This window comes from Poecilia reticulata, chromosome 13 (assembly GCF_904066995.2).
Source record: "Poecilia reticulata chromosome 13, P_reticulata-male-v2, whole genome shotgun sequence".
Classification (NCBI taxonomy): Eukaryota; Metazoa; Chordata; class Actinopteri; order Cyprinodontiformes; family Poeciliidae; genus Poecilia; species Poecilia reticulata.
In genome coordinates, this window is record NC_088842.1 from 18,293,436 (window position 1) to 18,437,614 (window position 144,179).

Genomic DNA, 144,179 nt, shown 5'->3' on the forward strand with positions numbered 1-144,179 from the left:
CTCTTCCCAATAAAAGAAGAGCACAGTGGTAAAAAACCGAACACAACTTCTGAGGGACCTACATTTGTGCTCTCAGTGCTTCTCTCCAGAAGATGGAGTCATTTATACCAGCAAAATTGGTGAGCTAACCGGTTACCTTCGCAAACTAAAACCAAACCAAAGCGCCTAAACTCGCCACCAGCTAGCGAGCGGCCTTGGAAGAAACAAAAGAAACAGACAAAACAGGAATCTCTTTTAAGCACTAAAGGAACTACTGTCAACGCTGCTGGTACCGAATGTGAAACCACAGACTTTACAATGGATCAAAGACCTAAAACAGCTGAAGACCGGACCAGACACAGAGGACGTCAACCGTTTACCGGATCACACAGTCTGAGCAGATGTACATGTCATTCATTGTTTCATTTATGAAATTGAAGGTGACAGCACAAATACTAGCTTCTTCAGCCAACTCTTTCCTCTTCCTCCATTCTTCCTCCTCATCTTCATTACCTCTTGTGATTTGTACTTTCCCTTCAATTTCAACATGCTCCGTTTCACATTGAAAAGGCTTAATGATGCTGCTTGCTACTGTTTTGGCTGGACAGAACTAACGTAATCAGACCTACCATACGTCATATACCCAAAATGCACTGCAGTGTAAACAACATGGCGATCTCCGTGGGACAATATGTTATTTCAATTTTTAAAAACAAGACAGCCTACAGTATTTTTACTTTACTGTTTTTACATCTTTAATAAATATTTCTCAAAGTCTATTGTCGTGGATCGTTTTAAGATTGCTGGATGAGGAAAATCAGAGACGAAAATGAGCATAAAACTCTTGCAATGCGAACTGGGCATTATGTTATTTGCATTGTTTTAAAAAGAGAAAGATTTGACTTTTGCACACCGAGCATGTTTTTCGACTGACAGCATTCATATAAGCCTTTCAGAAAAGAATATGCATGTAATTTCTGTCTTCCATGTATAAGAAGGCAGGAGGCTGTGAGCCTATCAATACAAGCACACAAATATGCGTGTCTGCATGTGTGCGTGTGTGTGTGCGTGTGGGCGTGTGTGCGTGCGACTGTGTGTGTGTGAGTGTGTGTGTGTGTGAGAGACTCTGGACTTAGTCCAAGTTCTGCCTTTTCTCCCAATTTTATATATGATATTTACATCACAAGGACAGTCATGGAGTCAAAAAGAGACTGGTAATGAAGTGTATCCCTATTTGCCTTTCATGTGTATACGTGTGTGTGTGTGTATGTTTTTATAGCACAAGGACAGTGATGAGGAGAGCACTGGCATACTGACTAAGTGAAGTCGAAGAGAGGGTCTCTGTGTTGGCAGAGCCTCTTAGTAACAAAAAGTCATTCACCTAATTTAGAACACACACACACACATACACACACATGTTTTAACCTAGAATCCTTCAGATAATGATGCATGCAAGAGATACAGCCTAAGATGCTGCTGAAAAATAGCATTTTTCAACCGAGCTGCACTTTGAATTTGAACTTTCAGTTTTTGCTGCATTATTGCTACCGTCGAAATACGCTGTACTGGCCTATGATTAAGTAAAGCCGTCATCAGAAAAAGAGCTTGGAAAGAAGATGGGACCAGAAAGAAGAGACTATAATGGATAGAGCGGGCAGAAACGGAGACAGAGGATGGGAAAGATCAATACAGTCTGTACTTTGAGAGAAGCAAATCTGCATATCATGAAAAAAAACAAAAAACGATGCAGGGCGAGGGAGGAACGTGGGAGGAGGAAAACAGAAAAGCACAAAGCAAGTTTTCACGTTTTGCTTACACATGTTCAGGGCAGATATAAAGGAAGGGAAAACATCAGGGCAGATAATAGATAAAGAGAATTTGACAAAGGTGAGCCTTCTTGAGTTATCCAAAAAGAAAGAGACATAATCATGAAAAGGAATTACTCGATTAAAGATTATGGAGGATATCAAAAGAGAAGCTGAGGCACAAGCAAAGTCACGGTGCTTGATAAATCAGAGTGGCAGACTGAGGGACTCGGTCTTTCTCCGAGATAAGCCCTTTTTATTTTCTTCAGTGCACAGTACATTTTGGAAAACATGCAAGATGCTGTAATGTTGATGAATATTGCAAAAACAATGAGTTAGAAAGCGCTGCTGTATTTCTGGTTTGAGTTGACAGCAAACATAAACCCTAGATAATGAAAGGTCAATCAATGCAATGGAAGAAAAACATAAATCAGTTGTTTGGATCTTAGCAACAATGTGTTACTGGAAACATCTGTTGACATCTTGTTTTGCCATTGAAACGGATATATTATATTTTCAAAGTAACTTTAGCACCTTGGCTTCTCTCTATGTACCAAAAGATATTATACTATATTCAATACTTGGAATTACCAACTATATGTTGGCATATAGAGTCTAATTGTGTAATATCTACATAATTATGTAGCATTCATTGCAGTTGATGCAATTTTGCAACTTTATGCTTAATAATGCAAAGCATGCACTACAACACAGAAAATAAAATCTAGTAAAATACACAGAATATAACTTATTCTTGCATGCTTTTCTTGTAAAAAAAAGTAAATTAATCTAATTTATGTTGTGCTTTTCAAGCCACTCATTTTATGTTTTTAAGCAGTTAAAATAGACTGGCAACTTAAAGCACATTATTGTAAGCAAATTATGTATGTTTAAGTCCAAATAAAAAGACACAAGCACAGATTCCGACCTGGATATTTCTTACTCTGAGTCCAAAGTGGAAACAAACCCACCACTATGACGGGTATTCCTTGTCGTTTGTAGTTTGTTTTATTTTTGTCATGTCCCACAGGCTTGGATTATAAAGTTATACATGGTACTTTTAGTGTATAATTAAGCAAAGAAATTTGAGAGATTTCCAAAAGGAGCTGTTCGTGTCATGCACATTCCAGAGAATCTCTTACCTTTAGGTTCAGAAATGACACCCTCATTTCTTTGTGTGCTTTACTCTGCCGCAGCTCTTGGCACCTGACAAAAGTTCATCTGCTCAAGTTGTCATGGCAACAGAGACGTTTCTTGTTGCTACCCGTTTGCCCTGGATCCCAACCTGATGAGTTAAAGAGAGTATGAGGGAAAAAGGATGCCATCTGATTAAATTTTTAAATAACAATGTTGATTTAATAAGAGGAGTGTTTATTCAGCATAATATATATTTTTTTCTCAACATTGAGTATCCACTCCAGTTACTTTATTTTATTTATTTATTTATTTTTCAATTTTGGCAGAAGTTCAGAATATAATATTAATAATTTCTGATTGAGAGCTATCAATATTATCATTTTCAATGTCTAATAAAGTCACAATGTCAATGTTATTGTTCTAAAATTTTATGGAAGTGACTTATTTTATTATTTGTTGTTTTTTTAGTGACTTATTACTTTATTTAGGGACCCATGAAGACATCTGAAAAGAGAGTATTTTTTCATAATAAGGCTTTAAGGACATGCTTCTATTTTTGATCATTTTGGGGGAGCTGGTTTTCTGAGGTTCCTCCTCTATTGTTTTGCTCCTCTCTGAATATGTTTTTAATTTCTCTGAATTTCAGTTGTTTTCTTCAAATTCAGCCTCCAAATAGTGGAAAAAAACTGCTTTCAAAATGAATATTTGTTGATTTTGGCACATTCTGAAGTGGTGAGGTTCAAATGAATTGTGGTAAAATTTCTTTTGTTATAAATATCTTACAACATAACGTCAAAATGAGATGACTTTGGGAAAAAAATAAACCCTACATGGATTCACTTTGAACTTATAAACTATTTATTTCTTATCTCTGAAACAAAAATGGTATTTAATCCAAAATGCGTCCATTACCAAATTCCAGCTTGTCTCTTTGTAAAGTGTTACATTTCTTTTGTCCTTTGACAAAAAGAAATGTAAAAAGTTCATCTTACCAATTCTCAAGTACCAAATAGATCCAATGCCATCTATTCTGTCAATAACACTGCATTGCTGTGATGGTGAATTCAAATCATGCACCCTTTTGAACATGAAGGTTTTTATTTTGAAGAGCCAAGTGGGTCTTTGTAGTGGTGATAGATGACAGAGGCAAGTAGAAGCTTTTCATTCTGAAATGACCTGAAGTCGTTTAATGCATAATTCAATATGAGAGACATCTGTGAGGTCATTATTGTGAAGCTACAGCTAAAGTGAGTAGATCGGGTTAAACTATTAACAGCACAAAGTCTGCAGATGCCTCTCTTCTTGCTATTACCTGGTTATCATTTAATAATGCAACAAAGAAAAAGAAAACTTATTGCAAAACAAAAATGGTGAAGGAAATGCATGTTATATTTTACATGATTAATTTCCCCTAAGTAAAGGATTTATGTCTTTAGAAACACACTTCAGGAGCTAAATATCCCAGGTTAACATTTCTTGCCTTTCAATTGTTGGAAATACCACGTGTAGCAAAATTTGACAAGAAATGGCGAGAAGCCGAGCAGTGGTAAAAATTACATTCTGATGGATATCTTTTGTGTCTTTACAGCTACTGATTGAGTGTTATGGCTATTCTAAATTCCAGCCCCCACAGATTTTATAAAGTTATTGCCAGGTTTTACAACAACCATGACAAAGGAAAGTAGATAAAGTCATACTTTGACCCCTTTAATAATTTGCCTTCCGTGCACAGTTGAGCAACAGTTAATCATTAGACTGCAATAATGCACTCTGGTTAAAGAAGCAAACAAGGCTCAACAACAACAGCTTTTATCATTTTATGAGCGAGAATCAGCAGACACTCTCGTTTCAGTGTTTCTAAGCGGAGATGGAAGTCTGTTTCTGTCAAAACATGTAGACAGTAACAGCAACAATAACTCTTAAGAATGACAGCAAAAGCCATGTGCACGTACAGGTGTGGAGCTCTGTGCATTATTATTTTTTTGTGTACATTAATTTTCGTGTTTCTTCTTCAAAGGGCTGTAACATCTGCACTGATCTTCTCTTGGAATGAAAGCCTAGTGATAACATTTAGACAGACCAACTGCATATCGTCACCTTCCTAAAAAAACAGCAAGTCATTTTTTGTCAAAAGGGATTTTTGGCAACAACAAGAAGAAAAGACACCCCGTTTTTTTTTTTTGCCAAAAGATGATTTAAGCAAGAAGAAAATCACATTGAGCAATAAATGACATCGGCCATTATTTTAGTGAGGTGATGATATTATAGCTTGAGATGTCTTTGAGAGACTTAGTCACTTCATACAGTTGCAGAGTCATGGTGTAAAAAAAGGACAATGAATGACGAGATAAAACGAGTCAGCTGATTGTAAAGCAAACATTTCCATCATCCGAGTCTGATGTCACTCACTGCCAGCCTTTCACTGCTACCTGATGAGGAAAGGAACATGTTCTTATCACATACCTTGATTGAAAAGAACTGCTGATAACAAGGGGAAAACATTGCATCCTTTATTTTTATATATTTTTTATTATTATTATTATTATTATTATTATTATTATTATTATTATTATTATTATTATTATTATTATTATTATTATTATTATTATTTTATTTATTTACTTTTCTTTGTAGAAGGAATAACGTTTTAAGGAGGAGGTTATTATGAAGAAACAAAATCTTAGTTGATAAATTAAAGGTTTGAAAGGTTAACATAGTTCAATAATTCCATTTGCTACTGAAATATTTTATCATTTACATGCAGACTGATGTTTTCATGCCTTCATTTTTGACAGATTTTCTGCTTACAGCTAATTAATATTAGAAAACATCAGACCAAAAACAATTTAATTAAAAAAATGTGAGCTCTTTAAAAACATGTTTACTACCTGCTTAATGGTTGCTCATGTTTGTAAAGAGCCACTATCAGACTGACTCTCCAACACGCCCTTTCGGGAAGCATATATTGATTTATTGGCATTAAATGATCGGCGATTTGGAGACACGTTGGATCCTTGTGCCTTCCTCAATATTTCCACAGCTTACCTCAACTAGAGATAAAATAGCAATTAGACGAAAGATCGCCTGCTGACCCAACACATTATCAGCATCATTACCTGGTTGGTCGGTTTAAACCTGCTGTTCCTGCTTTTATCTGTGCCTTTAATTGAACTTAGCACGTTAATGCACAGTTTGGATATGGATTCTCCAAATAGGATGAAGACAGATCACAGATGTGCTCCAAGAAGCTGGTCAGAGGTTTACACTCATCGGCATAAATGTCATAATAATTTTGCACCGATTTTTCAGCTGCAATTTATGTAGCTGCAAAACAAATTGAAAACTGTTTATTTTTCAATTTGTTTACAAAAACACTTCTCTCTAAGGAAATCTGTATGATTGCACAAAGTCGCTGACTTCTCCTGCTCCAGTCACTCCTGATCCAGCATGTAGTAGTGACAGTGGACAGTCAATTACATTGAGTTTTTACATTTGTACCCATCCCTCACACTGAGAAAGCACAAAGCCAAGGTGGAGAGACGTTCCCTTTAACTTGATAAACCTGTCTTAATGTCTGAGGAGAACCTAAAGGCACGTAAAAAAAACTGAATCACTGGTCTGGAGTCAGTATTTTTCGTGTGTTAAATAATAATGGTAAACAATTAATAGCTGCTGTAGCTCATTTAGCAGCTTCAAATTGGAGAGAAACACAGTCAAAAACATATGCTCTGAGTTATAAAATATGAAGGTTGAAGCACAGCTCACAGTATCCTTCAGCTGCTTTGTCTAAGGAAGAGACAAAGGAGGGCTAAAAAGAGAAAGAGGCAGATGTATTATCTGTAGGAGGAGAACGTGGGGTTTTTGGCAGCAGTAGCTAAGCCTTCATTCCAAGAAGCTGGGACAGCTAAACAAAATGCCAGACCGCATGTATCATATTGTACCTACAATTTTGCTAGAAATGCAAATTTGGAGAGTAGTAGGAAAATGTAGAGTGCTGATAAATTGCCATTGCATTCTTGAACAACCTAGGCATGTTGAACAGACAGTTCAAGATAACCTACGCTGCTCACCTTATTAGCTTAATAAAAAAAAGTGTTATGCAGTGGTGGCGAGCAGGATCCTAATGCAGAGAGGATGAAGGAGGTTGAAAAATAAAACTATTTACTAGTTGAAATGAGAAAATTCAAAAACATATAAAAGTCAAAGTTCAGGGGAAAATACAAGAGGATCAGGAGACATGCTGGAGGTACCAGTGGGATCTGACACCGAACTGACTGAAAGATAAGTAAACTAGAGAGTTGATTGCTAAACAAGGAGCATGTGTTGAATTATATTCTATAGTTTCAATGTAGTCTTCTGTACCTTTTTTTAGAATTCACTGAGGTTGTTGTGCAATAATTCCAACCCCAAAAATGTTGGTTCAAATAAATTATTAAATACCCCACAATGAAATTAATTCTATGGGGAAAAAAATGTAATGAAAAAAAATCTCAAGCATTTTTTTTATATATATTGCAATATTTTTTCATTATCCTGTTATTGTGTAATGTAAATCTAAATATTCTAAGTAAATAGGACTGAGAAAAGCAGCCTGCTTGCTTCATTCCTCATATCAACAACGGTAACAACAAGATCTCAACGGAAAAGCTTGAAGAACTGCAAATTTAAAAATCTTATTAATGAAAAATAAAATCTAGCAATTCTGAAATTCATAGCACTGCGAAAAAGCAAATTAAAACTTATGCATACATAGAAGCGAATTGCTGCTACAGTGCAAGGGGCTAACGCTAACAGGTCTGTGCAAAAAATGTTAAAGGTTAAAGCTCACAGGCTCACAGTTGATGCTCATAAATGATCAGATTTTCACCAACTTCTGGCAGAGTTTGCTCTGCGCTGCTCACCAAGCTATGCCTAACTAGCACAGAAGGCAAAGAATACTTTCTCTGCCTTCTGTGAGCTAGAAAAAAAAGATTCAATTAAAAATGTGTGAGTAGGAGAGTTCACGAGGGACAAGGACAAATGAACACAATGTATGAGCAACATTGGACCTGGAAGCTGAAATTACTGTATTGAATTGACTTAGATGCAAAGCTGCTACAACAACCTGACATTACTGTTTAATGGAAAATACACTGATTTGTAAAATGCAGACACGTCTATGTAAGACAGCAAATTCCGAAACAGTTACAGAGTTGTGAATACGTTTACAAGGCACTGCATGGGCATATTGTATAACCATGTTCACACCAGCAGCAGAACACGTGCGTTAACACACACGTAAACTTGCTTGGCAGCTCTCGGTGTTGAGTGCCGACTTTTGAAGTGACTGGATCGATACGTGGGAGTGAATTGCCAATTTCAGTTTGTTCTATTGAAATCGGCTGTCGCTGCATTCTGGAGGGAAAGCACCTGGAATTGGCAGAGGCAGAGTAGAATTGAATTTGCTCAGGGAGACAGAGATTGAGGAGTAAACAGAATGGCTCCAGTACAACATATACACCTATTCTCACAAACATGCAGCATTTACTCGTAGTGTATTCACAGTTGCATGGATTTTTGAATGAATTACGAAGCCATCGTAAACTTGCACAACACAAACTTTGTAAGCATATTTTGTCGTCTTTGATTGTTTGATCTTTGGAAATCCTCTTTTCTTGGAAGTCAATTTGAAGTACAGTTTTAGTTTTGTTCTCTTAACGCATGACAGAGGTCTGGTTGGACTGGATAAAATCTAACTCGTGGAAGAATAAATGACATCTGCAGGAAGCGTGGAGTTTTGTTTTGCATTTCAAGATCTCTCAGCCACACTTACTAAACGTTGTTACAGTTCGTAGAATACAGTTTCTATTCTGAACATGTGGCAGAGGAAACTTCACTTCCCCAGCCACACGTTTAGCAGCAAACAACAGTCATATTCAACTCTCTATCACTCTTTTTATCTTTACAAGGCGGACAGTGAAGCTTGTATTTTATGTGTTTCTGGTTAATGTTTAATGGTTTTGTTGGTGTGGTCTTTGTTTTACAATGTCCCTTGAATTTGATTACACTGGTTATGTGTTCAGTTGCTTAACAGGATTTTATTTTGTATTCTGGTTAAGTTTACTTAATATAAAACTCTGGAAAACACGAAGAGCCCACTGCATTGAGCCCCATTGAAAACCTCATGAGTATTCCACCAAATGTTGATTTCTGAACTTTTCCTGAGTTAAAACATTAGTATTGTTGTCTCTAAATAAATATGAACTTGTTTTCCATTTCTCATTTTTTGCAAATAAATAAAAAATTTTTGCTTGGAATTTCGGAGATATGTTGTCAGTAGTTCAGAGAATAAAAGAACAATGTTCATTTTACTCAAACATATACCTATAAAAAGTAAAATCAGAGAAACTGCTATTGTAACCCACTAATTGCATTCCCAACAACACTGCCTACTCTTTGTGAAGATCATTGTCTACTTCAGTTAATTGCATTTGTATTTTTCTCTTAGTCGGTCACCAGGATTTTTAGCTTAGATTACAGAACTCCTACCACCATCACTACCACCACATAGCATAAGGAACACCCTACTTTCGGTGTATTTAGGTAAAAAGGGTAAAAACGTCCATCCTGTATTGTGTTTTATTTGAAAATCTTGTCTTTAAATGTTTTCTTAAGGTATGCTTGTTAAGTTCTATAACGTGGCTGATTTTTTTTACTGCTCACTCCTAAATGTGTCTTCTCTTTTAATGTATTTGGACAGGCAGGAGTCTGTCTACTAATGTTGACCAATGGAGAGTCATTAAGGCCCAGGAATGCAGCCTATCAGGTTTTAGGCAGCATAAAGAATGGCATCTCTTGATGGAGGATTTTGTTGTACATTTGAGCTGTTAGTAACTGACTTTCATGCAATGTTTCTCAATTCTGGTCCTCAAGCCTCCCTGCTCCAAGCCTCCATGCTTTAGGTGTTTCCCTTCTGCCACACACCTGGATTGAAACTGTGGGTGATTAACAGATTTCTGCAGTACTTGATGGCTGCAGAAGAGGTCATGCAATCATTTGGATCAGCTGTTTTGGAGGAGAGGCACATCTAAAACATGCAGAGCAGGCGGCCTGAGGACTGGAATTGAGAAGCACTGATTTAATGCAAGTACCCTTTATGTCGTCATTTTGTTTGGCAGCATTTGATGCAAATTGGAAAAAGGAAATTGTCTGTGAACTCTATTAAAAGTGAGATATCAAGACTGTTCTGTTAGCTTTTCAGTGCACCAAGAGTTTCTGCATCAAGTTTTAGAATTTGTTATTGGGATTTGTGGCTATTTGGGATTTGTGTTATGACCTAACTCTAAACAGTGGGCTTTGTCGAGTTGCCACTCTACAACATAAGAAGCACACAGGGACTTTTCTCTGACACCTTGAGGTCCAACTCCTTTCCATGTATGGCAAACTAGAGGGATCCTTAAAATTCATCTCACTAAGCAAAATGTGTTTTAATCGCATCATCTATAAGTACTTCACTAGGTATTAAAGAACAAAAACCTGAAAGTATTTCATTTGAACAGTTTGGTCCAGTTAGCTGCGTGGTGCTAATAGAACATCCCCCAAAATTACAAAATACAGGCCAAAACCCAGCAGATTTGTTGTCTTTATTAAAATAATTTCTGGGACATATTAAGTTGATTCTGAATCATATTAAATGAGAATCCCAATTCTGAATTTTCTTGGGCACACCTGTAGAGAGTATTCATGTAGACTGGACAGACGGTGATATCTGCTTCAGTGTTGACCTGAGTTGTTGCTCTGATGTGCAAAGACATAGAGCAACATGTTCCTCCCAACTAATATCACTCCAACATTAACAAATTTATACTGGTGAGTTACGTATGCAGGTCTGCACGATGTGTTTTCACAGATTATCTGTCTGATACATATTTATGTTAACAAATATGTAAAATAAAAAAAAATTACATACTGCAGCTTTAACTGTATTACAGTTCAGTTTATTAGTCACCATCTCTAATTATCTAAAATGTTTGGTTACCACAAAAGGTTGTGGTGAATATATAAGAGGATTTTAATAAATAGCTCATAATGATATTGCGCTTTTGAAGATTACCAGTAATAAGTACGATTATTTATTAATCGTAATTATTACGATTTATAATAAATAAATCGTAATAAAGGCTAGCATTTTGTTGTAAAATGCTAGCCTGAGACCAACTGGCTGTATGTGCTATTATGGACTATCAGCTTAAATAAAAAAAAAATCAGTTTTGGTAACAGTGTTCATAAAGTTCATGAGCTGTTCAATCAGTATACAGATAATCAAAAAACTTTTTAACTTTTTAACTTTTGGCTTTGTCTTTTCGATTATTGTGGTTTGTCTAACTAAAGTAACTTGTCTGTTGCTTGATTTCCATTCTGCACAGAAACATGAATCTCTTCATCTTGCAAAAACACTGCATTGATTTAAAATTCTGCATCCGATTGTCCTAGGATCGTGGTCCAGTATGAAATAAGATCTAATGTTAACATACATTCTAACTGCTGCAACAGAAAACAATTCATTGCACATTTATTTACAACAGTATAGCAATATATTTTGTATTCTTCTACATTCGTATTTATGCTCTGTTTAATCCTCTAACTTCTGGAATATGAGCATATATACCCAAGAGTGTTAATTACTAACAAGTGGTGATGTGACCACGGTGGGTTAAAGATTACACTCAATCATACACAATTCCGCAAAAAAATACACTGTTACTTTGGTAATTACAGGTTAATAATACATGCCTGCTAAAACTGACGTAGAGGTCAGACTGAGTTCACACTCGCACAAGTTGAATTAAAATGACTGCATGGTAGATAACAACATGCTGATATGAGTATTTTTTTTTGATTCAGCTGTCTTGTACGCTGCAGATTGTTATCTGACATTCGGTGACCTTGGGGTCTGCATGTTCAGACTGTAAATCACACACCCACCCACAATAACTTGCACAATGAGGAGGAGTGGCAGTACCCTCCGACAACACTACATCCTTAGGTTTATAAAGGAGCTATCTCTCTTGAGATAATCACCATTTTTCCTTGGATGCAAAGGAGAGGCAAGGTGAGTAAGCATTCATGGTTCATCTGTTACATGCACTGTAATCTACAGCAGGAAAATATTCCCCACAGTGCGGTTCACAGCTTTTGGTATCCGGCATGATTGAATATGTTAAATAAAAATGCAATACTGTACAGATTTGACTCAGTAAAAAAAAAAAAAATTATATATATATATATATATATATATATATATATATATTAATGTAAATATTTAACACAAATTTGTTTCATCATTGTCCATTTGCACAAGTTTTCAATTTGCAAATTGCATATTCTGTAAGAAACTGTGTGGACAAGGTCTGTACTCATAAAATTTGGCAATTATTTTATGCCCAAATGACAAGACACTTTAAATTTTCTGCAGAAAAAACTTAAATAGTGTAAGTGTGTTGAGTTTGTGTGTCATCACAAACCCTGTGTTGAAAGTAGTAAGATGATCCACAGTAGGGAAGTTATTTTTAGAAGAGTAGTGCAAGCTAAAAGAAGACCAGTAAGTTTGCACACTTGCTCTCTGCTTGTCTGATTTTTATGTTGTTTTCTATGTGTAACCATGCATGTTAGTCAGAAATGTTTTGTGTTTTACACGCAGCTGATTGGAAACAAACAGGGGCATGCACAATTAAAACGTGCTACGTTCTGTAACACGTTTTAATTTCTCTTCCTCTTCTTCTCAGCACATCAAACTTAATGGTTATGAGCCGTACAAACATCTAAAGAAAAAATATTAGACATGTATGGACAGCAAATTTTGAGAACTTGCTTTTACTAAAGGAGATATCTGTAAAGAACTCAGAGGCAATGACGTGCTTGCAGTGTGTAACATCTGTATATTTCTGTTTTTGTTTTGTTTTGTGGGTGATTAGATGGGGAAAAAACGATGGACCACTGCAGAAATCATCCTTTTGATTCTGTTTATCCTGATGACCATATTGGCCGTCACTATGATCGCTCTTTTTATCACCAAAGAGCCTGATGCCATTTCAGACGGTAAGTGAATTATGCTAATAAAATAATAACAAGAAGTTTTAGAGATTTAAAGAAAAATTATTTAAAGGCTCTGGGTTCCAATCCTGGGATGTTTCTGCATGGAGGTTGCAAGCGTAGGTAGGTTTTCCCCAGGTACTTCAGCTTCCTCACTATTCAAAGACATGACTGTTAGGTTAATTGGTCTCTCTAAATTGTTCTTAGGCGTGAGTGTGTGCGTGGATTCACTGCAAAAAGGGAATTTAGCTCCAACTTAAAAAAAAATGCATTGATTTGCTACATGTAACTGAATTAAGCTTGTCAAATTTAAGTGTGCGTGTGTGTGTTTTTAAGTTTGCACGCACAAAATAGTGTCAACTTCTGAAGTAAATGCAGAGAGGAAAATAATAATAAAAAACAAAATATAAAAAAACACTCCAAGAGATTCTTTCACAAAGTTGTCAGAAAGTAAATTTTTCAATAAATGTTTTGCCATCTGGGAAAATACCACTACATTTCAACATGGGTCCCATCTCCTTCCACAATTTCTATTATGAAGGACGGCGGTAGCAGCATGACACTTCGAGATGTTTTAAATCACCACAGCCTGGAAAACTACAAGAATTATTGATGGAACCAAAATGCATCTACATTTACCTGCTTTTTTGTCTACTTGTTACTGACTTCACAGAAACAGCAGATGGATTTATTCCTGAGTGTCCCAACATTCCCATGGCTGAAAGAGTCGACTGCTATCCTGATGCTGGAGCCTCAAAGGTACGAGTGAACATCATGTCCGGTGATTCAGTCTAATTGTTTTAAGCTTTTTTTTTTTATTGTTCAGCATATAAAAGTAACACAGTTATTATGATTACTACTACTGCATCGCTGTAAATAGTAGCTCTCAAGGCAACATTGGTTAAAGGTAATAACAGTCACATCATCTTGTTTGAACAGACAGCATGTGAGCAGCGCGGTTGTTGCTGGAGTCCTCTGGATGAGCGAAGCGTTCCCTGGTGCTTCTTACCAACCAACCATGGATACATGGTGCACTCACTCCAAACCACCAAACCTACTGGTAAAACTATATTTTTTAATTGTCACCTATGCTTTAAAGTTTAGAGCTCTAGTATTTGCTTACCAACACAGGCAGAGGTTTTTTTCTAATCACTCCTCATGCTCTCAGAATGTCTGCATTTCCCGCTATTTTCGCTCACTTTGACCAAGGTATGATTTTTCAGTGAAAGTAAGACATAGATGGCATATCGGAAAACATGATTGACTTCACTGCACGCAGGTTTTTCCATTTTCTGCTTGATCTCTCTGCCGAAAGTAAGCTGAGTTATGGTGTAAAAGCAAACAAAAAAGGAAATATTGGACCTTTTTATATTAAATCTAAACTATATTTTCAGTTGTTTTGTTTGTGAAGTAAAATAACACTTCTTTGAAGGAAGAAAAAAATAGTGTGACAAGGATAGGAAAACTGAAGAAAATAATGATGTGTTTGTGGTTAGACCAAAAAGGAACATCATCCAATATATCTCTTTTTTACTTGACAAGACTGAGAAATCCAAGGGAAGTAATGCAAAAATAGGTAGTCTGTCACATACCAAACAGATAAAATGAGTGAGGAAAAATGTAAACCTTCATGTCAAATCTACTCTTGAGCAAACTCTGCTAACATCAAAGTAAAATTCTTACACTTTCTTTTGTATGATAATAAAACTGCCATTTTTCAAACAAATTTTCAGCTTGAAGTACCAAATTTGTTAATTAGTAGTTATAAATTTCATTAACCAGATAATGTCAGAACGATTAGGTTTGCTTTTGACATTTTTGCGAACTAAAAGTTACTTTTGTCATCTTTTCTCATGGTCAGAGTTCCCTAGTTCCTAAGCAGTTGATTTGTTTCCGGTCGCCTGTCGACTTTAGTTTTGACTCACCGGAATATAAATCCCTGTTGTTGTGCTTCCCAGCAATCTACCTGGCCTTCAACCAAGAGACATGATACAGCACGGAAGATTAGCTGGTGGTATCATGGGTTGTTCAGGTTGCTCCTTCTCTGCCACCCAGTCCAACAATTTCCTTAGAAGCAAAATTATTAATTTGAGTGAACATGTGAGGGCAGGCATGTTTAAGCTGAATGAATCTACATCTTTTAGATTTACACAACCCTTAGGAATTATTTTTACTTGACTTTGTTTTGCATTTCTTTAATTAGTAGTTTGAGAGTTGATTGACTGTAGCAACTACTAGTTGTGTGTCTGAACGGTTTGGGTTGAATAAACTAAACTACAACCAAAATTTCAAAATTATTTTAACTAGACTGTATTTAACTTTGTGGTAACAGTGGACAAAAAAAATGCTTCTTAATATGAAGCGATTTCATAAAACTAAGTGTATTCACTGCTACAACCGAAGTAAAAGTGTTTTATTGGGTTTTCTTCTGCAGAGCTTCACGTGGAAATGAAAAGACTGGCCTCTCCGTCCTTGTTTGGTGGAGACATACAGGAGCTGACACTGCATGCAGAGATGCAGACAAACAATCGACTTCATTTTAAGGTGATTGCTAGCAGACTTTTTCTCTCTCTCTCTCTCCCTCTCTTGTCTCTCTTCACTGGAATGCTAAGCAAACACAGGTATACGTCGCAATGTGTGAAAATGACCAGAAAATAGGACACCGCTTGATTGCCTGTTCCTTTTGCCTTAGATCTACGATACCAAAAGCCCGAGATTCGAGGTCCCTCATGAGCACATCCCTACCGTCACAAACAGCCCCTCCAGTCCTATCAGCGACACACTCGAGATCAGAAACAACCCCTTTGGCCTGATTGTGCGCAGAAAGGAGAACAAGAAAATCCTGTGAGTGTTGCCACGAGGGTCTTCTACAATTTGTCTTGGATGGTAAAATTAAATCTTACACGGCATGAAAAGACTAAATAGATTAAAGCACATATACACATTAGATATGAAGAATATAAAAGGGACGTTTTAAATCTATGTTCAGGATAGACAATGTAGTTTTAAGATACATCATGTGTCGTAGGACTTATAATCTATGAGACAAGATGAGTTACTGAATATTTGATTAAGTGACTCACTTAATGGATGTCAAACACCTCCCTCAACCTGAAAGTTGCCAAACAAAATTATCATTGATTTTGGGATTCTCATCTCCTTTAATTATGTCTGAAATCTTTTAAAGTGTTTTGCTCATCATCTTGTTTTCATGCATTATTACCTTAGCATAATTTAGCTCAGGTTCAGGTAAAACCTGATAGGTCAGCGCTGACATCTCAAACGTCAACTGGATCTTAGAAATGTGTACCGAGCATCAAAAACAGGCATGTTTTTTCCAATAAACATAAGTCAATGAATAATAAGAAGAATAAGAATAAGAATAAATGATCAACAATAACTTCTTGAAATGAATTCCAACTGGCCTTTATGTGCAGATCTTTTCTCTCATATGAACAGCATTTGCTTAACTTAGATTATTTGAATGGTTTTTCTGTCTCAGAGGGATAATGAAAGCTTAATCTTACATTATTCCTTAAAACAAAGGACCACGGCATTTTAATCCATTTAATAACACATCCATTCAATTTTTAATATGATATATTATTATGGGTTGATACTGATAAAGAGAAAGCATTAAAGTTGGCGCTCTGGGGATTGCTGGTGTGTTAATATAGGAATTACGGGTGACTAAGCGTCTATCTCATATGCATTTGTTATAGGATAAAGAAAAGCAATGCACGGGCAAAGGCTGTCAAATATATTTACCCACAGAATGCCCTGAAGTCTGAAAGACTTCAAAACTGGTAACACATCAAATGTTGGGAACAAGCTTTCTAAGAATCCTCCTCCACACACGCACACACACGCACACACACACACACACAATCATTTTCCAATCTAATCCCTGCATCTCATCATGCAAATGTGGCCATGTGTGTATTGATATCCCAGAGAACATGTGAAATAAACAGTCAGCTCCACGATTGAGCATGACTTCTTTAGAAGACTTTATGGCCTTGAAATTACGCAGTTCACTTAGGCTTTTCTTTATGTTTGTGTGTTACAAAGGATACCAGCAACAATTAATGCAGCTGCTTTGCAATTAAAGTAATGTTTCCAGCACCATGGTGACCCATAATTACAACATAAGTGTGAGATCTCACCACCTAACCCTGTGTTTCTTATTTTAATATCATAATATATATGCCGAGGTAGACATGGGCAATAAACCTCAACTCCAAGGGCGTCATTGCATGCAGAATGACACAAACTCTCAAAGCAAAGTTCTCTATCAATTTCACCTCTTTTGACTTTTTCTTTGCATATTTACATGTCCTGCTAGTGAGAGTTTCCCCCAGGTATTTTGCACTTCAAGAAAATATGTCTGCACATCGGAAATGAATATTAACGTTAAAGTGGCTAATTACTTCACAGGTTCTTGTTTGTCCCAAAGTTAAAATGATGCTATATATTTTTGTGACTAGATTTCTTCATCTTTAGTTAAAATCTAAAATACTTTGACGGCATAGTCCTGAACTGGATTTTTCTTCTCAATATTTGTAAAAAATAAATAAATAAATAAAATAAATAAATAAAAATAAATATTTGCTGTCAATATATATTTGACAGCAAATAGGAAAATTTAGACTATTTGTGTCTATTCACTTTTGCATGGCTGTCTCAGGGAGGCCTGTTCTTGTCCTTATCTTTACTTGCAAAATTAGCAGAGTAGAAGTTGAAAGTCGAGTTTAGTTAGTGTGTTTGTTGTTTCCATATTTTTTGACTATTTAGATAGAAAGCAATGCTGCCTGAATATAAATTTGTCTCAGGATTTATTTTTTTGTTCATTTTTTTATTCTTCCAAAAAACCAAAACAAACAAGAAGACACTGTCTTGGAAAAATACTGGAAATGAAAATACGCACTAAACTATGTATTCTAAAACATTTCCATATTATTGCCAACATTTTTTTCAGCCGAACAACAAGTGAGTAAGGAGTCATCCTGAGGTCACGTCCCAACCTTTGCTTTAGCACTAAGCAGTATAGTTCCCTATCAGTGCATTTCACAATCCTTCCTCCCACCCTGAGCCAGGAGACATGATATCACTCTTGGGATTTGGTACTGAATTTTAATTTTGTTGTAACTTTAGCTGGTTTTTTCTATTAGTGGTTCTACATTATGACTTATCCATGTTGTATCCAAGCAAATGGGCCTTTTTCAAGTGATCGGGTTCTCAAAAAACAGTGTTTTTTTTTCTTTCCAAAATGACTTTTTCATCTCGATGTACAGCAGAGGAGACCTTAGTTAGCATGTCAAGATTCTCTTTGCACAAATCTGAGGTGATATCCTCACAATGATGACATTATTAGACATATATATATATGAATATCTATGAAATTAGGGTTAAATATTTACTTGTAAAATATTTAAAATTGCACCATGCGGTCAATAAAAGCTGATTGTGTTATCTAATTGCACCAGTAACAGGTATATAACTTCTAAGTATTGATTGTGCATGCAGGCTAGTCGTGACTCTGCTCTTCTGCCTGTGTGGCTGACATGTGGGTGTTCTATTGTCATCATGAAAGCTTCTTGTAAAAACATATTTCTATTTACAGGGACTTTATTGCACTGACTGTGTTATATGACCAATCATGATCACTGATAACAAACACTCTTTGTTTCTGCCATATGTTTATTATGATTATTGATTGACAAAGTATATTCATTGCATCCACAACTTGTGGGTTTTGACAGCTGTTTGCAATTGCAGTATTTCAACTGTCTGTGCATGTCTCGTGTTGAAGAAATGCTGCCCAGCGGGGTTATTAGAGCTTCATGAGATGGCCTGCTTTTTTTTCCTCTTTGCAATAACCCCTTCACAATTCCTTGTCTTATTTCTTCTCTCTCCACTGCATCTTACTCTTGTTTTCTTTCTCACATTTTCTCTCTTCTCACCAATCTGTTTTTTTTTCACATCAAAATCTTGTCTCTCACATCTGTGTGTTTTTTATTTTTTTATCTGAACACATTCAGGTTTGACACCACAATGGCTCCACTTGTTTTCGCGGACCAGTACATACAGCTGTCTGCTAAGCTCCCATCTCACAACATCTATGGCCTGGGTGAGCACGTACATCAAACATACCGCCATGACATGAACTGGAGGACTTGGCCCATTTTCACCAGAGATGCGTTTCCTAATGGGGTAAGAACTTTCACACGCAAGTCACACCATTGTTGATGTAGATGCAGCATGTAAATCAAGACTCTTCAACACCAGTTAACTCTGATGTACACATGCATTTGTGCACACATGCGACCTTCTGGGCATTTGCATTCTGCCCCCCCTCAAAGGGCTTTTAATTGAATGTTTCATGATCTAATTGGACAACATAGTCACCCCTCTTCAGTTGCAGCGAGGCCCCCCCACATCCCTCCTGCAATTCACAGCTCTTTCCCCACATCCCTTCATCCTTCATTCTTTTCTCCCTGCAGGGAACACACAACCTCTATGGACACTATCCCTTCTTCCTCTGTCTGGAAGATGAGAGTGGAAAGTCATTCGGGGTCTTTCTGCTCAACAGCAATGCCATGGGTAAAGATAAACACTGACACGTGCACACGCAATACACACGTTTCCATGTTTCTCTCTCCTCAGGGATCTTCACGGCAACCAAAGTCTACAGTGTGAAAAGGCAGCAGCATGTTTAAGAGCAAAGTCTGTGCACTCCCTCAGTTGTAATGTGCACAGCAACACATATGCATGAAGAGCTATGCATGAGTTTAAAATTTCACAAATTGTTTTTTGAAAAATTACACCTTTGATTTGAGTACATTTATAATGACATGAAAATTCATGTTTTTAATACTGGTGCCACACCTACTTGCATAAATAGAGGATTCATTCTCCTACCAGTTCTTCAAAATGGGAAACATAAGAGCACATTTCGTTTAGCTGTAGGGAAGATGTGCATGAATCTTCAAAAGCCAGGCAGTTTGAAAAAAGTTTCTGCCCTAAGCTTGCCCACTTATACGGTGAGCAATAATTAAACGAGATTTACAGCATCTGGAACTGTGAGAAACAAGGGTGAAGGAGGCGACACAGTTATCTCAAAGTAAACAGTAAAGAAAAAGGTTTTTGATACACTCCTACAGCATAAAACAGGAAAAACAAATTTCAGAAATGACTCCACACATGACAGTAATTTATACCTCACCCAAGTCACCCAAAAAGAGCTTCTGCTGACTCATTCAAGCAACTGTGCACAGAAATCAAAGAGAATAATTTATGGTTGAAGTAGATTTGAAAACACCAACAAAAACGTCCACCGTCATGTTTAACCATCTTTTGTTTATTCTATTATGCAATCAAAAGGTTTATTTTTTTCACAATAAATAATGCATTGTTAAGACAGGAGTACATTTTCCAAACGAATGACAAGGGCAACCTGGAGAGCAACTGACATGAATCATCTTTATCTTTTTTCAGAGGTGACTTTGCAGCCTGCCCCAGCAGTGACCTACAGGACCATCGGAGGAGTCCTGGACTTCTACATCTTGTTTGGCGACACACCAGAAGACGTGGTGCATGAGTTCCTACAGGTAATATTTTTGTTTCATGAGTACATGGACACCTAATTTATTTTAAGTTCTGTAAAAGCTTTACAGTAGCTGTATGACAATGTATATTCCTCCTCTCCAGCTCATTGGCATGCCTGTCATTCCTGCCTACTGGTCCCTGGGCTTCCAGATTTCACGGTGGAACTACGGGAGCCTGGACGAAGTCAAGGCCACAGTGGAGAGGAATCGTGCCATTGGTCTCCCATATGTAAGATCTAGTTTTCTTTCATCTGATGCTTGTTTTTTTTTTTTTTTTTTCACTTTTTAAGTTTACTTCATTATCTCCTTACAAAATTTTCATCTCATTTCTTTAAAACTGATAGAAGCTCACAGCTAGAATTGCTACATATTACTCTCATGCCTTGATATGGAAAGCGTTAGTAAGCATTTACTACCAAAGCTTTTTTCTGCAACAATGTGTTTTATACCTGATGTTTGCACAAGCTTGGCATGTTGTCATATCTCAACGCTGTTTAAATTTTTATTTTTTTGTAGCACTTTAATGGTCCCATTGTGAGTAAATGATAAACCCTCTATCAAGTTAGCTGAGGTGTACAATTTCGATAATGACATGGCAGCTGTTTCATTGCTGAAAGCATAACTTTTTATTTTAATCGAATACACTGTCAAAATATGTATATTGATTTTGACACATAAAATCAATATGCAGAGAAAAACAGGCGTTTAAAACATTATATGAACCAGGAAGAAGCAGTGGCAATGTCTGGTACACAAAAGAGGGGCTTCTTTAACTATTACCACTGCTTTATAGCTTCCAGGAAGGGAAATGGAAGCAGCTGATAACTCACCTTGTAAACCTGTTTTTGAATTTGAACCCCTGTGTGCTTCCAGAGGCAAGAGACTCAAACCTCTACACTGTCTGTAAGAACGCGATATGAAGGTTGGAGCAAGAGTTCGATAGACAGCCTGAGTGATAGGGATGGCCTTTAGCTTAGATTGGGTAATCCAGCTCTCTGTCAAATAATGGAGAGTCTGCTGGCCTGCACAGGTTCAGTCCAGGAAGCACAATTTTTTAAGCATCAACGAATGTTAGCACTGATCAAAGATCAATCGACCAGGTTCCTTTTTATTATCTCATTCATCTTCAACAGAATGTTAAAAAATACTCCAGTACTGCATTACTACTAAGCCATGAGATAAATACCAGTTCTGGTTGACATTTTCTTGGAAATGAACCTCACTACTTATCTTTGTGGTGCATATTACAGTAAGACTACGGTCAGATGGTCTTTTCAGAGAGAAAACTGATATTCAGCATTCATTTTTAACCCTGAAGAGAAATGAAGAGAAATGCATGTTTAGAAATGTATTAAAATTTACCAAATAACAGCAAACACTGGAAACAAGTAGCCACACTGAGGTTTTTATAGATGCAGAAAAAAACAGACATATTATAGACAATTTACTGGATTTACTTTCTTCTTGACAGGACATTCAATACACAGACATAGACTACATGGAAGATAAGAAAGATTTCACCTACGACAAAGTGAAGTTCGCAGGCCTTCCTGCGTTTGCTGATTACCTCCATGAGAAAGGGCAGAAGTACATCCTCATCCTGGTAAGAACTCTCATTTCTCACAAAGCAATGACAGACACAGTAATACATCCAGCAATATCAACTTATCAAACTGGGTTATGTACTGTTTTTCCAATTAACACCAATGTGACAATTAATTTACCCAGCCATGTTATAATGTAAATCAATTATTGTGGCTAAAAGCCACAACAAAATTATGTTTACTGATCCAAATATGAAATATTGTAGCATTCTTCTGAAAAGGTGTTTCCTTTCCCCAGGACCCTGCAATAGCCATCAGCAAAAGGGTGGGGGGTGCTCCATATGAGTCGTATGATCGGGGTAACCAACAGAACGCCTGGGTCTTTGAATCAGATGGAAAAACTCCACTTGTAGGAGAGGTAAGCTGTTTATTGGTACCGATTACCAAGTCTTGAAATAAGACCCAGAAATGTCACCTACATTTTCCAAAACTTTATAGAAATTCAGTAAAATGTTCTGCAGTTCACCACTTAAATTCTTGCTCTTCACATTAATAGTATGAGATACACCCTGCTACATGTGCCTATCATTTTACTGTCTCCATCTTGCCTGAAGAAATTTCTGAACAGACATTCAAACCTACAAAAGGTTATTTTTGATCATTTTTCCCACATTGCACGCATTTGAGAAGCGCTCTCCTGCAGAGTATCGAGGTGGGGAGCAAAAGTATGTTGCTCCCATGCTTTTATATTGTTGCCTTTAATTATACACATGATTAGACTTAGTCCCCAAACTAATTGCCTTTTCATGCTGTTTATGAACAGGTCAAACATATGCATTGATTCTGCATTAGTGTTTAATCTTAAAATGTTCTGAGTCACTGCATGACAGATTGGGTGTTCAGATGTGTGCATATGTGAGATAGGGAGAAAAATGTCTGGAGTTCATCTGTGTGAACCCATTTTTAAATGGAAAGCTATATCAGGTCGTCTGCACATGCAGACTGCACATGTGAAAATGACTGATTATAGTTCTTTTTATACGGCAGAATGTGCTTTCATTCTGAGGATGAGCGGGCTTTTTCCAGAACAACATTTGCTGTTTCTACACCAGTTAAAAAGTGATACATCCAGTAGCGTCCTGGATGGGCCCCATTTTTATGGAACTCCTGTCCCATTGTCTCCCAAACCACACACACTTTGCCAGCTTCACGCCAGCAGCACATCCAGCCTCAACTCGTCTGTAGCTGTTAAAACTCCAAAGTCTATGCAAAAACACACAATAACAACAAATTGATACATTGGAACCAAAGATTTGGATTCAGAAACTGCACTTCACAACTTATGTGTCGTCTCTACAAAGTTCATGAATTGATGCAACAGTAAAAATATTTAACCCGGACCTGATCTGTTGCTTTTAGAGTGACAAATTAGAATTGAAAGTAGAATAAATGTCTGCATTCAGATTTAAGTTTGAAATACATTATATATTTATTTTCATTTGTTCCCTTATTTGCATGTTGAGCCAGTGAGCACAACTTCTGTATTCACCAGGTGTTTAAAAACCTGTCCTTCTATTTTTATTTTCCCTGCTCTATAATTTAAGATAATTTATTGCTTTTTGGGGTACATCACTAAGGATCAACCGTAGCAGTGTTTGTATTTTTCTCCAGCTGAAGAAGTTTAAAAATAGACTTGGAAGCAACTGGTAGTGAACAGAAAGTGTAGGTAACATGAAAAAAAGAAGATTAGTCACAGTTAATGGATCAGACGGGGCTGTAGATAATAGATCAGAATGTACACAGAGACAGACTGTCTGTCTTACTGAGCAGCTGACAAGACAATTGCACAAGAATCAATCTACAATGAGACATGAAAGACAAAGCAACAGTTTATCAGGAGCCTGGAACAAGAGGACAGACAAGGTGGAAGCAGGAGAATTACTTTTGGAGGGAGGGTTGTGAGAAGGACATCGAACCATCCAAAGGAAAAGAAAAAAAAAGTCAAAATCCAAAATGGTAAAAGAGGAACATAAAAACTATAAAAGGCAGCAAGAGGTATGCGGTGACAAATGCCAGCTGATTTGTTTAAAGCATTTGCTCTGTAGAAGCCATCAGCAGGGATGTGTAGATGACAAAATCCTGGAGTAAGGGAACAAATGACTCATAAAAGAAAGATGGCATCCGCAACGGTCTATCAATAAGCTCTGACCTTGCCGTTCCTTCCACGTGCCAAAAGCATCGCCCATAAATCTGTGTGCGCGCACGTGAGTGTACATAAGCATAATTCATACGCTCGCTACAAACTGGGCTGTGAAGTTATTGCCAGCAGAAGCAAAGGTAAAAGATAGCCAGAATGGAGCAACCTTGAGATTTTATATCCACAGCAGGGTTTACACACAGAAACTGCTTACACACCCACACACACTTAGAAAATTTCTCCCTCTCTCTGTGTGGATTAATCATTTTTCTCAATACACGTCATTAAGGGTGACTTCTAACACACAGTCACGTCGCAAGATTTCTATTGCATTATCGATTTCTTCTCTTCTCTGTTCTCTTCCTCAACTCGTTCGACTCTTTATCCCCTTTCTCCTTTTTCACCTTTCCCTCATCAATCCCACCCCTTCTCTTAGTTCATCTATACTTTCCTCTCTTTCCTATTCACACATCTCAGAGCTGTTTCTCCAATACCCCCACAGGCACAGTTCCCCCCCCCCCCCTTTTTTTTTGCATAACTTCAATGAATCGCACTTCTACATATTTTCAGGAGCATATGGTTACAGACACTCAAACATATTTGAATAATAGAATAAAAATTTATTGTTACAATTGGAGAAAACAAAGAATGGAGCTTGCAAAGTGAATGCCAAACATGTCTTTCCACAGCTTTATCTGCAGCAACACTAAAGTGTAATGGCAGAAACAAATGGTTTTCATGCGTGCATCTTCTTTGTAGGTTTGGCCAGGGGAGACGGTATTTCCAGACTACACCAGCCAAAACTGCATTGATTGGTGGATTGATGAGTATGTGCGGTTCTCCAAGGAAGTCAAACATGACGCCCTCTGGATTGTAAGTGGATTTTCAGACATATTAAAAGATTCTGGTAATCAGTTGAAATTCCAAACATCCTGACATTGTTCAGTAGCCAATTACAAATATTCAGCAAGGGACATCTTGTTTGAAGTTCTTAAACATTTTGTGGCAATTGATTTTCTGTGCGTTGAGTATGACTGCATAAAACAAAGGCGAAGATAAAACCAGACCAGAATCTGTACCATCAATGATTTCTTGTGGTTGGGACTTTCATTACTCAGACACACATTCAGTTTCAAATTTCCCTGAAATCCTGTGCTGTAGCTAAGTGAATCATGGATTCACAAATTAGCTGGAAAAAACAAAAACAAAAGTCATCACTTTGACTTAAAATCTTTTTTTTTTCATTCAGGATATGAATGAAGTGGCTAACTTCAAGAAAGGATCAACTAAAGGCTGTGCTGACAACAACCTCAACTACCCTCCCTACACTCCAAGTGAGACTTTCAATTTTAATAATCAAAAATAAAATCTCTTCTAATTCAAATATTTGTGATATTTAGATATTTATTGATGAATATCTTTCAGATACATGTATTTATTCAATTGATGTATTGGCTTCAAATTAGATTTAAATAAAACATTATAGCAACTTTTAGTGTTTTTTTAGTGCACTTCTTTTTCTTTATCCATCACTTCCCTCTTTCTTAGTTTCTCCATGTCTTCTTTTTGTTTAGAATGTATTTAGCATTGTGTCAAGGTCTTCTCTTACTTTGTTTATCCTTTTCTTTCCCACAGAGATTCTGGATGATGTGATGTACAGTAAGACCCTCTGCATGGATGCCAAGCAGGCGTGGGGGAACCACTATGATATCCACAGTTTGTACGGCTACTCTATGGTGCTGGCCACTGAAAAGTAAGTGCATCTACAATCAGTGACATGTTGAATGAAAACAAACAAAACTTGCATTTATATATAAAAAAGTAAAACACAGAACATAAAATGCCACAAAAAGTTAGAAAGGACCATTAAAATCAGACAGTATTGTGCTTTGACTGAAAAAGAAAATCAAAGAACTGGTATTTTAAAGTTTTGTCAGTTCATTGAACTGAGGTGACTTATGCCCTGCTCCAAATCGCAGGAAATGATTCCTGTAGAAAATTGTAAGTCAGATACCATGTGCAGAATTATGTTTTAATGAGCCTAGCTCCCAGGGTGCCTTACATTTCTCATCTGGGTTTTGGCACTGGAAGTGTGTAATGACCCATTATGTTTGCAAACCTACAAAGAGACATCACGGTGAGTATAGGGCATAATCACTGGAGCATGGAAATTCATATGGATCATGGATATCTGCCAAAAGACAGCACAAATGTAGGTTTTATAACAAATAATTACCCTTTGATGCTGAAAAAAATCCTCCTAACATACACTTAATTCTATATGTATCATGTAGGCTGTAGGCAGGTAAATTTCTTTAAAATAGATGTGTTAAACATTAGAGTCACAATAATCTGGTATGTCTGTGATTGTATCCTGATATCAAATCACATGTCACATTTGTCTACAATTAAAAACAAACCAAGCAAACCAGGAGACAAGTTTTTAACAAACCATCTAAGATTAGTCAGAGTACTGTTTTTTTATTACTGTTTTATAAAATAGGCTTTTTCTGAAACTAAAATACATCAAAAAGTTTTGGCCAAACATAAGCCCTAGTAGAAATCCAAATCCTATCTTAAAGGCCCCTGAAATAAACTATTTGACTTAAGAATCACATCACATCATCAATGTTCCTAACATGTTTTAGTTAGTTTTTTGATTATCTGAGTTTGACCAAAATGAGTTAGATTAGGTAAGAAGGTTTGTAAAGCTTTTTCTCAGTTTAACTTTACACAGTCTGATTGAAGGTTGAATTTTAAATATTAATTTTATGTTAAGGCTTTTATTTATGTCAAGTCTCATTTATTATTTATTTATCATTTACTGAAATTTAACACTGCTTAAGGTGAATGTCAAGTTTATTTGCATTCATTTATAAAAGAATAAAATAGAAAATGTCAACAATACACCAATAATACTGCAGGATGTTTAGTTTTTATAAATTTTAATAAGATATTGTCGGACACACTTCACACCAGTCGGTGGCGGTAATGATGTCACGGACGTTGCTACGTCGCCGCAATGCATTCTGGGTAAATGACATATGCTTGGTCCGATTGCGCTAGCTTCCTCCAGCCAAAACGGGGTTAAGTAACGTCGTTAAGCATTTGCCATTTGAACCGGAGCAAGTTGAAACTGATGGGAATGTAGAAATCACAAGGAATGAAGATGATGAGGACCAAACGGAGGAAGAGTACAGAGTTGGCAGAAGAAACCAACTCTGGTGTTTGTGCTGTGGCTGCTACCACCTTCAGCTTCATTGAATGACACGTCTTAGGTGCGATATAAGTAGTTCTATGGCTTGGTGTCCAGTCCGGTAACAGTTGTTTAGGGTCCGGTCTTCTGTCCGTGGTTTAGGCATTTTGTGGATAACTGTCGGCATGCATTTGATTTTAGCTTGTGAAGGTAAGACCACCTGTTAAAGCCTTCATCAGTTTTGCTCTTAGACATGACTCAAAGTTTGCTGGCGAGAAATGTTGAGGGCACAAATGTTGGTCCTGTGGAAGTTGTGTTTGTCTCTTTCCCACTGCACTGTTTTTTCTGTTGTTGTTTTTTTGTTTTTTGTTTTTTTTTTTCATGTGGGAATGATCCAGACTAACCTCACTGTTATTTTTAAATGACAGCTAACAGTGGTGCAGTGTGTGGCACTGTCTAAAATTACACCAGTCAAACGCAATATTATAAAAACCAACTCAGGTAAAGTTAGCCTTCCTGTGTTTACGTTGTAAATTACAGTACTGAATGGACCGGCCGCGTCATCAACACAGCATGCATTGAATAGGTGAATAAATGATGACCTCCATAGGTGAAAAATATAACAAAAGTGCAATAAAAAGCTTATCTTATAATATTAACAATCAATCAAATTTTATTTGTAAAGCACATTTCAACAGCAAGGCATTTCAAGGTGTTTTACATAATTAAAGAAAAAATAAAAACAGCATGTGATATTGAATAAACAGTAAGAAAGAGAGAGATTTTGAAAAAAAGAAGATAAAAACATACTTTTGTTACGGAATTTAAGCGCCTGTCGTCGCCGGACTCCGCCGTCCATTTAACACGGGTATTATCCAGGCCCCGTCGCCTAACAGGACAAGGTCTCCAACCTCCAACAAATATGTTAGTTTATTATATGTACATATAACCATGACAAATCTGCAGGATGTGTTATTACCTCTCATATTGAGCAGTGTGCTCATTCACTATAAAATGCAGCAGAACTGTGTGCTCAGTGAAAGCACTAGGACTACATGTGCTCACCCACACTCACACAAACCAAACACAAACCCACCTGAGATTCAGAAATATAATCCCACAGAAGACAATTTGCTGAATCACTACTTTTGTATTAACGTTGACTCATAATTCATTTGTCTATTTTTTATTCTCTTCCTGTTTTTCTCTCTCTTTCTAATTAAAATGTAATATTGGCAGGAGACACATTTTGTAAACATCAGCAAGACTTTGTATTGTCATGGAGATCAATGCAGCTTCGATTTCTCCCAAGCTTAGCAATAACATAGAGCCAGGAAAGGCAAAAACGGAGTACTACAAAACTGTGTGTCTGTGTATTTTATTCTGCAAACACTGATGTTTGTGTGCACGTGCTTCAAAACTTTTTTACCCTTCGTAATCTGTTGTTTTTAGCTTCAATATTCTTTGCATCGTAATTACCTCCAACCACCTCACACGAGTCTCTCCCGTCTTCTCTCAGAGCTCTGCAGCAAGTGTTTGGGTCAAACCGTACCCTGATGCTGACGCGCTCCTCCTTCCCAGGTGTGGGAAAATATTCAGGACATTGGCTGGGTGACAATGCTGCTACCTGGAATGACATGAAATGGGCTATTCCTGGCATGCTGGAGTTTGGGCTTTTTGGAATTCCCTACGTGAGTACTACCACATAGTCCATTTGTACATTCACACAGACAAACATGTGAACTAAGAAATACAGGAAAGGAAACTATTTTACTTGTTGGTTGCCATGACAGCATCATCCAAGAATCAAAGCTGGTTTGATATATTGACTCTGTGCAACTCATGGAATTTGCACACCATAAAAAGGCTTAGACTAAAAGTTACTTGCTGTCACGAGTTCCTCATCTTTGCCTATAAGCAATTCAGTGCACATTTCTCCCACACAGCTCCTCCAGACTAGCAGCAGCAGCAATTAGCAAATACCTTGTGGAACTACGAGTCTGTTGAGCTTGTCATGCAAACTATAATGCTCCTCAGAACGATTGTACATGACCTAATGGACGGCATGTAGAAGAATTGTTGTGGGAACGTGCTGAAGTCAGGAAGGGAATTATGTTCTTAAAGAGACAGGCTCATGTCAATGCATCAAATGCAAAGTAAAATGTGTTGTTTTTAATATAGACAGCATATTCATCACAACTGAAGGTAAAATACTTGCGTGTGGTATAAGATGGCAACATGTGCCTGGAAAATATATAATATTGACCTTTTTAAAGGTGTAGTTATTCTGGGCTTAATGAGTCACCTGTAACACTACCAGTAACTGATCCATAAAACCAACATTTTACTGACAAACATACTAAAACTAGAACTAGAACTGCACTTCCACTAACAACCCAAGTGTTTGTTTCTCCATCGCACATAGTGCAAACAGCAGTGAGAAAACAACAGGAAGCAAACTCCACACACACACCACACACACACTCTTCCAGCTGTGCACATCAGGTGGTCTTACAGATGCCAACTACTCCTGGTAGGACTCTGTCAAGCAGATTTTAGGAGCCTCAGCAAACACATAAACACAGATGTATGCTTCACAAACAAAGAAGATGGCAAGATGGAAATAGGATTTGGACCGTTTCCTTCTTATTCTGTCAATCATTAAAAATTTGCCAGTGGTTCAAAATAGAAAACGCTGAGTTTTTGTTGAACTTACATGAGGAACAGGAGTTTGCATTGCACAATTGACATGCTCACATCTAGTCTGTGCAATTAAATCTTGACTGAATTTAATCTTTTTAAAAGAGAATGTTGTGGCCAGGCATCTCAGTAGGGCCAGGTTTTTTTTTACACTCCAGATGATCTGTTATCATCAGACAGAGGTGTTTTATCATAACAGGTGCTTAGACTGATATTCGTAACCTTTAGATATTTCATTTTAATAAATCAAAGTAGGAATCCACAGCATGAATCCACAAATTGTATTATGCTGAGTTTGTTAAATGGTCTTCTAACTCTCTGTTTCTAGTGCAACTATAACATGGTGACACACAGACACACACAGTAGCTTCTGTCGAAATGTCAAACCTGATATTCCTCCTATGTGTTCCAGATCGGAGCTGACATCTGCGGATTCTTTGACAACTCACCTGAAGAGTTGTGCCGTCGCTGGATGCAAGTTGGAGCTTTCTATCCTTTCAGTCGGAACCACAATGCTGAGGGCTTCGAGGTACAGTAAAGGCATTTTGTCCTGAAGTTCTTTTATTTGAGTGTCACTTTTAGATTTATGTACTGCACTGCCCCTGTTTGGTCTAAAGTGCTGCAGGGTATACCCTTTATTCCATCGCATTATATAGGTGCTATAGAGTCTAAGCGGTTAAAACATAAACTACTTTTTTTATCCACAGAGATTGGTGTACACCGATACTAGTACAATTGCTTTATGAAATGGGAGCAGTGGGACCTCTGAATTTTGGCTTTAAAACTTTGAATGTCAGCTGTTAAACATCACAGCCTCTGTAGGGACCAGAGTGAAAAAAAAATGGATTCACCCACCACACACTAATATTTGCAAATTTAGCGCTTAAGCAAAATGTAGCAGCTCTGCTGAAGTAATGTCAGATTAGCATAATATGATGTGCCATATGGTGGACGCCATGCGAGCATGTTGTAAAATATCAAGATAGTTTCAGCTGAGAAGCCCCCCACTGACAGCAGATGGACTAGGAAGAATTATTTTCCTACCTGTACATCCTCACCTCCAGCTGTGAGCCTAGCTGGATGTGCTGGTCAGAAATGTAAACCAACTGTTTTACACTAACGATGGAAGCCAGCTACCATCTGACTACATTTATTTTAATGCATCTGTTAATTAGTACAAGACAAAATAAAATAAAAGAAAAAACTTTTCTACATTGCTTAATAGGCCCATCCACAAACTGAATGTGCCAGGTCATTAAGACATGCTCTTTAAACATTGCATCGAGGTTTTTACACAAAACATAAAGTCGAGGGAAGATGCAATCCCAGAATTTTGGGGTTAAATTCATTGGACACTTTTATGTACTTTGAAAGCCTGCACAGCAGTTGTTCCTTAAAACACTGCTAAATTTAGCCTAATTACACAAGTCAAGTGCGGGCTAAATGACGAACCATTTGGGAGCCAAAGGAGCCAACGTTTATTGCTAATCTGATCCAAATGATCTGGCTCACTGATGGGGCTACGAATTCCCATTACTAATTTGTAGAAATGTGGTACGTTGGTGTTAAATTTAAGATGCTCATTTGATTTGGGTTTATAAAAAGAAATAAATGAATGAATAGCAATGAGATAGACTGGAACAAAACATTGTAAATGAAAGGATCGGACAATAGTTCGTTGCAGTTGCATGTAACTTAGTTAAACTCTTTAATCTGTTAATGGTTAACAGCAGAGAACTTCCTCAAGATCATGACCTCTTTTCTATTCTCCATCATTTTAAATTATATGTTTTAGGATGTGGGATTTTTTTCCCCCCGCAGCTGAATACATATACTCAAATTTAAGACTTAATTTTGTTGAAAGATTTTCACCAGGAGATCATCTTACTGGAATGAAAATGACTACATTTGTAGACTTTCAAAGGTCTACAAATGTACCAGTAAAGGTAATTGGAGTATCTTCACATGCCAACAAAATCTAAACAGCTTTGCCTGGGGCATGCCTGATTAGAATTAGGCTTTAGCAAACAGCCGTCTGAGCTGCATTATGGATTTTTTAAAAGAGAAACATTAGACTCTCAAAAACATGTACATTTATCCAAGCCAGATGGATTTGTTGAGTATATGCTTAGACTATAACTGAGCTATTTTTGTTGTTGACACTTACAGCTTGTAAGAAAAGCCAGTCTCACATAACAAATGTTGTGAAAACTGATGCTCTGACTGCACTCTTTCAGGGGCATTTTCATGCTAATCACTGATGCAAAAAATAGTTTTAAACTGTGAGTGTGCGTGTGTGTGTAGGGGTGTGTGCGTGTGTGTGTGTGAGGGGGCAGAGGTGATGGTGTTAAGATGTCGTCTATAAGTACGTTATGAGGATTGGTAGTTGCTAGAGGACAGCAACAAGATGATGATGATGATGAATCTGATGCAGTATACCCACCAAACAAGACAGCTAATGTGTGACCTTTACTTTGCCCTAATCATGCCCCTCATCAAATGCCCATGCGGCCAAGACCAAGCGCACACCGACCCACTCGCACAAGCTGCTCATCAGCCTCTCGGAGGTGCCGGGGGCAGAAATGATTGGCTAGATGTTAGAAGCATGGCCTGTTAGCAGCTAATCATCCTCTCACTCACACCGTCATGAAATTAAATCATACCGTACTTCTTCACTTGTTTTCTTTGCTGAATCCATAAAGGGTATTTCAATTTTTCTTTTTTCATTTTACACGAGTTTAAGGTCTACTTTCATGTAATAAAAAGTGGTTTTATTCCTCACCTGTTTCACTCATTTTCTCTGCTCAGTTACTCCCATGCCTTATTCAAACAAGTGTCTTTTGCACCCCCCCTATCTATTTCTGGTTTATTCCCCAGAAGGTTAAAGACAAATCTTTGTTTTCTTTTTGTTATCCACTCACATTCATCAACCCCAACGCTTTAATCTGTTTCTCTGCCTCCAGCCCCAGGATCCCGCTGCTTACGGTGCCGACTCGGTGCTGGTGAACAGCTCCAAACATTACCTGAACATACGTTACACCCTCCTGCCTTACCTCTACACTCTCTTCTACAAAGCCCACACCACAGGGGAGACCGTTGTACGTCCTCTTATGCACGAGTAAGTCATCCATTATGTTGAGTTAAGTTCTTTTGGTGCCAATCTGAACTGTTGGTTTTGTGATGTTTGCTATACTTTGGTCTTTATTTAGATGCATATATTGTTATTTTGCAGAGCTGGTAGTGTTCAAAATAACTTGTTGCTTTTTAATCAAAGTAACCTTATTGCCTATACTTACTGAATTGGGTCCCTCATAAAATCTTATGTAAAACCTGCATATCGTGAGGCAAATATGAGAAGGTTGCAGCAACCATGAAATGGGAATTTTCTCTATTTAAAGTTATTTCAGCAGTCACTTAAGAGCATATGGTAATGATACTGTAAAGTTTCAGTATATTATATTAAGGGCATTAACTTTTAGGGAGCTTATTTTATTATTAGGAGATTAGAAACTAAATGTTGTAAAGATAATAAAATTATACTTTATTGCATTGTTAAACTTTCTTTGTAGTCTCTTGTTCATTAAAATGACAATAAAAATTGCTTTGCACAGATTAAAGAACATAAAAATGGTAAAACTAAGTGGAAGAAAATTACACAGATATTGTGTACTGTGTTTCACTTCAGACTGAGACACTTGGATTAAGAGAAGGAGAAATGAGGAACCTACTGTAAGAGCTAATCCCCCAAGTTAAAATAATTTATTAAAATGGACGGCAACACTTTATTTGAAGGGGTGTGCATAAGACTGACATGACGCTGTCATAAACATGACATAACACCTGTCATGAACATAAAGAAGTCTTTATGAATGTTTATGACAGTTGTCATGAAGTGTCATTTGGTAAATAATGACACTTTTAATGCAAAGTTGCTCTAAAATTTGCATTAAAAGTCCATTAAAAATGCAACCTTTGCGTTAAATTTTCATAATTTGCAAAATCATGTAAAGTTGGCACTTTTAATGCAACTTTTAGAGCAAATTTGCATTAAAAGTGTCATTATTTACCGAATTACAATTCATGACAACTGTCATAAACATTCATAAATACTACTTTTTGTTCATGGCAGGTGTTGTGTCATGTTTATGACAGTGTCATGTCAGTCTTATGCACACCCCTTCAAATAAAGTGTTACCCAATGGACTCAGACTGCATCGTTGACAAAAAGAACAGATAAACATTTGTGAGAAGACTAAGTGAAAGTAGCAAAGCTATGTAAAGAAAGTGATGAGAAATCAAATGTTTGTGAAAACTGAACTCGCTAATTTAGGATTGGAAGGCTCCAAAGCTCTCCTTAAATGTCGGCTTTTCCGGGGGGTTTTTTTCTAATTAATGCTGTCTTTTTAAAATTTGGATTAGGACATTCTAAGTGACTATATATTGCCACACTTTCTCTTGTAAGGTTCTACTCTGACAGCGCCACCTGGGATGTGGATCGCCAGTTTCTCTGGGGAAAACACCTGCTCATCACACCTGTGCTTGAACCGGTTAGTTAAGAAACAGATATATTTGAATTTCATAAGCAAAATGAAAAGAATAATTTTAGTACGAACAAGTGATGCGCGGGAAGTCTTGTATAACAAAGAAGCAGCTCTATTATATCCTGGACATTTAATAGAAAAGCTGCTAAATAGAAGAAAAAAAAAAGGTCTAGCAGATTAGATGATCAGCTACTTATACGTGCAAACCATGACCTCCCCTGAGAAAATATGACATGGGATTTTCTTTGTTGCCCTCTCCTCCTCTCATCCCTCATTCTGCTCTCTTTCAAACCCTCCCTTCTTTCTCTCAGCTCTAATGAGAACGCTGACCTCATTACTAGAAGATTAGAAGTGCAGATAGAAGTGTGTACACTTGTTTGTTTGATAGTGTATGCATGATATCGTGTGCACTTATAAGTGTGCAGATATGCAAATGTGTGTGTGCGTGTGTGTGTGTGTGTGTGTGTGTGTGTGTGTGTGCGTGCACATGCTTACATTTACTGTATGTCTAGTAATTGCAGTTGTGTCAAAAGGGCCTGAATTTTAAGCGATTTTGAATGGCCTCTTGTGTGTTACAAAGTATTGTAAGCCCAACTGGATTTGTGTAAGGCTGGAGAGATTATAACTTTAACCATTGTGGAAAAAGTTTTTTGTAAAAGTGGAAGTGTGTGTTTACAATTGTTTAAAGCTGGTGATGTGCTAAATGTAAGGAGAAAGAAGAGTCGAAGGGTGATTTAGTAGGATGCTATTTTAAGCACACGTGATTTTCTGAAAGAAGATAAATTAACCTTTTCACAGCTTGTTTGCAGGCAGAGATATAATCCAGCTTTAGCAGTCCAGCTGGAAACAATATTTTATGAAAAATAATAATTCAGGAATCATGGCTGTGGTATCAATTATGACTAGGCACTCATTTTTTTTTCTTTTAAGTAGTAATTGCTTTCCATCGCTGTGCCCTGATAATTGAACACGGAGAAAAATCAGCCATAAAAGTTCATCTCCAAAGAAGAAATTAATGACCATGCTTGTGATGACTGGGATTTGTGATGAATGCATTTCCAGTACATTACCTAAACATATTCTGGAAATGGATTCAGAACTTGCACATCATGTTACCCTTGTCTAATAATGACATGTTTGCAGCTACTTGCACATGCAGCATTCCTAAAGTTAAGGATGCATAATAGACAGTATTGATTCGGAATAAAAACAGTTTTTTATTATTATTATTATTATTATTATTATTATTATTATTATTATTATTAATGTTTATTAAACATATTTGAAATTGCACAACCTTATAAATTTGGCTTGACGAAATTAAAACCTAGGACCATTTCTTTAATGTGCATCTAAGAACATATTTAATCAAAAGAGCGTTATGGCTCTCCAAAGTCAAATCTGAGATATAGAAGACATATACAGTAGGTACTTGTGCAAAGATGCATTACAACAAAAGAAAAAGAAACAAGATGGAATAATGGCCCTATTTTCAAGTGCATCAGCAGATAAATGGCAGCTACTTTGCTAACAACACATACCACTTAGATAAAGTCAGTCCTTAGTCTTTTTTGCTGTTGTGAAGGTTTTAACATGGGTGTCCACCCAAGCACTTATATCACAATCATGTCCATCTTGTGTGAAGCATAAGGGAGTTTCTGAGCTGTGTTGTTTGAGTTCAGTCCAGGACAGCACCATAGCATCTACTGTGTGGAACATATGCGTCTGGTTTTAGTTTTTTTCTTTATTCTCTTTTTTCTCTGTCTCTCTTTATTCGTCTCTCCGTCCGCTATGCATTTCTCTACGGTTGCTCTTTGTATAGCATTTAAATCAATGCATGATTTAACTTTGATCTCCGCGATAAACCAAGAGGATCTCCTGTACTGCCTCTGTGCTGTCCCCTCTGGTTTTCAGAGTGCTTTCCACTCTGTTGATAACTCCCTTTTCTTTTTAACTCAACCTTTCATCAAACGTTGGCTCCCATTGGAATTCTCTTAATCATCTGCTCCCAACTTACCCTTGTGATCACATTCCATTGCGTCAAGTTTCTCTCTAGCTCGCTCTCACAGTTTTAGTCTGTAGCTGTCTCTCTCCTAGCTAGTATCTGATCATTCTGCCAGAGCAAATCTTTGGCCCAGCAGATCAGATCTTACCTTTTGACTAACCCAGCTTCAAAAACAAGGATGCGTGCCTTTTGCATTGCCCCCTCTAATTATAATTAGCAGCAGAGCTTCATCCTGTAAAGTCTTTCCATTAGTTGGTGAGGTGAGTGATGGGTGATACTAATATGTCATGGTATGAGGGGAGCACTTGCGACAGGTAAACAGAGCCCCAAAGGCTGCATTATGTAATTTAATTTGGTTTATACAGCCTCTTACAACCATCTGTTTATCATAATTGTCCATTATTTATTGAGTTTCAAATAAAATATAATAAACTTGAGCATTGCTTAAGCACCAACCATGTCCCCAACTTTATGACCACTGTGCATTAATTGTGTAATGACTTCTACCAGCAGGATAATAATGTACCATGTCATAAAAATCAATTCAGCTTAACCTATTTTTTAATCATGCCAGTGTACTCCAGTCGCCTCCGCAGCCTCCAGATCTTAATCCAGTAGAGCACCTGTGGGATGTGGAGCAAGAGAATCACATTATGATTGTGGAGCAACTATGTCATGCCATAACCACAAAGTATTAAGATAGTTGTAAGGTCAAATGGGTACTACACAGGTATACCTAATAAATTGGCCAGTGAGGGTATATTAAAGGCCTGAAAAACAAATCAAATGAGCTAATATAAGTCTTCTCTAATAATTGTCATTTTTTGGAACCCAAAGACCTCAGCAGAGATCATTCCACTCAAGTCTCAAACACAAAAAAATAGATGGCTCTTTTTTTGAACATTATTTTTGTCTGTCCTCAGTGTTTCACAATTTGATATTTCTTGGAAGGACATGCATTTTGCCTTACCTTTTTCTGTGCCCTCTGTGTTTATCTCTTCCCCTCCCCTCTGTTCTACACTGTCAGAGAGAACAGGGAAGTGACAATGCTATCAAAGCCCTCGGCGCACGTCTATTGATTGCCCCTGTCTGTGCACCACCTTAAGCCATCAAAGACTGTCACCTATCAGTCGTCTCTTGGTGTTGTCTTTTCCGTCATCTGTTGCAATGTAGCACCACAGATGAAATGTGACAAGATTTTACTTTTTTTTTCCTGAAAAACTTTTTATTAGAGGATGGGCAGTTATAAAAAAGGCTTTCTGAGCTGTGAACTTTTTACCATTTTCTTTTACAAAATGAATATTATGTCCTGCCTTTATTTGCATAATGTGGCTTTTCTTCTAATCTTTTGCCTTATAAGATTGAAGTGTCAGGACTGGAACAGTGTGCTGTATAATCTATTTTAAAAAATAGGTCTGCTTTCAAACTAAATGAGACACTGACATGTTGATTTCCACCCCACATGTTAGAGCCATACAGTCTTAGATTTACATTAGAAGCTTATTGGTATTGCACATGTGAACAAATCTAAAGTGTTTGTCTTTTCTCCTGCAGGGCGTGGACAGAATATCAGCATATATTCCAGATGCTCTGTGGTACGACTACGACACGGTAAGAATATTCTCTACTCTTCACCAGTTGCCCATTAGAAGCATCACTTCTTATCTTACACAATTTATTTACAGTATTAACCTTTAATTTCGTTTACGTTTTGTAAAGATTGTTTTTGTATTGTGATAATTTTTCAAGGCAACTGCACTTTCACTTTGTTTCACATGAAAGTCTTTGCTTCGGGTTACTTGTTTGTGATGGAGAAACTAAAGGAGAGAGTGAGGACAAAGATAGAGTGAAAGAAGGGACAAGTAGGAGAGAGAAGAGACTGTCTCACTGACAGAGAGATAAAAGAGGTGCCGTACTCCTTTGGGACCTTATTTGGGCGTTACACTGATGATGTAAAGCGCCCACTGATCAGATGAGCGATTAGATTGGCTCTCGTGCTGCTGGCCCCTTGTACTGTTTGGTCCCCTTTGACGATTCGAGTAGGAGGATGGAAGGGTGGGAGAGTTTCACTATGAGCGAAAATGACCATGAAAGAAAAACAAGCTCCAGAAAAGGAAAGTACTGAAAACAGAAAAAAAAACAAGTATTATTGGAGAGAAAGCTGATGGAGCAGAGCTCAATATTAATAAAACAAGTGAAGAAAAAAAACACTCCTTTTCATAAAACGAAGAGAAAACATGGGATGCACAAAAACATTAAAAACAGGAAGATGAGGATCACAGATTTAGGAGAAGCAGGAAGGTGTCATTTGGACAGAAAAAACTAACAAGACAAAGAGAAGATGAAGCTAAAGAAAACCTAAAAGAAGAAATGGGGATGAAAATGTCACATAAAAAAAGAATTAGAGCATCACAACAATGGAAAGTAGGATGTGGGAAATAAATTGGGTAAGAAGAAGAACAAGCATAGACGGAGAGGAGTGTGTGTCAAACTGGTCTGAGGATTCAGTCTTCAGTGGATCAGAAATTAACCTTGAGGAGTCAGGATTCTCAGATAAATGAAGGGTGGGACGCAGAGAAACACCAAGGGGAATAATAAAGATTTAGGGGGTCTACTCCCATTCTAAATGAAAAGAGCCAACTACCTATAGAACCTAACCACACCCTGCAAAATATAACTTTTTATATATTCATTATAAATGACTTATTTATTCTCTGTCTAAGTATTTCTGAAAATTTTTAATCTTTTTATATCATAGTCCAAATGCCATTTTCCACCATATGCCAACAATAAATGCACACAATTAACTCTTAGATAAAAATTGGGAAACTTTATATCTTAATGCATTGAGTGGGATCAGCAACTTTTAAATCCAAAGAATTATCTTTGTTTTGTTCCCACAAAGTATTGAGTGCAGAATTGCAGAAGATCATTGAACTTTAAAAATCATATTATTTTATAAAGTTTATATGAACTATTTTTGGGAATATTTTGTATTTTGATCTTAAATAACTAAAGTAATTATTTAATCATTATTAAAATTGTATTTCTATTTTTTTAGTAAAAGTAAAATGATCAGTCAGTAAAAGCAAGGAGACCCAGATGAATTGACATTTATTTTTTGACATTTTGAAGGTAGATGGACTTTATGTAAAGCCAATCATAGAGTAAACACTCCCTTGTTTCACCACTAGTTTTATTATATTGTGGAATTTCTATGCAGATAATTTAGACAGAAATGCTAAAATGAAAACGTTTATATGTAAAATTGTCCATTTTTGGATACTTTATTTGTCAAAGTCATTATGAGCCACTGTGGAGTGGATAAAGAGAAGCCACACATTGCATACCCGTAATGTAGGGCAGTCACTAACGGAGGTAAAATGAGCCATAATTCATTAATGATAAAAAAAAAACAAAAAAACAAAAGAAAACACCAGCATGCAGTTGACTGTCCACTGTCACCACACTCTGGTTCACGAGTAATCCTGAACAGTCAATGACTTGATGTTATCAGCTGGGTTTCCTTCGATGGAAAACTTTTTACCAATTTGAATAAATATAAAACTTGACTGTGCCAAATTAATGCTAGAATAAATGTTAATGTATGCAATTGAATAAAAAAATGTTGTGAATTGGTGCTATGTAAATAAACTGATTTGACATTGAATTAAAAAAAATGGAAAATTGTTAATATATAGCTATAGCAAATAGTTTGATACAGTCCTGCAGATGTTCAGATCTCTGTCTTGAAACTTTATGATGCTGAAGGGACACATTGCAGCAATCTTATCTTAAATAAATCAGTGTGATCTGGATAGCAAGAGAGGCATGAAAGGCAAGAGGAAGACAGGTCAAAAAAATCATCAGAGGAAAATTGGCTACAGAAGCCAGAAATATGTTGCAATATAGCAGATAGATGTAGATAAATCAGACTGAGCTGCCTTTGAGATCAGATGCAGTCATAAAGATAACCAGCAGGGTCAGCTCCGCTCCACTGTCGTCTCATGTCAAACCTGAACTCACAAACTGAGGCATCACAGAAAGTTGACAAAAGAAACATCAATCTGTGGTTTCTTTTGTGATCAACAAGATTGTAATTGTTTCCCAATTCATTATGGTTTTGTTTTCAGTTTGTATTTAAATCTATCAATACCAACTAACATCTAATAATATTTTCTAGTGTCAAAATTGGAAAAATGAGACGGTTGAAATGATGCATTTATGCTATTGACATACTTAAAATTTTACATTTTTTGTGTGATATTTGTGATAATATCCATAAGGCATACAAAGAAAAACCGGTAAAATATCACAGCGGAAAACCAAAGCTGAATGTACTTATTATTATCAGTTAGCTGGCTTTTGAAACACCTCCAGAAGTCTGAAGACGTACACAGATGTTAATTTATTTGCACTTGTAGAAAACACAATTTTATCCTTTCACTGTTACCAAAGATGTAGAAGCTTCAAGGAAACTAAAGTTAACTGATGTAAAGATTGAAATTGTGAGGCAGCACATGGCTTCTGTTCCTAGATCGCACTCTTGTAGGTAGCAGTGGCCACTCTTTTCACCTGCAGGGACACCACTGAAATACTTTATGTAGAATAAAAACCACATGGCAAACAGACATTTTCTATTGAAGCACACTTGCCTTAATTTGAAGTGCATAAGATGTTCAATGTGAGACTTAAAAGAACGGGTTCCATTCATTAAAATGTAAATATAATCATATAAAGAAAATATTTCAATTGGTAGTTATGCATACCAGATTCAGGTAGAACAAATGTGACTACCTGCAGATAATCAGACATCAGAGTACACAACTTTATTATCAACCTAAACTGTGAAAAGTGTGGACACATAATACAGAGTCTTGAGGGTTACCTTTGATTAAACTATTGCTGAACACAACCTACAGCTATTTTTGCTTTATTAACGTAGATGGAGCGGAGAGGAGACCGCAAAACGCGTGTTGATATGTATCTACCTGCTGACAAGCTGGGCTTGCACATCAGAGGAGGCGCTATTCTTCCTACGCAGGAACCTGACGTCACCACAACATACAGGTACAGGCATGCAGCTCCTGTGTCACCCATAAATATAATTACATTGCATGTCTCACATTTAACTCTGTGCCTTTTTGTATCTATATATTACATTTTTGAGAATTTTATCCATATTTCTGCAGTCGCCGTAACCCAATGGGTCTGATTGTTACTCTTGATGACAACAATCAAGCAGCTGGGGAGTTATTCTGGGATGATGGAGATTCCCGAGGTATCGTAGCATTTCTCATTTTCAGCAGATGTGTTTGTGTCGCCAACACTGTTATTATCACTGATTACAGGCCTTCTTTTATTATTATGTAATGGAAGCACTTATCCATTTGAGCTCAAAGAATTGGATGAGTCAATAAAAGTATTTCAAACACAAGCAAGCAGCCCACACAAGTGCGGACCAGTTACTATTAACCTTTGAACTTTCCTTTCAGATACTGTTAAAGATGGCAATTACATCCACTACCAGTTCTCTTTTGCCAATGTAAGTTCCAACCACACACAATTTCACTGTATCTTCATTGACACAAGCTCTCACTTAATGGTGAGAGCTGATGGGGACTTTTGTCCAGATCACCAGGCTGGATTGATTTACAGATGCTGCTAAAGCACTGTTGGATGAAAAATAAAATAAAAATTATGTTCCTCCTTCACACCCAATAGAGAATTGGCAGATATGTTTAATGTATGAGTGTTAATGTTATTCATATGCTCTAATATTGAAAGCTTACTCAAAGGAAATGTCACAGTGTTTTATTTGTTAAATTAAATCATGAAATGGGTATTCTGCTGAACTGTAGCTATCACATTTTATGAATTTTAAGCTGACCCTTTTCTTGTCTTCTGTATCATAGGGACGCCTGAATTTACAGGCGACCCATGCGGGCTACAAGGATCCAAATAATCTTAAATTTGAGAAGATCACTATCATGGGAGTGCCTAATCCTCCCTCATCGGTCACTGTGACTCAAACGCCCTCTGGCTCAGTTACACCACTTCCAAGCTCCAGCTTTTACCATGATGCAGCTAAACAGGTAAACAAACAGACTTTAACTATAACTTTCTTTTTCTTTGCACCTATTCATTAATGGAGAATTTTAACGTGTTTCTCATTTTGACTGTAAACACTAATTGGTTTATTGATGATGCCATGACGCGTTTCAGGTATGCTTCTGCTAAAGACTTACATGCTGTTAAATTTAGCTTTCTCTCTGTGTAACAAAACTATGAGTCTTCACACGCTTCTGCTTCAAACAACAGACAAAGCTAAGACTCACCTTGTAGACAAGTGGGGAAAATTTGCCTCTAAGGGATTTAGATTGTTCCCATAAGCTTTGATGAAGACCAGGGCTATTATTACCAAACAGTTTTAAACTTGGTTTGATAAGTTACTGTTGTCTTTTCATATGATCCTTATAAAGTTGGATAAAAAGTTATCAAGATTAAACAAATAGTCAACATTTTATCTGTTTTATATTATTTTTAATTAATCATTGACTGATCATTTTATTGGGAATACATATATATATTTTTTACATGAATAGCAAATCTGCCTTTCACAGGGTAACGCCGGAAAGAAACCAGCATGTAGAGGTGCTGAAAAGTGAGGTGTAAAGGGGAGGTGTCTGAAGGCAACAGTAGCTCAAATAACCACTTGTTATTGCCAAGGTTTGCCGAATACGGTCTCTGAATGCACAACATGCAGAACCTTGAAGCAGATGTGCTGCAGCAGCACAATAACACACTGGATGCTACTCTTGTTAAAATAAAACATTTATTAACATTATTGTAAGTGTAAATGCAATAAGCAAGAGATACGGGTAGAATGGGGCTAACCTCAAACAAGTAAGGTGAACCTAATAAAGTATCAAGTGAGTGTCAATTTATATTTTAAAAAAAGCACTTTACAGTCAGTACTGTTACCTCAGACATGCAGGATGGATAAACTCTCCAACAGCTTCACGTCTGCCATTTGTTCTAATATAACCTGAAAACACATAGGTATGAAATTCAAGGTTGGCCTCTAACTGTAAGAAATGAAAACAGTTCACATTAGTTGAGGACCATGAGAGCCTTATGTGAGGGCCTGTGTGTGCGCAGGAAACCAAAACAAAGATTGAGGATAATGACTAAGAGCAATGATTCCACTGTAAGCTCTCATGGTTACTAGGAAAAGGCACGAGTTTATAAACCATCAAGAGATCCCCGGTGAAGTAGAGCAAGAGAGATTTTCCTTTGTGCACTTGTGTACTCATGTGTGCGCCCACACACTTCTGTGGGGGTGTGCGTGTGTGTGTGTGTGTATGCACAGCTGCAGATGCTCAAGGTCTCTCTGGTCACTCACACAAGCCTGCATTTATCAAATGACTCTCTGTGGTAATCATTTCCTGGGGGTGAGGGGTAAATGTGCTGTTGAACTTAAACTCGGGCTTGTTGTGACCATTTGTCTTTGTGAGTCCAGACTGGACCTTGAATGTAGATAGCAACTGTCAAAAATCATTAAACACATGTAGGTTTTTCAATACATGATTCCGATTTACGGGTGGTGGTATTTCACTTAAGCATTTTGTCTGGAAGAACCTTTTAATGGCCTCTTGAAAAATGTATTGCCTAGCTCCAACTTCTGTTTTTCAAACCCTGTTTTCTTTTCTATTCCTCTTTTTTTAATTTCTTGCTCTACATTTCCATTGTTTCTAAATGTAATATTCTCCATCTTTGCTCTGGATGACATAGTCATCACAAAAGAATCTGTGAAACATCTGATGATCCATAGCGGAAAAAAATATTATAAATACTGAAATACAAGTTGGGACTAGACACCATTTCATGAGCAATAAAAGTAAAAATAATATCAACAAATGAAAACTTTACAGTTTGGATCTCCTTGACTGAATGATCACATCGATATTTGATATGATTCTTTTCAGGTGCTTTTCCTGTCCAACCTGAGCCTGAGCCTGGGAGAAAGCTACACAGTTCAGTGGGACATGATAAGCGAAGAGCTTCAGCGTTTTAACTGCCATCCAGAGGATAATGCAGATGAAACCAAGTGCAAGGCCAGGGGCTGCCTGTGGCAAGTGAGTAGTAATTCACCTTGATGATGTTCATGAGTACATAGTCTTTTGTGGATTAATGATCACCTTCCTAATTTGTTTTTTGTTCCCTGTGTAGACAAGTACCATCAATAATGTACCTTGGTGTTTCTACCCAAGTGACTATGGTTACACTGTTACAACAACCAGTGAAACCAGTACCGGTATGACACTTGATATCACTCGGAACATGAAGTACAGGACCAGTGGTCGTCCAGACTCACCAGACGTGAACAACCTCCGTGTCCAGATTTGGTATCATACCAGCGACATGTTCCAGTTCAAGGTTTGTACTTTTTATCATTATAGCGTGGGTCTTTTATGCTGCCCTTCTTTTCTGCTAGAGAATATGTCTTAAAGACACTCATACCATTATATTACTCAATATAACAAAACCCCATCTTTGTCCAGATTTGGGACCCAGCAGCAGAACGCTTTGAAGTACCAGTGCCACTGTCAGTTCCTGCGACTCCTGAGGCGGATGAAAGCAAAAGGCTTTATAAGGTCTCAGTGACTCAAAACCCGTTCGGCATCCAGGTCGTAAGAAAGAGCACAGGAACCAAGATGTGAGTATTCAACATTAAATGCCTGCTTCAGGTAGGCAGGCAAATCTCTGACTGCGCCAGCAAATCCTGCTGTTTTGGGCGCTTGGTTAATAAATATGTTTTTGTAGTATAATGTTGATGTAGCTGCTCTTCCAGGCCACCAGCACAATGAAAAACGCAATGTGTTTTAGTACTTAAAGAAATCTTTAATCCGCAAGTAAAATGACCGGGTCATTTTAGATTTTAAAATGAGACTGAAACCTTTTCAAAATAACTTTTAGTATTCACTTTTGTTTTATGATGTATTGATCACCATGCATTGTGCACTTTTTAACATGTTAACGTGTTTTATGGGGATTTCTTTGCCTTCAACTTTTTTATGTTTCCTCCTGTTCATTGGTTGAACATGTGTCCACTTGTTTACAAAGTGATTCATAAATAATCTGAATAAGCATTATGGCTATTCTTAAAGTTCTGATTAAGTTAGATATACTACATTTTATATACTAAAACCTCCAATTTTACCCTGTGAGAGCAAGTAACAGTGCTGACTTAACTCCTCTAGTTTTGTCAACAAATTAGATTTGTTGAAGAAACTCTGACATAGTCAGCGACTAAAGTAGCTTCCTGTTGTTCAGCAGGAGTCACAATGATGTCACATAGCAAAAGAAGAATCTATTCCGAGCTTAACTCATAGTAAAGGTGTCTTATTTTACAGTTTATGGTTAAGATCTTCGGATTTCATGCCATCAAAGTTTTTTTCGGTAAAAATTCTGGGGATGTGATAAAGAGAGAGTTGCAGTTCCTTGGGGCCATTTTCCCTTTTCAAAATGAGACACAGCGAATAAGTGCCTTTGACAACAATTCCCTCTACCACCCTGCTTTCGACTAATTACATCCTCCATCGCTTTCCTCAGCTGGGACTCTGCCGTACCAGGTTTTACCTTCTCAGACTTGTTCATCCAAGTGTCGACTCGACTGTCATCCAGTTTCGTCTATGGCTTTGGAGAAACTGAGCACAAGACCTATAGACATGATCTGAACTATCATACCTGGGGGATGTTCTCCAAGGACCAGCCTCCTGGTGTAAGTACTCCACTAAATTATACCTTCAAAAAATAAAGAATAAAAATTATCATCCTAAGAGGGTTTTTTAGTATCCAGCCTAACTATGGGGATTTTTATTAAGCTCTTTTGATCATGGTTTTGTCACAACTAGCAGTCATTAGCACAATTGGTTCCAAAGGTTAGGTCCTCTCAATAGGTTTTAAGCTTCTTGTGTTTTGCTACACCTGTGTGCCAGATGTCTGTAACATTGTACACTCTTCAGAGATGTTAGAGGTGACCTGTGTCTTTCTGCCATGTCACTTTGATGTAGTTCTGTTGGTATGAAGCAGGTTTTGAGTGTCATCATGTTTCCCCAAATAGTGTCAAGGCCAGTCAGGATGAGCTTTCTACCTACATCAGCATTATCAAGCATAATTGCTGAGCATGTGGGACAGCTCTGCAGAGTTCATACAAATGTTATGGTGCCCCTCAGACAGCAAGGATAAAACTAGAAAGGGGGGAAAAGGCTAAAACACACCATATGAAAATAGAAAGAATTACTTTGCAAAAATATTCATAGCCCTTGAACTTTTCTTGGTCATGTTGCAGCCATGCATTTCAGTGTATTTTCTTCTGGCTTTAGTCAACGTTTTAAGACAAAGTAGAGCCTAACTGCGAACTGAAAGTTTAATCAAAATAAGCAGTATCAAGCTTTTCTTTGCAAGGGAGAACTGGTTTGCAAAGATGAGTAGAAAATCCAGTTCCGTGATGTCAGAAACTGCTAAAGATATTCCCTAAAAAACTTGTGGATATAATGTATCATTTTCCATCCACTTCATTTGAGATGCTGGTTAGTTTGTTCGTAAGGTAAGAACCCAAAAAAGTGAAAGTTGTGGCTGTAAAATAACAAGATGTGAAAAATTCGAGGGATATGAATCTTTCTGCAGAACACAGTAAATATAGAAGACAGAACACAACATTCTCTGTGCACACAAAGACTTTAAAATACAAGACATTAAATCATGAACTTACCAAGTGATGAGAATTGTTCTTTTTTAATTGCTGTTGTGGGAGAATTTCTCAGTTTTTCACCATGTTTTACATTTCAACCAGGATTTGGCAACTTCACAATTTAAATACTTTTTTTTAAATGTATTTACTTCCGTTCCTTCAGGATAAGATGAATTGCTATGGAGTGCATCCCTTCTACATGGGCCTTGAGGACACTGCTGATGCTCACGGAGTGCTGCTGCTGAACAGTAATGCAATGGGTGAGAAATGCATACACATTAGTGCAGACTCTAAATCAAAGGTAGATAAGGGCTTAATGGGTATAGAACAAGCTCATCAGTTTTCACATAATCCCGATGATTGACTTATTTTTAGAGTTGTAATGAATTTTGGGGTAAGTCACTACCTATGTTATGCATGCATATAACTACTACCTTCTATCAAGAAGAGTTCTTCAAATCCAAAAAAACACAGAGGAGAAACTTTGAAAACTGCTTTCTGAGAAAAAAAAAACATCTTACTCTTTACTATATCATTTCCAAACACAAATTTTGGGTTACACACACTTTATGTAATAGTTAAATATCTTCAAATATCTTGGACGCGTTCCTCCACCTCTGCCCATCTTGATTTCAGCCCACGATTAGCTTTCTTTGCAGTCTCAGACAGTAACTCCTTGGCTCATGTCCGTTAGTAAGAACTAACAAAAAATGCGTCACAAAGAGAGAAAAAAAACATTTAGTTGTAGGAGCAGCCAAACTATGAAAAAATGTGACTTATAAACTGGAAAATTTAAGATTTAGACCTCACATACTGTAAAGGACATCAGACTTATTCTTGGACAAATTAGACTTTACATAAAACTTTTAAGAGTCAATATCTTATTATTCTGTGTCCAGATGTGACTTTCCAGCCAACTCCGGCTTTGACCTACCGCACACTTGGAGGCATTTTGGATTTCTACATGGTCCTGGGACCAACACCTGAGATGGTTGTGCAGGAATACACCACAGTGAGTCTTCTTCTTTGCTTCATATATGTGACTTTAGCTGTGTGAGCATGTGTGTGTTTTGCACTTGGCCCTGGGCCGCTGGTGATGGACTGCGGCAGCTGGGAGTTCCTTGCTTCATTGCATTCTTTCATTTAGCCGGTCCAAACACACATGCACACAAACACACACACAAACACTAAAGCACACAAAAAACAAACAAACAAACAAAAAAAATATACACTTTATGGACCTTGTCCTATTTTCCCAAAAAGCAACTATTTCCTCTGCTGAATTACCTTGACTTTCTTGTTTGTTTCCGTCTTTACAGCTAATTGGACGACCTGTTCTACCTGCCTACTGGTCCCTTGGGTTTCAGCTGTGTCGCTACGGTTATGCCGATGACTCAGAAATAGCAAAGCTATACAGTGAAATGAAGGCAGCTCGTATTCCCTATGTAAGTTCAAGAGACTTTTTTGGGTGTCTGTTGAGTGTTTAACAATAATTATACCTACAAAAAAAACATATATTTATATATACGTATATATGTATGTATTAGTTCTGAATCAGCAAACAATGCAGCCAGCAATGTGAAATATGTTACAAAAATGTTAAGGTCCTTATTTATCTCTTACTGTAGAATGCTCTACTGTTGAGTCTAGTTTTATTTTCCCACCTTATTAGACCAAGTTAAAAATTCTACTTCTAAAATTGGATTAACAACTTTTATGAGTTTATTAGTAAGTTAGAGAAGCAACTATCATAAAGTAATTTCAAGATGAGAATTTGGCAAACGTTGTCAGTCAAGCGTAATCTGAACTTTACCTTTCATCTCCTGCAGGACGTGCAATACGCAGACATCGATTATATGGAACGTCAGCTGGACTTTGTTTTGGACAAACAGTTTCAAAATCTGCCAAAACTGGTGGACGACATGAGAGCAGAAGGCATGAAGTTCATCTTCATTCTGGTAAACAACACTTAGCTCTTGCTGGCAGATACATGTATGCACAAATAAAGCCATATATCTCCAAGGCATTTTTACAGTTTAGCACACAGTGCATAACATAAAACCATTTTAACTTGAGGCAAAAAGTAGTGGAGGTTTTTTGTAATGCTTTAGGCTTACAAATGATGTGTCTGATTCCAATAGTAAACTTAATATATTGTGAATCCCTGAAGTCGTTTATTGATGTGTATATGTGTGTTTAATTTTAGGATCCAGCCATTTCAGGCAATGAAACAGTTTACCCTGCTTTCACCAGAGGAAAAGCAGCTGATGTCTTCATCAAATGGCCCAGTCATCTGAGCAACGAAATTGTGTGGGGAAAGGTAATACTCAATTATCAAAGTCAGAAAATGACCCTGAATGTCATATCTCCCTAAAGATATGTCTCTCCCTAAAAGGAGACATAAAAAGATATGGTGATATATTTTTTTTTTTTCTCGATTATTTGTGACCTTTTCTGTGACCCTTTCTTCCTTTTAGGTCTGGCCTGATTTCCCAGATGTCGTAGTGGATGAAAGTCTTGACTGGGACACCCAAGTTGAGGTACGCTGCCTCCCACATTTACAGTGTCAGCTTAGAATATTTCACCTATTGAATCGTTTCCATCTTTGAAACATCTTTGAAACCCTCAAAGTAAAACTGGTTTAAACAATTTACTGGAAATTTTGGTAAGCATGGGCTTAATATTTACATTTTATCTTAAATTATAAATGGCTTTTACTTGTACAGCACTTTATCAAGACCCCAAAACGCTTCACACTGCATTTTAGTCATTCAGCCATTCACATACGCACATTCACAAGCTGATGGTGGCAAGCCGCCATTCCCGCTCCGACAGAGACGGACGGAGCGGGAATCTAACTGGCAACCCACAGATTATAGGATGAATTTCTGACACCGTCTTGACACTTTCCTTTATGCTTTTGGTCGACTTTACGTACATTTGTGGTACATCAATGTAACTTTGAATGTTAACATCTTAATTATGTTCGTTTCTTGATCATTTCCAGCTCTACCGGTCGTACGCCGCATTCCCAGACTTCTTCCGTACTCAAACCGCAGCATGGTGGAAACAAGAAATCCAAGACTTCTATAACATGATGAAGTTTGATGGTCTTTGGATTGTGAGTATAAGAAAATAAATATACGGCTGCTCCATTTAGAAATTCTTCACAAAATTGTCAACATTTCCTTTTATACATTGCAATCTACTTTTTCTCTGAAGGACATGAATGAACCTGCAAGTTTTGTTCACGGCACAGTTGGTGGTAAATGTCTTGGTGATCCCCTCCTAGAGAACCCTCCATATATGCCACGTAAGAAACTAACAATTTATCTGTGTTTTGTCTTGTTTTTTCTAAACCCTCCTAGAGTGACATTTTTAAATTGATTTTTGTGTGTTTTTATATTTTGTGCACCATACAGCCCTGGAATCCCAACATATGGGCTTGAACCACAAGACTCTTTGCATGAACAGTGAGCAGATACTTAGCAATGGAAAGAAAGTCAGGCACTATGACGTCCACAACCTCTACGGATGGTCTCACACCAAACCTACCTTGGAGTGAGTGTATATGTCTTTCTGTTTTCTGGTTACACATCTGAATCTTACCCATGTATTGTTTGCAACATAGACAAAAACACCACCATTATGTAAATTCCACATAAAAGGAACAGAAAGCTCTGACTGAACCGGCCTTTAGAGGAAAATCCAGTTTCAGAAGATTAATAACTCAATCTGTCCTGCCAGAAATCTGTTCTCATTAAACCTTTATGATAATGTTTGCCAGTATAAAAGAAAAGTGAGAATTTTTATCCTGTGCAATTGTGGATATGAAAGTCCTGTGAAACATCCAGGTGAACGTTTTGCAGGATTGTGAGGCGAACGACTTGATTGCAGGTCTCAACATTGCAGCACAAGACAAGTAGAGCAGCGTTTAGCTGGCCTGGTCGTTGCCTTCCTATGCAATTCTGCTCAACGAAAATGATCACTACCAGCATAGTCTGGGTTTTCTCCCCTTGACTCAGATTGGTTCCAGTTGATTTTTGACCGGGCTAATCAGCGAACAGAAGAAGAAGTTGATGTCCATTTTCTTTGCTGTTTTAGAATTGCACTCTGTCTATAGATTTAGCAACAGCAGCGGAGGAAGTGAGTGAAGCAGTTTAGTCCATGTTGGCCACACTTCCAAATATTGAAATAACATTAACAGCCGCTTCTCTCAGCTCAGCACTTCTCTCTCTTTGCAGTGGAGGATGGTTGTTCACAGCACAGGCAATTTCTGGAAAGCTTTTTGGCATTGAACTGGCACATTTCATGCAAACCCAAATGTTATCGATTGGGTGAAATGTAAAACTTCAACAGAGTCCACACCTCCAGGAAGCAATCATTTATCAGTAGCCAAGAGTCCAGACCCTCTGTACGAAACAAATACTGTGGGACAAGGGGCTGGTTTTTACCAAGCTAGTATTTAGCCAATGAAATAATTATCTTCTGGTCAAATGACACCATTGTGTTCACCTGGGCCAGAGTCACAAACGGCTGGACGTTCAAACTGTTTATTACAGCTATCATTGAATGCCTGTAAGTTGCATTGGATTTTGAGGTCAGGGCTGCAAATAAACCTTTTTCTATTCCTCTGGAATTCTGACTTGAAACTCACAAAAACTTTTACTGCAAACATGCAGAATAAATGCGATTTTTAATGTCTTTTACTGATAAGAAACAAGGAAAATAAAACTCCTGTTGCAGTACTGTTTTGAGAAATACTGATCAATCGTAATTCTCAGTCACAGAGGGTAATTACTATAATGTTGGGATGTATAACTTTAAATTCCAAATGCAGGGGTTAAACAATATACTAGTTTAGGTGATGGATCCAGCATTGTTAACAAAGTTCCATATATATCCATGTCTGTGTTTTTAAGACAAACTGTCTTTCTTTATGCAGTGCTTTGCTGGAAGTCACTGGTAAGAGAGGAATAGTTGTGACCAGATCAACCTACCCAACTAGTGGGAAGTGGGCAGGACATTGGCTTGGAGACAATAACTCCAGCTGGGACCAGCTGTTCAAATCCATCATAGGTATGTGCAGATACAGACACAAACTATAAAAGATACAGGTTCTTGTCAATGATTGCTGATGATCTTTGCTCGCACTGACTGTATCAAGATCTGGCAGAAATTAGATAAAGCATTTCCTGTTTTTTTTTCTTTTTATTCTTGCAGGCATGATGGAATTTAGTCTGTTTGGCATTTCCTATGTAAGTACCAATATCTGATCTTAGTTATGACAAGACATAATCTTATTGATATGACCTTGTTCTTTCTAAATGGATTACAGCAGCTTAAGTGATCTGATTTTGTTTGCCCGACCCACTGATCAAAGGACATCTCAGAATAATATGTGAAACATGTCATTACAAGCCCCACTCCCCCTGACGGAGTTTGAGCAAGTCTGACATGACCTATAAAGTTTGTCATTAATTAAGAAATCTTAGATGTAACTTATATTTTCAAACTCTTGTGTTGCTATTCTCAGTCTCCACTTTTTCACCTCTTTGTCCTTGACTTATTAGTTTCTGCCCCGTCCTCTTGCTCACATATTATTCTGTCGTATCTCATCGTCCCATTGTGTCTAGGAATAATCATAATCTGACACCTTATTGATTGTCTCATGGAGAATCATTTGCATGCTCCAAGTCGAGCTTCGGGGTCACAGCACACAACAAGACGCTTGATAAATACAATGCTGGCAACAAAAGCGGTGTGACCTCTGTTACTGTCGTTGGAAGCTGCCCTGTGTGTAGTGTCACCTGTTCTCTGACGCCTTTTCTGTCACTGTTGTTTTTAGACCGGTGCAGACATATGTGGGTTCTTCAACAAAGCCGAGTATGAGATGTGTCTTCGTTGGATGCAGCTGGGTGCTTTCTATCCTTACTCACGTAACCACAACGGCAAGGGCAACCCGGTGAGTTACTTCAAAAACACTTGTGTCGTACTGACATCGACCACAAAAAGCTCAGCTTAAGGTGCAAATGTGTTTGTTCAGTCAGCTCAGACAGTTCAACTTCTCTTTAGCTTCTTTTACATGCTTTAGAGTAAGAGAAATAAAGGACAATGCATTTTATTGCACAATAATTCTATCTTGCCGTGAAAAAGACAAGAAATAAGAATTTTAACCAAGTTTTTGAGTCGCTGTCAAGTTGAATCATTGAGTTGATTATAATCGGTCGACAGTAATTGTTTACAAAAGAACAGAAAAACACTCCAGCATTGGTAAACAATTTGTTTGGTAGATTTTGAGTGCACTATAAAAATAAATGACACAGTCAAAAATTAACTATAATTTTTAATCACTGTGGTAATACAACCACAGTCATTAACAAATGCCTAATCACCATTTGTTAATGATATTAGAGTTGGATGCTTCATGACTTACTGATTGGAATAAGATAAAGCATTAATAATGATCATGAACTGCTGGTTTGATATCTATATTTATTTTCTTTTGAAATATTTTGTGGCACTAGTACGCTTTATTGACAGTAATCAGACAGGAAACAGGCAGAGAGATGTAGCAAAGGTCTCAAGGTCAGGAACATCAGATGACTGTATCAAGAATCAGTAGCTTCCATTTATTGGAGAGTCTGCTCTACTCAGAGTCGAGCTGCTGCTTCTCCACGTTGAGAGGAGCCAGTTGAGCTGGACCAGGAATCTGTCTTGATCTTGTGAATCCAATAGCTACTACGTTTTGTCTTGTGAGATGAATGTAGTGCCACATGTCTGACATAATTCAGTGTGAATAGCCTTAGACTTTAATTTGAAAACTACAACCTGAAACCAAAGTGATAGCAACCAAAAGTTTAGCAGAAAAAAAAAAGTGTTTACCTGAACCACTCTGGAATGTTTCACAACATTTTGTAAGAGCTTTGAAACCGATGTTGCTCAGAGGGCTATCCTTTTACAGTGCTGATAACAAGTCAATAGAGGCTTATTTCAAAAGATCCAAACTATTCTTGCTGTTGACCCCAACCTCGGGAGCTTACGGTGTCTGCATTAGCCTGTAAAGTCAAGTTGTACAAACAGAGTTCGAACAACAAACTAAACATAATCAACTTTTCCTTCTGTTTTCCACATGGCATCTGTCTTAATTTGTGTCTTACACATACCTACACCGCACACAAACACATGGAAAAAAAGAGACCTGTTTGGTTGTCTGGTGTCTTTGGCATTCATTTTAGTGGTGACCTTTAAAAGCGTTGGAACACATCAGAAAAATCCAATAACGCCCGTCCAGAGATCGATCTCATAGGGCGAAATTTCTCCACACGAGAGACTGCAATGCTAGACAGGGCACCTGCGCGTGCATTTCGTGTGTTTGTGTGGGTCTGCATCTGTGCTTTTTAACGACATGGAGTGTGGATGTAATTGAATTCTCAAGGTGATCTGAATACCACAGCGCTACACCTTACCTCCACATTAAATACACACATGCAGCATTTAATTATGAACGTTCAGTAATGAGAATATAACAGAAGGAAATACTGTCACAGAGACGAAAGTAAAATAGAAGTAGACTAATTAAATAAGCAATGAGTTTTTATTTTATTTTATAAATGCATAAAAAAGTGTAAAGAAAGGAAAAGTGGGGACAGTATGATAAAGGAGTTATAACGCTGTACAGGCTCAGCAGGCGCTTGCTAGAAAAAGAACAAAATTCAAAATTAAGAGGTAGAAAGCGAAAAGGTCATCTATCTACACCATAAAACATTTTCCGGTAGGTTTTATAAAAACAATAACATGTAAAGAGTGTAACCTTAAAGACACATGCCAACAACATCACCACTGTAAACCAGATATGCTGTGCAGGGTTAGATACTGTAAGGGCAGAAAGAGAAGAGTTTCTGCAGAGTCATTACCATCCCTCTGTCACACTGTCTCTTTGCCCTTAGACAGACTTTTAGCACTGACCTCCAGATAATTTTAGTGCACTGGCAAAACACTGCTAGGTCCACAGTCAAATCAGAGCCCAATCAATTAAGCAAGTTAAAAAAGCACATTGAAGTTCAGCACACTTTATGTTCACTCTTTGTAAAATACCACAGGATTATGGCTCAGTATCCGTATGTGAGTCTTTATACACTTCAATGATTAAAAAAAAATTAAAAATCACACAATAATGTTTTTAAATCAAGAGATAGAAAAAGCACTTTATTTTCTTTTTGCTGTATTTTTCATCAGATATCTGTATTTTTTCATTAGGTCACAAACTAAATGCATTTTTCTGCTTATTTTACACATATGGAAGATTATTTAAGAAAGTATTTGTCCTTTTTTTTTACTTTACTCTCGAAGGCAAAAATGTAAATTAGGTATGCTGCCGTTCTTTGACTCAGAGAATGAAACAAACTGATTTTCTGTGAGCTGTTTATAAAAACAGATGTTTTTTGAAGAGTTGCCTTTAATTATAGACAAAATTTAATTTGTAAGACAGAGGGGAAAATCAGCTCTTTTTATCATGAAGACTGATAACCCTTAAGCTGGTCACCAAACAATTAGTGGCACTCATAAAATTACAATAAATTTGCAATAAATAAAAACTTATGTCAGTGGAGTGAATTTTAGCCTTTTTTCCCCTCCTAGAAGCTCGTGTTCAGAGCAAAGTGCTGAGAATTACTTTCCAGTAATCATATTTGATTGTACAGAATTAGGGTGGAAAAAGGGCTCTCTGAAATTTGAAGCCGATAGAATTCCTTTGGTCTCCTGATAATTAGAAGTCTCAAAATTTACTTGGAAAATTAAATGATAATCCGCTAAATTCACCGGGTCATAAAATAATGGAAATTATCTGTATTCAGTCGCATGCAGTTAGGCTTTCAATAAATGACCGCTGAGCTGCAATTAATTATCACTGCTACAGGTAATGATCACATTCAAGGTAATACTGGGGGGGGGAATAATAAATTGTCCGTCGTTTCTTTGCTGATCCTAATAGTTTCTCTGAAAACTATCATAGAATATAAAATTTTTCTAATCAAAAAGGAAGGTGGCAGATACACACTTCGAATCTAATTTATCTACTGAACACAAGGCAATTTGCATATGGGGCACACATCCACGACATAAACACAAAGCATCATAGGGAGCAGCATATGGCATTGGCACGCTTTGTCTAATATTCTTCATGATCGAGGGTGTGTGTGTTTACATGCGTGTACTCGACCAGATTGATTATTGTCCATGCTGCAGTCCCTAGCTATAAGCTCAGTTTTTTAATAAGCACTGAACAGTTTTATGTCTAACCCTATCTGCAGAAAAATCACGCATCTACTCTGTATCTGCGCTCCCTCTCTGAGGGGATTGCTCAGCTGTTTTGATGATAGGCTGCTATCGCTAAATAATACAACGCTCTGCAAAACTATTTACACCTCTTAAACTTTTTCACATTTTGTTTTTACATTGTTACACACACATCAGTGCACTGTGTTATGCTAAAACAAGTGCATAATAGTCAAGTAGTAGAAAAATTATATTTGGTTTTCAGAATTTTCTGCAGCAAAAAGTGCGAAAACTGTGTTGCACGTTTGTATTCATCTCTTCTTACTTTAAAGGGAACACACCAGGAGAATGCTCTTTCGTTACATTAGACCAAAGTTGAACTTTCTGGCTTGCATATAAAATGCTTTTTTGAGGTAGAAAAACAAATACACATGCTGAAACATGGTGGTGGCATCAACATGGTGTGTGAGGGCTTTTCTTTAGGGACAAGAAGACTAGTGATGGAACCTGTTTGTTGTTTGTTAGCCTCTAACATTTCTAGCAGTTTTTCAGAGGCTCAAAAACCAGTTAAAAGCTTTAAAACATTTGACACTGGAGCAGATTTTATCCTTCCAACAGGTCAATTACTAAAAATACAAATTAGTGATTTGGACAAAGCCATATTTATGTGTTAGAATATCACGCCAAAGTCCAAACAAAAAATAAATAAATATTTGTGGCAGGATGCTCTCCATCCAATGTGTTTAGGCTTGAACTAATTTACAGTGTTTAATAGTTTGAGACAGAAATGCAAGAGAAGTGAAGTGAATGACCCAAATGCAAGTAAGGCGGCAGGAGAGAAGCAGAGAAAAATGCAAAAAGCTTAAAACCGTAAATGGAAAATAAGGAAAAACCCCGACTGGCAGCAACAACAAACGGTCTGACCTGGACTAAGAAAACCAAGTAGTATTGACATTGGGAGCTTTTTCACTGGACATGAGAGCAGGAGTAATGAGCAGATGAGAGACGGCTATGAAGTACAGGGAGCTTAGACTCTGAGTGAAGGGAACACAGTGAGCTAGCACTAACAAAACATTGTAAACTCTAGCAGAATGCAAACCTTGGAATACACAGAACTCAAAATACTACAGATCATCAGCATAATGAATAGAGTTACACCCGGGAAATAAAGAACCTAAAAACATACAAGATACTGAAGTGTAAAACCAAAAGCATGTAGAAACTTAAAACTAAAGAATGACATCAATATTTTATATTAATATTTTGGCTTTTGACAAATTAAGAACCAGAATCCCAAACTTCATGACACTTGCAGTTGTAGTTGCTGCAAAAGGCTCTTTTACAAAGGATCAACTCAATCGGGCCTAAATACAAACTGAATCACATTCTTGGATTTAATCAGTACAACAAATATAAAACCACGGATCAATTTACGTTTGAAACTTATTTTGTGTTGGTCTGCTATTTAAAATTAAGTAAAATACAAATGCAGTTGTTGTGACAACATATGTTATGAGTTGGAAGTCAATTGTATAACTGTCTTTGTATTAATACGAGGCAAGATCATGATCATACATGATATTGCCTCGTTGGAATATCAGTATTTACTCCACTGATACAAGCCTTCATTTATTTATTCATTTAATTTATTTCCCAGTAATGTAACCATTATATTGTGGTCATGAGCTACCAAAAATTGAAGGCTTCGTCTCCTGGTGGCAAGGAAACGTTTTTATGATTTATAAGCAAAATAAAAAATGAACCCAAGAAAACTAACCAAAGTGCTTATGAGAAAGATCAAAGGGTAGACCAAATTTAAAATGTTAATATGACACAAGTACAACATTTTAAATATAATTGCTATTTGTGATGAGATTTATATGCATGTATATCATATTTTGCACTGATTCGAAATGTACTTATCTTCATTCACATATAATTGCATTTACTTCTTCCTCAGAGACAAGACCCTGTTGCCTGGGATAACAAATTCGCTGAGGCGTCCCGAGATGTTTTGAATACCCGCTACACCCTCCTGCCTTACCTGTACCTGCTGATGTTTGAGGCTCACACCAAAGGAAGCACAGTTGTCCGACCAGTCCTGCATGAGTAAGTACAGGCACATTTGTTACAGATCTGGTCATCTATTGATGAGAAGTTCTTCTAAAACCAATTCAAGTCTGATGTTTTTTTAAGCTTTCTTTTAAAGGTTTTAAGTACTTCTGCTTTAAAGACAGACAATCACTAGAATGATATCTATTTGATTCTTTTTCATTGAATCGGTAGGAAGTTGAAAGGTTGTGTCTCGCCACAGAAGCCACAATGTAAAGGCCTTGAACCAAGATGCCTTATTTCTAGTAGGGCTGCCTCAAAGCCATTTTGCACGGAGCCCAGTGGCTGCTCTTGGCAGCTCCCAGATGAGAGTGTTTGAAATTGTTCGAAAAAGATGTATTTATTCATCTGAAGAGACTCCTATAAAGTCACAGATGGTATTTAAGAAGCTGCCAGAATGAGTCTGGCAGGGTTATTTGGCTCGCATCTTCAAATCACTGAATTCCAGCATAAGTATTTGAACAGTCAGTGGGGCTAAGGACGCATGAGTAGGCTTTGGTAACATGCCTTCTCTGTCAGGATTAATAGCTTCTTTGCTTCTCTGTCACAGGTTTGTAAAAGACAAAGCTACATGGGACATCTACAAACAGTTCCTCTGGGGACCTGCCCTCCTCATCACCCCTGCTTTAGACCCTGTATGTTTATACTCATAGTATTTTTCTTCCATTTGTCTGTTTTTATCAGAAATATTTAGCAAATATGACATCTTTATACAATAAATCGATCAGTGCTTATCTTTTAATTTGTGTTTGTTTTTGTGTGAACAGGGAGTTACGGTGGTAGAAGGTTATCTTCCAGACGCTCGCTGGTATGACTACCACACGGTAAGTATCGGGCTGACAATCATTTTAGAGAAAGACACTCTCATCTAACAAACAATCTGTTTATGTTGGCAAAACAGCATCACTTAAAGAACTACACTGACTGACAGCATAGTTTTGGACTTGCTGCTGAACAATTGTTAATTATACTCTACTTAAAGACAGACTTCCCAGCTCTGGGATTTATTAGAAAACATAATGAATGAAAAAAGAGGCAAGAATTTATGATGAGGCTCTGTTTATAACTTCAGCCCCCAGAATTACAGCAGCAGCCGGAGCAACTTCCTAATTTAAACCTTGACTAATGACCAACTTTAACATTTTATGAGCTATACCGCTGAAGTATTAACATACCGAATCCATAGCTACAATTTCAAACAGTTCACTTTCACGAGTCCCTCTTAATTTTCTCCTTAGGCCAAGGATGTTGGTAAGCGTGCCACAAAAGTGTCCATGAACACACCACTGGAGCACATCAACCTGCATGTCCGAGGCGGATACATCCTGCCCTGGCAGAAACCAGAGAACAACACATTCTACAGGTGAACACACGCACACACACGCGCACACACACACACACACACACACTTCTGTCAAATCGTTACAGCACGCAGTCAGTGATCAATAAATTAAAGATATTAGAAGAAAAAAAGTCATGCCTTTTGGGAAGCATTGATTTCTGTACTTGTGTTCCCATTAAACATACAAAAAGAAAAGGTTGTATAATTTTATTCACGTTAAATAAATAAATAAAAATCTATCTCTAAATCCTTATCATCATACACTTTTATCATTAGAGATGATCTCACATGTTGCAAATGTGAATACATTTATCTTTAAAATTAGATGTTGTCAAACACAAGTCAGTAAGTTGCTATTTTAGCTCAGTTTGACGAGGATTTAGTCACATGCATGCAGCATGTGGAACAACAGAGTGGCTGAGAGCAACACTAACAGTTTGATCAGGTGGATCCCCTAAGCAGAAATGGAAATGTTTTTGTCTGAAGCAGCAGGTATAAATAGAGAAGCTCCTTTAGCTCTCACCCTCTCTGTCTCATCCCTTTCAGTCGGAAGAACCCGATGGGACTCATCGTTGCCCTGAGTGACTCTGGAACTGCTCAAGGATCTGTCTTCTGGGACGACGGCGAAGGAATAGGTGAGTGAAAGGTCACTCATCCAAAGAGGAGCTTGCTATTTCATGTTTGTGTGTGTGTGCGGGGGAGCGGGGGGTGCATGTGGGTGTGTGTGTGTGTGTATATTTATGAGGTACTTATTCATGATAGTCAATAACATTTCAAACACACGAACACATTAAAGAGTCCAATTCATGTTGCATGTCCGCATGCATACAGCGACATATGATCACCAATCCAAAATCAGATTTGAAATAAATTGTTGAATACAAGATACAATAGAAAAGTAGTAAGTGTAGAGTTTATTTGAGGAGTTTATTCAGTAGTTTCCAGTATTACTCGTGTGAGTACCACACGGTCGCAAGTAAAGGATGCAACTCAATAAATGACCACATCATCAGCTCTCCTCTCTGTGGAGGACGTAAGTGACTCTGCTGGACAACTTTGAGCAGTTTTTCCATGATTACTTAGACCAGGATTTCTGTGTAAAATATTTTATCTGTATTGGCTGCATAAGCTATGAAAGACATTAACATGTCAATTCATGGGAATATCAATTAAACATATCACTTTGTGTACACAACTTCAGAAAATTGGGAAACTATTTTTTTTAAATGGGAAAATAAATATGTAAAAAAAAATAATTGATTGGACATCCTAATAAACATTATTGCCTCTTTTTGTGCACAACTTTGTTTAAAATGAAAACAGTTGTGTTCGTAGAAGATTTCAAAAATCCATATTTAGTGCACATTTAGAAATTTACAGAAGATAGCTATAATTTACTACAATTTATTGGAAGATTTTGTAGCTAAATTTAGCAAAGCTATACCTTTAAATAGACCTTAACAGATCAAGCCAACCAAGGAACGAGGAATGTTTACTTCCTCATCCGTTCTTAGATTGCTCTCTCACACACTTAAACTAATTTAGCATATGAAGTGCTTCTGTTAGAAAATGCATTACTCTGTGAAATGCATGTTTGTGTTGGGACAAAGGAAGGGAGATAGAGAACAATCGAGGAAGGAGGAGGGTGGCGGGTTGTGGAGGTAGTGACAGAAACTATTACAGTAATTCCTTGTGTCGCTGCCTGGAGATATGCTCTCCATCACTCCTCCTTTATCTTGTCCCTTGCTCCTTTCTCATGTGTCTGTCTGCCATGTAGCCTGTCTGTGTCTTTTTATGTTTGTTTTGCCTCTTGGTTTAGTCTGTGCTTACCTGTATTATGTACTATTCTCCTGTCTTAAGTCCTGAAGGCTTTAGTTTTATTTCACTCCACTGTCAGTCAGGCTGTCGACTTTTCAGCTGCACACTTATCTGTTTACCCACTTACAGAGCCAGCTAATTACTCAGTTTCATCCAGTTAGGCAGTTGTACTTTTAATGAACTTACTTTGTTGATAGAAGTCTGTCATTTACTAACTTAACTCAGCCTGAGACCAACTTGTGGTTACCGCTGAGCCAGTATTGTTTTACTTAAATACTCAACCACTGTATAAGTTCAGTACTCGTCCTGAATTTCTCCATGACATTCATTCTGAAGTTGCACACCCATTTAAACTCCATGTCTCTGCTCTGTACTTAACTTTCTCATTTTTCTCCCAACAGACACAGTTGGAAAGAACCAATATCTCCTAACCTCCGTTAAGGCAGAAGAGGTGAGTTCAAGGCTCAAATTCACATGTTCAGATTTTCCTCTGTACTTCTATCACTGATTATCTAAACACCAGGCATCCTTATGCATAGAGTTTGTGGAAGGCTAAAAATGCGACATTATTTGGCAACGCTTTGTTACAAAACATTGAGTTCAGATTGGAGGTATGTCATTTGCCCAAATATGAATATATATATATATATATATATATATATATATAAGTAAGAAAGCTAATTTTCAATAGTACATTTCTCTTAGGCCAGTGATTTTTACAGTAAACTTAAATAGTTGTCAAGGTTGTTCTTTGTCCTTGACAGTTAACTAAAGGAGAATAAAATACCCACTGCATCATCCCAAAGACTGGCTAGGGTTTCATTTTTTTACTAAAACAAGCCACATCAAGCTGGCCTTTTTCTTTAAACAGCCTCTTTTCAAATAGCTCTATTGTCCGGGGAGAATAAATACTGTTTCAGTGCGGACAGAGGACCAAAACAGAGAGGAGAAAGATGCTTTAAAAATGTACTTGACTTTGCAAGGAAATGGTCTCAGAGTATATTTACTGTCCGCTAGAACAGATACACTGTGTCCTTTTAGGGGAAACGATACACCATGCAACATAACCAAAACATCTTCATTATGTTTTTAAGTGGAATTATGACAGAATAATCAATTTAGGGGGGAAAAAAACACACACAAGATGGATGCAAACCTCTTGTTTACATCCAAGAAATAGTTTATTTATAAAAACACATTTCTGTTAATATGTGTGCCCACTTAAAGACTTGTGGCCAAGTTTGATTATAAGGAAATATTGACTAGACCTCAGTTTGAGTCAAATATGTCAGTAGCTTCCTAGTCACTGGGACCAATAGGACTGTCACTGCTCTATTTGTTGTTTTATTTCGCTTTCCTGCCAAACAATCACAGGCACACACAAGCTCAATAACGCTCCAAGGCATACATATGCGCGCACGTCTACAGTATATAATGTTACAGTTAGCGTGGCCAAACATCTGTGGCTGTCCTCAGGTTCAGTCCAAAGCAATTTTACACGGCGATAAAAACAGACACATTATCTGGCAGCCGATCGAAGACAGAGAGCAGCAGACAAACAAAAGTGTGCCTGTGTGAATGCTTGTGTATGTACGCGTGAACACACAGATGTGAAAAGATGACGATAAGTTGGGTGATGCAGTCAGGGCAGTCTGACAAATTAGCAGATCATTGTCCATTCTGGATGGGCTTTGTGAATATTTACTGTGCATTTGCATGGATAGGTGAGGGAGTTTGGTCCTGTGACTCGAGGACAACACTTTAGTCTTTCCAAGTTTTTGGAAAAGTTCAACGTGAAGACTCTTTGTCATTCTGTGCTCTAGGAGTCATTGTCATTTTATTTCTTTAATCTGCTAATTCATTACTGGAAGGAAATGGAGTTATCTGATTGAAGTAAGTGATAAATGGTTTCCGGTCTCAAAATCTATCATGCCAACATCAATCTTTAGAAAATAATTATAATATACAGACTTGTAAAACTGTTTGGAATAAAATAACTAATATAGAGTTAAAAACACTTTTAAAAAAGCAAAATGTATTTTATCAGATGAACAACCTAATATAAATAGGTAATATTTTGTATTGCATTTTCATGCATTTGATAACTACTGATTATCTGTTTCTTTCTTGGTTTCTCCAGAAAACGTTGTCCAGTCAGATTGTTCACAACGCTCTAAACGATGCTGATCATCTCATCCTGGGCGTGGTGAGGGTGTGGGGAGCAGGCACTGTCAAGATCACCGGGGCGACCCTGACGGACAAGGATGGCATGACGCACTCGCTAAGTGTAACGCACGACACCAACACTGAGGTCAGAAGTGTTTTCAGATTCTCACTGTTTATGATCTTGTTTTGATTGCTTTTTGTTTTTAAATAAGAGGAACAGAAATTGTATAGAACTGAAAGACAGATTGGGGGAAAAGAAACAATAAATGACAGTTTACTGTTGGCAAAGGAGGCTCTCTTCAGGCGCTTCTTCTTTTCTACATGTATCACAAGGTTATTTCTGTTAAATCTTACACTCAAAAAGCCATGTTCATTTCTGGTGAAATATAGACTTATCTAAAGTATAGGGTTTGTAATTTATCTTTACCAAAGTAGAAAAGATAATAAAAAATAAATAAATTAAGTTTAATAATAATGCTTCCCCTGTATGCATAAACATATTCTCTTAGTGATTTTGCATGTGAATTTTTACAGCTTTCTGCTCTAATAATCCTTCCGTAAGCAAATTACTCAGTGTCTGACATCTGCAGCTTCTTGTGCATCACTGTCATACCTCATCCAGATTTTCTTTTTCCATTTCAACACGTTAGCAGACAAGCTCACACACACATACACACACACACACACCTATACTGGTTTTGGTGTACTAGCAGGACACTTTTTTCAAACCAGTTTTTTGCAACACTAAACGGACACCCCTTTCCACTTATGCTAGAAAGACGTAGTAAGTTGTCAAAAATCTTGTTAGAGTTACACAACATAGATCTCACTTAAAAATTTAGATACACACTTCAGAACTCAAAATACAAGAATGTGACCCAATGCTGTATTAAAAGGACAAACGATAATGAGGTGCTTGGCTCCGCCCATGACACCAACAGTAATTGTCAGGGCCAATTTTATTTATCAGGACCATGGCATACACATACAAAAAACATAAAACTCATGTGCATTAAGAAGTCCAAAAATGGAAATATGGACTATAACTAGTCCATATTTCTGTGGAGTGCATTTGTCATCCCATGAGATGTCTGAATCATCTACGGAATCAGGAGCATACTCCTCTTCTGATGATATCGCTTCACTTGAACTTTGTTCTGGACAGACCTGTTGATTAAAAACATATTTTGTATACATTGAAAGCGTTTCAGCAAGAATATTTCTACTAAAAGCTTACCAGTGATGTCCTCCTTTTATTTACAATAACACATTTTGTGCAGGGACTGGTTGCAAACTAGACAGAGAAAAGTAAGAATTGACAAAGGGAGGTAGCATAAGTATTTAAAAAGTCAGTGCTGCACTATGACTCAATTTCAACATACAGCACAACTAGACATGGAAGATCATATTCAAAAGATGAACCCAATTCCCATTCTCAAAAAAATTACCTTTACATCACACACCACTCCATTTCAGAGGTGAAAACAGTCCTTCAAATAAAACATTTTTCTAAACTTGACATTTCATCATGGATGATATCATGATCTCACACACAGTTAACCACCGTTAACCGAAAAAAGTGTAATCTTAAAATAAGAATTTGATCCTGACACTTGTGTAGGTATCAAAACCAATGAATTGTTATGATTAATTGTTTTGAATCGCAATAACCATGTGTTTGAACAGTACTTAGTATTCTCATGACTATTTTAGAAAATAAAAAGGTCATTGAGATAAAACTTATGTCAGGTGAGTTGCCAGAAAATAATTTGCATGCATCCAACTCAGCAGCCTGACAAGGCATCTCTATGGAGAGCTAAAATGAAGGGATAAACACTGAATGATTGTTTCTAAAAATAAAACAATGTCCACCTAATGTATGAACCTATCCAGTTTATTACAGAGGATCCATGTGTCTGTGCTCATCTGAACTTAACTTTCATTCTTTTCTACATGTAATTTCAAAACTCAGTCCTCCAAATTTCTGCACCTTACATGATGAGTATTACACAAGACCAGTGTGTTTGAATAGTACTTAATATTATTTCAATGACTTTATATAAGAAACAAAGTTGGTTGTCGGAGACCAAAAATACCTCTGGAGGGTTGGTTGAACTGGATCCGCATACATCCACGTCACCAGCCTGACACAGTTCATCTTTGGAAATCTGAAATGTAAAGAACACTCACTAAATGTGAGTTTGTTGCCAATGTAGAGAACAGTCCTCCCTATTCCTGCACCTTACATTTTGAGTATTACACTGGACCCATGTGTATGTCCACTCCTAAATGTGACTTTCATTCTTCTGTACTTGTAATTTCAATACTCAGTCCTCCCTATTCCTGCACCTTATATTTTGAGTACTACACAGGACCCGTGTGTATGTGCGTTTCTAAATGTAATTTTCATTCTTTTCAACCTGTAATTTCAAAATTCAGGTTTCCAAATTTCTGCAACTTACATGATGAGTATTACATAAGACCATTGTGTATGTGCACTCCTAAATGTGACTTTCATTTTTCTGTACTTGTAATTTCAATACTCAGTCCTCACTATTCCTGCACCTTATATTTTGAGTATTACACAGGACCTGTGTGTATGTGTGTTTCTAAATGTCATTTTCATTCTTTTCTACCTGTAATTTCAAAATTCAGGTTTCCAAATTTCTGCAACTTACATGATGAATATTACACAAGACCAGTGTGTATGTGCACTCCTAAATGTGACTTTCATTTTTCTGTACTTGTAATTTCAATACTCAGTCCTCACTATTCCTGCACCTTATATTTTGAGTATTACACAGGACCTGTGTGTATGTGCGTTTCTAAATGTCATTTTCATTCTTTTCTACCTGTAATTTCAAAATTCAGGTTTCCAAATTTCTGCAACTTACATGATGAGTATTACACAAGACCAGTGTGTATGTGCACTCCTAAATGTGACTTTCATTTTTCTGTACTTGTAATTTCAATACTCAGTCCTCACTATTCCTGCACCTTATATTTTGAGTATTACACAGGACCTGTGTGTATGTGCGTTTCTAAATGTCATTTTCATTCTTTTCTACCTGTAATTTCAAAATTCAGGTTTCCAAATTTCTGCAACTTACATGATGAGTATTACACAAGACCAGTGTGTATGTGCACTCCTAAATGTGACTTTCATTTTTCTGTACTTGTAATTTCAATACTCAGTCCTCACTATTCCTGCACCTTATATTTTGAGTATTACACAGGACCTGTGTGTATGTGCGTTTCTAAATGTCATTTTCATTCTTTTCTACCTGTAATTTCAAAATTCAGGTTTCCAAATTTCTGCAACTTACATGATGAGTATTACACAAGACCAGTGTGTATGTGCACTCCTAAATGTGACTTTCATTTTTCTGTACTTGTAATTTCAATACTCAGTCCTCACTATTCCTGCACCTTATATTTTGAGTATTACACAGGACCTGTGTGTATGTGCGTTTCTTAATGTAATTTTCATTCTTTTCTACCTGTAATTTCAAAATTCAGGTTTCCAAATTTCTGCAACTTACATGATGAGTATTACACAAGACCAGTGTGTATGTGCACTCCTAAATGTGACTTTCATTTTTCTGTACTTGTAATTTCAATACTCAGTCCTCCCTATTCCTGCACCTTACATTTTGAGTATTACACAGGACCTGCGTGTATGTGCGCTTCTAAATGTAGCTTTCATTCTTTTGTACTTGTAATTTCAAACCTCAGTTCTCTCCTTTTATGCAGCTTACATATCAAGTGTTACGCAAGACTTGTGTGTTTGAACAGTACTTAACATCATATCAAAAACTGTATTTTAGAAAATAAGTTGGTCGTTGGAGACCAAAATTACCTCTGGAGGGTTGATTGAACAGGACCCGCCTGAATCCACGTCACCAGCCTGACACGGTTCATCTTTGGAAATCTGAAATATAAAGAACACTCACTGAATATGAGTTTGTTTCCAATTTAGAAAACAGTCCTCCCTATTCCTGCCCCTTCCATTTTGAGTATTACACAGGACCTGTGTGTATGATCGCTTCTAAAACAGCTTTCATTCTTCTGTACTTGTAATTTCAAAACGTAGTCCTCCTTATTCCGGCACCTTACATTTTGAGTATTACACTGGACCTGTGTGTATGTGCGCTTCTAAATGTAACTTTCATTCTTTTGTACATGTAATTTCAAAACTCAGTCCTCCCTTTTTATGCAGCTTACATATCAAGTATTACACAAGACCTGTGTGTTTGAACCGTACTTAACAGTCATCCCCAACCACAGGCCGCAGATCAGTACCAGTCCGTGAACCAATTGGTACCGGGCTGCACAAGAAAATATTTTCGTGTTACATATTGTCTGAGTATGGAGGATCGTTTATTTTGAAAACCCTTTAACCGGATTCTCTCGGTTACGTCTTGCTCACCAACATTGAGCCCACAATGAGTAAGAAAGCGATATGTTAGGAAAGTTTCTTTGGAAAAGGGGAAAAGGACCAGAGACAGGAGAGTGGATTTATCCTGGACTTGTAGGTGACTCCCATGTTCCAAGCCCACTCTGCATAATATGTACCGGCTTACAAATGAGGCAATGGAGCTTCAAACTGCTTTGCCATTACACCCTCTGCATTGTGTGTCATCGTTTCCAAGGTCGGATCATCTCATTGCAGAGAAACAAGCTCAGGACTCCCATTAATTTGTCATTGTCGTAAGTTAAAATTTTCATGAAAATAAATATTCGTTTTTGTGGCATTTTCAAATCTTATATTGAAGGGATGTGTGAACGTTAGCATAGCGACTAGAGTCAGAGAGCATTATGGCAGTGATCGAGACGAGAAAAGAGGAGTATAGCTTGTAAGTCTTAAGTCTGGTTCACACGGCAAGATTTTAGGATTGTCAGACGATTTTCCAAATTCTGTGACCACAGAGCTGATAAAAGTACAACAGGTTTATGTGTCCAGCCACATAACAGGAGCAAATCTTGCCATGTGAGCAGGCTTTAGTACAAAATGATGTCACAACTACAATCTACCTGCAATGCATATAGCTAGTGTAAGCATCAAGCCTTGACTGAATGAATAGCCTTGTGTCACGTTAATTTAATGATGGATAGCTGAAAAGTTACCGGGTTTATCAACTGTGGTAGCAATTTTGCTCCAACTCCACTCGTCATCATTTCTGTGGATATTCTTTGTACAAAATGCTGAATAAACATTCATGCTGTTTCTACATATCTCCGATGTCCACCGGACTCATTTTGGGCATGTCAACTCAGCTGTTTGGGATTCCCCTCCATGAGCTACGTCACAGCGTTTTCTGATTGGCTGCCTGTCAAATTGAACAGGTTGAGTTCTAGCTCCCAATCAAGGAAAACCCTACAAGCTGTGAGAATATGCCCGATTTTAGATCGGAGCAGTCCCAATGTTCCAACGACTGGATGTGATCAGTCTTAGCATGCCATAGATGGCAGGATGAACGGTTACGATTATCGCAAGCAACGTTCTAAGATTGTTGTAAGGAGAAATTCGGGGTAAAAAAGAAGAACCCGAGCCACAGAAAAATGGCCAACTCTTCACCGGTCCGCGGTGATAAAAAGGATGGGGACCACTGGTACTTAATATCATTTCAAAGACTTTATCTTAGAAAATAAGTTGGTCGATGGAGACCAAAATTACCTCTGCAAGGTTGGTTGAACAGAATCCGCATGCATCCACGTCACCAGCCTGACACAGTTCATCTTTGGAAATCTGAAATGTAAAGAACACTCACTAAATGTGAGTTTGTTCCCAATGTAGAAAACAGTCCTCTCTATTCCTGCACCTTACATTTTGAGTATTACACAGGACCTGTGAGTATGTGTCCTTCTCAATGTAACTTTCATTCTTCTGTACTTGTAATTTCGAAACTCAGTCCTCCCTATTCCTGCACCTTACATTTTGAGTATTACACAGGACTTGTGTGTATGTGCGCTTCTAAATGCAATTTTCATTTTTCTATACTTGTAATTTCAAAACTCAGTCCTCTCTTTTATGCAGCCAACATATTTAATATTAGACAACACCTATGTGTTTTAACAGTACTTAATATCATTTCAATTACTTTATTTTAGAGAATAAGTTGGTCGATTGAGACCAAAATTACCTCTGTAGGATTGGTTGAACAGAATCCACATGCATCCATGTCACCACCCTGACACAGTTCATCTTTGGAAATCTGAAATGTAAAGAACACTCACTAAATGTGAGTTTGTTCCCAATGTAGAAAACAGTCCTTATTCCTGCACCTCACATTTTGAGTATTACACAGGACCTGAGTATTTGTGCTTCTCAATGTAACTTTCATTCTTCTGTACTTGTAATTTCGAAACTCAGTCCTCCCTATTCCTGCACCTTACATTTTGAGTATTACACAAGACCTGTGAGTACTCCTGATCAAAATCTTAAGACCAGTCAAAGATTGCAAGAATTTGCATTTTGCACTATTGGATCTTAAGTCCAAATTAGAGCTTCACAATGTTAAAGGAAAAAATCAGTGCAAGAGACAAGAACTTTTGAGCAGGCAATTTTCTGAAAACTGCATTTACACTCAAACATGATTTTTTTCAGCTGATCAAAAGTTTAAGACCATAGTCTTTAAAAGCCAAAAGATGTGCCAAACTCTGGATTCCATGTCATTTTCTGTCAAGTCTTTACACTGTCAAGACCTCGTGATGGCAAAAGCAAAAAAGCACACTGACTTTGAACGTAGTAGGATTGCTGAGCTGCATAAGCAAGGCCTCTCACAATGTGCCATCGCTGCTGAGGTTAGACGCAGTAAGACAGTCATTTTGCATTTTTTAAATGATCCTGAGGGTTATGGAACAAAAAAGTCAAGTTTTAGACCCAAAACAATTTCACCAGCTCTGAGCCACAGGATCGGATTGGCTGTACGTCAAGACACGGGACGATCCTCTACCCAAATTAAGGCCATTACTGGTGCTGACTGCAGCCCAATAACCATCAGACCGCATCTGCGAGAGAAAGAAGGGCTTCAGAAACAAAACACAAAAAACGTCTTCAAAGGCCACGTCTTCTTTAACGCCACAAAATTTCCCGTTTGGACTTTGCAAGGGTGCGCCAAACATGGGACATTGAAAGGTGGAAGAAAGTTATCTTCTCTGATGAGAAAACATTTAACCTTGATGGTCCTGATGGCTTCCAACGTTACTGGCATGACAAGGAGATCCCACCTGAGATGTTTTCTACATGGCACAGTGGTGGGGGCGCCATCATGATTTGGGGTGCGTTTTCCTTCAATGGAACAATTGAGCTTCAGGTTGTGCAGGTTCATAAGGGAAGATGTTGCAGCGGGAATCCTTCATGACTGAGGGCCCTTGTCTGTGTGGTAATGATTGGGTTTTTCAACAGGACAATGCTGCAGTTCACAATGCCCGCCTGACAAGGGAGTTCTTCCAAGAGAATGACATCACTCTTTTTGACCATCGTGCATGTTCCCCGGATCTAAACCCAATTGAGAAGATTTGGGGATGGATGGCAACGTAAGTTTACAAAAATGGACATCAGTTCCAGACAGTGAATGCCCTTTGTGAAGCCATCTTCAACACTTGGAGCAACGTTTCCACTAGCCTCCTGGAAACATTGGCATCAAGCATGCCTAAATGATTGAAGTCATCAACTTCAATCATTCTTGAAGAGCTACCATTCTTGTAGCTCCACAAGAATGGTGGAGCTACTCATTACTGAGTCCTTTTTTTGACACTCTGATTTCTGTTTTGGGGGGTTTCTCTGGTTTTTTTGAGCTATGGTTTTAAACTTTTGATCAGCTGAAAAAAATCATGTTTGAGTGTAAATGCAGTTTTCAATGAATTCCCCACTCAAACGTTTTTGTCTATTATGCTGATTTCTTCTCTTAACATTGTGAAGCTCTACTTAGAACCTTCTTAAGATCCAATAGTGCGAAATGTAAATTCTTGCAGTTTTTTAACTGGTCTTAAGATTTTGATCAGGAGTGTATGTGTGCTTCTAAATGTAATTTTCATTCTTCTATACTAGTAATTTCAAAACTCAGTCCTCCCTTTTAATCCAGCTAACATATTTAGTATTACACAACACCTATGTATTTGAACAGTACTTAATATCATTTCAATTACTTTATTTTAAAGAACAAGTTGGTCGATGGAGACCAAAATTACCTCTGCAAGGGTTGGTTGAACAGAATCCGCATGAATCCACGTCACCAGCCTGACACAGTTCATCTTTGGAAATCTGAAATGTAAAGAACACTCACTAAATGTGAGTTTGTTCCCAATGTAGAAAACAGTCCTCCCTATTCCTGCACCTTACATTTTGAGTATTACACAGGACCTGTGTGTATGTGTGCTCCTCAATGTAACTTTCATTCTTCTGTACCTGTAATTTCAAAACTCAGTCCTCCCTATTCCTGCACCTTACATTTTGAGTATTACACAGGACCTGTGTGTATGTGTGCTTCTAAATGTAATTTTCATTCTTCTATACTTGTAATTTCAAAACTCAGTCCTCCCTTTTAATCCAGCTAACATATTTAGTATTACACAACACCTATGTGTTTGAACAGTACTTAATATGATTTCAATTACTTTATTTTAGAGAATAAGTTGGTCGATGGAGACCAAAATTACCTCTGCAAGGGTTGGTTGAACAGAATCCGCATGCATCCACGTCACCAGCCTGACACAGTTCATCTTTAGAAATCTGAAATGTAAAGAACACTCACTATATGTGAGTTTGTTCCCAATGTAGAAAACAGTCCTCCCTACTCCTGCACCTTACATTTTGAGTATTACACAGGACCTGTGTGTATGTGTGCTCCTCAATGTAACTTTCATTCTTCTATACTTGTAATTTCAAAACTCAGTCCTCCCTATTCCTGCACCTTACATTTTGAGTATTACACAGGACCTGTGTGTATGTGCGCTTCTAAATGTAATTTTCATTCTTCTATACTTGTCATTCCAAAACTCAGTCCTCCTTTTTATGCAGCTAACATATCTAGTATTACACAACACGTGTGTTTGAAAAATATTTAATATCATTTCAATTACTTTATTTTAGAGAATAAGTTGGTCGTTGGAGACCAAAATTACCTTTGGAGGGTTGGTTGAACAGGATCCGCATGTCCACATCACCAGCCTGACGGTTCAACTTTGGAAATCTGAAATGAAGGGATGTACACTGAATTATTCCATAAATAAAGTCCACCAACTATATGAGCAAAGCACCTTTAGCTGAACACACCTCTACCTGTAGGTACACATAATAAGTAGGATAAACTTTAAACAATGCAGATATATCAAATAGTAGCAAATGAAATTAACATTTTTCAAAATCAATTGATCTAATTGTATGTCTTTCTGTGGTTACTTAAACATTTTTTGTCAACTGAATGCAACTCATTATTTTGTACTTGTAATTTCAAAACTCAGACTGTTTTCATATATATATATATATATATATATATATATATATATATATATATGAAAACAGTCCTCCCTATTGTTTTTGTTCCTTGTTTTACCAGGAACAAGAAAAAACTATTTGAGTAATATATATATATATATATATATATATATATATATATATAATATAAGCTTTTGTATTTTGAGCAGTTGCTTGTCTCCTTTGGAAAAAGAAAGGTATTCTGATTATAATGATCATCGAACATGATCTATGCTAATAATGTGTAGTATAAAAATAGTTTAAAAGTGAAAAAGCAAAACAAAGGAAAAAACAATCCTTTAATAAACACTGGAATCCTATGCATAATAAAGTCACAACTCACCTTTAAATGAATTGGGGTATTTTACATCAAATCCTTCTTTATCTTCACCTAAGGAGCAATAACAATTGGAATCATGTTTGCTCTCTGAGACCTCTTTGCTGACATCTTCTGCAAAGATCAGAGAATGTGTTGCTGAGTAACAACATGATACTGTACACCAGGGGTGTTAAACTCCAGGCCTCCTGGGCCAGTGTACTGCAACTTTTACATGTCTGTCTGGTCTAAAACACCTTAAGTATATTACTGAAATAGCTTCTCAGTGCAGTCAAGTTGATGACCATCCCATCTGATCCAGCCATGTGATATCAGAAACACATCTAAATGTTGCTGGACACCAGCCCTCAAGTCCTTGAGTTTGACACCCCTGCTGTACATAATATGATTTGGTGTTATTTTATGCGAAAATGATGTACTGAAGTACACAGTTCTACATAATTGACTTTCTATTGACAGGTTCTCAAAATCTTAAAAAAATTAAAACATCATCTTAATACTAATGATTACTATCTAGGATAATTTGTGCCTGTGAAACAATATCACTCACTGATGTACAGAAAATGACCAAATACAGTTTTATCTAATTCTGGAGTGAGCCACCTTCCCTTTAAACTCTGGTACACTGGCTAACATGGTTGGTAATTACTAGCTAAACTGCTGCAAATCAGATGCTTTGGTGTATCCAAGCATCAAGTAACCTACAACATTCTGCAAAATTACTAAACTATATGTACTTAATGTCTTAAGAGATTCTGTATGAGTCTTACCTCTTTCTCCACGCAAAACAAATGAAACAAGTTAAATGAATACTAATGGCTTGCACCTGGACTTGTCGGATTGTACCAAGTTGATGGAGGAGGAGGGATACAACAAAAGGAGAATTCCATTTTGTTTCTGAAGCACACAAGGTCTGATTTTTTTCCAGGAACAAGAAAAAACTATTTGAGTAATATTTTGTAACTTTCATTCAATATTTCAAAGTTATCATACATTTTTCTTTATTTAAGAGGCAACAGTTAGATGGTATCTCCCACCAGCAATGTTGTCACTTCTTTTAATCATTTCTGTTCAATCAATTAATTATGTTTATTTGTATAGCACATTTCAGCAGCAGGGCAGTTCCAAACACTATCATAAAAACAAACTGTTTTTATGATAAAGATCCAACATAAACTGTTGTCTAATGGCAGACACAACACCTGCAGAAAAAGGTTGGCTGATGTACCTGCCAATAGACAATTTAGACTACCTAGACAATCTACATGCATGCAGAGTAGCGACATTGAGATTACGACAAAATATACATTTTAAAAGTTTTGTGCTAACAGTAACATAAGTAATCATGATATTTTTGGCACTTTAAATATTTTTTAAATAAATGCTTTTTATTTTTATATTTGTAATTCTGTATTACTCCATGACTGGTTATCCCTTCTTTCAAATTCAAAAATACTTTATTGATCCTAAAAGGGAAATTAAATAAAAAAAGCTTGGGTGCTCTACCACAAGCCTTGGAGCGTGAGTGGTCTTCACAGTATATTAGCAGTTCCCAAAGGTGTGCTTCTCTGTATCAAGAGGTCTGATGTATCTCCAGGTATTTGTTTGAGTCACTGTTCCAGTTTAGGGGTCATTACCCTGAGGGTTTCAGTGACCACAGGCACTACTGTTGACTTCAACTTCCACATTCTTTGTAACCACCTAAGACCCAAACTCTTGCATGGCATGCATTATTAATTCGTCTGATATTTGGGTTGATTGGGACCTAATGATTGCAAAAACAAAGAATTATCTTTTTATATGATATCTGGACATCATTTTTCTCAAAAAATACTTATTCATTTTAAATCACCATGTTTAGCACCATGGTAAAGCTATACAGTTGCTAACTTTTGTAAACTTACACAACAAAAGAAACACTGAACATCTTGAGTCTAACCTGTAATGTGTTATAATCTTCCACCACCACTAAGTCATAAAATAATGGCCTAACGTGTGGACACCAGACCCCATCTAGAGCAAAATTTAGTATTGTGGACTAGACAGTCCAAAATAAGTCATCCACTTATGTGGACAAATTTTTCTCAGGTTCTAGGAGGATGATGGTTCTTTTTAGTCTTTGGTATTTCTCTAGTTTTTTTCTGTACCTTCTGTTCATTCAGGATAGCTACATCATAACAACTGCTTTGCTCTGCTGCTCAATGATCACCATGTTCAGTTGGTTTGCTTTTCCTGTTTTGTCTTCCTGTATATGGAAGGCCCACAGAATCTTAGCTTGTACGTTTTCTACCACCTTGTGTGGCATTTCCCATTTTAAAGAGGTGTGTTCAAGGTTATATTCCCTTCAGATGTTTCTTCACACTATTCTGGGTACTTGGTTGTGGCGTTCCATGTATTCTTATCATGCTACCATCTTGCATCCTGGTGTTAGCTACTAGATTGTCTCAGGGGACTCATTGCATAGCATTCACTGAATATCTTGCTTGGTATTACAAATCTGGGTCGTTATTGCTCTGGTTCTAGGGACCTGCTTATGTGCCATCATGAATACTGCCTCTGTGTTGTGGTTCAGTCTAAGACTTTGTCAAATGGAGCTGTCAGTGCATACCTGTTGATTGTCTGGACCTTGTTTCTGTCATTGGACTTGCCTTACTATTTGTAAGTACAGTGGCTTGCAAAAGTATCCATAGCCCTTGAACTTTTCCATATTTTGTCACAACTGCAAATATATTTTCACAGAATTTTATGGAAAATAAAAGCTAAAAGTCCAGTATTCAGCCCCCGTCCCCTGAATGCAACCAATTGTCTTCAGAAGTTGACTGCTAATGGTAAAAAATTCAACTCCTCTATGACTGCCACAAAAGTTGGCTAAGAGAATATTGGGGAACAAACAGCATGAAGTCCAAGGAACACACCAGACAGGACAGGGATAAAGTTGTGGAGAAGCTTAAAGCAGGCTTAGGCCATCTCACAGACTACTGTTCCATTAATCATCTGGAAATGGAAAGAGCAAATCACACAGCTGTGAACCTACCAAGAAAAGGTCATCCACCTAAACTTACAGGCTGAGCAAGAAGAGCACTGATCAGAGATACAGCCAAGAGGCTCATGGTGGATCTGGATGAAATGCAGAGATATCCACACCTCAGGTGGGGGAATCTGTCCACAGTATAACTATTAGTCATGCACTGCAAAAATGTGGTTTTATGGAAGAGTGGCAATAGAAAAGCCATGGTATAAAGAAAACTATAAGAAGTCCCTATAACTATGAGAAGTTGCAGTTTGCCAAAAGCCATATTGGGATACAGCAAAAATGATAAGACAAGACCAAAATGAACTTTTTGGCAAAAATGCAAAGCACTATTTGTGGTGGAGAACAAACACTGCACATCAATCTGAGCACACCTTCCCCACTGACAAACATGGTGGTGGCAGCATCTTGCTCTAAGGGTGCTTCTTTTCTTCAGGGACAGGGAAAATTGTTAGAGTTGATTGTAATATGGACTAAGCCAAATACAGGGTAATCTTGGAAGAAAACCTGAACACACCTGAACCTGGAGTCTGCAAAAGACTTGAGGCTGGGGCAGAGGTTCACCTTCCAGAAGGACAACTACCCTAAACATAAAGCCAGATCTACAATGGAATGGTTTAAATAAAAACATATTTATGTGTTAGAATGGCAAAGTCAAAGTCTAGACATAAACTCAGCAGAGATTCTTTGGCAAGATCTGAAAACTGCTGACAAGTCAATTATATTTGTATAGCATATTTCAGCCACAAGGCCAAAGTGCTTTACATTAAAGAACTAAAAAGTCATAAAAATAACATACATTTACCATAAAAAGAAAAACAAAGAAATTAAATTCAAAGTAAAATCAAAATTAAAATCATATACATAAAATATATTGATACATCTACCAATGATTAAGATTCAGAAACAACTGTAAATTGGTGTGGTTTAAGCCTTGATTTAAAGGAATTCAACTGTGTTGCAGTTTTCTGGAAGTTTATTCAAGATTTGTGGTACATTGAAGCTAAATTCTGCTTCAAAATGCTTGGTTCTGGGGATGCAGAGCAGACCAGAATCAACAAACTGTTAGCAGTGGAATAGTTTGGTGAAAAAATTGCTTTATTATGGTTTATATTTATTTTTATCCATGCACTTATTCCACACATTTATTATTCATAATATTTTAATTAAACAAAATTTGATCAAAATATATATTAATTTCTGTATATTTTTAGGTGCCACATACATTCCAAGGTTGGGTTTAGGCATCCAACTAACCTTTATAAAATATTCAGTCTTATAGCACAGAGTAATCATATTGCCATCTCATCCCCAGTGTAAGAGTTGGCAATTTACACACAATTCATGTGTGTAAACAGCGACACGTGAATTAGAAAGACACTGTAGTAATTAGCAGGACCTTCCGGCAGACAACCAATCAGAATGAGAGGTTGTGTGAATATTCATGAGGTCCTGCTATTACACAAACCTGCCATAGGGGCGCTGTGGTGATACACAGATTATACACAAAATCAGGTTTATGTGTATTAACCGGACATCTCGTTTTTTTTGCATTTTTGGGGTTATTAGACCAATAGAAACCTTTCTACGCTTTTAGATTTTTGTCAAAATTAGCAGGACACCGCTCCTGTCCCGTTAATTCAAAATGTCCTGCTAGTGTTGTGTGTATTCTGACGAAATGTCCTGCTAAACCACATTTACCAACGCACACACACACACACGCACACACACACACACACACACACGCACACACACACACACACACACACACACGTTTGAGTTGACTGAGCATTTTCTAGTTTGCTTAAAATACCCAGCAAAGCAAGGCTTGCAGCCCATATCCTGCTGTGCTGCATTCTGTTGTCTAATAGCTGTAATTAATGCTGTTTTCTCTGTGACACTGTTGTTCCGTCTTCATTTTGTGATGAACACAGGATTTGACGTAGGACAGAGTTTCTTAAACTGCTTGTATTTTTTTTTACTTTTGCCACAGTGTCATATCAGCTGTTGCTTTGACAGAAAGAAATGTTTAGGAAACTGGTGAGCATTCATAGAGGTTAAAGCAAAACCGTTACAAATATCCAATATGCCTTACGGTTCAGGTTAGTTTGATTTTTAGCAGTCGCTCTTCAACGTAACATTTGCGCGCTTCCTCTTTTCTTCTTCACATCAAAGTTACTTCACAGACTGATTTTGAATGAACCTACTCAGTGGTCCTGTTTGAAGCAAAAGGTTCATGGTCCACAGGCCAGAACTGGAATGAATTCGGGGTTCAACTTGGGGACACTTCAGTGGGATTGTTGCTGAGCACATCAGGGCTTTAGGTGGTAGAAAACCCAAAATAGCTCAAAGGCATAGTGGCAACAATAGTCCAAGATAGGAAAATAAACAGAAAGGGATTTGAAAGTAAAGACCAGGCAATGCAAAGGTGGACAGCGCAGTGACACACGCAATATGAAGAACTGGCTCAAAAATAAAATAAAAGATGATGGGAGATAGCGTGTTATTTCTCACTTTTGGCTGCTGTGAAATACTTCTGTTGAGGTTGTGTACCTGTACTCGGGTTTCTTCTTGAGAGCATAAAAATGATACCCAGTGCAAATCCTTAAATAATCAGGGGTGAAAAAGCCTCCAATCTTCAGATTTGATCTGACACTTGAGAAGTTGGAAAGCGAAGTAAGTCAAGAGGTCGAGAATTGCATATAAAGAAAGTCAGGACTTCTGTTGTTGGGTTGCACCTGTGTTGGGGATGGAAAGACAGACTCTGAATAAAGAAACGGCAGAAATATATCCCATCTAAAGAGAGAGAGAAACACGCCGAAAAGGATTCATATGGAGAATGAACGGGCAGAGGGAAATGAAGTAAAGATGACAGAGTTTATTAACGGCGATAACTAGTTTTTCAGTATGAAACAATCTCTTATCTGTAGTCATAGCCTGATTGGGTGATAACTTGAACATCAGTAAATGAATCGGTAAGCAGATGGCGGCGTCATCGAGTTACAGTGAGGTAGGAGAGTCATTTCTGCCACGTATAAAACAAGGTAGCAGTCATGCAGAAAACTGGCTTGTGGTTCGGTACATTAGGACTGATGTTACCAACCGAGCAGTTTATAAACACATACCTGTTATACTTCAATGAAGTAGTTCAAACAAAACAAGGAGCAAGTGTTAGACACATGTCTGCACACTTATCATGCATGGCCATGGAGATAGAAAATGATGCAAAGCAAATGGTTGTATTGTGAAGTTGTTGCACATACAGCACGGCGTCCGATGGCTCATTCATTCTTCTTCTTTCTCTGTATAGGAGCTGACTATTGATGTTACCTCAAAGGCTGTTCCTCTGCATCATCCCTTCAGTATAACATGGAAGACCGGCTGAGAGCAATCATCACATTTGTTCCTATTTCATGATTGATCCAATTAACCAGATTTTAACATCAAGCCTTAATTTATTATATCTGTGCCTCTTTTTTTTTTAACAAAACGTTTTGTGTTTTGTTTTTCATTAATGTGTCTTAAAATGAAATGCTTAGCAACTTATGAAAATATGTGATAAACTTGTAATAATGTACAAACTGTAATGTTTTCTTTAACTTTTTTCCTTAATAGTGTAATATTAATAAAAATGATTTGTCTAAGTATGTTGAAGTAAAAAGTATGTTTTTTTTATATTCATACAGTCAAAAAATGATGTCTTTTATATGACAATGTCATATTCATCTTTTCAATCATAGATAGATAGATAGATAGATAGATAGATAGATAGATAGATAGATAGATAGATAGATAGATAGATAGATAGATAGATGTCTTATGGTAGGAAATCTTCTATTACTTCTATAGCTGCTGTGTAATTGTAACTATAAATTAAATGCTCCAAACTTTTACTTTTAAAACATTTTTTAAAAAAAGAAAACATTTAGCCCTTGCGTGAACTCTTCATCTTGCAGCAACATAAAAAAGTAAAGTCATAATCGCTCAAATGTCATCTACTGCTTTTTAATATGCTTCCATACATGTCTTTATTCTCTGCACAAATGATGAGGTCCAAAGCTTTTTACACAATGGCTAATTTATGTCTTACTTTTTGTGGATCAATACATTTTTAGAGACATTTTTATGGAGACTGTCTTGCCAGACAATGTGGTTTTAAATGAGTTGCAGTAAAAATGCGCCTTTGTCACCAGAATGACTTCAAGATGTAAGTGTGTCACAGATGAAGAAGGAAACAAAAACAAAAAGCAACATGAAAGTGATAGTGGGAAAATACTGACGACATCTGAAGGTTGTCAGACATAAAAGGTGTGTGGGATGGAAGGAACGTGTGTTCTAAATATGTTTTCGGTATGCTTATGTGAATCAGTTATTGAACGTCATTGTGCTTTGTATCTTTTGTTAGAACTTGGGGGAGTTTTGCAAAATTATAGTCGCAGTGAAGTGGTTACCAAAAACCGACAAATAATGAAAGCACAAATGGTTCATCTGCATGCTGGTTGATGCTTCAGCCATTACTTCTGTAATAAAACCATTTGCTTATGTGCTATTTACCCAGTAATTCAGACGCTGATTTTCCAGTGACAACTTACATATTGAAAATAATGACTTCTCTTCTAACGTACGTCTCTTTTTCAGACTCCTCTAACAGTTAAATTTCCATAAAATACAAACCAAATGCAAATGCAAAACGTGTGATACTAAAGTGTGCTGCTTCTGTCACGTTCAAGACATTATTTTGACAGTAATGTTGCCTCATACCTGGACTGGTCCCCAGATTCCTATTCATAATTTTACAGGCTCTCACATTCCCACCAACCTACGCGTCCCAAGTCAAACACTCTAACAATCTCGCCTGTTTGTCATGAGCAATTTCACGTGTTAAATACTCTGGTTATCCTCGCTAATGTGCCACTCGCTCACTCAAACCGCCATGTACTAATTCCCACTGCAGGCCCCATCTTGCCTTACAACCTGTAACTGCTGCCTGTTCAATGTATTTGTTTCATGATTTAGCCTGGGTGTCTCTAAAAACGCTATACAGAAGCATAAGTGGTACCTGAGGAGTCTGGAATCTCCTGAGATTCTCTTGACTTTTCTGAAAGATGTCATGAAAAGGAAACTTTAGAATAGAAATATTTATTATGGAATCTCCTTTTTTACAAGACAGAATGTAATAATAATGATAATGATGCTAAATACGCAGTGGATTTCACACTGAATTATGGGATTGTTTTGTATTTGATTTGCAAAATCTGACCTTGATTTGAACATTTCTCCTATCGGCATTTAGTATTTTGTTTCTGACTGATCAGACATTTAAATATCAAAGAGGGCCATTTCACTACTTTCTGGACTTTAGACAGCCTCAAATTCAGGATGGTAATCGAAGTAAGCACAGAATGTACTTTGTTCCTTTAGCTGAATGTAGCTAAAATGAACAAAAAAAAAGAGAGAAAAGATCAACTTAAAGCTCTGCCTTCGAAATAAAACAAAACGTCCTAAGTTCACAAATATAGGTTGCCTAAGTTATCCTATAGCTGCCAAGAAAATCAGTGAAGTGATACTAAGTTGCATTCTAACCAAGACGAATTCAGTTAAAACATTGTGTTGTTTCATCTATTGGAACCTGCAGAAAAGCCTTTCTTCTAAGCAGTTCAAGTTGAATATTATTTTGATCGCACGTCCTGAATGTTATTAAAAACTGCAGCAAAATTGAAAATCACCAAGTCCGAGCAAAAATAAAAGGTTTTGAATTGAAAAATGGAATTCAGTTCTATTTTTAATAGATAGTAGATTGCGCTTTGCTTCATTATGGCTCATATGCATTTCTGCACAGGAAGTCATGCCGACAGTCTGCACAGCAGGCCGCTTAACGTTTGGCATTGCATGACATGACACTTTCAAGGGAACACATTCTTATTTATTTTCTGTTATGTAAGCAGTAAACTGGATGACATCTATGACAAATGTTCTACATGTGACGCCTTTATCAGCCTTTTGCCCTCACTCTGTGACACAATACAGATCAGCTCGTCGTGGATCACTTGATAGCCATGAGGCTCCTTTCAGAGCACACTCACAAATTATATAATGCTTCTGTCTGCCTAAATCAACCTTTGTGTCAAACTAGAAGTATTAAATGCAATTTAATCTGACAAATACATATGTTTTGGTTATTTTTGTCTGTTTTTGCACATTTTCAAGTGCTCCCTTGTAGAGCAGACTGAAACATAAAAGAGATCAACTGATGTGTTGGCAAAATGTTTAGATTGCACTTTTGAACCGATCTGACACAAAATAAAATGCATCCATCTCATCATTTATCCTTTCATTTTCTAATGTAGGTTATATATTTTTAGACATTCAATTCAATTTTATGAAGTTTTTGAAAGTTATGATGTGTTAAATATTTCATTAGATGTTTCCAAACTTTATTTTGTGATATTGAACATGAGTCCTTTTCACATTAAATGCATTGTTCCTGTTGTGAAACTTATGAAACTATTTTATGAACAAAGCACAATGCCAGCTGAAATGTCTCGACCCTTAGTCAGACTGGCATATTACTGGGTTTTTTAATGTCAGATTTTATTGTCAGTGTGGGAAGAAGAAGTGTAATATGACATTCGCACGAGCAAAGTAGTTACACTAGCTTTCTTATTAATTTATTAATTAGGGCTTAAATTCTATTCACACCTAAATGTTTTACCTTTAAAGTCAAGGTTTAAACAAAAAGGTTGACTGAAACATTACTAGATCTAAAAGTCTCTCAAATATATAATTTGCTTTAAAAGTAGGTGTTAATTTGAGAGTATCCTGTCTGATTGGCATGTTAAATTAAGTTTTTATATGCCCATCAGACAATGTTAGTTAAAGAATTATTTTATACCTTTTAACGTCATATGATATGCACAGTTAAGTAATTGTATGAAGTTGTAATTGATTCTTTTTTTTTTACTTAAATACAAATCAGAAAAGTGTGAAAACCATTTTTATTTAGCAATGTGAATGGAGAAAGAGGAATAAGAGCACATTTCAGTCTCTAGATGAGTGAAGCACCAAAATAGATGCACTACTATTCTATAAAAAAAAAAAACTTGGAAAATCTGGTAGCATTTCATGCAGCTTGTAAACTTTCTAGTGGAAAAAGTGTTTGAGCAAATCTTCTGGCTAATAGAAAAAAGTCAAGTGGCTATTAAACAATAACAGAATATAGAATGAAAAAACAGAAGCAAAGGCACAAAAATTCAAGGATCTTCATTAAACACATGGAAAAAATAAATGTCTGAATGAATGAATGAATGAATGAATGAATGAATGAATGAATGAATGAATGAATGAATGAATGAATGAATGAATGAATGAATGGAACAAGATGATACAAAACAACAAACATTACACATCAAAACAGCATGGCAGCATTTTATTGCACTTCAAAACTTCCGTTAACTTTAAAGCGATCCATCTGCGGTTTCTTTGAATATAACTCGAAAGCACACGGACGATGCAGTTCGTTCTTCTTCACCAGTTAAAGTTACAGAAGGAACAATGTCACTGTTAATGGGGAGTAAAAGTGGAGTGAAGCTGCAAGGTTACTTACGAGTCAGTGCAAATTGAGAAAGATTCCTTCTCGGGATAGAGCGCTGATGAGAAAAATGCATTTCTTTCAACGGATTGTGGATTAAGCACCAAAGGACGGCCACACGCGCACAAATTCACAAATCTCATCAAAGGCCAAAGCGGCACACCCACACACTCACATTTACCAACATTCCTCACGCATTAAACCAGAAACGGGCATGCACAGAACAAAGATTCACCAATTGGCTGGACCATCCATGCAGAAAAGGATTTAAATATCACTGAAAATGGGGCCACACTGATTGCATCACTTCCGATTCAGCAGAGCTGGTCAAATGCCTCTGGTGACTAAGTAATTCAATACCCCAGACAGTATGCATAATGTCACAAATAACCTTGCACGCATGATCACCTGCAAGCCGAAATTAAATTCATTCGCTGCTGTTTTCAAGGATGTAAGGTGTGTGTGTTTAGGCTGCAAGCGCACGCGAGGGTTATTTGAAGTTAATTACATCTAGGGCCAAACTTCTGAAAAACTGTTTTGTTTCCAAGCTTGCCTCATCTAAACATAAGACAAATATGTGGCAGCTGCTCCCTGTTGCCATCAGCTAAAAACAAAAATAAGATCCAATAAACAAATGAGTAATCTTCACTCATTACATACACAGAGGGAGGTAAAGATGTTCTGTTTACTTTGGTTATTTTAGGGTTGCCTTTCCTTGTTTTTGTGTTATTTTTTGCTCTAACTCATTAGAAACACATTTACTGAAGTATCTACCTCTTTGACTCACTGTAGATTAGAATCATCCCTGATCAATGACACATGTACATGGTTTAGTGTGCACTCGGGCTCATAAAACTTTGTGATTGAAATATGTAACACATTTGGCTCATATGAAGAAAACGGGAGAAGTGCCAGCAATCATGGTGTGTGGTTATAGGCTAAAACTGGAAAAGAAAGGGGGAAAAAAATTATTTTATTTAGTTTGTGGGTTAGTGGCAACAACTTATCTCTGACTGACATTCATGAAGGACATTGCTAACAGTTCTTTTTAAAAGTATTCACACCTTTTAACCAAATTTGCCTCAACCTTAAATACATTTCATTGGGATTTAATATGACATCAATATAAAATAGTGCATAGTTATGAACTGGAAATAAATTAAAATATTGCTTTGATTGTTTCTTTTTTGCTTCTTTTTATTATTTTTTTTCCCTTCTGCATAGACATTTTGTAGAATTGGGCCGTTCCAACACAAACAGACTGATCTGAACTAGAGTGACCATATTTTGAATAACAGAAAAAAAGAAAATACTTGGTCCAGTCCTGAAACACTTTAATCATTCGTACTCTTTAAGACTTTTGATCTCAACATATTTAAAGTGTGTTTTCTCTATGTGGTCAAATAAAGTCGCAAATTTCAGATTTCAAAAGTCAAAATGTATAAAAATGGCGACAACGTCCTGGTAGGTCTGCAATTACACTGTCTTTGGTGGGTTACACGATGCCACAGGAGACGTTCTTGGGACATTTTGTATCAAACAATCCTTCACTAACATTCTCCAAAACTTTACTTCTAACCTATTAGGTGTCTTCTTCGTGTTCATGGTGTTGTTGTTTTTTTAACAATGTTCTCTAACAAACAATCCATCATTTCCCAGAATGTGAAAAAGTTTTATAGGGTCTGAACACTTTGCAATATGAGCTTATCAGCCAGTAAAATATCTTATATCAGTAAGGTATCTTTGTCTATGTGAACCTCCTAAGAATCAAAGCAAACTTAAAAAACTCTGACTTCCTTTGCAACTGATTATCACCACAGAACAATACTGTCTATGATGACAAATTTAGGGTAATGTCAGAGAACAAATTGTGAAACTAGAGAGGGGTCCAAGAAGCGAGAAAGGAGCTGTGCGAAATGGGGAGCAGTGACATGTTGAGAGAGCGGGTCAGGAAAAATAAAGAACTGTGGATGAGAGTCAGACACTGTACTGAGTGCTGGGGATGGATGGAAGGACACGCAGTGGACGGGAATGTCCTTTTGCAAGAGTAGATCTGATTGAGGTCAGTTTTGCTACCAGATAAGACACCATTTTAATCACCCTTTGTCTGCCTCATCACCATGAAGGGGCTGGCCTCATCAAGAGGAAAGAAGAGACAGAGAAAGAGAGAGAAACAGAGAGAGAGAGAGGGAGGGGGGGAGAACAAGTGTGACAGTAGAGACAATGAAAATGGAAAAAGCTTTGCTGAATAAGACAGTGGAAGAGGCAGTTCCCCAACGAGAGAAAGAAAAAAGTTGGAAAGAAGTGTTGCATTATATAAAATCTTGAGCTGAAACAATGAAAGCAATGGGTGCAATAAATATAAAATAAGGGAAAGAGAAAATGCTTAAGTAACTCACAAGCAGCATCAGCACAGGAAAAGAGAGAGTAAAAAATAGAACAAGGCCTAAACACGCAACATTTACAGAAAAAGGTTTCTGCATCCAGGAAAGTCCTTGTTTAGTCATTATTGGATGTTTAGTGACGTTTTGGATTTTATTGCATTGTTAAAAAGCAAATAGTCTGTATTTATTCAAACAGTCATATCACTGCATTACAGTAGTCTCTTTCTAAACCTAAACAAACCTCCAGCCAGCACAGTTTGGTAATCTTCACCATATTGACGTGTCCAGTCAGTTCAGCAGCGAGCCTGTCGCATGACGACCATCAGATTGATCTGTGTCAATCACACTCATTGACGAAGGCAAACCCCATCCATCCAGTGCTGATGGTGGAGAACTGAACAAATGCTAGTTTTGCAGGTAATGGAAAACATACTGCATTTCAGCTTTGTTAGAAAAGTCACCTGGAGTAGATTGTTGTCATAGGAACAACAAAAATGGTGAAATGGTAAAATGCTTATTTTGATGCGGAGTCCAGACACCAGACTGCTTTAAAATAGAGAGAAGTAGAAGTAGATGCAGCCTTCATTCTTCCTTGTTTTGTATTCTACGTTGTTCTTTCACTGATCTCGTTGCTGCTTTTGATTAGGTTTTCACATGCATAATGTTCGTGCAGTTTCACATACTAATGCTGTTTACCTTTTAAAGAAATTCAATTCGGTTTCCATTTGCGTTGTCTAAATAGTGCTAAATCATAAAAAAAATTATTTAACCTTAGGACATTTTACATGAAAACAAACATATCCAATTTAATCACATTTTCAATCAGATGTAAAGCAATAAGAAAAACATATTTCAGGGATATGAAAAAAACACCTCTGAAAAGATACTAAACAATGCAATATCCATTTTGAAAAAAAAATGAAAAAAATTTTTATCTTACATTTTCTTAAAAATAGCATTTTGAAGAGCATCTTTACTCTTTTCAATTATCTATGGTAATATCTTTATTCATGCCACAGTAATCACATCCTGCTTTCTATTTACTGGTATTTTTTTTTTGAAATTTTCTTGAGATTGGAAATTCCCCTTGCCATCTAGCCTCTGTAGTCTCTATCTGCAGTTGTTTTAGTTTTTATTTCAGTTTCTACTTTTATAAAACACGAAATGAGTAGGCCTCTTTTATCCTGCACAAATTCTTACAGGCAGCTGTGAACAGCTTTGTTACAAGAACCTGTGTTGGGTCCTTTGTATCAACTGGGCTCCTCTCCACCTAATGCAGAATACAATGTTTTAGCTGACATTTAGTTAAAGGCGGTAGAGGCTTTGTAATTAGATTTATGATGCTTTTCCCTTCCACATGAATACTGATGACAATTCTTAAAAAAAAAATTATGTGCAATATAATACATTTATTATCACTAATAACATTGCACTCTGGAAACAATATGGTGCGACGCTTGCCTGTGGTTTCTGTGTGATTCTGCTTTAAGTCTGTGGCCTGCTGTCATCACATCACCACGTACATGTGTGACTCTTGGAGAAATCTTTGGAGCCAACACATTAGGGGAGTGCAGCTTCACTGAAGGATTAGTTTGCACAGCAGGAGCCTGCTTTCAGATGTGTTAGCATAATGCTGGAGACAGCTGGGGATAGGAAAAGGAGCCAGAATAAGAAGACAAATAGAACAAGAGATGGGTCTCTGTGAGGAGAAATTGAAAATTAGAAGTGAATCACGTTGATTCAAACGATATTAGGGCTGGTAAATTATGACTTAAACGCCCATATTTTATATTACTTTATACGTTAGACTAGCAATGTCACTAAAATAAAGCAAACATGGATTAGAACCGTATTATTTTTAGAGCTATTGTCTTTAGTCTTTCACAATAGCTACAAATGTAACTGGGGGAGAATGTGAATGATAAACAGGATCATCGCAGAGATGTGTGGCGTGAAAAGAAAATTCTCTCCCCCTCATTCAGGCTAGCAGGGCTGAGCCCTCAACATGTCAAATAATGTTATCAAAAGTAAAAATAGCTATATTTTTTACAGTTATTGTATTGTTTTGTTGACAATATACAGGTTTTTATCTTCACCCATCAATGCCAACATTGACATTAGAAGTAAGGTGGCCACAGTTATGATTACCTTTACTAGAATCTATTTGCACTCTGCTCTAATTTCTACTATAGTCTATCAAAATAGCTTTGTTAGAAATTGAAGCTCAAAGATTCAATTTAAGAATAATTGAACTACTTTTCAAAAAAATTTACATTTATTGCAGTGTTAGCAAATGCTATGTTCACATAAACACTGCAACAAACAACACCATGCCGCTAAATTACACTGCTCAAAGAAATAAAGGGAACACTTTAACATTTAAGTGAACACCAAAGTGTTCCCTTTATTTTTTTTGAGCAGTATATATATGTTCATAATTATGTTTTTGGGTAAATTCTTATGAAAGCAAAGGGAGAGGATTTTGGCTCATGCCAGTACCTGTTATGCAGTTTTTGTAATGTATTTTCATGTAGTTTAAAAAAAAAAATACTTGAAAGAAAGAATTGATTTTTCGCTCTTGTCCATCTCCTTACTATGTTTTTTTTTCCCCAAGGTTCTTTCAAGGTTTGTCTATTCATACATTAAACAATAAAATTTTGCTTTGATTTTCTTTCCTCAGAAAGAATAACTATCACCACATTGTTTGCTCTGTTTTTATGTTTAGTCATCTTTTCAGTCAGTTTAAAAAATTAAAAAAAATTGTTAGAGAACATATAAACTACCTTGAGTTAATAGATCAAGGCAATGCCTAAACTTCTTTGTGAGAACAGCAAGGCCAACGATAACTAATGACTAAAGAGTTGTAGCTGCCACTTCTCTTTTTAAATTCCCTTTGATTTTAGAAAAGTAAAAGCTGTAACTTTTCTGTTGAAGCTTTACAGTTTTACAGCAAAAGTGACCAGTTGCTTTCATTCTGTTGGACTAGACTGTTTCCCTTTGTTCAAGCTGCTGATGCTGTTTACAGGGTTATGGTTAGCAAGAAAAATGGAAGATGGAGCTCTAGATTCCTGTTCAGATGAAAAAAATGAAGGAACATGGACTACATTTGATTGGCTTTACCCAGTTCAGAATCTAGGTAAATTCTGCAGTGAACTCAGTTTTTTGTTTGTTTGTTTTTAATGATACTGTTATTCCATTTTTAACTAAATTATTTTCAGCACTTTTATTGGCATCAGGATGACCTTTCACTTTCTCTTTCAGACGAACATGAAAACAGCGAGGTATATACTAGCTATACTGGAAATAAGCTGCTTTGCCCTGCAATTGGTTGAGTTTACTACCATTGATAATACCATAACTAGACACAAAAACAAACAAATGTTTAAATTCAGTTATAATGACAGCTCTCACACAATATTTGAAAATGTTTCAATGTTTCAAAGTACATGGTCTTACCACACAGCTTCTTGAAAAATGACTTGATCTGTTATATGCACAAAAGTCCAATTATACAAACAGTGATGCACACACACACACCCACACACACGTACGCACACACACACACACACACACACACACGCACACACACACACACACGCACACACACACACACACACACACACACACACACACACACACACACGCACACACACCCCCACACACACACGCACCTACACTTAAGAAGGTTGAGTGAGGGCTGTCCAAGATGCTGAGAGCAGAGCTCATGTGTTGCTGTTGGCAGCTTTATTAAGGCTGCTGAAGTGGCAACATGTTCTTAAAAAATACTGTGTGTGCAGTGTGTGTACATAGCAGCTATAATATCAGGTAGGTGCCATTTTTGTAATGTGGTGATTTTCTGTTCTCAGACGCTCCTGGATTCAGCACTTTCAACCCGGCTTCTTACTCAAAGAGGCTTGGACTAGAAGGAGTATAATCTTCCTGAAAGCATGACTTTCCAACCTTTTTCACGCTTCTAAATGACATGAATAAAACATGCTGTAAATAGCACATGTACAAGTTGCATTTCTCAGTTCCTCTCTATTTTTACTTGACTCTGCCTTTTTACCCGTTTATAGAACATGCGGGCCAAATGCAGGCATCTGGTGCAAAGTGATAAAGACATGATGTCCTCTGACTCCATGACCTTGCACATATCTTGCCTTTCAGATGCCCTCTTGGATCATGTCAACCCTCCGCTCCGTCAACTTGAATAGACATCACTCAGGTCCTTGACAGCAAATCGGGGTGAATGGCAGTCTTGGCCTGTCCGCTCACTTTCCTACGGCCTCCTATGTAAATCTCAACATGGTGGTGTGGAGACAAGCCATGAAAAACAGACATCTGAGGCAGGGAGGAATGTGGACGAACCAATAATGGGGAAAAGAAAAAGGCAGAAAGAGGGATGAGTGACAGATGGGAGAAATGTGAAAACAGAAGAAATCACGAAAACAAGGATGTGGAAGAGTAACATGCATTGCATGAGGGTAGAGGAGGGTGAGCAGTGATAAAAGAAATGAAGACGGAGAAGCAGTTACAGGTTAAGATGAAGATGAAAGTTTGATCATGAACAAGAACAATGGAAAACATTTTAAAAAAGACTCAAAAGTAAGTAGAATAGGCAAAGAATGGTCAATCTTGTTTGTGTTTTTGACCTCGTGTCTGTTGTCAGTGATCTTCATATTTCTACATTTCTAAAAATGTTTGATGATGTCTGACATAGCAGCACATGTCGACCGACCGACCGACCGACCGACAGACAGACAGACAGACAGACAGACAGACAGACAGACAGACAGACAGACAGACAGACAGACAGACAGACAGACAGACAGACAGACAGACAGACCTATTATATACAGAAATTTGCTTTAATTTCTATTATATACAAGCTGTTTTATTTCACCAATTTAACCATATTTTTAATCTGTAATTATTGATGATGTTTCATCTAATTGCTTTTATAGAAAGTGTTTTCAAAAGTCCCACTATCCCAATTTTATTCAACCTGTTCTTAAAAGGTAAAAAAAAAAAGTATTTTAAGGTGATGATTTGTCTGCTAAGAACAAAACAAAAGACAGATTTAAAAAAGGAGCGTGACGCTGCAGCTTGAGGGACAGGAATTACCTCTGACTAGTGCAGCAACAGACTCCCTGGGCTTCTTGTTGGTGTTATTTATTAATAAATAATGGACAAACAGTGCATTCATTTCTCTTCTCTGGCAATTACTTTTAATTGGATAACCCTTTCGTTTGCTGAAGAGCACTATTTTTAACTTTGAAAGCACCGGGTGTTAAAGAGCCACACTTTCCCTTGGGAGCAGCTCACACAGATAGCTTGACTGTTAATATGGAGAGAAGATGCAAGAAGTGGGAGTCAGACAGAAAAAAGCACAGACATCAAACGCATGGAAATTCCTTGTTTAAGGGGATTTTTTTTTTCATTTATAAAAAGGACTGAAATATAAAGTTTTGAAGGAAATTCTCAATACATATTAAATAAATTCACCTAGATGAATAAAACGTTATTACCACAAAATATGTGCATTTATTGAAACGTATCAACATTGCCTCCCTGCTGAGTGTAGCTAGCTATTCAAGGCATCACTGCTGGAAGACCAGGGATAAAAAAAAAGACCACCTGCTTGTAAGTTTAAATTATCACGTTTTGAAAAGTATTAGATTATGGTTTCAAAGAAACAGTATTTAAAATACGGAGGATCTTAAACTGCAGTTGGTCGTAAATAACATTTTGATACATTCGAACTACATTCAAAAGTTTGAAAGTCGGATGTAACCTGATTACAATTTCAGAATTGTGCCAGTCAAGGTGGCAGCATGTTGGAGTACGCCTGTTATTTCCATCTTAGTTTATTCTTTAAAAAAACTTTATTTCCTCATTTTCTGGCTAAGACGTTTTTTTGTTTTTTAGTTTTTTTCTTTGAGACGATGATTCCCTCTGGAATCTGGTTCTGTGCAGCCGGAAGGATTTTAGCTGATACGTTTTTACTTTTGGACAATTGTTATGATTCTCAACCAAAGTAACAAGGTGGGGTTTTTTTTTCTTATTTTCCTTATGTTTGTTCATACAACAGGGAGCAGATTAACATCTCAAAAACTCAAATAATACCTTAACTATAGCAACAAATCCCAGATGATGTGAAAATTTGGCATCATGGATGCAGAGCAGGAGTAAAGACAAGACAGAGAACGAAAGAGTTCAACTCATGTCTTTCATTTCAGTCATAATCATTGGCAAACAAACTGGATGAACTCCAAGCCCTAATAAGGACCCACTTAAGAGTTTGGGGAATTATTTGTTTCACTGTTTCATTGCTTTTGGATCCGACACTGACATCTCTAACCAGTTTTCTAACCACAAGACCTGACAGATTTTAAGAGGAGCAGTAAAAGCAAAGGAGGTTGATGGTGTAACATTAGCAGAACTTTAGCCGTACCATAACATAACAAAACATAACATATAATAACATGTTTATTTACGTAGCCCTTTAAACACAACAAAGTGCTGCACAACAAGTAAAAACAGGGTAAAGGTAAAATTTTGAATCCTGAAAATGTCAGCATATATAAAAGCCAGACAAAGTGACGATGTCAGGCTTATACTATGTTAATAGCCAAGTAGTAAAAGTGTATAATAAAGCACCCTTTTACTACTTTTACTACAAGTACTTTTCCATTAGTAATAAAACACTTGTAAAACTGTTTACTAAGTTAATTTAAATCCTACAGTTACAGGATTTAAATCTGCCACAAATCCTACAGTAAAACTGAAAGAATAACAGAAGTTGAACTTCTGAGTGCGTCTGTTGTGACAAGAGAGACAGGAGGTACTAAATGTACGAGATATTTTTTTTAATAGCCATTTTAATCCCAAAAACTGATTTATGAGGAAACCTCAGTCAGATGTACTTTCTGGCCTCACACACCTCTTTTAATTATCCAATATTAATGCAAAAAGTGTTTAATTGTTAAAGTGATCCTTCGTATTTGGATTATGCTGGCCTTATCATTGTTTATGAATGTACAGTATTTCAAGTGCTAGCACGCACTTCATGTTAAACATACAACTCACAATTTTTTTAGAATTTCCCAGACCTTGCATATATAAAGATCATAAAAACATTGCAAGGACCGAAAATAAAGCCTTCTATAAACATTCACAGCACTGATCTAATTTATTCAGTCCCACCAGTTTAATATCAATTACAGTACAGATGATTGCAGATGAAAACAAGTTGAGGATGTCCATTAGAAAAATTGCTTAAGGCAATTTTAAATTTTAGAGAAACTTTTTGTCAATCTCTTAATTAACCAGCTGTGGGTTTGAATGTGAGCATGCAGGCCTGTTGCTCTGTTAACCACTGAAGACCTTTTGCTAGCACTTTATTTGAAGGGGTGTACATAAAACTGACATAACACCTGCTATGAACATGAAGGAGTCTTCTTGAATGTCTATGACTGTTGTCATGAAGTGTAATTTGATCAATAATGACACTTTTAATGCAAAGTTTGTATTAAAATGTCATTATTCACCAAATTTATGCAATGCTTTGCTTTTTTATGTAATGCTTATGACGTGTCTCTCTTATTACACCCCTTCAGAGTGTTGCCGACTTTTCTTGACCCCCCCCCCCCGACAATACGTGAAGGGTAAAGCTCGGTACATTGACCTCGTTATGTGCGCGAGGTTTCCCTTTTTTTTTTTTTTGAGATTCACTACTCATCTACCATTCTGAGAAAATTGTTTGCCCTATTTAAATTTGCATGGAAATTGTGTGCAAAATTAGCTTTACAATTTTTCTCCACTTTTGTGCTACAAGATTATAATAGGCCTTACCAATTTTACAGCTTTTTTGTAAAATGGGAAAAGAAGACCCTGTTTCCAAGTGTTTAATGGCTGGAAAAACATGAGTTATTTATTTAATAATTCATCCACGCGATATATTTGACTCTTTAACAAGTGGTATCGAGTGACGGCATGTTGTGTTCACTTCTTTAATCTGCATGTACTTTCATCGTCTTCCCTTTTATCGTAAATTTCATTATCAAATAATTCTTGAATCCTTTTAACTTTGAAAGGCATCGGTTTCTGTAAGATCAAACGCGACAAGGTCGAGTGTGCGGCAAAAATATAACTTTTGCCTTGTATCCCATATAATTAACTAATCTGACTAAGTAATTACATATTCATGCTCAAATGGGAACGTGTCTGTTAAGAGGCTGTAAGAAAGTGTGACAACTAATGCTGAAAAATACCGGCGTTCTGTTACGCTCAGCTGTGAGACAGGACATGGTGACATGCATCACCGAGAATGAAAGGGTGTGTTGTTTATTTATTTTATTTTATTTTTTTTTTATTTGCTATTACTCTCCATTTTACGATGAAAGGTCAGGGTAAACATTTACGCAGGCGTGGCTAATTGATGTGAACTGCAAAGGGAATGCATTAGATACACTTAGCTGAATGAAGATTAACTCTAAGCGTATGTGTTTGTGTGCAAATGTTACAGAGCAAGGGAGGCATTTCTGGGTGTGCGTCGCTGTGATCATTATGTGTGGCGTCTACTGGCGTGTCCTTTTGCTTGCGTGTCAGTGTCTACCCTGATGCACTTTGTGTATTTCGGCCCAGGGGAGGTAAGTTATTGAACTGACCCCTGTAGTGTGACAGCAGCCAAGTCTGAGGTAATCCAAAAGCCTAAACATCAGTTGCCACCAGCAACCAAAATGTATTAAAGATTAAAGCAGTCACTCAGAACAAAGTACACTTTGTTGGTATCATCTTTTCAACTGGGGCAAGTGAGGCCTTGACGTTTGTGTTCGTGTGTTCATTCTTTCGCACGTGCGTGTTTGGGAGCCGTTTTGCAGTATGCTACTATAGAAGGATGAATGTGAGTTAAGCTGAATCCATAGGGGACTACACTGAAAGCCACTTATGAAAATAATAACACGTGTGTTTGTGCTGCTTCGCTTATTTTGCTAAGCTCACACAGGCAAATTTAAGGATCTAGCCAATTTAATTAGCTTCTCTTATTAAATCTGAATTTAGAACACTTTTTGATAAATGGGGTTGTTCTATTATTTGCAGGTACATATTTTTATTTTATTTTATTTTATTTTTTAAAGATGCAATATTTGCATGCCCAAAACAGCAGGTGTGCTTATCTACTTTTGTTGAAGACAGTTTGATAACCACCGAGACTGACAAGGTCTTTGTGTACGTGTGGAGATCACGGAGGAGATGATTTGACAGAGCTAAAGGCAAATAACACCTCCTTGTCAAGTGAGAATCTGCCTCCTTGTTAACAGCACATTCAACAGGGAGGGTGACTGAAAGCAACACTTTTGACTGCCTTGTCAAAAAGTGACTCAAAAAAGCTTGTTTTTTTTGTGTGTGTGTGTGTGTAGTATGACTATGAATTTTGTTTGACATACATTTGCTACTGTGATATGCAGGTGTTGGTACTGCTGGCAAATTTTCTACATAGTAAAAGAAAAATAGTGAAACTGGTAAGGATTTTGAAGTACAAAGAAGCTGAGCAATAAGTGAGTTACAAAATTAGCAAATTGCCCCATGTTATTTATTGACACATCTTTCTGTATAAAAATATATATATTTGATACATTAATTTTGATTAATTAATTACTTAGATTTTAATGTGTTATTTTTTTTTTTACTCAATTAGTCATTTTTGTTTTTCTGTTCATACAACATTCCCGAGCGGGAAACTTTGTTACATGTTTCTGTTACAAACAAAAATGTAACGCACAAGCTACACCCGTAAACAAAGCATTTGACATGAATGCCATGCCCACTGGGGTTCATTTCTGCTTTAAAAAAATCTGATAGAATGCTGGAAAAGACTATTGTTGTGTGGACGTTGTGCAACATGGAGACGGCCTGCTATACCGAAGCTACTCAAGCCTAAAATAACATCTCAATACAAAATATATTGCAGCATGCACAGATGTGTCCACAGTGCATATTTTTAAAGAAGTACTAAGGAAGTTAAATGAATGAAGTGAACTGATAATTTTGCAGTGGTCTTTTAATGTTTTCCAGAGCTGTCTGAATATATAGATATAGATTTTTTTCATGCAGAAGAGAACAGACTTTCTGTAACTTTTCTTTAGTCTGATCTCTTCCTTGTGCAGAACTTTCTTACTCCAAGGCATCCGTTTGACAGCTTGTCCGGTTTTCTAGTTGAGAAAAGCTTACAAAGCTTTTACTCCATCTACAGGGTGAAAAAGCAGCACACACTTTGACACACACACACACAACTATACACCCGTAAACGTACATCCCTACACACGTGGTGCAATATTATCAATTTTCCCACTTTGTCATAGTTTTGATAGGTTGTGAAGAATATGGTTTCTGTTGTGACCTCTGAGCCAAATGCCATTTATCAATTAGGCAAATGTCCCCAACACAGAGAAGTATGAAGGTCTTACTTTTTTTCATTTTTCTAAAACATTAAATGCATGCTCTCATTCAGGCTCAATGACACCCACATGAAAGCACAAACCTCTGTGTATTCTAACAACCCACCTCAGAACACTTGCAAAAATCTCTCTTCAACTAAAAACATTTGCCCAAACAAATCTTGACCGAAATCCCATCGTTTTAGATCAGCAAAGATTTGCTAAATGCCTCAATACCGAGAGAGATAATGTTTGACAACTTGTTTTCAGATTGAGGAGGTGTTATAGATTTCCTGAGCCTCTGCAAACTGTAGTTCAGCTTGTTATACTGCGTCCTTCTCTCTGAGTGGCCTTCCAGGTCATGTCAGCAAAGAAGCAAAGGAGACATTTTTCTGTGGATAATGACACTCTTACCACTTTCAGCCAGTACCTTTGTAAGGTCTTTTTTTTTTCTTTCTTTCTTTTTAGGGTTAATCATGGACATATTACCTCCTCCTGAACACTGTGCTGGCTGGACATTCCTAGTGTATACATTTACATGTGTTGATGCAAAAATTAGAAGCTAACCTCAAGCGTCACATAAAAGCAGTATTGTTGGGCCACAACACCATGGCACTGCAGAACAAGACGCCACACCAGCCATTTTTTTCTGCACTTTAAGTGGATAAACTGCAGTAAATTACAACCCAGAGAATGTTGTGGAACGTTTCTGCCAGTCCAAAATATTTACTGTTTTTATCTTGTCTTGTTTGGTCCCCAGTTCCTTCAAAACCAATACAAATCAAATCATTACTCAGTAATACCATAATTTGATACCATAATTTAAGTTTTGAGCCTGATAGATCATTTTAGTCAGATGGATGTTTAATATGAGATTATTCATCAGGTTAAAATGTACTCCTTCTCGCTCTGATATATAACATTCACCTTAGATAAGCACTGGTTTAATTAAAGAGCCCACATTTTATCTGTACCATAAGCTATTGATTTTTTTTATTTTATTTTTTTTAATAAAACACATCCATTTAACAGGCAGCATAACTCTCAAGTTTTGTTTAAAAACTTACACCATATTGGGTCTTTATGGTTGGCTGCAGTTTGGCTTCACGGGCTCCTACAGAATCACTACTGGGACTCCAGACAGGTGTGGATGCTCATGTGTTTGTCGGTCTTTGTAAGCCTGACTGTGCTGTAGAGAAGCTGAAAACCTCACTCAGTGGATGGCGTTCTGTACAAAACGTGCAGAAATGACCTGGGTGTCTGTGTTTAAGATAATTCTGCATGAAGAGTGTCGGTAAATCCATGTCTAATATCCAGATATTCAATTTATAAAAGCACTATATTTGTGTTGTGATTTTATTTTTTTAGGTAAATGTTATTGTAATTGCACATTAAAAATTGTTTACATCCTTTTCTATCAGCATGCCACGCCTCAATTTTCCCCATTATCTCAGGACAACATTTCCGTTTTTTACATATATTTTTTTCTTCCTAAGCTACATTGTTTTTTTTTTTTTGTTTTGTTTTTTACATGAGTTGCAAACATACTCAGATTTATCCTGTAAAAAGTTGGACATGTTTTATCATGGCCTCCTTTTTTAACTCAGAAACCTTGACTTCTTACCAGGGATGTTCAGATTTGATGTCGGAGAGCCTTGATTTCATTAGCCAGTCATCAGAGTTCACATTTCACCATTTGTTTTCCTTCTTACTCTGCTGTCCTTTCTGTGTCCCTCATTGCATGACTAAACACACAAACACACACATGAAGAGCACACAGAGCAACTGCTCTGTCACAACGGTCTCCAGAGCTCTACGCCAACAGACCTGTAACCGTCGGCAAATGCTCTTGTTTACGCTGAAGATGAATGAGACAGATCGTTGCTCGACTTGCCTAAATAGTTCCCTAAACGCCTCGACAGGTGGCGTGAATGTGTCTGTGGTTTAGGTTGTGTGTACTAGTAATGTGTGCAAGTGTGTGTGTGTCAATAGCTAATCGTTTTAGAGTGTGTGATTGCATGTATGCTTCGTGGATCTAGTGGCAGATGGCATCATTCAATTGTTTATTTTAGCTCCTCTTCCCTTTGACTCCCCGTTTATCTCTCACATTCATTTTCTCTCATTTGTCATCCTTTTACCTTTGCCTTTTCCGTTATATCTTGTAACTTGAAAAAAAATAAAAATAACTGAGGGAAGCCAAACCCAGCAACGTTCAGCTGTGGCCGTTTTCCTTTACTTGCAACTTTGCTTATCTGCATAAAATGTTCATCTCAAAATGTTGGAGAAGAGCATACCCATACAAATAGTAACTACAAAGGAAGAACATTCATTAGAAAAGAAAATTAATGTTAACTTATAAGACAAAAAGGTTTATGGTTTCGTCATTACATGGGTGATGAAAATTGATCAAAGGCATACTGGAGTACACCAGATAATTTTGTAACAATGCAATTATAAAGTTATTATATAAACAGGATTTTCAATTTGACATAAAACACATAAAATTGTGAATGAAAACGTTATATATATATATATATATATATATATATATATATATATATATAATTTTGAAATTAAGCGTACAATGAACGTTCCACCCTCCATGCATGGAGGGTGGAACCCTCCATGCATGGAGGGTTCCACCCCAAATCCAGCACCCTGAGACTGTACACGAGCCGTAAGGAAGGAGGCAGAGGACTAGTGAGTGTGAGAGCCACTGTCCAGGATGAAACATCCAAGATCCATAAATACATCAAGGACAAAGCCTCAACAGACGATGTGCTCAGCGAATGTCTCAGGCAATGGGGAACAGAAGACAAGGTGCTGGAAGTACCATCATGGGAGGACAAGCCCCTACATGGGATGTACCACCGACAAATAACTGAAGTGGCTGATGTCAGGAAAACCTACCAATGGCTGGAGAAAGCTGGACTCAAGGACAGCACAGAGGCTCTCATCCTGGCCGCCCAGGAACAGGCTCTAAACACCAGAGCAATAGAGGCTCAGATCTACCACACCAGACAAGACCCAAGGTGTAGGTTGTGTAAGGAGGCCCCTGAGACAGTCCAGCACATAATAGCAGGGTGCAAGATGCTGGCAGGGAAAGCGTACATGGAACGACATAACCAAGTGGCGGGCATAGTGTACAGGAACATCTGTGCAGAATATGGACTGGAAGCCCCAAGATCAAAGTGGGGAACACCCCCAAAAGTAGTGGAGAATGACCGAGCTAAGATCCTGTGGGACTTCCAGATCCAGACAGACAAGATGGTAATGGCGAACCAACCGGACATTGTGGTGGTGGATAAAGAACAGAGGAAAGCCGTTGTGGTGGATGTAGCAATACCAAGTGATTACAACATCAGGAAAAAGGAGCATGAGAAATTGGAGAAATACCAGGGCCTCAGGGAGGAACTGGAAAAGACCTGGAAGGTGAAGACCACAGTGGTGCCTGTGGTCATCGGGGCCCTCGGGGCAGTCACCCCCAAACTGGAGCAGTGGCTCAAACAGATCCCAGGAACAACATCAGACATCTCAGTCCAGAAATGTGCAGTTCTAGGCACAGCCAAGATACTGCGCAGAACCCTCAAGCTCCCAGGCCTCTGGTAGAGGACCCGAGCTCAGAGGATGAAACAGACCACCCGCGGAGGGTGAGAAGGGAATTTTTTTTTTTTTTTTATATATGATTTTGAAATTAAGCGTACAATGAAGCGAGGCTTTATTAAACCAAAATGCTTACTGTGCTCATCATTTCTCATGTTTATTCAAGATATTTTATCTGCTGTGGGTCTGGCCCCTAGAATGAAAACAAACACAGGAAATGGTTATGTGACATAAATCATGTCATCAAACATTGTGTGAAACCTTCTTGCGGATCTGAGCCTTTGACTGTAGATGCGGAACGTTCTCCCTGGGTCTTCTATCAACAGTTTAAAGGCATGCATATTTAGCACAGCTGTACCTTACATTTGCCTAAGATATGAGTCAACCCTGGTATGAATTGGCAATTCTTGCAAGTTAGTGGCAATTTCTTACTTACGGGAATAGCTTTCAGTTTAAAACCAGAAAAGCAAGTCCAGCCTTGTGCATTAAAGTCTAATCCTTTGTCTATTGAAGGCATCCATCACCCAAAGCAGGAAAAGTGACTCAGTTAATGTACCTCCTCTTCTACTTTTGTACGTCTGTCTGAATTACCAACAAGGTTCTCAAAAGTGAAAAACATCAGTTTTGATGGAGAAACAAAGCCTTCTCTGAAATGCATTATTAACCTCTCGTGCCATTACCTGGTATTTGATCATTTGATTGGAACATATTTATAATTCACGCGAGAAATCCATTTTAATGACTGCTGAAATGAGAGTAGTACTTAGCTTTTCTATTCGATAGTACCATAATAGAAACACCATCCAACTCCCATGATGCATTATCAGGACACACACACACACACACACACACATCTTAATTGACTGCATTTAGAGCATGTCCTTGGAGTACAGGTTTGTGTCTATGCAGATGAAAAGTAAGAATGTCATTACTGTGCAAGATTTGTGAGAGCAGGTAAGGACTAATACAACACTTGTAGTATTGAAAAGCCATCTTTATTGACAAACTATGTACCTGAATGGATCCTTCATTCAAGATATCATAAAATAGGAGAAGGCAGAGGAGCTAGATTTTTTTCCCCCACAGATTATCTGTCTCATATCATACTGTCATGACGTAGTGACAGGTTTAGCAAATATGTAAGAAAATAAATAAATATATATATATATATAAATTTTTCTTAATAAAAGTTACACACTGCCGCTTTAAGACCGTACAACAACAGCAATACAGGCAACAGAGATGTGATTAATGCAGAGTTCCTTTGCTGTTTTGGTCAGAGGGATGGGAGGAACAGATGTGAGAGGACTAAGCAAACCACTGTAGGAGGGAAGACGGGCCCATGATGCTCGTTAGGAAGGATAGAAGCAATGCATACTTTCGTGACAGTGTTTAAAGTCCCCCAAAGAAGAAAAAAAGAGGATCTAAATACTTTCTAAAAAGAGCAGAAAAATCACTAAGTGCATAACACAGACTCCTCATCATGACATTCATTATTTTAATGTTTTGTACAAACATTAAATTATTACAGTAATAACAACTGAGAGAAGAAGTCTGTGCAGTAGCACAGACAGTGCAGTGTTTTAAGGAGAAACTTCAGCTGCAGCAGGACAGCTAAAAGGATTACATTCAGTTCCTGGGTTATTTTTTAAGCCCTCAGCCTCCATCTGCTACGGAGCACAAAAAAATTTGAAATGCTGCCAGCCTGTTAAAAGACTGACAAAGGTTATAAAAATGTGCAATCTAGAAAATACACAGAGAGACTGCTTTTACACTTAGAGATGCTAGCTTGCATTAAACCTTGCACAGTCTTAGCTTGATGCTCAGGCGCAGCAAATGTGGGGGCGTTATCCTGTCAGACCGTCAGTTTCCGAAACAAAAAAAGCGCACACAGGACCAGTGTGACTGTGCCGTACCGCGCAGAGAGCTAAAAACTTGTGGGGTCCAAATGATCCACTTTTTAAGACCATCAGATGGTCTGGAAGCACAGCTGTCAAAAACAGTTGACAAATGTCACCATCATCTGTTTGTTTCACTGAAACTGCAAACCACTGCAACGGTTTGTTTGGCTTATTTTTGAATCACATTCACTTTTTTTTTATCAGTTACGTAGACACATAATGTAGGTGTCTTCACTTATAAATGATTAATAAAACATTAATCAAATTTTAATATTTTCCAAGTAATTTTCTGGCTGAATGTAGGAACTTGTCTTGTCTACCACCTTGTGTCATCTAAAAATACTGAGTTGTCACAGAATTGACAACAGGAGTCTTTTCTTAAAGGCTATGCGGTAAAGTTCGTTGCACCTCTTACTTCCTCCCTTTTTTTACCGTTTTTTTAGCAGGATCACAGCTTTATGTGTATAGAAGAACAATACCTCAATAACCACTGATTGACAGTGCGTAGCCTGAGCTTTATCTTGCTTTATTTTACAAGTTCTTGTTTCTTCCATAAAATAAACCATACACCACTTCCATTTTTGATCTTATATGTGGAAAGTGCAAAACATGTTTTTGGACATAATTGTTACCCTTTTTGTGGTGCCAAAATTGCATCCTCATGCAGCACAGTGCATCGTGTTGTTATAAGAATACCATGAAGGTTACAATAAAAAAGAAAAAAAAAAATCTGACACAAGCTTGTTTTTTGTTGTTAAAGGTTTTTGTGGCACTAGTGGCCTTTTCTCCAGCAGTAGTTGGACAGGAGGGAGGGGAGACAGAGAAGGGTAGGACATGCAGTAAATTGTTAGGGCTGCAAATTGAACCAGTTGAGGACCGTAGTCTCTGGATACGGTATGTCTGCTCTACCACTGACCCATGTTGTGCCCTCCTAACTGAAAATTGTAATAATTGTAAAACTGAGAGGTTTATTTGTACAGCCCTTTATGTTTTCACGTTGAGTTTCAAGGATGTCAGGGGAGAGTGGGTTGAGTTGTTCCAGTTTTTAAAGTGACTTTAAAGCAACGCCATGACACTCATGCCTTTGGCACAAATCATCCCATTCCTGCCATTTTGTGAAAAATGCATCATCCATAAGTTTGGAGCTAACATCGTCCTCGCTGTACAAGACTCCTGGTGTAGCTCAAAGAACCGAAGCGTGTGTCAAATGTTTTCACATTTGTGTGTAACTGTTGCAGTATTTTAGATGTATTCTGCCCAAATATGCTTGATGTGTGTTGAGTTGAGGGATCAATAACAAGCTTCTGCATGACTTGATAACTAGAAAAAAAAGTAATTCATTCATTTAAAGAAGGTGTTCTAGAAAAGTGAAAAATCACACAACATGCAGCGTACCAAACCTAGACGACCAGTATATAGAAACACATTTGGTTGAAAAAAAATCTTTCTTTTTAGAAACCTTCACACAGTAAAAATAACAGGATGAGTGATGACAGTTTCACCTGTAAAGTATGAAATGCACATATTTTACAAGATTTATAAATATTTCGAATGTAAAAAGCTTTATAACTTAAAATCTACACGTCTTGCAGATGAAAGTGTCATGAAACTTTCAGCGAGGATTTTCTACTCTTCTGAGAGAATATTAGAGAATTCTCTCAAACTACTGTTTTGGTAGTTTGATTTTATTCTATTTTCATTATTATGCTGGTTAGTAAACATGTTGGAACTGTACAGAACAAAGCAATTAAAAGTGCCCTTTTAAAGAAGACATATTTAATGCTCTTTTATTTTCACCTTTGCTTTTTCTGGTCAAAATGTACACACCAAGCAAGACCAAACCTTGCAGTAATAGCGAATAGACTGAATGGATGATGATAAGCTGAAATGCACATTAAGTTTAACACGACTAAATACAAGGATTAATATTCTACTTATGTTGTTGAGTTTTACTCCTTATCGCACATTCTCTTTAAGCCTTAACGTTTGACTAAAAGTATGCTTAGCAAACAAAGCCTCCATGCCACGGCAGCGTGTGGTCGCTTACGCCGGGTTTGCCCCACTGATTTAGCTGAATGAAAGCAGAGTAGTGGGTAAGTGCTGTGAATTGTATACGTTGAATCACAGTTCGTGCCTAGATAAAAACTCTGCGCTCTGACTACTTCTGCATCTGGCTCAGAGGCGTATCAACGGGCCGTCAACTTTGACCCTCACTGTGCAATAAAAGCACATCAGAGTTTAAAGTACCGTGTTTTGACGCACAGCTGCACCCAAGCCACGCAACAAGCTGTTGTACGTGTCCATCTGCAGTGAACATTTGTGGCAGATGGGGGACACTCTGAAGAGCCATCGGCCATTACACCTCCCAGAGGAGCTACTACCTTACCTGAAATGACAAATCACCCCTGCGTTCATTCCCCCTCCTCCTCCCCGGTACTGTTTAATCCTCCACGGGCGTCTGGCACAGCAGGAGAGAAATTTAACATGACACATCACTGTAAGTGACAAAAACATCAGGTGAAACAACTAGAGGAAGGGCAGATGGGAAGAATGTAAAGTGGATTTAGATATTTAGGTGGATTAAAAAGAGAAATTCAAACCAGAAGATTGGTGTTGTGCTCAATATCAGACTTGTCACGGCTCTGTAGAGAAAGAAAAAGTAATCTTGCTTGGATTAGCAATAGCAGAGAAGATGGGACATTGAAGTAAAAAGAGAAGGGAGGGATACATTCAAAAAAGTCATGACTTGTTGATGCTGATATACTGGTTCTCAAATATGTGGCTCTCATCCGAAGCAATCACTGCTCTCAATTAAACTTGCCCTTGTGTATTTTGTTTTATTTTTTAAAAACACTGTCAATGTGACACTTAATTCGGTTCTACTTGATTTAAAAACAGTGCAGATATTCTTATTATGCCTCCCAGTAGAAGTTTTCATAACATGACATGCTTATTCTCAAGATTTCTCTATTTCTTGCTGGATTTAGATCTGCCCCTTGACTCCTTGAACATTTAGGTTTGTCTTTTTGAAGGCAAGCCTAAGCCCCACTCTCAAGTCTTTTGCAGCCTGTATTTATGGACAAGATACTTGTTTGTATTCATTTGTTTCAGGATTCTTAATTTAGATTCTAACATGTCACAGCCAGCTGTGACCAGCTTCCTGTTTTCTTGATGAATAAAAGTATCCCACCAGCATGATCTGGAGCGTATGTTTTCTACGCTCCTTCCCTGACGTACCTTCCTTTCCGATTTATGTTTTCACATCCACCTGAATGATATGTAGTTGCGCCCCTGCTCATTGGTCAAAATACTCGACTTTGTTCTCATTTAGCCAGATCACCTACTTTCACATGTGTTGCTACTTTGTGTTCATCTACCACCTAAAATCGATATAAAACACATTTAAGTTTTTGGCTGTAAAGTGACAGAATAAGAACAAGTTCAAATGGCAGAAATACTTATGCAACAAACTTCTTATTGGAAGCCACTTTATACAAACCTACTGTCATGGCAGAAAGCACTTTAAGCACAGCTTTTTTATTGTTCTGTCTGTTCTTTACTTTAAACAAACCTCCTTTAAAATACTGTTTCATGAATAGTGTAAATGCTTGCATTGCGAGTGATTACTGTAATATCTTCAAAAACATTTCTTTTCTCCCTCTTTCCAAGACACAACAAAACTGTACAAACAAAGTTTTGGTAAATAACATCATATTGGTGGTTATATTTAAAATTCTTCTTTTTTTATTTTTTTTTTACAAGCAAAAGCATTTGAGCAAAGTCTATTTATGTGCATGCAAGTATAATGATGTGAAATAGATTGTGAAGCAGGCAAAGCAATGGTTGAAGGGTGACGATGGGCAACGTGACAGAGACAGATAGAGATTTCAAAAGGCTACCGTTTCTTATCAGCAAAGGTCACTCAAGCAATTACGTGACACATTGATTTATATTCCCGAGGGCAAACACTCCCAGCACAATAACAGCAAGTGAAACACGAAGAACGTCACATACACAAATGGAGGCATGGTATTAATCTGTGACCCAGTGCTAATTATTATCATTTTCTGGTGAAGTCTGGTAGTTGGCCAAGATCATTAAAGTCCATCAGGCTGTTTTCGTCTCTCAACTTGTGTCACATTACAAGAAATCTTCATTTTTTTAATGGAAATTATGCACCATGTAGCTTATTATTATTATTATTATTGAAAGTGCTTTTTTTACACATGAAATAAAAAGCTCTGTTGAGCTTCAGTTTTGCTTGACATACAAACTATTCTACAACCATAATCTTAGGTCAAAGAGGTGCCAACAAGTGTTAGGATCCTGACTTGTTGAGTTGTTTCGGTTGTTTGATTCTCGTTTCATTATTATATTAGTTTCTTATTTTGATTATATCTGTCTTATTCCTGTTTCCCTTTAGTTCAGTTCTTCTTAGTGTTTCTAGTTATGTTTATTTGTCGTTTATAATTATTCTTTGTTAGTCTAGTTTTATTAGGTTTCTGTAGTTTGGTTATTCCTTAGTGTTAGTCTTATTTCCTGTTCCCCTGTGCTATTTCCTCTCTCTCTCTCCTCAGTCTGCCTCCTGCTGACTCCACTCACACCTGCAATCAGAGAGCTCATCAGCCCAGGTCTTTTGTTCAGCATTCGGTCTCCCCAGTATTTAAGCCTCTCACTCTCATTTAGTCCCCACTCGATCCTCACGTCGACTCTTGTCACTTCTCTGTTATTTCCCCATAGTTCCCCGCAATCTCCCCAAGTTCTCCTTGCTGGTTTGTTTCCCTGGATTTATGGTTTTTGTTTTTTCTTTGCTCCCTTTGGAGTTTATAAATTTCTTTTTTTATTATTATTTAAATAATTCTTCATCTAATCTGTCCCTGCTGCTCTACATTTAGGTCCTCATGCCAACACAACAGGACAATAAGCTTGACAGAGGCAAACTGAACTCCATCCACAAACTGTTTAACAATCGCAGAACATAAATACAAAACATTAGGGAAAAATTAGAACCTCAAACTGGTTATTTTGCATACTGACAAACATGGAAAGCCAAAATGTGTTGTTTTTAGTAGCAGTGGTCATGCATGGAGGGCAGATCCTGCTTGAAGTAATTTGTGTGTCAAATATTCCATCTAGAAACTTTGGCAACTTATTTGAATATATATTGTAACATAAATTAATATATAATATATACATTTTGTTTTATTATTTTCTGTTTTATTCCATATATTGTATTTAGTTAATGTTATTTACTGTCACTTTTTTTCTCATGCAAAAAGTGACAGTAACATGCATACGACATAAAACTAATACTGTATTTCTTATGTATTTAATTTTTTAGATGCAATATTTGACACATTACTTACTTTATGAAGCCATTGATTTATCTCTGTTTCTTGCCAATTATGTCAGGATCTGTCCTCCATACTTGTGCTCTTTTTTCACATTCTTATTAAACAGCCATGGTTTTACTAGGAAAGATTCCTAGTAATTTTTGATTTTTTTTGTTCAGCTTAGCTTATAAAGCACATGATTAGATTTTAATAATCAAACAGGTTCATAATAAAGAGGTCAGAAAACCCATTAGGCTATAACCTCTGAGGACCCAAACTACCTACATTATTTTTATGCTCTAATGACTAGCTTATAAAACGTTTCACAATGTTCAAGAAATTATTCATATCTTCCCTAATAACCAATAAATCTTGAATCTACAATGAATCTTATTAGGTTATACCTGGAAGGCCATACTTGAAGTACTAAAGTAAGGCCATTATTTTCAGCATGTGTCTTGAACCCTCATTAAAAATCTGTGTGAACACTCAAAATAGTTTAAACTCAATTTAGATGAACTAATTATATTTATTGTCTTCACATATAAAATGCTAAAGTGATTTGCCACTTTAGGCATGCTTTCATTGCAGGAGCCTTGCCAGGGAAAAGGGATATTTAAGGGTGGGAGTATTATGGCCAGTTCTCCTGCTTTTTCCAATGGAAAAAGTACCAACACAGAAATCTACCCCTGAAAGGGTCGGAAAGCAGCACTAATTTACCAGCAACTTTTGGATAGACTATTCTGGAAGCACAGTGCTTAGTTTATAAAACTGGCACAAGATTTTCAATATTTCAATAAAAGGGGTATGTGAGATAGCATGTGTGAAGTTTCCAGGCACATACTGCCATTTTATAGCACAATCAACTAACTTTAATTGCTATAAAAATGCTGTGTATGGCTAAAATAAACATAGTCTTAATTATTTTAATGCTTTGAAATTGGGCTTCTGTCTCTTTAAGAAAGCTCCTACTCTTTCCAACACTCATGACAACAGTGCTTCTCGTTACCCTAGCGACCGTTCTTAGGAGAGATGGACTGAGAAGTAGTTTGTATGATAAGCTCAGCAGACTCGCAGTTGTTGGCAGGCTGCACTGTGAGGCGGGCGTTCAGCTGGAGCAGTGGTCCCCAAACTACGGCACGCGGGTCCGGCCCCCTGAACAATACCAGAGATCATTCAGATTTTTTTTCAGACATTGTATTTTCCGGTTTATATGTGGATTTTTCTTCAACCACCAGGGGGCTCTTTAGCAGGAAATGTGTCCTGTAAACTGTGGGTGTTTTGTTTTGCATGGCGCATTGCTGCCATCTGTTGGACTTTTAGGGAACTGCTTGACTTTTATGTTATTTAATCAGTGCGGTTGTTTGCTAGCGGTAGAGCAGATGAACACACGTGTTTGTTATGAACGCCGCATACCAGGTCGAATTCTTCGAAGCAATGCCTGTAAGTAGCAGCTTATACTGCAAAACGAGCCTTTATGTTAACATATGCTAAAAGAACGTCAACTTCTGTTATTCTTTCAGTTTTACTGTAGGATTTGTGGCAGATTTAAATCCTGTAACTGTAGGATTTAAATTAACTTAGTAAACAGTTTTACAAGTGTTTTATTACTAATGGAAAAGTACTTGTAGTAAAAGTAGTAAAAGTGTGTTTTATTACACACTTTTACTACTTGGCTATTAACATAGTATGAGCCTGACATCGTCACTTTGTCTGGCTTTTATATATGCTGACATTTTCAGGATCCAAAATTTTACCTTTACCCTGTTTTTACTTGTTGTGCAGCACTTTGTTGTGTTTAAAGGGCTACGTAAATAAACATGTTATTATATGTTATGTTTTGTTATGTTATGGTACGGCTAAAGTTCTGCTAATGTTACACCATCAACCTCCTTTGCTTTTACTGCTCCTCTTAAAATCTGTCAGGTCTTGTGGTTAGAAAACTGGTTAGAGATGTCAGTGTCGGATCCAAAAGCAATGAAACAGTGAAACAAATAATTCCCCAAACTCTTAAGTGGGTCCTTATTAGGGCTTGGAGTTCATCCAGTTTGTTTGCCAATGATTATGACTGAAATGAAAGACATGAGTTGAACTCTTTCGTTCTCTGTCTTGTCTTTACTCCTGCTCTGCATCCATGATGCCAAATTTTCACATCATCTGGGATTTGTTGCTATAGTTAAGGTATTATTTGAGTTTTTGAGATGTTAATCTGCTCCCTGTTGTATGAACAAACATAAGGAAAATAAGAAAAAAAACCCCACCTTGTTACTTTGGTTGAGAATCATAACAATTGTCCAAAAGTAAAAACTTATCAGCTAAAATCCTTCCGGCTGCACAGAACCAGATTCCAGAGGGAATCATCGTCTCAAAGAAAAAAACTAAAAAACGTCTTAGCTAGAAAATGAGAAAATAAAGTTTTTAAAAAGAATAAACTAAGATGGAAATAACAGGCGTACTCCAACATGCTGCCACCTTGACTGGCACAATTCTGAAACTGTAATCATGTTATACATCCTACATGTGCAGGGTAATAATCAATCGAGAAAGCTCCCCTCCCCCATCATATCTTAGGGTCATCCTTCTCGAAGCATCTGTACTATTTAAATGTCTTTACTAATTAACACTACACATTTATAATCAAGTCACATATCCCTTGTGCTTTATGTTATATAAAGGTGAAAACAGACATATGTTCATTCTACTGAAAGCAAATAGAGACTGATTTTTTTGCAGATATTGTGAGAGAGAAACTCCCCAGTTCACACAAAATGATGAGCTTCTCTGTAGTATCTGCTGTACTAATCTATTTAAACTTGGAATGAGATGGGGTGTAAAATAGCATATGGATTGCTTTTGAATCTTGTAATTTAACACACTTAACAGTATTGAATTCTTTCCTCTCGCCTGATTGATTGGCCATTGCAAAGTCGAATGTGTACATCAACAGAGTGCCGTAATTGTTAATACAAGCTTTGAGCTATGTTAGAATTATTGGACTGACTGTAAATAATTCAATTGTTTTTTCATATTAAGAGATAATGAGAGAAGATCATGTAAAAGATAATTTTACATGATCTTTTACATGATTAAGAGTTGTCCCATACACCTAAGCTCTTTTGATTGTAAGCAATGTGGCTGCAACATTTTTAAGACAAAACATTAATGAAGGACTGTTGGTGAAAAATCTGCTTGTATTATATAACTACGCTTAATTTGTTTATTTACTGGATTAAAGTAAACAAAGCAGAAATTCTCCATCATATCATTCTAAACTCTGACAAGTACCTTTACAGAGATGTCAGAGAGAGAGTCCATTGTCTTCTGCAGCTGGTGGAAGCATGGAGCAAGAGCATCAACCATATGTCTTATAAAGGCAACATTCTTTTAAAGCTATGGCTTAAAATCAACAAGCATCAACATGTCTATGAAAGCAATAGCTGAAATAAGGTTATGTTTTGTGGGGTGGCGTCATTATCAGTGATAGTCCCTTACCTGTAAAAAAAACTTGTCAAAGCTTCATAAGTTTGTTGTAGAAAAAAAAAATATATATTTATATACACAAGATATATGTGAAGAAAATCAGACCAGTGGACCAAAAACAGCAAGACAAGCAAAATGTGTTAGACCAATTCATTAGACTCAGTGTTATTCTTTAAAAAAGCAGAATGGCAATGGGTCATATATTGTATAATATGCACTTATATTACAAAATTGTCTTTAGCTCATTTATAATGTGATTATTATTTAGAATAGGTGCAGCTATCACAATAAAAATAACATTGAATACATTAATGTAGGTAACATCACATTAATAATCGATACGTTTAACTGATTTTGAAGGAATGGCAATAATTGCTCTGTTAAGAATGAAACCAGTTAGAACCTGTTAGTAATTTGTTTTTATAGTTGGTGCAAATACAGTGAAATCATGTCAAGCTCAAGGTTAATCAAGATAATCTCAAACCACTGTGTCTAGTTTCAAAAAAGAGTTGTTGTTTTTTTTTCAGAAAAAAGAAACACATTTCAAATTTGTTTTCAGAATACAGGTTTTGTAGGAAGTGTTTTTACAATTTGATTCATAAGTCCCCATTTCATCCATGAGGTGATGGAAAAAGTTGTAGTTAAGCCATTGTCAGCCATGTTTTCCATCCTCCAAAAGGCTTTATTTTGTTAGTAACAGCATTAACAGTTAAACGCATACACATTACAAACACACTGGAAACATTACAGCTTATCTGAAGACAATTGTACAAGCAGGACAACTATTAGCACTTGTGTAGTCGTTACACCATGTTTAAACTGCACAGGGGATAAATACTGATGTGTCATATGTTATCAGATCTGCACTGTAGTGACCATGTGCATGTGTAAATATAGCATAAAAGAAAAAACTGCATTCATGCCCGTCCCAGCCAAACATTTTTATCACACATTCACCTCTCCTGCCGTGAGCTTTAGTTTTCCATAGCATCTGTTCTTCTTGGCACTTGATGAACAATTAGGCCAGCTACTTCACACTGAATTCATTTCAGCACATTTTGCATAAATGATAAATAAAGATACATGTTTTGTACGCTTCCAACTGCAAATAGCCATCCTCACACAACGCAGTTCCAACCTCACACATATAACCTGCTAAAGTGACAGTCACTGTATTTTTTATGACACAATTACACAAGGTAGTTTTAAATAATTACTGAGCTTTTGAAAGTATTTAATTTACTTGTGGAGAGGCCACTTCACTTTTAGCTGATTCACTATTCAAAAACAATAGATAATTGAATATACAAACTAAATGGAAATAGTAGAGAAAGCAAAATATGTCCCCATAGTTGTTGCTGTAGTGTGCAGTGAATTTCAAAAGCGCAAACATTCCTCCTGTAATATAGTAAATAGCAGAATTTTAAAAAGTATGTTTTAACGGAACTAGTGAAAGTGGCTTGTTAATAAAGAAGCTTAGCAACAATCATTTTTCTGGTATTTGAAGGCGACCTGAAGTTCAAGAATAAAGACAAGACTCATTTGCATGTGAACTTCTTTTTTATTCTTTGCAAAAGTATTCATACATTTAAACTTTTAGATATGTTAACACGCTGTAGCCCCAAACTGGACTGTTGCTTATTTGTATTTTACATGATGGACTAACAGGAAGTCTGTTACTGTGATCAAGGTGATTCTTGTCCGGCATATCAGTTCAGTTGAATGGCCATGATTGGGTTAGTTTGCAGTTGTGCCATGCTCTTTCCATTGTAAGTTGCTGGAGCAAACAATGCTCCGTAACATGTTGAAATACTGGGATGTTTTTTTTTTATAATCTAACCCTGCATAAAACTTGTGTGCTCCTTGTTTGTTTCATGCTGCTCGCTCACTAATGTTCTCAAAGAAACACGGCAGGGGCTTTGGAGAACTGCTTTAGTTATGCTGTGATTACACGCTTGTGGACTAATTTCATAATCAGAAGAGTTCTCAAAGCAAAGAGTTACACGAGATTTTACTGGAAGTATCAGAGTTAAGCAGCTACAGCTCATCATACATACTACTGCCAGAATCCTAACCCATACAAAGAAAATGAGTCTGTTTTGAAACGAATATCAATGTGAAGATCTTTTTATTTGTGCTGTTTGTCTATCAAACACTAAATGATATTGAACTGAAATACAGAGGCGGTTCTAAAGAGCCACATGTTTGTCTCTGAAGAAAGGTAGGTAAGGTAAGGTAAGGCAATTTTATTTATATGGCACATTTTCAGCAAGAAGGCAATTCAAAGTGCTTTTCAAGTAAGCAAGGTGAGGCAGCAATTAGTCCTCAGCCCTGCAACAAACCTGAAATGTGCAGAAACAGTTGCATTTAAACCAGGACAGAGAACGTTTCTTTACCAAAGCTTTTGAATAAACAGTTTGAGGAATTAATAGTTTGAAACATTTATTCCTTTTATGTTTAAAATATCTGCATAGTAACATATTTTTTATGCTATGGGTTTATACTTATTCCTTTTTATTTTCTGTCTTTTCACTGATATCCTACAAAACACTTTGGATTGGCTTCTGTAATAATGGTGTTAAAGATGCATATAATAACACCATGTACTTGCTCCTTGGGCTAATTCTCCATGAACAGGTCTTGACAATTTTAATCAGGAAGCCAAATGAACATCTAGCTTCGTAATTCAAACATAAAAAAAAATCAGTGAAAACAAACCTGACTCTTAACCCACTGGCAAAGCTTGGCAAGGAAAGAAGAGAAACCAAGGGTAGGTACAGAGTGCTGAGATGTGGAGATGAGCAACAGCAACACCACTGCCAGGGATCAAGAGGCCATGCCCTCAAGGTGCATAGAGGGAAAAAAAAAGACAACGGGGAACAAGCATACAGACATCCAAGGGGAAAAAACAAGAGGAAAGACAAATCCCACAACCAGCAGGAGCTGTGACACATTTTTGTTTGAAGGACAAACAGCTTGACCACAAAGTATGTCAGCGTTGTCGATAATACAAACACAAGGCTTTTGAAGTGTGGAAAAGCCACGGGCTCCGTGAAAAACCTATACTTGCATAGAACTTTTGCCTCATTTGCTCAACTACATACCCAAAACCTGCCAGGTGTTCACTGTTTTAGATGCAAGTTAGGAACTTTGTCATTTTTTCACTGATTTTCCGATGATCCCTGTCTCCACTATGGCTGTTGGATTACTAAAAATTAGTCACATTGCAAGAGGTTCAATATCAAAAACATACAACATTTTAAGGTCCAATTTGACTCCTGGATCTAGTCATCTTCACGCTACTTGGTCTGACAATCTTAAAATAGAGATTGATGATGAAATGTGGAAAACTATTCTAAAACACATTCATGCTTCCTCAGTTTGTGCCTGACACAGAAGTACTCAGTGTAAAGCAGGCCTTAGAGCACACTGGTCCAAAAGTAAACTGACTTCATTCAAGCTGTGTGAAGTGTGGTTTGTGTCCAGCCTTTCTCAGTCATATGTTTTGGACCTTTTCCCTTCTTATTCCAGTTTTGGGTCTCTGTTTTTGACTCACTTTCTGTAATGACCTCGACCACAGCGCAGCTTTCTCCACTCGCTGCTTTATTTGGGGTCCTCCCCAAAACCCAACTACTGACACCCCATCTTGCTGACTTTGTGGCTTTCCTCACCCTGACAGCTAGACATATTTTACTGAGGCATTTTAAAAATCTTCTCCCACCCACACATTCTCAATGATTCCCTTTCTTTCATGAAATTAGAAAATTAAGCCCTATAGATGCTCCATTTTATTTGCTTAATATTCATTTTCTGTAATCTCTGTTACTTTCTATTTCTTCATTTGTTTTGCTTTTTATCTACCTACCTCGGTATGGAAATACTTTTTTGTTGTTTTTGTTTTATCTTTGGTTTTTGTTTTGTCATTTGCTGTTTCATGTTAATTATTCTAATTACTGTTCATGTCATTACTTGAATGTCTCTATATATGGTGTGCATGTTAAAAATAAAAAAAAATAAATCACACTTAAAATAATATAAAAACAATTCTTGAATACGAACATGACATTATATTTAATGTATTTATTTACTAGGATGTCGAAATAATTTTATTTTATTTTTTGCACAAACAATAAAATTAAACAGCATATATCTCAGTAAAAACTCATAGATCATATAATTAGAAAGTGTAATTAGACTCGATTGATTTCAACACCGGGGGAAGCCTTTTTTATCTCTCTGTGCAAGACATATCTCCTAGTTATGTATATATGTGAGCAAATATCAAGCAGCAAAGCCCAAAAACATCAATTTGCAGAAATGCATATCGAGATGAATGTGAATGTGAAACATTAGAGAGAAATAACTCATGTTTGATATATCTATCAGCAAGACTTGACCGAATAAACGAGTAGGAAGGGATTATGATAGATTCATGGACGTGATTTTTTTCCCCCCCTTTTTTTCCCATCTTGTTTCTCCTGCTGGTTTTCTCATTGCTCTACTTCTTCATGGACATTTCACTGACAGCTTAAGTTATCACAGGGCCATACATCAAACAGGGGAACCCCTTATCAATAAAGCCAAATCAGTTTTCACTTGGTGATAAATTTGCAGAAGTGGAGTTTATTGAAAGGCACTGCAGCATACAGCAATTTTCCTATGGTTAATGCTAAATCAAATGGGCCACAAAAATAAGCAAATGAGACAGAAAAATGCAAAGTCTGATCACCGGTTGAAGATTAGTCAGACTAAAAAGTCTGTCTGTCTAAATGAAATATAACAAAACCATTCCTTTTGATTTAAAATAATATGCAGTACTAAATCTACTTTTACCAAAAGTACAGTAAAGGTATTCAAATTAATCACATGGAAGACATTACTGTAGAGCTGCAAGAATTTAACATTTCTGTTTGATGCATGTGGAAATAAAAGTAGATAAACATTTTCCTGAAAACATCAAGAAAATCTTTTTGAAGGAAATGATAAAAAATATATATCCAAAAAGATTTTAACATAAAATTATATCATAATAAATGCTTGGAGTAAAATAAGTTCTTCTTTTTTAAAACTGACTACTCATGAATCATCTCATAATCTGACAATCAGGAGAAAAACAGATTTAATGAAAGAAAGAAATGATGCCCATCACATTCCAATCATCCAATATTTTCTTCTGTTTCTCATTTCCACTTCAATAACAAATTCTCTGATGACAAACGTATATTTAGATAGACTCACTTTCCCTACTCTCCCCTTTTATCGTTTTATTTCTTTTGATTCCTTGCTGTCTCAGGCTTTCAGATCTGATAGATACAGCAGAGTTTCTGTTTATTACAGCTGTCAGTCATCACTGTAATTAAGAGCAGCAATGAGGAACTGCCTGCATAGGCAATGATTCACAAGCATACACGTGCGTGCATAATCAGTCCTGTGTAATTATAGTGCAGCAAGGAAAATATCTTGCAGTCAGTAACGTGTCTGCATAGTGAGAGTCACAGTATGACAGAATAATGACTGTCATTAGTGTATAAAGACACAGGCTTGTAGTTCTAACAAATTTCGGCTCCTCTACCCATCATTAGCTCAGTTGTGCAGGTGTGTATGTAAATGTGTGTGTGTCCTTGCATGTGCCCTGTGTTCAACTGTCTTATGAAGTTTTGATGTGAGAGTCTGCAAATAACAGGAACATTTTTTCTTCAAACATTTTCAACTAATGTACCTCACAAACGTAAAGATTTTACTGTTTTAAGGATCTGACATGCTTTAGAGATTTGCAATGAATAATCATATGGAAGTCTGAGAAAGTACAGCTACGTGTTTAAGTTGCTTCTAACAGCATAGTAAAATCCTGACTTGCTAGCAGATTTTTCACTTTCAAAGTTACTGAAGTTTAATGCTGTGTGCAATTCCCATTGTAAGTCAAAACTTGTAATTTCCTACAATATCCTTCTTAATTGTAGTGGCCATAGTTGAGAACCGTGTCGTAGGAGTTATTATACTCTGCAGGTCAAATTTATTGGACATTTTATACAATATTAAAATCATTTGCTATAAATAATTTATATAATCCAGCGATTCTTGAGAATGGGGACAAAATGGATTTCAATTTTCCCATTTATTTATTTTTTGTTATTTCTCAACCTTATGTATGCAAAAATGACAAATAATGTTTTGGAAATGTGAAGATGCTAAGGTGCAGGCTCCCAGTTGCAACATTTTTTTTTTTATTACATTTTTAATCGACCTGACCTAGAACGTTGTCATCACCATCTGACAAAAATAAATAAGAAATAATTTTTAATGACCCTATTAGTGATATTTTTACTAATTTTACTGACAAATGCTTCTCAAAAAACAAAATAAATATTATTTAAAACTAAAAACAACAAATGTCCATCTGACAAGTCCATCTGGACTTGACACTGCATGACGGAGTTGACACAGAACTGAAGGTGGTGACAAACTAGTGTGTAAAATGAAAAACTTGGTACATGTGAAGTAATGCAATTTATGTAAAATACATTAAAATGAATTAATTGCACATTTAAGTGAGATTTGACAACAATTTCACTGAAAGAGTCAGAAGAACTCTGATGGAGTTGACATCTGACGGAGTTGACAAAATACCAATTATACCTCAATTTATAGGATGTTACTCTGAAGGAGGGCATATTGTAGCTCATCAGGTCCATGAAATCTTTACATTATACCAAAATTAAGCTCTTATTTCACAAAATTTTATCAAAGTTTTGTAAATTGTCAGTTATGGTGTGGACACATCATGGTTGTGACAAACAACTTAGGAATAAAAGGAAGAAAAAACTAAAGAATAACATAAGCTAGCCAGAGCTAACTAGCCCTCTTAGCAAAGGAAGAGAAGGTCATGGGGTCCTCAGAAGTTCTGGTGCCCCCCAATAATGCCTGATTTTTTTACATTCTCTTCATGTCTGACGGTGTTGACAAAAACTAGGGACAAATTTCTATGGAGTTGGAAAATATATAAAAATTATTTTTAATTCAATTTATTGATACCTTTATAATTATTTATATGACTACTTATACTTAATTGTCATAATAGTATTGAGTATTTTTAAAATTATTTTAAACTATTATAATGTATTGAGTTCTGCTCCTGCACAAGGGCTTTTACAGGCATCATTCACCGACTACAATGTTTAAAACAAAAAAAAAAATTCAGCAAATACCAGGAAAATATACATTGTTGTGCTCACATCACCGAGGTTAGTTTAGTCAGATATTTGAAAAAAATATATTTTGTTTATATTTTATTCATATTTTGTGCTTTATCCATAGGACCTGTTTTGTCCCTATTCTCAAGAATCACTGAATCATTAATTTACCAGTAATAATTGTACAAAATGAGTAAAAGCATTTTTCTTGTAAACTTAAATTAATCCAAATAACCAAACCTTCATCTGTGTGGACATGTGTATACATAGGTGCTCCGTACATTTGTTGGTGTGAGTTTTCCTTTGTTGGACATGAAGGGTAATTATGGCTTTGGTTGTCTGCTGAAGGCAGGTTGTGAGCCATCTGGTGACAGCAGGTAAGAGATGGATGGAGAGGCTTTGGGGAAAGCTGAGTGGTGGAAATGGGAAGGGATTCATCCCTCCATCAATCATGTGTGAATGAACAACAGGCATGGGGCAATAATAGGGACTGGGGGATGGAGTGAGGAATGAGAAGGGAAAGAGGAATACATCACAGAAGTTTGAGTATGTTTACAGCCATTTTGTTCATATGTGTGGATGTGCAAGAGTGATGAGACAAGCAATTAATACTGTTAGGTAGAAAAGAAAAGTGAGTTAACTACTCGAATAAAAGGGCAGTTTTAAATTTCATCATGTTTTAAAGGAAACCACATTTGTGGCTCCCTGGCAAAAACGTTGAGTAATTATTAAATATAAATTATATATAGTCTTACCAAATGTTGTTGCAAGGTTGTGCCCATTTGTGTAAGGTTATGCCCACTGACACTGTTTGCAACATTAACATCCTTGGAAAAATACAGAAGATTTCTCAGATTTTTCTGTGGATTGAAAGATGTGCGTTCTTTCCATCTGCTACTATTCTATGGTATCAAGGGATGATGAATTATAGAATATTACAGTGACACTACATGCTGCAAAAAATCTACAGTGGGTTGTAATAAGAGTACAAAAGCCTACTTATTGGGGCTGCAATGACTGTTGCTGATTTGAAAGATTGCATTTACCAACAGTTCAGTTTAAGATAGTACAATCAGAGAAGGGTATTTAAATGACAATGTCTCATACAAATTTACAAAGCTCCTGGTTTAATGTAACAATATTTACTGCAACTCCCCCCCCCCAAAAAAAAACGCAATAATTTTTTTTTATTATTTAATATTGCAAGCATGTCAAAGATTACGCCATACAATAACAAACTGAAAATTTTCTAGAAAAGAACTATTAAGTTGTAAACTTAACCAGTTGATCTATTAATGCTATTAGTTAGTTATAACTTCACCAATCAAATCCTATCCATTATGTATAATCTCGTCTGTGATGGATTATTTTGTTTTATTTATAAAATGTCTCACTGGATGTTGCAGAGGGACTGGGTGGGTAGATCCAGAAAAGAGTATATTTTAAACCCTCTTCTGCTCTTGCATGCAAAAGGAAGCACCATTAATCCATCACATTTATGGTGAGGCTCAAAGGGCGCAGCTCTGTTTCCTTTTGTTCATCTGGTTACATAAACTGCCTCTCCCAAAGTTACAGTTTTTGTCCTCTTCTCATTACTGACTCCATCCTCAAGAAAGTTTAGTTCCTCTTATTAACAATGAAACAATTTACTACACTTATTAACAAAAATGTCAATCCCATTAGTAGCAAAATTTAATAGTGGTGAAGCAAGTTTCAACTCCCACAGAACCTCCACTTCCATCTGTTCTCAATAACACAGAACAACAATTAGATTAAAAGAATAAATAATTGCAAAACTTCCAACACTGGAAGAGAATGGGTAAAAAGAAGAAAACACCCTTAATGGAATAAGGCAGGCAGTTATTGGGTTGAGGACTTTGGATTAAGTAGACAAAGCAAAGTAAAACATACCTTAGCACAAGTTAAGCGCAAGTTAAAGAGGTTTAAGCTGCAGTAGGGAGTTCTGAGAAAAGCGTGGGCTTAGTCTGAAACTTTGAACAAGTACACCTTAAGGGTCCTTCGCTTTTACTCTGTTACACTACACACCCCACAGCTTCTCCCCCCACAGCTGAGCTGGCTGAGAACTAAAGAAATTGTCAGTTTCCTGTAACATTGTCTTGTTTCTTCGCACACTGAAAATTTTTTAACAACACACTGGAGGGGGTGAGCAGCGCACACACCGAGAATGATTGGTAGCACTAAAACATTCCTCCTGGCTCTGATTGTTTTTTTTGTTTTTGTTTTTTTTTACTGGGAGCAGTGCATTTCTGCAGATGGCAATAGAACTACAGGGAGTAGCTAGCGGAGGTAAATTTTTCACAGACTACCTGTCTCATATTATACTATCAAAACATAGTGACAGTTTCAACAAATACGTAAAAAAAATAATTTTATAAAAGTTACCTACTGTAGCTTTAAGAAACATGCGAGATAGGATAGTGGAACAATGGTGACGTTTGCACTAAAAGTGATCAATGAATTCAGAATGGTGGTTGGACAGCAAAATGGATCAGCTCTAAAAACATTCTTGACAGGTTAGCAGATGTAGTCGGGAAAAACACCTCCTAAATAATAACGTTTGCTGATGACATTGTGATCAGTGGTGAAAGTAGGGAGGAGTTGGAGAAGAAATTGAAGTATTCTCTTGAGAGAACTAGAATAAAAATCCATGGTAGCAATACTACAAACATGGCAGTAGGTGGAATAATGAAGTTGCAATTTGTAGAGATATTGAGTTTAGATATCTTGAGTCAACCATCTATAATAGATAGTTCAGAAGAGACATTCAAAGAGGCACAACTGAAGACATAAGAAGTAACCAAAATGGAAAGAATTATAAATGACCATTAAAGGGAAACTTAAGCTGAAAGCTATTGTTTGCACATTGCCAACATAGGGATAACAAGCTAAGACAGTTATGTACAAATATGTTAATACTTAGGTAAATATTGCAAGTTGCAGTGTAACCTGATACTTTTAATTTTGATTTAATGGCAAGATTGTAGCTAGTACCTCAGCAACTGTTCTTATCATAAATTGTAGACTTAAAGGTTGGTTTTGTTGAATGGACTATACTTCAAGGGATAGTTCATACATTTCTAATTTGACCCATTTAGATGATTAACCTCCTTCTCACAGAAGCAAATGCCATCGGCTTGTCCATGGGCGCAACTGCATACTTTCTGAGGTGTATGCAAACACATCATCTCCCCCACCACCTCTCTCCTGGCCCAGGTTTAATATGTCCATACAGCTCTCCCTTATTCATGCACTTATAAAATACAGTAATTCTATTATGGACTTTCTTCAGCAGAATTTCAACAGGGCCAATCAGAAAACAGATGGAGAAGTTGTGCACTCTCAGTGACACTCCAGTCCTATATTCTTAGTAAAGAGCCGTTCAGAAAAATCGGATCGTTCATGAATGTCACGTCACTATTTTGCAGACTTTTGGACACAATGTTGTCCCATATATGCGACAAGTCAGTCAACACCGCCGCACAATAATTCAGTGCAGTGACAACTTTTTTTCATTACATTGCCGATGTGTCTCTATACAGCTAGCTTTGCTAACATCACGTCAACGGAGCTTACCTTTCTTTGAGCTACTTTTCTAAGTGACAAAAGTTAGACGTTGTCCCCACCGTGTGTGAAAGCGAAGCGATGCTGAGTTAGCTGTCGCCATCAGATTTTATTGATTTTTGCAGCGCTATTCTATTACAGATGATTAGACAGACATCTTATGCCGCTGAGAGGAAACCACTGCGCATGTCTCAGAGCGCCGCGTGCGAGTAAAGTGTGGAGGGGTGGGGGAGTAACAGAAAGTCACATTATTGCTTGGATTTTAATCAGTGCGTTTTGCATCCAGTGAAAACAAAGATGCTAACAAATAAACTGGACAGTATGCTGTAAGTTTAGTGATATTTCCACAGTTGCAGTCTTGACTGGTCTTGAGACAAGACCGAGACCAAATGCGGTCGAGACCGAGACCATCAAACAATGGTCTCGAGACCAAGACCGATCTCGAGTACTACAACACTGATGCAAACTGATGTTTGCATGTCAGCAGAATCTTCCACTGGAATTGTTAAAAAGTGTGACAGTTCTGTGTCTCCAAAACAAGTTGATGATTCTGCTTTCTTGGAAAAGGGTCTTGTACAGCAGAAAGTGTGATCTCTCCTCCACAGTCACTGAGTGTTACGAACCCCAGGTTGTTTGGGTTATTTGTTGTATTATTGTTGTATTCTCCTTTTTGCATTTATTTTTTTGTTAGTTCACTTCCGGTTTTTGAATTTTATGCTTTTATTTTGATAAGAGAACTTCCGCTGTTTCTGTTGTGCAGCGGCAGCTTGGCAACAGAAGGAACGGAAAACAAGTTGCAACTAAATTACCGTAAATGTATCTTATTATTAACCTCCATTAGATATAAACTTTTTGCTGCTGATATTAAAAAGCAAGAGAAAGAAGATGACAGGGTAGGTCCCTTAGAAAAGGAGAGTGTTTCAGTGGATCCACCGCCAGAACAACAAGAAGTTTCCAAAACAGAAACATTTAAGGATCAGACCGCCAACTTCAAAAATGAGGTTTATCCAGATGAAACTGATTTCTGAACTACACCAGACCCCTAAAGAAGAGAAGATGTCTGAACTCAACAAGATGAGGATCAGAAAGTGGGGAAAGACCTGTCCAGGACATCTGAATATGAGAAAAGGAGAATGGCAGCATTGAAAGCTGCCCCTGAACTGGAAGCTCTCATAAACCAAATCAAGATGGACACTTCTGAAACTCAAAACTCTAGCGAAGAAAGAGTTTTGGTGCCCCCTCTAGTGCAGCGCCCCTATGCGTTGCGTACAGTGCATACCCACTTTTGGCGCCACTGGGCTCATCTGACCACCACCAGCAGGCAAGGCAGGTTAAAAGGTTTGTCCAAGGACACAAGGACAAGGGCAGGCGGACCGAGAATCCACCGATTGCAGGACGAACTCCGACCACCGTCGACACCGTATACTTTTAGGAGCACATGTTCAGTCTGTTCAATCTGTTCTGTTCAGACAGAACGGGTTTCTCAGCATATCCGTATGCACATGATGTGGAGTCAAGTTACTGTTAGTGTCCTTCAAGGATACAGTCAAACCAATTAAAATAAACTAATGGTAGAATGGGATGCTGCAGAAATCTGTGACAGCAAGGAACCGTGAGATCAAACAAAGTCAGAATTTAAATTGAACAATTAGTTCTTGCAGACTGCCTAGTGAGCACAATAGAGCTGAACTGCTCTAATGATGTGAAATAGCATTTTTTCATAGACAGTATTTCACACATGATTAGAATGGATATAGAAAATTAGAAGAAATAAGGCAGTTTTTACTGCTTTCAATGATAGCATCTAGTTTGCATATTGAACATTAAACATGATTAAAAGGTTTCCATACAGAATAAAGTTGTTGCTTGAAACTGTCAATTTGTATTAGTTCATTATACAAGAAGTCAAAGGCCTTAAGTTGACCTAAGTTACAATGTATAGCATTTAGAGTGTCACTATAAACTTCTACCCAGTACACAAAGCACATGGATTAAGTTAGTTCACAATACATTCCTAAAGCTCAGTCTAATAAATAGAATTAAAGAATATGCATCGTTCTTCGAAAAACCTCTAAAGTTCCAGTTAAAATGAAATGTCATTTCCCAAATTAAGTGAGGTGTCAGCAATCAGACATGTTTTGACACCAAGCTTATTTCTAGCTTTATGCTAATGCAGCACCGAGATGTTTGGGTTTTAGTGGTATTTCACTCTTGCTGAACTTTGCATGGCAGGTCTTTGATTGACAGTGTAGTTATGAATAAATATGCATAAAGAGAGTGTGTTGGGTATTGGTACTAGTGAGCAGGTGAGGAAGAGAAAGAAATGGTTAGACAAGTGAAAAGCAGGGAAAGCTTCCAGGAAAGAGGCTTCAACTTTTAATTTACATTTCTTTTATTGATCAATTAAAAATGTTGCAACTTTTGAATGGAAATCTGGGTGGACCACTACTTACTGTTTTAGGAAATGTTACCATTTCAGAAATACATTTACGACATTCATGAAGGAAAATTGACTGATTTAGTTATCTAATCTAAACTTTGTAATTGAATCTCACATTTGTTTGGTCTCTTGGAAATTGTCTCTCTTAAATATGCAGAGAGGAGGAAGCAAATGCTAAGATGTGAATTCATAAGGATTGGCTTACCAATGCATTGATAGCACACCTATTCATAAGAAACAGGGCTGAATTTACTTAAAACATTTCTTCCTTTTAAACAAAGAGATACATGTACTGAATTACAAATTTATTTGATAACACTGGACCAGTACAGCACACATAAACACACCAATAGCTTCACAAGCTTTAACAATACAACTGTAATTTCTTCATTTAGTGCAATTAAGAGTATAACATCCAGTGTAAAATAAATGATAAAGAATAAGTAACAAAACTGAAGAAGTATGTTGATTACCTTTATTAAGCATGTGAAAAATAAACTGCAACAACATTCTTTCAAATGGTTCAGAAAGTGCAATTAGGAATTCAAAATATATATGTAAAATGAGTAATAAAGCATGACATTGCTCAGAGCACAAAGTGTAGAATTAGACAGAAAATATCTCCCCTATGGACTGGGTATATTGTCTCCAATAATCAATCACCAATAATATCAGTTCAGGGCATCTGAAATATGTATTTGCTGGGTTTCAGTCACGTGACCCGGAAGACACGCAAAATTCAGTCTGATCACAATGAGCACGGTAATGCCCTAAATAAGCTGGAACAGACGAGGCATCTCGAAAAAACACGCGTATGTTTAGGATATGATCCGTATTATCTTGGTAAAAAGAAGACTTATAATCTTGAGGATTTACCCGGTATCTAGGCGATTAACGTAACTAACTGGAGCTGCAGACCTCATATTACACAACGAGCCAGAAGAAAGCTTTCAAAAGCCCGGAGAATACAATCATTTAGTTTCAAGTTGGCTCAAGCATTTAGGATCAAAAGAAGCATTAGATGGCTGTCGACTTGTTTCTGCCAGGTGAGTAGTGAATTGTGCTATTTCAAGTAATTAGTCTGTGATTACGATGCTATCGCTAACAACAAACTAACCCATGTTATTTCTATAAGCTTGGATCTCATAGTAAATAATTTATTTAGCTTCTGTAAACCCAAACTCTTGCTGGAGTTGTACGTTAATGTTAAGTCATTGCAGGACGCTGGATTCAGGTCCAACGTAGGTCAACTATTCGCACCGATCTACAGAAACCCCATGTTCGTGTCCGGCCACGAATATAGTTCGTGTCCAAACACGAACCGTGTATGGGGATAGTCACAGCTCACTATGACTGTATGGCTGGGTAGGTTATATTTAATTTATTTAGCTTTTTTTTTTTTTTTTTTTTTTTTTTTTTTTTACATGAAAATCCCACTGAATAAACATATTTTCTCTCCGGGACTCAGCACTGAGCTAGCTGCTAACAACGTTAGCACTCTGAGGACAACCACGTTAGGGCATAAAAATATATCTTCACATACATATGAATGCTTGGCTTTCTAAGCAACTGTACAATAAAAGATCTGAAAATACAATTTAAACGATGCAGTCGTTACCTGTTAGAAAGTGGATGCAAACTCTGGCATTGTTAGTTCCCGCACTTCCTGTTTTAAACTGTAGATTATTGATCCACTTTTCTCCTTTATTCTGTACATATATATTGCATAAAGAAAATAGTACAAATTGTGGTATATGAGTTTAAAAGACACTTCTTTTACCATGTTAGTGAGAAGAAAGTGATTTGGGAACAGCCAGGTCAATTTCCAGGACAAATTAATATGAAAGCGATTCCAATATGGTACAACTACAGCAGAGGTCACTTCCCTCTGAAACAGGGATCTAATCGATTTATTATTGCTACGAAGAAGAAGTTTAAGACATATTATGCCAACAGGAGAATGTATGGGAGTTAAAATGGGAGAATGGTAACCGACTCTCGGCTTCTGCTTGAATAACATACACATTTTTGTTGAAATGGCACCAAAATTTTTTGCATATTCTCCAGGAGAGACAGGAAAATTAAACTTAGATAGAAATTCCTCATAACTCAATAACAAGCCATCACTGTTAAACCATTGGTCAACCAGAATAATGTTACGAGTAAACCAGGAATCAAAATGTATAGTTTTCTTCTTATATAGGATTTCCTTATTATTCCAAATGAAATACCGGTGAGGAGAGAAGAATGTTTGTAGATGGGTAACCATGATAAAAAGGCCTGCCGGTGAAATTTACAGTTCCGTTGGGAGTTTCGCTATATCAAAATTACAAACTAAAAAGATATTCAGACCACCAAATTTAGAAAAAATATGGGAAGGTATAAAATTCCAGAAAGACGCTGGAGAATTCAAAAATTGACGGATCCAATTTATTTTAAAAGTATTAATTACAATAGAGAAAGATGAACAATTAAGTCCTCCATATTCATATGAATTCATTTCAATCTGGAGAGACTCAAACGGAGAAAGAAAGCGATTAAAAGTTTAATGACAAAATGAACATAAAAATAAACAAAGTCCTTTGGCATTCAGGCCCCGGCCGGGGACGTCGAGCTGGACTTCGATAAGCTCGATGAACATTCTTGTTGCAGCATAGGAATGTAGACTCCCCGGGGCCTTTACTGGTGGCGGCGGTCGGAGGAGGATGAGGCCTGAGAGCCGGGAGCAGAAGGTGGAGATGGGGCGGAGGTGGGTTGATTGCAGCTGGTGAGCAGAGGAGGCCATGGGTGGAGGTCCTTTTGAACTGGAGCCCAAACGATGATTGGCTGGAGCGAGGCTTGGACCGGCGCTGAAAGGTCCAGGTTGCAGAGAGGGAGGTGCTGATTGATGAGGCAGGTGCGACTAGAGAGTCCTCCAGACTGAACTTTTGTCAAGACTCCATTAGAGTAGATTTTTTAATATAGTGAGTCTTCTTCTTCCACACAAAATTAAATAACAGTTTGTCAATTTCTTTCTCACTTTTATTGTCAATGTCTAACGACTGTGCAGCCTTCATAAGCAGAATACGGCCGCGCAGAGAAAGATCTCTAACTAACCACTGATTTACTTCCAGTGTTCTGTTTATCTGTGCTACCCGTGGGTGACGTCGGTGCTACGTCATCTGAAACCCAGCAATATTTCCCATTATTTGTAATTTTTTTTTCTTTTGAATTTGCTCTGTTTGTCTATGTTATAGAAATTTGTTCTGTTTTGTAAGCTGGCCTTTCTATATAAGCAAACTGAATGGACAACACAATATTTTACTGCTATTTTATTGGTTTAAGGAAACAAGGATGTTGGCTGCTGACATCTGCAGCACGTATTTATTTTTGTCTTAACGGACAAAACGAATAAAAAGCAAGCATATTTTCTACCTCTTAGAAGTTATCATAACACTGGTTTACATTTAATGTGAGATAAAAGTTTTCTTTCTAGAAACCTGTTTGATATAAATGGCATTAATTATTTTCTCAGTTATGTTGCTTTTAAACTGTATCATATTTCCTTTGGGATAAAGTACTCTCTGCTCTCCTTATTATACATTTATAAAGAATAATATCACCAAATTATTGGAAAATATTTGATGAAAGCAACAACATCTAACTGAATTTATGTGCCATTATTAAATTATACTTTAAAACAATCTTATTTATAATGTGGAATACTGGCTTCTGGAAAACCAGCCTTTTTCTTGCATACATAAATTTAAGTAACAGTTACCAATGGTTACAGTGTCACTTCTATTGGTCAATATATTTTGCAACCAAGATGCCCTTGCCTTACGCTTAAATTATTAAATGCACCACTTGGTTTTAATAACGTTATTTATAGTTTCATAAACAGCTGAAATTAAAGCCCTTTGTGCCTGAGAGAGGTTGTGGGGGGCGTGTCTGTACATGCTTACTGCATCAAACTCGTCCCCACACTTCATCCAAAGCATTTTAATGAATTGAGTTGGGGTTGATAGTGGCAGTTAGTGTATATGTAGCTGTCACACGGCGTTACTGTTAGCACGGAGGTCAAGCATAGCCAAAATGAGCTCTGACTTCCCCTGAGTTAACACCAGCTCATTAGTCAAGTAGAGCAGTGCAGTCACACCTCAACACACAAGCTAATTTCTTCTGTCTCATCCTCTGTCCTTCCCTCCATGTATGTCTTCCTATTTGTGCGCCTTTATTTTATTATACACGCAGATTGGCACCAACCCTATAAAAGTTCTTACTCTTCCAAACACAGTTTAGGAGGAAGAGCAAGAAACAATGAATGCAGTATTAGTCCAATAGGAAAGGAAGTTAAAAAAATGCCATGTGGAAAAAAGATGGTTATTTGTATTTTTTATTGATCTCTGGAAAAGAAGTATATTTAATTGCACTTGAGCAATAACAATGGACCTTGTTATGCTGCTTAAACAAAAATGTTATTTTTCTTTCAAGCAAAGGAACTACTACTGCTACTATTACTACTACATAAAAAGAAATTGTTACCCCTCTAACCAGAAGTATCTTAAGTGAGAAGCTGTTTGTAGTCATCAACCACTCTCTCACATCAGTCTGAAGAAAGTTGATCCAAGAGGATGCTGATGATTGTCCATAGTTTCCTTGAATTTCTGTAAAATTCTCTCCAGAGGTTCCAGAGTCTCTGCAGAACAGAACCAGCCTTCTTCATCAGGTTGTTTACAGTTTTTAAGTGCCTGGCTCTGCTGCTATCCCAACATATGATGGAAGAAGAGAATGCACTCTCCTTGACAGACGATGGACCAGATCTTGCTGTGAACCTTGAAGCTTCCTCAAGTACAGTCTGCTCTGTCTTTTCTTGGCTTCACTGTTACATCAGTCTCTGTCCAGATGTACACCAAGGCATTTATATTTTTGAGCCACCTCCACTTCTTCACCCAGGATAGAAATCCTGTTTGCCTGTTTCTCTTGAAATATACAATCTTTGCCTTTATTTTGTTCACATTCACAATACAAGATGATTTTTTTTCACACCATGACACAAAGCGGTCCACCGACTCTGTACTCAGTTTCTTGTCCATCTCTGATACACCTGTCAGCTGGGTATGTCTTCGGATGACAGGACTCTGTCTTGTACTGGAAGCCTCAGGTGTACAAGAGTACAGTCACATTTGCTGCTACTGACCACCTGGTCAGAATCCTTCAGTCTCTCAAACTATGGTTTGTTTCTTCAGTAGCCATAGATCCAGATGATTGTTAAGACCTCTGCCTGTGTCTTTTGGAGTTTTTTGACAAAGCAAATCAGATTGACTTCACAGTGCTTCCTGCTTTGTCCAGATAACAGTGGGCTTGTAGAAGCAGATGTATTATGGCATCTTCTACTCCAGGGCAATAACCAAACTCCAGGGGTCCTGATATGTGCTTGTTTGCATACTGAAGTGGGCAAACAGGAGTTTCATGATGTGGGATGTCAGGGCAACAGGTTTGTAACTGTTGACTAAGGATTAGTTTTATGCTGCTCTATCTCCTAATCTGGTTGAAGACAAACTTGCAACTGAGGTGGAAGATAAAACATCTGAGGGGTGGAAGGAAAGCTGGGGGGCAAAGAAGGGTGGGTTGTCTGTTAGGCTGAGTAAAGGAGAGGAGGATGACAAAAATGTTCATGAATTAAACTTGTTGAAGAATATGTTCAGAACATTTGCTCTGTCCAGACTGTATCTGATCCTCTTTTTTCTTGAAGGCTGTGATCTTCTTCATCCCTGACCAGACTTCTCTGATATTGTTCCTTTGTAGTTTGCTTCTACTTGCTGTCGCTAAACTTGACTTTGATCTGCTTCTGTAGTTAATGTACATGCACATATAATGATCTTCTTTTTTGTGTCAGTATGCCTTTTTCTTTCTTTCTGTACTTCACCATAGACTAAAACTGATAAGAATGCAAGTTTACATCTTTTTTCAGCATATCTATTGCTCTTTGATGAATTAGCTGATAGTCAGTGTGAATTTAAAACCAGATTTTATATTCTAGCAGCATATTCTAGAAATCAGTTTTTATTGTTTTACCCCAAATAAATCCACCAAGAATATTCAATCTTATCTGTTTCTTTTTCATTGCTGCTGCTCCTTGGTTCCTTCATCTAAGTTTTTCTGCCTTCTCTGCTTTCTCACTTTTTCCTTTTAATCCCAACAGATGGATAATTATAGACTGAAAGTTTAATGGTATCAGGTAATTATGAAACTTCAAATGAGAATTCACCACTTACCCCTTTCTCCCCTTTCAACCCTTACATCTATTCTTTTTTTCACCTTATGTCACTTTCTCTGACAATGTCCTTTATTTTCTTTATTCAAATGTTGAACTTCACACTGTTCAGGAAAACAGTACACTCATTTCAGACGAATGAAACCAGAGTTACTGGAATTTTTTTTTTTTGTTTGTTTGGTTTTTCAACCAAGGATTGGCTTACCAAATGTATTCATTTGTTTGGCTGAAGTCTGTTAGGTATAATTAATATAAAAAAAACGAAAAAACTTTAGAATTATTAGATTTTAAGTATTAGTTACGATGTGGCTTTAAATTAAATTGTAGAACCTAAACTATTGAAGTATCATAATAATAAAGTCGGTTTCCGTTTCTGAATCAATTTAGGCCGTGTTAAATCTGCCAATTCCTTTTTTTGCCAGTTAGTTCAGCCAAATCACTTCTGCTCTGTTGTTATGTTTGTTGTCCATCATCAAGGTGTTTAAAAATGATACCTTTGTCTGATGAAGAAGCTTTGACTTTACTACATCCCACAGTGATGTAATAAACCACATAATTAAAACTAAAACATAAAAACAAATGCCAAGTTCATAAACCGAAATTAAAAGTTAAGTTACAAGAAAATAATGTGCTTCTTGCTTTGCAACTCCAATCTGCTAAGATTAATTGTGCTAACAGTGCAAACCCAGGACTTTCTAGAGATCTTCATTTTGAATTCACTGCTCTGTAAATTTGTTTTTTGAAGTTCATAATGAAAATTTTTATTCCAAACTTCTTGTATGCAATGAGTCCTTCACTTGGGTTTCCAACCCTGTGACTTGATAAAATAATTTGTCCACACAAGGACGCAACCGTTTTCACCATCACTGGTTAGAAAGAAATTACGTTTAGCTCTAAGTAAACTGCAGCCTGATGTGTATCTGCTGGTGAAAAAAAAAAATGTTAAAACTCCTTTTGAAGAGAACCTAATTAGTCTTAGAAAGTTTAAAGATAATACTAAAACCTACATTCTTCAGCACCTCTAACTCATAAGGAAACAAACGGCAGTTATTCTCCACAGCTACCCTGAATCATACTGGTCCTTAGGTAATAACCAGACATAATGGAGCCGTCCAAAAGTTCATCGAAGAAGCCAAGGCTCGGTGCATTGCGGTCCACCATATGTGCACGAGACAAGTTCCTCACCACTTCATCCTTATCATCATTAATTTAGACATGACCCAAATGCACCGAGGAGGCAGGCAGGCAGTAGACACCATCACTCCCTTCCATTGCCATGAGATTAAGCTAAGCCAACGCTGCAGAATAACCACTTGGTGTTAGAGCTTACACAAAACGGTGAAAGCCTGAATTTATTGTTAAATTGTGGAAAAAAAAGAAAAGAAAAAAAAAAGGAAGAAACCCTAAAAATATTTTTTGTAGAAATTTACAGCAATTTCTACACAGGTCTTGGCTGTTTTGTGTAAGCTATAACACCATGTGGTTCTGACTGTGTGACACAAAACTGATGCAAAGGCCTGGAACTACAGGTTGGAGGATGGAGAAAGAATGGAAGAACAGCTACCATAAATGTCACCTTTCCTTAAGAGCTGCTGCCAATTAATCAAACCTGGACATTTTATTTTACTGACCTTTACAGTTTGGACCAATTAAAATGATTAAGGTATGATATATATATCTACACCTTATAAAGCAGCAATCTTTGCCATCATTTATCTTATTTTGGCACTTTCCATTAAAGCAGATGTGAAATTTTAGCATCTCATTTTAACAACCATCTTAACTTGTCACTCAAGCATGCAGTATCTCATTTTGTATCATGTTTAATTTCAAACAAACATGTCTTCTTGTCTGGAATAATTAGAGAGGGGGGAAAAAAATCCTCCATGAAATTATACTCATTATGTTTTGTGAGGCACACTACATGTTTTGAACCTCCCCCTGTTTCACAAAGCAGTCAATATTTGTTTGGTATCTCTCCACAGGTTCCACTGTGGTTTTATCAGGTTTAGTTAGAAGCATCTGAGTGGCTTAGCTGTCTTTGCGGCAACCCTCCAAACAAGCTTTACTGTTCCTCTCCTGGGACATTCATCTTCCAAATAGGGAGAGGCTTGTACGCTACTGGCTGCACACTGTTAAGCAACTTGATGTTTTCAATTGAGCCAGAAGTTTACTTTCATGAGTGTCAGATCAATTCTGACTTGTAAGGATTTATCTGTGTCTTCACCAAAGTTCAAGAATTAAACAACAAAAGCTTCATGTAAGCCACGGGGACAAAACTGTACACAGTCCCAAAAAAGTACATGAATCTAGATTATTATTGCAGAAAAGAATCCACTCTTTTTGCAGACATCATTTTGATGATTGATTGGGATTGTTGTCTTATGGAACATCTTGTAAGAGTCCAAGTTTCATCTAGGTAGCTGTTTGAGGTCTAAGACTAAATTGTAGAAGTCACAAGGTAGTCCAACTTGTTCCACTTGCTTCAATACACCAGTACACCACACTACTTATTATTCATTCTTTGTCTTGTGTAACTTTGAAACTTTTGTCCTGAGGACATTGCTGGTCCATGCAACCAGCATTTTAATTCATGCTTCACGGTGTTAATTCTGGAGCTGACGCTTCTTTCTTGGTCAACGCTCTCTCAGTCCATGAACCCTTGTGTTTAAAAATGGGGTCCAAACGACCCCACACCCATATATATCACTTGTATCAGTTGCCTCAGTCCTCGCACACACAAGGGTGAAGATGCAAAATTTGCTTCAGTGTGGACAGCGTTGTTTATAAATAATATTTAATTTCCTTTCATGTCAGGATCATATCAAATGCTTGAACACTTGTCACAGTTGGGTGTTCTGATAAGACAATGATCCCAAACACATACACTTCAAAGCAGTATGTTGGGAGGTTTACTGAAAAACATCCCCCAAACCCAAAGTTCAACTGATACACACTTCAACAATTTTTCACCTGCAAATTTTAAGACATACATTGTCATTTTCTCTGTTGCAGACTTCAGGTAAACCCTAAAGGACAGTGTTCACCAGTTGGTGTTTTATCTCTGAAAAAGCATCTCGTTGTGAAAAGGTAAGACTATGTCTTTTTACTTTTTAGAGCCATTTTAATGTATGTCATTTTTACAGAACAAAAAAAAAAACAGTCTTGCGTATGTGTGCGTTCAAGTCAGTGTAATCTCCTGAGACCCGACTGCTTGTAGCTTATGCAAGTTTACATTGGTTCAGCAGCTCAATGTTTACACTTAGACGTAAAAATGGCTGCGAACAGATGCTCAATTATACAACCGTACATCTACCTTTGACTCTGAATCAAGTCCAAAAGCAGAAGTAGAGCCTCCTACACAACCATAAAGAATGCAGCCTTTTGATTGTAACTTAATCAGCAGGTTGTGAAATGGTTCGTTTACCAGACACCAAAAAACACGAATGCAGCAATAATCGCTTGCATCGTGTCATTGACAGCGATCCCTCATACTGAGCATGCAGGTGGCTATTGGAAAGGAAAAACTCCTTTAACAGGAATGAACCTCCTGCAGAACCTGGCTTGGTACAAGCGAAACACTTGAGTTCCTTACATTACATTTAGCATTTGACTAAATGTAGTGCTTCAGTGTTCTATGAATTAGTGTTTTGTGTTTTTATGATGTAAAGCAATTTGAACTGCCTTTTTGCTAAAACGTTCTATACAAATAAACTTGATTGATTGATTGATAGAAGAGGCCATCTGTCACAACCGACTGGGGAGGTTTGAAAAGATAGAGCAGATACACAGAAAAGAAGCAGATGAATTGATGTAGGATTATTTTCAATGCTCATAAAAATAAAGTTAATAGCAGGAGCGGGAGAACAATTAGTTAATGGCAGCATAATCTCAGTCATTGTCCTCTTCCAGGAATGCATCACAGCCAAATGGAGACCATATCTGATGTAGCTTCTAAAGAGAGAAACATATCTGAGAGAAGACAAAAGTTAACAGTTGAAATAACAGCAAATAATTGAAGAGTAGCAGAAGGTAGAAAAAGAAAGTGAGAGAAAAGTGGTCATAATGGGTCCCCTTTAAGGCACCCACCACCCTGGTTTGCCAACACAGAGGAATACAGGGGAAGTTCCTCTGATGTCCACACAATATTGCAGAGTCGTGTCAACCAGCACAGCCTCACAACATCCACAGCTGTAAGGAACTCTGGGCAAATCTTATCCACCCACAGTCTTGCCACCAAGGAGCTTCTTAACCACCTTGGTGACCTCAGCACCAGAGATTGGAGACCCTGACCAAAGGTCCCCACGCTCCGCTTCCCCAGTGGAAATCGTGCTGGTGGGATTGAGAAGATCTTTGAAGTATTCTGCCCACTGACCCACGACTTCCATCATAAACAATCTATGTGGTGCACCGCTTCCTCCACTTTTGTGATTTTTTTTTCTAACAAACTAAATATCATGGATGATTTTCAAATTGGAAGCAAATGTAATATTTAAAGAAGGCTTTCCATGAAGTGTTACTTTCTTTGTTATAACACTGGGATTTTTAGCCTCAGTATTCTGCGATTGTTCCTGCTACTCTGTTTGAGCTGTTTGAGAAGTAGGTGTAAAACTGTATTGTCTAGTGCTGCTGAAAATTATGTTTTCTCACCCTTTCTTGTTAAAGCGTTGCTAAGGCAACATTGGTGGAGTGAGGTGCAAGTGTACTGCAGTTTGTGTTATTGGTTCTTGTTGAACATTGACACTCATAATGTGAAGAGAAGCAAGGCAGCTGTCAATAACTTTATAACAAACACTGCCTTACATACTTCAGAGAGAGTAGTGCATATTTCAGAACTTAGACAATACAAACCTCTGGCGCAAGCGTTTGCAAGTTTTTATGTTATAATGAAACCCCTGTAAGGCAATGTCTTTGAGATATGTAAATGCCAAAATTGAGAGCCAGAAAATGTAAGTAGATTTAATAAAATAATTATTGATAAAAGGAAAAAAAAAATTTAAGAATTTCATCTTTGTCTTGCGTGTTTGAGTGTGTGCACTAGCTTAGAAATATGGGCATGTTTTTGTATGTGCGTGTGTGTGTGAGCTGTGTTTTTGCGTGTGACAAAGATAGATGGAGTTTCTGGTATAAAAACTTAAGTTAAATGTCACACCTGTCTGTCACAACACACCTGCTCAGACAGGCTGACATTTACACACCTCAACAGACCAAAACACACACGTGTATCACGACTGATGTAAGCACATACACAGAAGACTACATGTGAAAGTACAATAGCACATGAGAATAACAGGGCCACATTAGCAAGGGATTAGAGTCTATTCAAGTGAGTGACTATGACATAAAACCATCATGTCTGCTGTCTGTCATGTGTAGTTACATGCATTTTATCTCTATTTTATATTAGTTAGTGCAGTATAAAGTACATTGAATACCTTTTTTATTAGAGATGTATTGAATGAATTACATCTCTAATAACAGAATCTTCTGCTTTCATCCTCATTTGGCAAATGGAAAAAGTGGAATGCCAACATACTTATAAAATACAATTTTTTTCCCCCAACCACATCTTCACCCATCTGTATCTGACACTCACTTTTCCAGGCTTGTGTCAACTATGCTGTGCAAAGAATAGGAGTAAAAAATGCTGTACATATTTGAGCTGCTGTGATGTACTGACCTGTCTACAGCTTACCTTGACTTTCTCTCGTTAACCACTGAAATGATCTGAAGACTTCCCAGCCCTGTACATGATGGCTGCTGAAATAAGTGAATAAATTGACAGATGTTTGAGAAGAACAAGCAGACCCAATATGGTGCAAAGAAATGGAGAAATTGTAGAATCTTAAGATTTAGTTGATATTTTCAATAACATCACAAATCAGTCTCTTATTTTTGTCTGCTTTTTTAGGCATACCCGGAACATTTACTGTAGCATTTCCTCATATTCTAGACTCCGTCTGGGGATATAACACCAGAATTGAAACCTGATATTTACACTCAGGCATTTCGGTGCCCCAGGTGAAAATTTGGTTTGACAGCCCACTCCATCCTCAAAATAACAGAAGTGCAAAGGACAGCTTTTAATAATAGCAACTATTGGAATATCTTTCCAAAAGGGCAAATATTTGGGAAAACAGCATTCAAATGAAAATCTAAATCTTTTTGGAAGCTATGAATCACACTTTGTTTTGAGTCTAACAAAAGTATAAAGGCACAGTAAAGAAAACTTCTACACCTTTCCTTTGCGTCTGTTCCTCAGTGTGTATAGTTTAGATTAATCTTACTTCTTGCTGTACACTACAAGCAGAACATCTGCAGCAGGTGTATTTGTATACATAACAAATTTAGATAAAATCTGATTCATAAGTCACCTTTATTTGTATTGCACATTTCAGCTACAAGGCAATTAAAAGTGATTTACATAATGAACATAATATAGTACCAAGTATGGAACAAAAACAATGCATTTCACGAAATGCCATTAAAATGATCAAGAATGAGTGCAGCAGTGACACTTAGACCTGGACTTAGTCTCTGTCCAACAACGTTTACTGCACGTCTTCCCCCCTCTCTCATAACCCACTTTCCTGTCCAACAACTCCTAAAGAAAGGCCAACAGAGCCAACAACAAATATGAATAAGAAAAAGATGGTTAGGGTTAGGTATTCATAAAATGTACATCAAATACATTGATCAATGTTTCAGTTAATGTGAATTAAAGGCAACTCTAAATAGGTGAGGTTTTAGCCTTTATTTATAGAAACTCATTGTTTTGGCTGTATTGCAGTTTTATGGCGATTTGTTCCAGATTTGTTCTGCATGAAAACAGAATACTGCTTCTTCATGTTTGGTTCTTGTTCTGGGGATGCAAAGTAGACTTGAAACAGACAATTTGCATGTTCTGGAAGGCTGATACTGTCACAATGGATAATTAGTGTATTTTGGTGTTAAGTCAACATAATCTAAAATGCAAATATTAACAGGCTTGATATGGAGTACAAAGTATTTCCAAACTTAAAATCAATTATTATTTCTTTACCAATGTAATAGCTGGTCCTTAGGGTATTCAGAGAGCAAAGACTACATCCATTTAGCTGCCAACTCATTCGAAAAAACAACTGTGACACTTCAGTAGCAAAAGCCGAATGTTCATGCATAAAACCAGACGGGGAAATGCATTGTAGACCGCTGACTTAACAATTAGTCGGACAAACTGCTCAGCTACACAAATCCTAATTCTGCTTCCTGCTCAATTTGTTTTCTTCTCTTACTTCAGTTATTCACATTTCTCCTTAATACAATTACCTTAGGTATTTGTTTAAGGTTATGTAATGAAAGTACTGCGCTAGGGTCAGGAACGTGTCATGGTTAGTCATTAAAAAGCACAATATAATACGGCGTAGTGAGAAAAGCTTTGCCAACAATGTTCACATTACCATGGCAACGTGTCTCAAAACTGTTACATAACCACTAAACCTCTGCACTACCACAATGCACATTATCTAAAATTGTCAAGAGTAGATGTTGAACTTCAAAAGTAGACACACAAGTGGGAGAATTATTTCTGGATAATTAATTAGCAGAAAGTTAGCTTATTGTGGGTAAGTGAACACCACTTAATAATTTTGCTTTCCTTAACTAATAAATCAGATGTTTTCCTACAGAAGATAACTTGATCAACTTAATGATTTTCTGAATCTCTCCCTGAAGTGCAAGGCAGAAGTGAGCTCTGCGGTCAAAACAGCTGGAAGGAAATTAGTCCGAAGGAGTGGTGTCATATGTACACAGTTAGAGGTATTCACTGAAATTAGTAAATGATAAATTGCAACTTTGCCTCGTCTTACAATCCAACTCATCTGTGGAACATACCACACAATTTTTAAAGAGTCCATTCCTTACAATATCGTGTGTCTTGTTGTTCAAAGCAGAAGTAGCACATAAAGATTAAAAATCCTTTATTTACAATCATTGTAAGATGAATGGACAGTGCCAGCTGTGCTGTTCATTAGATGGTTAGAGTTGGGCAGCTGCTACAGCCTGTTGGCAGCCTCTTGCAGCTCTCAGGTGTATGTCTGGCTGAAACAGCTGGGCCACTGGCAGCACAGTGAAGTCAGAGGTGGCTAGTGGCCGGAGTTGACTTCAGAGGCCTCATTTGGCAGTAAGCTGCGGAGCTGATGTTAAGGGAGGTTCCGTTTATGGACAGAAATGTGGTTTTATGATGCAATAGCTGGGCTAGAATTATCATTTGTCGTACAGGCAAACAACATTAAAATCAGATCAAGAAGTCAAGATTTTACTAACTCAAATATTTAGTTATAAGAAATTGACTTATTTCTTCATGTTACTGTCTCAATTAAACAGTAATACTTTATATCCATTGTCTATTGTCCTTGTAGAGTTGTTATATATGTATATATATTTTCATATGACATTGAATGAGAGGGAGGAAGACGGGGTACGCCGTGGTTAGTTTGCCAGCCTTTCACAGGGCAACCAAAGCCATGCAGGACAAACAACCACGCACACACACTTGTATCTGAGGGCAATTTAGAATAACCAATTTACCTAGCAGTCATTTCTTTGAACTGTACAAGAAAGGCAGAGTACTAGAGGAAACGCCACACACTTCCCTGCACACGCAAACAGTGTTACTCGAGTGTAAATCCACCTTGTTCCATCAAATACTGCATAAAGACCACTAGTGGTTTCTGATATGTGTTATATGGCTCCCTGCCCAGTGCAAGGTGTCAAACTCCAGTCCTAGAAGGCCAGTGTTGTGCAAATTTTAAATGCATCTTTGCTTCAGCTCACCTGAATTTAATATTTAAGCTATGAGCAGGACTCTGAAGAACTTGACTGTACGCTGAATGCTGAAGAGCAACAAGCCATTTAAATCAGGAGTTCAGCGCCGGCCCGCAAGGACCAGAGAGTCACACTCCTGGCCTAAAATGTGTCTTTAAGCACTCAGAAAACAAAAAGGAAATGTCACCCCATACCAGGAGTTTTGAAGAAGCGGAATGTCTACAACTTAGGTGTGGTTACTGTCATTGTGTCATGACAGTATGATATGAGACAAATATTCTGGAAAAAGGCTGAGCTCCTCCTCCCAGTGCTACAATTGCTTTTGAAGAAATGGTCTGCCATTGTGCAAATGGCAGAGAAACGACTTGCATCTAAATACAAGTTACCCCGCTTTAGTCTCAATTCATTCTGAGTTGTTGGTTTGTGTTGCTGTTGTTTTTTTTAGTTTAGACCTGTTTTGTTTTTTCTGTATGTGTTGTGAGCACATGATAGTACATTTTGAGGTTGATTATATTTTTTTATTCTCTACATCCGGCCTTTGCTCTGCTCCTTTTGAGTCCCGCTTCCACACTTCAAACACATCTAGGCTGACTTCTGCGAAGTATATCACCCACAATTCATTGTTGCATGTGACGTTTTAAAGGTGGAAATATATGGCACTGTTTTTGTACTTATTGAAAACAACAACAACAAAGAAAAAAATAGTTTGACAAGGCTCACATCCATAACAAAAAAATCTGACATAAACTGAGCAGGTTCTAGGTTCAGTGACCAAATTGGAAAACCAGAGGTCTAGATTTTAGGGTATGTTTTTTTTTTAACTGGGCTCATTAAAGATTTTTAAAGCAGGTGGGAACCATGCAGTGTTTTAGAGAGAATTTGAACATCTCTGTAATAAAAGTTGTAATTAATCTACTCTGACTTAGAGAACACTTGCACTAATACCATGGAAAGCAGCTGTAACTACCAGCTGCTTTCCTGGTAGTTACAGTTTTTAATAACCTTGTCTTTATCAACTATAACACAGGGAACATCCCTTCCCCTCCTGACATATATGGTGCAAAAACATGTGAAATTGTCAGCCATGGAGCCATCACTCCCAGAAAGAATATGTGTTGCTTTGTAGTCTGTGATGGTACGTCACACCCATGTCACAGTCCCCTGGAATTAGACCTGATGCTCTAATCTCTGGCTGTAGCTGGGAAGGATGCGATTTGCATCCTTCTCAGCTTTGCGTGCCATGCAGGAGGCAGCCTTTATTTCATCCATGTTTCTAGAGATAAGAAAAAAAAGTTACATGAAGCATTGCGGGGCATCACAAGCAAATGTATCCACCCTGGGTTTCTTGTAGGAAAAAAGTCATGAATCTCCCACTCAATATGTTATCATCCACAACCTTTGTAATAAATCCCACAACTGCATCGGTGAACCCCACGATGCCTCCACCCCATGCTGCCACTGAACATGAAAACTTTTTCATAGGCCATCAGGACATAAGCAACTAAACCGATTTATGCCATTTTTCTGTCTTTATTTTTTTGCACCTCCTGTAATTCTTCTGATTAATAGCCATTACCTGTCCCATTCTAATTTAGGACACAATTTGATTTATGGACTAAGCTGCTTTGATTTCATTGTATGTGTGGAATATGTGCGTTTTCCATTATTTGGTGGAGATTTCATGTTTATAGCCCAATTAGAAATACAGTATATTTACAGCCCATTCACATTCAACTTTGTTCTGGATCAAATATTCCATCTGCTCTCTATGTCCTGCTTATCTATAACAGGTATGATATATGTAAAAGCTCATAAAATACATCATTTAATTCATAACATAATTTCCTGCAGCACACCATAAAGTATTATGCTCTCGTAGCTGAAGGCAAAAATATTGAAACATACGTAAACAAACATGTCAGTCATCCAGCCCTCTTGATGCAGAATGACAGCTGCAGATTGAGCTACAGCAAGCCAGAAGGCCAGATTCCAGGCATAAGGTCACATAAAAAGGATGCACACATATAAACACACGCACACACACCCACACACAACCAATATCTAGTCCAGCAGAGCTCCAGCAGTGACTCAGATGCAACTAGCCTATCTCTAGGCTCTAGGGATTAAGAGCCCAAACTCCACAGAGACGGGAGATATGAGCTCCAGGAGTTCTGCTGATCAACAACGTCAAGCCAGTGCTCAAGATATCAGTCTGTGCTCAGTGAGGACAAAAAGATAGGCTGTTCTATTAGCCAAGTAGTGAGAGAGTGCAGAATAGGGGGAATGGAAATGAAGGGCAGCATGTTCTTTTTTAATTCCTCATGAATTGATTTATAACTAGAGCAGAACTTATAATTTAGTAACTAATTACAATGATAGAGGTTAATTTCTGATGTTAGATATCCGATATTTAGATATCCAAATTATTATGAACAAATCACTGAATAACTAGCTTGGTAAAAAAAAAAAACATCGTTCTAAGGTTTGCTTCGTACAGAGGGTCAGGACCTTTGGCTAGTGAGAAATGATTGCTTGCTGGAGGTGTGGACTCTGTGTAAGTTTTAAACGATTGGATCTGATTTTATGCAATTGCTAACGTTTTTGCGATGATGTCTGTAATACGCCAGCTCTATTGTGAAGGAGGCTAAGCCAAGAAGCTTAGTGCATGTCTTAAATGTTCCTCTTGCTGCGACTTTGATAGCTCAATTATTGGAAGTGAGTTCAAACTTTTAAGCAGTCTCATAATTTGAAGTCCCTTGCAAGACTTCATAACTCTAGAATTTTCACATTTTTATCATGACACAAGCACAAACTTCAATGCGTCTTATTTGGGATTTTATTGAATAGGTCTACACAAAGCCACTTACTTCTGTTAGTGAAGGAGGCTAAGCCAAGAAGATGAGTACATGTCTTAAATGTTCTTCTTGCTGCGACTTTGATAGCTCAATTATTGGAAATGAGTTCAACACGGACTGAATGGTGCAAGAGGATGTGGGCTGGTTTTGGGGCACTGTGCTAGTAACTTGGTTTACAGGGTGGGGTGACAGACTTTTGGGCCGGTACATTTAATTTATGTCATCCAACTTCCCCTTTTCGTTCCTCTTCAGTGTTACATGGATCAGTTCATGTGACCCCTTCACTGTTGCTTCTGTCTTTCATATTTGCAGATTTTTAATAATTGCTAAAACGTTGGCTTGTCGCTAAAATGTTGTAGGTACAGTTGCATTAGGAATACTGTTTGTCTTTAGACTCATCTTCTGTTACTGATTGTTGAATAGAGGCAGACTTTACAGTGTTTTGACTGCACTTCAAATTAAGGTACTGTATAATATCAAGAGCAAATCTGTGATTCAGAAATATTCTACATTGTTGACTCTAACTGTATTCTTCCTCTGAATCAAAACTATTTAAAAGCACATTTCAATCTAATTATAGCTGTGAGTCTTTTGCAATATTAATCTACCACCTTTGCACAAGAGACTAATTTCTGCTCATGTTTTGTTTTGCTTTGCAAAACTGATCAAACTCTGTTTGATGCACGAATGGAGCCTGTGAACGTTAAATTTTAAGTTTCTTCACAAATTCTGGAATTAGTTTGTGTCTGGGTCTTACTAAGTCATTCAACCATATGAATATGAATTGATCTCGGCAATTTCCTTGTAAACTAATTCATTTCAAAAGCACAGATACATTTACAAACGGCAATACTGACATGAAATCGATGACACAAATGTCTTGTAACAATCACCTTACTCCACAAATGCCAGTGGTTCTAGAGGCTCCATAAGTGCCTTGTAAAAGGTACATGCCTTTTTACAAGGTATTTACTTGTGAAAAGTAAAACTTGTAAAAAGGGACTTTTTTTGGTTAAGATAAATATAACATATACTTGATGAATGCTCTGCAAATATACAAGACAAAAAAGAGTATTTTATTCATCTGTCAATTTTTTTTATTATTGAAATCATCTCAGTTTTATTGGTGGTGTCCAAATGGAAGCATATGAAATTACATTAAGTGAAAAAGGTTTAATTGGTAAAAAAAACTATTAATGTGTCATTAGTGGGCTAAATTAAAGAT

General features: G+C 37.2%; 2 protein-coding genes and 1 long non-coding RNA gene across 4 annotated transcripts; 2 read left to right on the forward strand and 1 right to left on the reverse strand.

Annotated features, from left to right (window-relative positions):
* The first annotated feature begins 12,471 nt into the window (after window positions 1-12,471).
* On the forward strand, window positions 12,472-80,745 carry si (sucrase-isomaltase). 2 transcript variants are annotated; one of them, XM_008425340.3, is made up of 48 exons: window positions 12,473-12,501; window positions 12,875-12,998; window positions 13,666-13,751; window positions 13,932-14,052; window positions 15,427-15,536; window positions 15,685-15,836; window positions 19,034-19,205; window positions 19,496-19,595; window positions 20,490-20,602; window positions 20,703-20,828; window positions 22,071-22,202; window positions 22,442-22,561; window positions 25,100-25,213; window positions 25,590-25,674; window positions 25,976-26,093; window positions 29,056-29,227; window positions 30,649-30,765; window positions 33,200-33,354; window positions 34,699-34,783; window positions 38,337-38,393; window positions 41,728-41,852; window positions 41,975-42,063; window positions 42,278-42,327; window positions 42,698-42,877; window positions 44,771-44,920; window positions 45,015-45,221; window positions 45,347-45,501; window positions 46,398-46,566; window positions 47,702-47,798; window positions 48,438-48,550; window positions 48,858-48,983; window positions 49,368-49,496; window positions 49,745-49,858; window positions 50,016-50,078; window positions 50,546-50,659; window positions 50,761-50,851; window positions 50,961-51,099; window positions 52,484-52,617; window positions 52,762-52,796; window positions 53,387-53,503; window positions 58,775-58,923; window positions 59,477-59,561; window positions 59,694-59,750; window positions 60,165-60,289; window positions 60,815-60,903; window positions 62,488-62,537; window positions 64,227-64,397; window positions 80,409-80,745. In XM_008425340.3, the coding sequence occupies exons 2-48, from the start codon at window positions 12,875-12,877 to the stop codon at window positions 80,481-80,483; spliced, it is 5,457 nt and encodes a 1,818-aa protein (XP_008423562.2). In that variant the 5' UTR covers window positions 12,473-12,501; the 3' UTR covers window positions 80,484-80,745. The 2 variants fall into 2 exon arrangements, with proteins under 2 accessions (XP_081470610.1, XP_008423562.2); XM_081614484.1 differs by lacking the exons at window positions 59,477-59,561; window positions 59,694-59,750; window positions 60,165-60,289 and having other exon boundaries at window positions 12,472-12,501.
* On the reverse strand, window positions 65,163-72,604 carry LOC145554527 (uncharacterized). Its single transcript, XM_081614485.1, has 7 exons — window positions 72,446-72,604; window positions 70,396-70,467; window positions 69,930-70,001; window positions 68,112-68,183; window positions 66,349-66,420; window positions 65,490-65,546; window positions 65,163-65,419 (listed from the first exon to the last, which is right to left on the reverse strand). Exons 1-7 carry the CDS (start codon window positions 72,506-72,508, stop codon window positions 65,219-65,221), a joined length of 609 nt encoding a protein of 202 aa, XP_081470611.1. The 5' UTR covers window positions 72,509-72,604; the 3' UTR covers window positions 65,163-65,218.
* Window positions 80,746-125,691: 44,946 nt separating the features above from the next.
* On the forward strand, window positions 125,692-136,245 carry LOC108166804 (uncharacterized). The gene is made up of 3 exons (XR_014090656.1): window positions 125,692-126,084; window positions 134,310-134,384; window positions 135,207-136,245. It is a non-coding gene; the product is annotated as an uncharacterized LOC108166804 (long non-coding RNA).
* Window positions 136,246-144,179: the final 7,934 nt, after the last annotated feature.

Bases quoted from the DNA above. Each gene is read 5' to 3' on its own strand.
- LOC145554527 (XM_081614485.1), bottom strand. From the start codon at position 72,508: ATGAACTGTGTCAGGCTGGTGACGTGGATTCATGCGGATTCTGTTCAA. The intron at 65,547-66,348 runs GTATTTTTGGTC...TTCTCTGTCTAG, and splicing joins GTTCAACCAACCCTCCAGAG to TTTGCAACCAGTCCCTGCAC. The intron at 65,420-65,489 runs GTAAGCTTTTAG...TTTAATCAACAG, and splicing joins ATAAAAGGAGGACATCACTG to GTCTGTCCAGAACAAAGTTC.
- si (XM_008425340.3), top strand. From the start codon at position 12,875: ATGGGGAAAAAACGATGGACCACTGCAGAAATCATCCTTTTGATTCTG. The intron at 42,328-42,697 runs GTAAGTTCCAAC...TCTGTATCATAG, and splicing joins ACCAGTTCTCTTTTGCCAAT to GGACGCCTGAATTTACAGGC. The intron at 52,618-52,761 runs GTATGTGCAGAT...TTATTCTTGCAG, and splicing joins GCTGTTCAAATCCATCATAG to GCATGATGGAATTTAGTCTG.